Genomic DNA, 139785 nt, shown 5'->3' on the forward strand with positions numbered 1-139785 from the left:
ATCAGGATAGGACAGGAAAGGGGTGCTGAGGTAGAAGATTAGCAATGATCTCGTTGAATAGTGGGTCAGGCTTGATGGGCTGAATGGCCTGTTGCTGCTCCTATTATGTTCTTTAGTCAGTTATATGAGGCAGCAATTCATTCTCTAGGTCCCATTGACTAACCTGAACCTTTGCCACCAAAGTCCAGGGGGTCTAAGAAGAGATGGGAGAGTTGCTACAATTTGCCCATCCTTCACGTTGATCTTTCCCTGGTATCACCTCCGCCAAAGGTGGGGATAGGACAGAGCCCGGTACCACAGCTTGGATATCTGTCAGGTGCCTTGCTGCAGCCCAACTAACAAATGTTCACGGAATCACATGCACAAAAGGGACCCTTCGGCCCATTGTATCCATGCTGGCTTCTCCAGTCAGTCCCACTTCCCTGCTCTTTACACATAGCTCTGCAAATTTGAACATAGAACATAGAACAGCATGGCACAGGAACAGGCCCTTTGGCTCCCGGTGTCTGTGCCAACCATGATGCCAATTCATACTGTACATCTACCTACACATGGTCCGTGTCACTCCATTCCCTGCCTGTCTAAATGCCTCTTAAATGTTGCTGTCGTATGTGCATCCACCACTTCCACTGGCAGTGTGTTCCAGGCACCTACCCCTCTCTGTGTAAAACAAGCTTGCCTTGTAAATCTCCTTTAAACTTTCCCCCTTCACTTTAACGCTGTGCCCTTTGGTATTCCCCTTAATCTAGTCCACTATCCAATTCTCTGCTGCACTGCTGTGAAGCCAGCTTCCACGACCCAATGCATTCTACTTCATATAAAAAGGAAATAGTTTGTCTTAACTTACTTCATCAAAACCTTTAATAATTTCAAACTCACACCAAATCCCTCCTACACTCCTCTAAGCTGTATATCGCGTTTCTCATGTCTCTCCACCAAACGGAAGCTCTGCGTTACCAGTCCAGTGAATCCACTCTGTTATCCTGTCAAGGATCATTAACTATTTAGGACAAAGGAGGAGGCTATTCAGCCCATCAAGTCCATGCCAGCTTCCATCAGAGCATCCCACTCACCCCCTCCCCAACCATACCTTATTTCTCCTTTGTTGCTGCAACTTATTCTTTCCCATCTGCCCATCAGCTTCCCTTTAAATCTTCTCCCATTTATCTACACTGAGTTCTAATTTATAATATCTTTGGGATGTGGGAGCAAACAGGAGCATCTGGGAGAAAACCACGCGGTCACAGGGAAAATGTGCAAACTCCGCCCAGACAGAATCAGAGGTCAGGATCGAACCTGTGGCGCTGGTGTGAGGCAGTGGCTCTACTAGCTGGGCCACTCTGCAGCCCATAACATGTTCCTTTTGTTTTTGAACAGCCTTATCAGCATTTCCTGTCACTTGCAAAAGTTTGTATAAATACACCCATCTATGGACGACACAGTGGCGCAGCGGGTAGAGCCGCTGCCTCACAGCATCAGAGACCCGGGTTTAATCCTGACCTCGGGTGCTGTCTGTGTGGAGTTTGCACGTTCTCCCTGTGACAGTGTGGGTATCACCCCAGATGCTTCAGTTTCATTCCAAAGACATGCGGGCTTCAAATTGCCCCTAGTGTTTAGAGGTAGAATCTGGAGGGGAGTTGATGAGAATGTGGGGAGCATAAAAATTTAGGATTAATGTAGGATTGGTTTAAGTGGTGGGTGTTGCTCAATGTGGACTCAGTTCTGTGCACATTTCTGTGCTGTATCTCTCTGTGACTCTATGACCTCATGTAAACTCTGCTCCCTCGGCCGCCTTTAAAATTGGACAGTCAGCTTCCATCCCTTTTCTCGTTCTTTACAGCAAAGTTCTCCGAAGAAGCATAAAGTCTTTCAATTTCACTCAATCTTCCCTAATGCTCACTACACTTCCAAGTTTTATACATTCTGCCAACTTGCAAATACTCTTCTACAAAGAGTAGAATCGCCCGAAAATTAACCCCCGAGCAATGACAGACAGTCCAGCTGAGGACCTAACCAAGAGATTGGGTTCTGTCTTCATCCGACATCTGCACACCCCTGGAAGTATTACAGTAAAGTGGGCAAGAGTGGGAATCCGAATACCTTGGCCCAGGGATCTGCGGCCAGTTTGAGGATGGAACTGCAAGCAGAAATGTGGGTTATTAACATCAACTGCAGTAACGTTTTCAAACCAGGACTAAAAACACCAGCAGGAAACAGGATCAAGATCAGGAGAGACAGTTATTAACCTGAGGTGCACCAGACACACTGTCATTTTAAGTGTGCTGTTAATTTAGCTCCCTTTTGTTTCACTTCATGATGTCATCAGCCATTACTTTATTTCCCTGCTGTTTTCTTCCCAGTTCCCCCGAGGGTGCTGGTGACTCCAGGTAGATACCCAGAGGGGCAGGGGGAACCTTCCATGATATCATCCAAGTAATGCCTAAATGCCTGTGAGATTAACCCCTCCCTGTCCATGTATCCTACAACCTTCCAGGATCTCTATGCTCCTCTAATCAGTGTTGTGGGCTTGTGTCTTTTTCTGCTGCTCTTGGTCAGAATAATACTCATTCCATAGGCTGTACCTCGATGCTTGTTGAATTGATATGGCACGGTGATGCAAGGTGGAGCTGCTGCCTCACAGAATCAGAGACCCTGGTTCAATCCTGACCTTGGGCACTGTCTGGAGTTTACATGTTCTCCCTGTTAACACATGGGTTCCCCCCGGGTGCTCTCGTTTCCTCCCACATCCCAAAGACGTGCGGGTTGGTAGGTTATTTGACCGCTGTAAGTTGCCCCTAGTGTGCAGGTGAGTGGTAGAATCTGCAGGAGTTGATGGGAACATAGGAGAATAAAATGGGATTGGTGTAAACGGGTGGTTGATGGTCAACATAGATTTTGGTGGGCCAAAGGGCCTGTTTCCATGCTGAATGACTCTACAGTTCTGACCTCTTGTATATGATGCAGTTCCACACCATCACTGATGGTCCAACATCCAGCTGTCTTGGTCCTGAGCAATGACATTCCCTGCTTAAACCTCTCCACCTCTTTCTTTTATGATCTTTGACCACTTTCCTCAAGGGACTGATTGCTTGTCCAAATATCTACTTTTGGGGCTTGGTGACAAATTCTCTCAGGTGATGCTCCACTGATGTAGGCTGGGAATTCCAGTGTGTTAGAAGCTAGCCGATGTAGTAGTAATCTGGTGGGTCACTCTCACCTTTGACTCAGGGGACCATGGGTTCAAATCCCACACCAGTCTAAAGCCAGGGCTGCTGCTGCCGTGTGGAACTGTTGTGTCAGTGTTGTCTTCTAGATCTCACTGAGGTGCTGGTTCTCTCCTCCGAAAGCTAAGGTGATCACAGGATCTTAGCCAAACTGAATGTTGCATTTTCAACGTTACAACAATGACTACATTTCAAAACAATGTTTATTTGACTGATAAGTTGTTTGTGACGACTTGCGTGGTGTCGTATGGAGCAATACAGCACAGAAATATGCCCCGCAGCCACCAAATCCATGCCGACTATAAAACAAATGTTTTACACTGACTCCCATGTGTCCATCAATCCCTTTCATTCTTCTGCCATTTATCTACACCAAGGGGTCATTTACAATATCTTTGGGATGTGGGAGGAAACTGGAAATCTGAGGGAAACCCATCCAGTCACAGGGATAATGTGATAATGTACAAACTCTCCACAGACAACACCAGGGATCAGGATTGAACTCAGCAGCTGTGAGACAGCAGCATTAACAGTTGTGCCACTGTGCTGTCCATGACATGTTCCTTAACTCCCATCAACTCCCCCCCACTCCCAACCCCAGGTTCTACCCCTCACCTACACACGAGGAGCAATTTACAGTGGTCAATAACCTACCAACCCTCATGTCTTTGGGCTGTGGGAGGAAACTGGAGCACCCAGGGGAAACCCACACGGTCACAGGGAGAACGTGCAAACTCCACAAAGACAGCACCGGAAGTCAGGCTCGAACCAGGGTCGCTGGAGCTGTGAGGAAGCGGCTCTACCAGCTGCGCCACTGTGCTGTCCGATATGGATACAAGTACTTATATAAATGAATAAACTGCAGTTGCTGGAAATTTGAAGTAAAATGCTGGAAACAGTCAGCAGATCAGGCAGCCTCTGTGGAGAGAGAAGGGGAGTTAATGTTTGAGGTTGAAGACCCTTTGTCATTTGTTGCTCACACATCATTCCCATCATGACGTTGCCAGTACTATATGCTGGACCATCACAGATGAAGTTACAACATTAATACGTGGGACTGGTATTCATTATTGACCAGGCCCCTGTCAGGAGACTAAGGTGGGGAGTGGTGGGGTGGGCCCTGCTGTTTGAACTGCACAAGGTGCCATCCTTTCTACAGAAGGAAGCTGGGCATGGGATCTCTTTGTGTGGGGGAAAAGGGAGAAATGGTGCAGATATAGCAAGCATCTTATGCACTGATTTATTCTGTTGCTTTCAGCCCCAGAGACTGGAAATAACAACAAAAGTTTGTCAAAATCAAAGTCGAGTTTATTGTCACATGCACAAGTACATGTATGCACAGGTGCAATGAAAAACTTACTTGCAGCAGCATCACAGGTACACAGCATCTGATGCACATCATTCACAAGAAAAAGAAAATTAAACATAAATTGTACAAGACAGAACACAATTAGAACAAAAAATAACAAAGTCCATTGTAGTGCAAAGTGGTCATAGTGTTGCTATACTGAGGTAGTGATTAGGGTTGTGCAGGTTGGTTCAAGAACTGAATGCTTGAAGGGAAGTAGCTGTTCTTGAACCTGGTGGTGTGGGACTTCAGGCTTCTGTACCTCCTGCCCAATGGTAGCTGAGAGAAGATGGCATGGCCCAGATGGTGGGGATCTTTGATGATGGATGTTGCCTTCTTGAGGCAGCGCCTCCTGTAGATACTACCAGTGGTGGGGAGGGATGTGCCCGTGATGTATTGGGCTGAGTCCACTACTCTCTGCAGCTTCTTATTTGCTGTGCATTCAAATTGCCGTACTAGACCATGATGCAACCAGTCAATTTGCATTTGTATCCTCAGGCAGAACAACATCAAAAGATGATGCACCAACTGGAGGAGGAGCTTGGAAGGGTAACTGGAGAACGGCTTTCAAGGGAAGAGAGGAAAGGGAGGGAGCAGGCCCTATATAGAGAAACAAAGGACTGCAGATGCTGGAATATCCAGATGAAAGACACGATGATGCTGGAGGAACTCAGCAGGCCAGGCAGCATCCGTGGAGAAAAGCAGGTGGTCAACTTTCCGGGTCAGGACCCTTCTTCAGGAGTCCTAAAGAAGGGTCCTGACCCAAAACGTTGACTGCCTGCTTTTGTCCACGGATGCTGCCTGGCCTGCTGGGTTCCTCCAGCACCATGGTGTATTTCATCGAGCAGGCCCTGTGTTGCCGGTGGTGCTGGCGATGGGATGGAAGGAGGGGTTGATGAAAATATATAAGAAAGTAGTTCTAATGAATCTGGGCTGCGAGAGCACATAAGGAATAGAAGCAGGAGGAGGCCAGCTGCTCATGTCCACTCCATCCTTCAATGAAATCATGGAGGCTCCTTTACACCAGCCCAGCTTTCCCCCATTAACCTCAGACCTCCTGAGTAGTAGGGGGCTGTAAACAGGCCGACTGGGAGTGGGACAGAGAATAGTGTCACCAGGAGCACCACTGAGGACTGCATGGAGGTGGCACTACCTGTGACTCATCACTTCCTCCTTCAAGTCCGGAAACATGCCACTAATTGCCATGCATCGTTGCACAGTGTCCTTATCAATGATTCTTCCCCAACACACCTTCATTATCTTTCAGGTTGCTATGTGGCTTATAAGAACCATCAAAGCCTGACACACATCTGCACAGTTCGGTCTAACTCCTCTTCCCACAGCTGTGGTACCCAGTCCCACTGCCCGTCAGTCTGCAGCCCAATGCATCGACAGATATGCATTCTGCTGTAATCTGAAACAGCTGGACCAATCACTTTGTTCACTCATACATCTGGTTGAAAGGAATAAAAACAGAAGTAAACTGGGGGCTAAAAATCTGGCGGGTTAGCCAGCGTTTCTTTCATTCCCATCTCAACACCTACAGTGAGACGATTAATCTTTTATTCATTGAATGCCAGGCTTAATTAACCTCAGGAAACAGAACTAATTATCACAAATTAATGGTTTCCTGCCCAGCTTGAAACATGGAAAGGGATTCCTTTATCGCCGATTCTGGCTTTCAAATAGAATCATAGAAGGAGGCTCTTTGGCCGAGTGAGTTTGAGCTGCTTCTTTCGGAGAGTGTCACAGTTTGTCCAACTGCCTCACGCTTCCCTGCCGTCCCTTAATTATTTCCCTTCCTGAAGTATTTATCCAGTTCCCTTACAAAGGTTGCAATTGCACCTGTATCCACTGTTCCATCAGGCATTTCTATCCAACCCCTGAACATGTACTTCCCACTATCCCCTCCACTTCTCCTGCCTGTCACTTTAAATCTGCGCCCTCTGGGCACCGATCTTTCAGACAACATGGAGATGCAAGAGAGACCTGCAGATGCTGGAATCTGGAGCAATAAACAAACTGCTGGAGGAGCTCAACAGGTCAGGCAGAATCTGTGAAGGAAATGGACAGTCAACATTTTGGGTCGTGACCCTTCATCTGGACTGATTTTTTTAGATGGTAGGGGAGACAGTGGCCCGATGATCACTGGAGGAGTGATGGTCAAGGGGTAGGTAGGAGGAGGTGTCCGAGACCTGGTCTCAGTGAGGTCAGTCCGCCAGACCACAACATCACCGCCCTCGCCTGTGGGTTTGATGGTGAGGTTTGGGCTTGGTGCAGAGTGATCGGAGGGGGTGAGGTTGTAGTGAGTGAGGGGAGTGGAGAAGTCAATACAGTTGATGTCCAGATGAAGGGTCTCGATCCAAAATGTCAATTGTCCTTTTGCCTCTACAGATGCTGCCTGACCCGTTGAGTTCCACCAGCATGTTTTTTTTTACTTCAGACAACTTCTGTCTGTTTCATGAGGATTATAAGGTTCCCACTTAATTTTGATTGCGCTGCATTCAGTTAGAAGTAGAAAATACACTTCGCAATATTAAACATCTCTATCGAAATCTTCTCTGTTGTCCTCAGCTTCTCCAGTCTATCTGCATCAGATGAACGACTCAGCCCTGCACCTGTACCAGAACGACACACACCAGTTGAGTGGCAAAGCAACTGGACTAGCATTTGGGCCTGGACCTTTGATCTGGAAGCATGAGATTAGACCCTATCCCCTTGGGCAACTGGGGAATTTTAAATGAAATGAAATGATGGTGATCATGACATGGTAGTGAGGTGGCTAGCGTAACGCTATTACAGCGTCAGTGACCTGGTTTCAATTCCCGCCACTGTCTCTAAGGACTTTGTACGTTCTCCCTGTGTCTGTGTAGGTTTCCTCCGGGTGCTCTGGTTTCCTCCCACATTCCAAAGACATATGGGTTAGGAAGTTGTGGGCATGCTATCTTGGCGCTGGAAGTGTGGTGAAGCTTGTGGGCTGCCCCCAGAACAGTCAATGCAAAGATGCATCTCACTGTGTGTTTCGATGTACATGTGACTAATAAAGCTATTTTATCTTACCTTATCCAGAATCCATCAGGTTCATTGTTTTCAGTGGTGGGAAGAGGAAAGAGATCTATCTTCCATACCCAGCCTGGACAATGTCTGACTCTAGGTCCACCAGTGTAGTTGACTCTTAGCTGCCTCCCCTGCTCAGGGGCAATTATGGATGGACAAAACTATATGAGGCAAAGCCAGAGACCTCCACATCCCATGAATGGATTAAGATCTCTTCTGTGGTCTATGCGTAGCCTTCATGTCCTCCCTGAAGTGTTGTCACAACAATGGACACAGTCCTCCAGCTGAATCCAAATTAATGCTCAATGTAAATTTGACATAATGCCCTGTCCTGTACCCTGCACCTGGTGTTTATAAAGCTCAGGGTCCAATGTAGGATCATAGAATCATTCAGTAAGGAAACAGGCCCTTTGGTCCATTGAGTCTGCGCTAGTCATCATGATGGGGTGTCAATGTGAATAGCCCCCAGTGTGTGGGTGAGTGGGAGAATCTGGGGGGAGTGGATGGGAATATTGGGAGAATGAAAAATAGGATTAATGTAGGAGCAGTGTTGATGGTCAGTGCAGACTTGTTGGGCCGAAGGGCCTGTTTCTGTGCTGTACCTCTATGATTCTGTCAACCACTCATTTACACTCAACCTATATTAATCCCACTTTTCTATTTCCCTTACATTTTATCAACTCTCCAGATGCTTCCACTCATCCACACACCAGGGACAATTTACAGTGACCAATTAACCTACCCACCCACACGCCTTTGGGATGTGGGAGGCATCTGGAAGACCCTGAGGAAACCCACACGGTCACAGGGAGAACGGGCAAACTCCACGCAAAACCTGAGGTCAGGATTGAACCTGGGTCTCTGGAGCTGTGCTGCTCCTAAGGTTGCAGAGGCAGAACCTGTCTGGGCAATGGAGGGGTCCCAGAAACAAGGTAAAAACTGCAAATCAAGGTTTTGCCAGACTGGGGGACGGGGCAATGAACAACTGTCCCATGTGGGGAGCCAATCACATTGGTGGGCCTACAAGATACACTCACCTGGATCTCTGGCATGATGCCAACCAGCTGTGAGCTGGAATAGGCACATCTGAATGAGGGTTTCAGCAGCAGCCCAGTAAACCAGGGCACATCTGGGCAATGGTGTGCAAGAGGAGCCAGGCAGCCTTGGCAATGGAAGGGAAACATGAGGGCAGTCTCAGGATGAAGAGCTCAGTGAGCCAGCGACTGCAAGGAGGATGCAATCGATGGCTAGGGAACAGAGATCACCCTCTTTGCTTACAGAGATCCATTATTTAGTTGGAAGAATGTTCAGCTCAGAAAATTCCTGCTGAATTAGAATAGGACTGAGTATCAGCTGGAAGACAACCAGCAGTGCAGATGATGTCACCAAGGTGAAGCAACAGGAGGCACCATGGGCATCCTCGCAATCTTTCCCCATCCCCTTCTGGAGTCGTGGACTCTTGTCCAGTGGGTCGCTCGCTCGATACGGCAACAGCCTGATGTTCCCCCAGGGAGTGTTGCACTGCTCAAGGTGTTGGGCCAGTCATTCCAAAGGGAATGGACACCATTTGGCCACCCGTGGTGAATCAAGTCTCAGACAGGCACATCATCCCGGGACTCACAGAGTGTGAGGCACCTCTGCATCCGACATCCCGCTCCACCACTGGGCTCCAGGTAGACTTGGGCAATGGTCACTCAAGAGCTCATGGCAGAGATCGAATTATAAACCTATTCAATTTTAATCGCTTTTAAACTATATCTGAATGTCAACAATATTTAAAGACAGTTAAATTCCTTGACAGCTTTGATGGTGAGCTCCCGGCACTGCCATTGGCTGTCAGGGCCGTTTTGGGGGCGGGGCTTCAGTTTGAGGGACACCAGTGTCTTCACCTGACACCCAAAAGACATGTGGGTAGGTTAATTGCCCACTGTGAATGACCCCTTAGTGTAGGTGAGTGGGAAAAGAACCAAAGGGGAGTCATTGGGCACTCGTGAGAGGGAATGACCTGATTGGATTGCTGTGCAGGGAACCAGCAGGGACCGATGGGCTAATTGGCCTACACTTGTGACATAATAAATGAAAGGTCTGGCACATCCTACCTGTCCTGGTCAATATATATCCTTCAATCAATGACACTAAAGCTAACTCTTGTGTCGTTCTTTGTGGGAGCATGCTGTGCATAAAATGCCTGCCGTATTTTCCCAAATTACAGCAGTAAATGACTGTAACACTGTAATGCACTTTGGGATGTCACAATGACGAGCATGGGGGCCTTAGGAACACTAGCTTTTCTCTCCAGTTCCATTGGCTGCCTCTTAATTTCTCCAGTGCTGTGGCCTTTGGCTCCATTGCAAATATTATTGTGGTGAATGCTCTACTTTCTCTGTAATAATATTTGTGGCAGGGGCAAAGGTCATGGTTCCAATCCCATGGTGTCAAGGGTCATGATCCAAACCCACGAGACTGAGCAGCATAGCAACTGCTGAGTACAACCAATCATGGACCGCCAATAGACCATGTCCTAACCTGTTCCTGGGTGACTCAAGGCAACAACAAACAACTAGATTTGACCAGTTTTCTGGACTGTGGATTTAGTGTCAGGCCACACCTGCAATGAACTGACAATTCCTATTTTGTGGGGGTTTTAAAGGCCCTGGTAACTCTACAGAGACTTTAATGACACCATGCAGCCAAGGACGTTGTTCTGATGTGTTGTTGTAGTACAGGAAACACAGCTGTTGATTTGCATGTAACAAGCTCTCACCAGCAGCAATGCAGTAAGTGTGCACTGGTGCCGTTGGTTAATGGCGGTTGCTCCTATTGTCCTCCAGAAAACTGCATTGTGGGACCGTTCCCATCCACCGGAGAGAGCAGGTAGGTCCTGGACGTGGCCTTCTTTGGGTGCCGGCTCCTCTGACAATGCAGCACTCCCTCAGTACTGCCCCGTAGACCTAGCTCTGATAGTGACCCAACTTTGGCATTCAGGGGCGGTTTTAAAGAGGATCAAAGGAGACCGGAGGGATATTGAGAGGCAAAGGAAGGGAGAAAACTGGATGGGTTAAGGTGTGGTTGCTACAGGCGAGATGGAATTGGGGATGTTGAGGGACTGGTGGCTAGTTGATGGCTGGAGAGCCGAAAGGCCTGTTTCTGTGCTACATCCCTCTACCTACCATCAATCACCCAATTTATTGGATTGCTATGCAGGGAACCAGCATGGACCGATGGGCTGATTGGCCTCCACTTGTGAAATGGAGAATAATCCCATTTTATTCTCCCCACACTCCCATCAAATCCCCCCCAGATTCTATCACCCACTTACACACTAGGGGCAATTTCCAGCGGCCAATTAACCTCCCGACCTGCACATCCTTGGAAAGTGGCAGGACATTGAAGCACCCTGCCACAGGGAGAACGTGCAAATTCCACACAGCTAGCACCCAGGGTTGGGATCAAACCTGGGTCGCCGGAGCTGTGAGGCAGTGGCTCTGCCAGCTCACCACTGTGCCAACTTCACCCACATAAAACCCATTGAAACAAGCTTTGAAGTTTTCGACTGACCCTCAACTTACTTGGGGGGAGTTCAGAACATGTCACTTACGAAGGCAAAAATTTGGGGACCGCTGTGCACGCCCCTCCCCCACTGAGGAAGATGCGTCGCTAAAGGTACCAGAAGGGAGGAGACAGGAGGAGAATTTTGTGCAGGGTGTAGAGCAAGCTGTGCTTACAGCAGTGTTGCAGCTTGCCAGCTGGGTGCCTTTCCTAATGATAGATATCAGTGGAGAAGTGACTGTGGTTAAGCAATCCCGCCTGACAGCATTCCAGACAGACACGTCAGCGTGCTGTATGTGTAGGCTGAAGACAAGCCTGACAGCCCGAAACAGTGCTGCAGGGAGCGCTGAGCTGTAGCACAGTTTTGATCCCAAGCCTTCCACAACAGATGGTGCCTGGCACCACAACAAGCTCCCTGGCAGAGGCGCCAGGTCTGCGAGATGCCGGTCCCCAGGAGGATCGGCTCGGGAAGGAATAGAGTGGCTCGTACAAGTGGAGGAGGAGGGGAGGAGGTGGTTCTCGCCGTCAATGTTCATTTCCAGGTGTGAACTTTAAAAGGAGGCTCAGGTACCATCGTTCACTGCCCTGAAGCGCCAACGTTGAGGACTTGTGGCTGCTGTAATGCAAGAAATGAACCAAGATAATGTGCATTGTAGGATCCCACTATAAGTAATAGAGGCACAGAGTGACACCACAATAGAGCAGCACATTGAGTCCATGCCAACCATCAATCACCCATTTACACCAATCCCATTTTATTCTCCCCACATTCCCATCAACTTCCCCCTAAGATTCCACCATTCACCTACACCGTAATTTACAGCAGCCAATCAACCTACAAACCCACAGGTCTTTGGGATGTGGGAGGAAACCGGAGCACCCGCGGGGGAAATCCCTGGGGTCACAGGAAGACCATGCAAGCTCCACACTGACAGCACCGGAGATCAGGATCGAACCAGGGTCGCCGGTGCCATGAGGCAGCGGCTCTACCAGCCGCGTTACTGTGCTGTAACTTGTGACTAGAGTGTCACAGACTGGGGGACAAATATCGGCCAGTGTGCCAGGGGTTCCTCCTTGTTCTTTCTGCAACTGTGCTCACGGATCTTCATGTCCACCCAAGAGGACCTCAGGTCAACCTGGCCTGAATCTCAGACACTGCAGCATTCCCTCAGGTCAACCCTGGAGTGCCAGCCCCAGGAGGAACGACACTGTGGTGTTATTATACAGGGCAACTATGATCTCCCACACACACCAGCAAAATAACCCTTAAACCTGGTACCTGTATTTCGTGGTGAGTCGGGGGTGAGTCTCAAACCTTGAACCACCCGTTGATGGATCCGAGGCTGACTGATCCCCCCTGGGCCACACACAGATACTGAGCTGGTACTCCTGTGAGAGGGAGGGTCTTAACCAGATACTCAGGCACCTACTTCCGCTGATCTGGAGTACACCATCATCCTTGCTGGACCATTTGAACCATCAAGGAGAGGTTTTGACAAGAGAGTCCTTCAAATTCCGTGGGTTTCTGGGGCACCACCAGGTCAACGGTTATTTGGGTTGTTCTGGGTGGGTCGGCTCTTACCCCAAGCCAACTGGCCTTAGCCAGCCTCACAATGTTCCAGGCAAGGTCTGATCCCTACAGCAGCTCCAGGCTGAAGGAGTACGTGCTGAGGGATGCCTTGAAGCTTGGTGCAGCCAACGCAAGGGCTCTGTGGGGAAGGACCACAGTCTGGGGTCCTGCTGATACTGGGCGCTGAGTGGCTGAGTCCTGTGTAACAGCCTCTCAAGCACTTCACAGCTGTATTGTTTAAGGAGGAAACATGATGGTGTCGATGCATTGTAAATAAAATGTATTGATTTGAAGGCACAATTAATGTAAAGAAAGACATATACTTATTGTATTTTTAAATATATTTTTAATAAATAAAGTATATATTAGAAATTAAAAATGAATCCCTAGAGCAGCTCTCACCTTCCTGGGTTGTTTGAACAGTTATTCTCCAAATCAGGGGTCCTGTTCTAGAGGGACTCTTAGATTTGAGAGCCAACTCACCTCTAAATATCAGCTTAGGGCTCAATAAACTTTAACAAACTAGGGCTAAATTGGTTGCAACTCCCCTTTAAGCTACCAGTTGAAACCTTCCTCCTTGACCAAGCCTGTCTGAAGAACAGTGCACTGATGACACTGTTGTGGTATTTTGCCTTGTTGGTGTGTGGGAGGGAGCTGTTAGGCTGATACTGTAGATTGACCTGCAGGACCCGTGAGAAGCAGTGGGACATTTCACACAGCTGTCATCTCTTGACCTGGTGTCGGCTGTGCACAGGGAGAAGGGGTCTTGGATGCGTCTTGCATCCCACTGCTTATAGACCTGGTGCTGATGGGAGTGGAGGAAGTAGGCTTGGGAAGCTGCAAACCGTGGCTCAGTGGGAACAACACAACATATGAATGAATGTAAGAACTTGGAGTGGGAGTAAGTCCCCCAGCTCCTCCAATCTGCTCCATCATTCGTAAAAATTATTCTTCTGCCTCGTTACCTTTTGCTGCATATCCATATTTCCGTTGATTCCCTTAACATCCAGAAACCTGTTGATATCTGTTTTGAATGGATTCAATGACTGAGGCTCCACAGCCCTCTGGAGTAGAGAATTTCAAAGGTTCACTGCCCTCTGAGGGAAGACATTTCTCCTCATCTCAGTCCTACCTGGCCAACCCCTTATTCTCAAACTGTGCCCCATCCTAAACACCTCATCCAGGAGACACCTTCTCCCTGCATCAACCCTGTGGAGCCCTGTGAGAATTTTGCATGTTTCAGTGAGATTGCCTCTCACTGTTCTCACCTCTGGCGCATACGATCCCAATCTAATCGATCTCTCCTCATAAGGCAAACCCGCTATCCCTGGAACTAGTCTATGAACTTTCACTACACTCCCTCTTTGGCAACCTCGTCCCTTCTTAGGTAAAGTGACCAAAACTGTTCACAAAATTTTCCGGGTACAGTCTCACCACCATCCAGGTCATGCCCTCTTCTTGCTGTTACCGTCAGGCAGGAGGTACAGAATCCTGAAGTCCTACACCACCAGGTTCAGGAACAGCTACTTTCCTACAGCCATCAGGTTCTTGAACCGACCTGCACAACCCTAATCCTACCTCAGCAATGGAACACAACAGACCACCTCTTGCACTACCACAGACTTGTCCCTGATTGTGGTCTTTTTGCACTAACGTCTTGTTTTTTACAGCATTATTTTCTTCACTGTTTTGTATAACTTATGCATGATTTATGTTCTGTGTGTTGTCTGAATCTACGTGCCTGTGATGCTGCTGCAAGCAAGCTTTACATTGTACCTGTACCTCACCGTACTTGTGCACATGACAATAAACTCGACTTGACTTGGACTGACTTGATCAAGGCACTATAAGTATAATTGCTAATCCTCATGTAATAAAGGACAAGATGTCATTTGCCTTTCTAAGCACTTGCTGCACTTACATGCTAGGTTTCAATGACTTGTCTACAAGGACATCCAGGGACTTGAACATTAACGTTTCCCAATCTCTCACTGTTTAAAAAATACTCTGCTTCTCTACTTTGTGTACCAAAATGGATGACCTCACAATTTTCCACTTTATATTTCATCTGCCATGTTCTAAGCTTGCCCATATTCCCCTGAAACCTCTTAGCGTGCTCTTCTGTACTCACAATCCCTTCTGGTTTCATATCATTGGAAAACTTGAAAACATGACATTGAGTCCCCTCATGCATCTCGTTGACACAGATCATGAATGGCTGGGACCCAACCAGCAACCCCTGTAGTACCGCATCAGGCACGGTTTGCAAAGCTGAGAATGATTCCTTTATTCCCGCTCTTTACTTTTAGTCTGATCACCAATTGTCAATCCTGGTTAGTATGTTCCACCCAACTCGACATAGTCTAACCCTGATGGAAAACTTTCTCTGTGGGACCCTATTAAAAGCTTTGGAAAAATCCAAGCACACCACATCCAATGGTTCCCTCAGATTAAAATTCGTTTATTGTCATATATACCAGGGTACCATGAAATTCCTTGCTCGTATGAAGCTCACAGAGTAAACTATACATGGTAATAATAAATACAACAATAAACACAGCAATGAGTGCAAAACAACAGGATGGTGCAAAGATTGTAGTGCAGACTGAAGTAGTGCAAAAGGAAATACTAAAAATGACAATAATGGAATAACCAAGAGAGGTAGAATTAAGAGTCTGAGAATGAAGCAGCACCACTGGGAAGGGGATGTGAAAGAGGTGATTGGTGATCCCTCTAATCTATTCCACTTGTCGCATCCTCAGACAACTCCATTAGGTTATTCAAACATGTTTTCCCTTCATAAAATCATGCCGATCCTACTATCTTTTTCAAGGTGTTCTATTATAACATCTTTCATTATACATTCCAGCATTTTCCCAACCACTGACAGTTTTCTCTTTCTCTCTTTTTTTTAAGTGGTCAGGCCACAGTTGCTCCACTCCAAGTTGCAGGAACCTTTCCAGAATCTGGGTAGTGCTGTCTTCTGTGCCAGGGGGTTGCAGGTTTGAGCCAAGATTGGGAGACCTGAGAACTTAATCCAACCTGTCATCCTGCTGTCACACTGAGTGAAGCCAGAACTGTCAGCGGTGCCAGCTCTTGAACAAGACATTAAACTGAGGCCCTGTCTGCACCTTCACAGTGATGCAGGGTAGAAGTTCTGGCCAATATCAGCCTTCAACCAATCTTGGTGAAACATATTGTCTGGTCAATATCACAATGTTGTTTGTGGGGTAGAATTGAGTGGAAATTGGTTTGATCCTGATGGCACGCCCGGTGCTGTCTGTGATCTCCCTGTGACCATGCGGGTTTCTCCCAGGTGCTTCAGTTTCCTCCCACATCCAAAGCAATCCCAACTAATAAAGTACTTCACAGGAATGTAAGAAGCTGTAGGGAGTAGCGGACTCAGCCTGATACATCACGGGCATATCCCTCCCCACCATCGGTAGTATCTACAGGAGGTGCTGCCTCAAGAAGGCAACATCCATCATCAGAGATCCCCACCATCCGGGCCATGCCATCTTCTCGCAGCTACCATCGGGCAGGAGGTAGAGAAGCCTGAAGTCCCACACCACCAGGTTCAAGAACAGCTACTTCCCTTCAACCATACAGTTCTTGAACCAACCGGCACAACCCTAATCACTACAGTTTAGCAAAGCTATGACCACGTTGATCTCTTTGCACTAAAATTGACTTTTTTGTTCTAATTGTGTTCTTTCTTGTACAAATTGTGTATAATTTATGTTTAATTTATGTTTTTCTTGTGAATGCTGCTTATCTGATGCTATGTGCTTGTGAAACTGCTGCAAGTAAGTTTTTCATTGCACCTGTACGTACATGTACTTATGCATATGGCAATAAACTCAACTTTGCCTTTGACTTTGACTTGTTGTAATGAGAAACACAGCATCCAACTTGTGCTCAGGAAGGTGTCACACACAGCACTGAGACAATGATGCAATGTTAATTGACCTATAAAGATCATTCTGGATGACAGAGAGAACATCCCTGCCATCCTTCAAAATGGTGACATGAGACCATGAACGTATGTCTCATTGAAACATTGGTCTTGGCAATGTTCCCTCAGTACTGCTCCGAAAGTGGCTGCAGTCTCTGTAAAACCATCAGCAGCTACTGTTCAAGGAGGTTGGTCCTGTAGCAGCTTGGGATGTCCTGTGGTTGCCAAGGGCATCGCATATAAATGCATCGGGGTCTTGCATCGACCCTACAATACAGAAGAGCAGCAGCAGTGGATGCAGGTTACAAAGATGCGTTTCCCAAGCCAGCTGGAGATCAATGTTGTTATCAGACAATGGCAGAGATCCAGAAGGCTATTCAGCCCACTCTGTACTCGTGCTGGCCGGATCGAACGCTGACACAGGCCGCAGTCCTGTGGGAACTGCCACCTACCTGCCCTCCATCGCGAAGTGTGCCTTCCACTTTTGTGTCTGCACACCGTGAATACGGGCCCTCAGCTTAATTTCAGCCACTGCCGACTTACGAGCAACACCTTATTCTTCGGAATGGACTACCGACCTTCATTAAAGGCCAAGATTTTTGATTATTTTTCTCTTCTCAGTGTACACTTACATTTTCTGTCAGGGTGGCGTGCCTTTGACTTTTAATCTGCGTCAACTGTTCTTAGACGCCTTGGAATGTTGGAAACATTTAAGATGGTGAACATGCCTTTAGCAGCAGCAAGCTGTTGAGGGTTGTCGGGGGTGGGGAGAGGAGGCTGCCACCCGAGGCCTAGTCCGACCTGTGGCAAGGTCCATCTCGGTGAAGGGTCGTGGAGTAGAGACCCCAACACAGCCCGTCCCGTGGGTGAAGCAGCCATGGGATCAGTGCGGTGACTGTGGGCAGGAGAAGGGTCAAATTGAGCGTATAAATCCCAGTCCTCCCTCCTTGGTAAAATGGATTACATCTCCATCGAAATGTGATGGGCATTTCTGCCTCCAGAGTGAGTCTCAGACCCCTATTATGATTTGTGAGAGTGTGGGGGAGTGGGGGGTGAAGAGGTGGGCAATTTCCTCTAATCATTCTATTAATGTCCCCTAGTTTCCCTCAGAGCCTGGGATCTAACAGCACAGCCTCAGAATAAAGGGATGTCCCTCTTCAACAGAGATGAGGAAGAATTTCTTCAGCCAGAGGGTGGTGAATCTGTGGAATTCATTGCCACAGAGGGCTGTAGAGGACAAGTCATTGGGTGTATCTAAGGCAGAGATTGATAGGTTCTTGATTGGTAAGGGGGTTAAGGATTCTGGAGAGAAAGGGGTTGAGCAAAGTAAAAAAGATAGGCCACAATTGAATGGCGGAGCAGACCCAGTGGGCTGAATGGCCCAATTCTGCTCCTATATCTTATGGTCTTATAGTCTGGGTTTTAACCTTTCCAAGGGAAATAGCTCCTTCCATTTCCTCATGACCCTACCACTTATAATTTTAGTCATAGATAGGCACTTCAACTCTACTTATATTTAGTCACAGGAATAGGTCCTTCAGCCCATTAAGTCCAGGCCAACCACTCATGTACACTAATCCTACATTTGACTCATTCATTATTCTCCCCAGCTCTCTGCAGATTCCATCACTCACCCACGCACTGGAGACAATTTACAGCGGTCAATTAACCCACCAACCCACACAACTGTGGGATGTGGGAGGAAACTGGAGCACAGGGGGAAACCTGCACGGTCACAGGGAGAACACAGGCAGCATCAGAGGTCAGGATTGAACCCAAGTCCCTGGTGCTGTGAGATCTTGATTAAATTATTCCCCCATCCTCTGTTGCTCCAGAGAAACAAGCTTAGCCAGTCTCTCATCATTTGGGCAGCAGGTAGCGTTGTTGTCTTGCAGCCCCAGGTTTGTTGGTTTGCTCCTGAACTTGGGTGCTGTCTGTGTGGAGTTTGCACATTTTTCTGCTTTGGTTTCCACTGGGTGCTTCTGTTTCCTCCCACATCCTGAAAGATCTGTGGGTTGGGAGGTGAAATTACCCCGAATGAAGGTGATTGGCAGGAGAACCAGGATTCAACTGGTGGATGTGTGAAAGAAGATAGGTTACAGGGAAATGAGTGGGAAATGGGATTGATCTGAGAGCCAGAAGACACTTGATGGGCCAAATGGCCTCCTTCCATGTTATTAGGAAATATGAGAAATATGAACTATGATTGGCCACACTCTGGTAAATCCCCTCTGCACATCTCTTGGCTAAAGAAATTTGGCATGTCCCCATTGACCCTCACCAATTTTTATTGATGCACCAGAGAAAACATCCTATCCAGATGCATCACAGCTTGGTACGGCAACTGCTCTGCCCAGGATCGCAAGAAACTGCAGAGAGTGGTGGACACAGCTCAGCACATCACAGAAACCAGCCTCCCCTCCATGGACTCTGTCTATACTTCTTGCTGCCTAGGTAAAGTAGCCAGCATAAACCCGGACATTCTCTCTTCTTCCCTCTCCCATCAGGCAGAAGATACAAAACCCCGAAAGCACATACCACCAGGCTCAAGGACAGCTTCTATCCCACTGTTAAAAGAATACTGAATGGACCTCTTGTACAATAAGATGGACTCTTGACCTCACAATTTACCTCGTCATGGCCCTTGCACCTTATTGTCTGCCTGCACTGCACTTTCTCTGTAACTGTAACACTATATTCTGCATTCAGTTATTGTTTTCCTTTTTACTACCTCAATGCACTGATGCGATGAAATGATCTGTATGGATGGTATGCAAAACAGTCTTTCACTGCATTTTGGTACATGTGACATTCATGAACCAAGTTATCAATTTAGTGCTATCACATCCTCTCCATGGAGTGTTGGCCAGAACTGTACACACTTGTGGTCTAGCTGATACATCAAACTTTTCTAGCATGAACTCTGGTCTTATGCTCCATGCCTCAGCCAATAAAGCATTCCATATGGCTCAACCACCTTCGCTACCTGCTCTGCTATCTTCAGGGACCATACACTTCTCAACAACCTCCCACTTACCAGGTATCCCCTTGCCTTGTTTGCCCTCGCCAAATGCTTCACCTCCCATTTCCCCAAACTCAATTCCATTTGTCACTTATCCCTCAGCTGTAGCCATCCTTTCAATGTCTTCTTGCATTAACTCCCTGGCCTCCTCCCTTCATTAGCATGCTAGGCCCCTGTCTGAGATATTCTTTCAAGAGGATCAGGGGGGACTTTTCAAGGTGGTTTAAAATGGAGCTGCAGGTAGGTAATGACCTCTGGGGTTCTGGATGAGGTCAGCTTTAGTAGACTGACTGTCAAATGACCCTTCCTCCACCCAGCTTCCCAAGGATGTCACAATTGTTTGCTGGAGAGAAAGTAACTGAGTTGAAAAGAATAGGATTAATTGATGACAAAGTCACTAAAAAGACTGTGTCCCTAAAATGCAAAACTGCACAGTAGTGTATTACAGCGCCAGCGACCCGGGTTCAATTCCCACCACTGTCTGTAAGGAGGTGTTTGTACGCTTGTACGTTCTCCCCGTGCCTTCATGGGTTTCCTCCAGGTGCTCCGGTTTCCTCCAACATTCCAAAGACATGCAGGTTAGGAGCTGTGGGCATGCTATGTTGGCACCAGAAGAGTGGTGACACTTATGGGCTGCCCCCAGCACATTCTCAGTAATGCAAAAGGACGCATTTCACTGTGTGTTTCGATGTACATGTGACTAATTAATAAATACCTATAACTATCCATATCTAATGGCAAACTGGTTACTTGCAGCTCCCTGTGCACACAAGAACATAGGAGTAGGAGTAGGCCACTGGGCCCTCAAGCCTGCCCCACCATTCAATATGATCATGGCTGAAGTGCCTCAAGCTCAACGCCTCTTCTGTGCCAGTTCCCCATGGCCCTCTGTCCCCAGTCTTCCAAAATGTTACCTCCAGTGATCTAGCCTCCACAACTCTCCGGGGTAAATTCCAGAGATTCACCACCTTCTGTGCAAAGGAATTCCCACACAAGCCAGTTTTAAATGACCGTCCCCTTACCTTGTAACCATGTGTTGCGTCTGTTGCTATCTACCTCCCCCTTCCAACAAGCTGCCCCCACCCCAGCTCCCTGCTAAGACTGCTTACTTCATGAGGGTTGCATAACATGCTTACTTTATGAGGGTTTCCCCTACTCATTGTAGAATCTCCCAGTGCACTATTGAACTGTTGCAACATGATGTTCAGGCGGTTTCGCAATTACAAGGCTGTTCTCTGGCTAACAACTTGAAGGCCAGCCGGTCCCACATTCTGCTCCCCCTCATCTCCAAGTCTCATTTCATTCACCAGTGGCGTCATAGGAACCACACTAGTTGCTTGGCAACATCTGGCACTCAAGCTGGTGTCCCTCCCCTGAGACAATGTTCCCAGCACCAAACCTTCCTTCAGCTTCCATACAATGCAACTGAGTTACGATACTCTTGTCTTCTCTATGAAAGGATTTCAGATATACCTTGCCATTCTGACCCTTGGGATGCCTACATTATTTATGACAATGCAGCAGCAAATATGTGCACAGGAAGCTCAAGTTCAAGTGCAAGTTTATTGCGGTCATGGGCATACTAACTTAGGGTATAAATGCCATGAAAATTAGCTTTTTGCAGCAGCATCACAAGATGAGGACAAACATAAGTTAGCATGAACTTAAATTAACATAAATAATACATTATTTATACGTGTGCAAAATAAACGTTATGACATTAGTGCAAGATTGAGAGAGAGAAGAAAAATATAGGCGAGTTTGCAGATGGCGTTGGAGCTATGTTTAGCCACACGGTTGTAGGTATAGGGAGAGCAGAGCAGGAGGCTAAGCACGCAGGCCTGAGGTGCGCCTGTGTTGATGGTCAGTGAGGAGGAGATGATGTTTCTGATCCTCCCAGTAAGGAAATCGAGGATCCAATTGCAGAGGGAGGTACAGACACCCAGGTCTTGGAGCTTGATGATAAGTTTTGAAGGGATGATGGTGTTGAACAGCTCAGTCAATGTAGATTACCTTCCCTCAGCTCACCGCTTGGTTCCCATTGAAAGCTCCCGATTAGCTCTGCTTCTACGTCCTCTGCAGGTACTGAGTTTCAGGTCGTCACCGCACTCTGCATCAAGAAAGTTTTCCCTCATGTCTGCTCTCCATCATTTGCCCTTCCCTTTAAATCTGCCTCCCTCTTGCCCTCGAACTAGCTGCTGGATAAGATGAACTGACTTCAGTGACATTGCTGAGAAGTGATTATTGGACCTGACATTGAGGAGAAGTCCCGGTCTTAATGCAAAAAGGCCCCCCCGAGGATTGTTGAGGGCAGCTGAGGCTTGTCTTTCACATCTCCCAGCAAGACCACATCTCCAAACTGGGCTGCACTCCTTCTGAACTTCACCGGAGTGTCAGCACAGATTACACATGCTCCACTCACTCAGATGGGACTTGAACTCCTGACCTGCACAATATGACATAAAATGGTTACTCACCAAGCCATTGTTAAACCTCACAAATGATAACTCCGTTCTTGAGGCGTGTCACTAATTGCAACATAATAGGGAACTCTGAAGAGCTGTCTTTCGATTTTTTTAAATGTGGTGCACCTAGTGGTGATGACTTTAACCAGACACGCAACAGGAAACTCATGGGATTGGATGAGAAGTTCATTTTATACTTTACCCATTATTACTCATCATTTCCTTCAGCTAAAGGATGTTTGGTAGTCAACAATGAGATAATCACTTCAGTGGCAAGCAAGCAGGATAATTGGCTGTCTGTACAGATTATGATAGTTCAGCAAAGGAATGAGATATGCAGTGGAAGAGAGGGTATTAATTATATGCAATACAGCAGGAGAGAGGGTATTGATTATACACAATACAGCAGGAATTGGGTATCAATAACAGGCCCTCTCCGGGTTACGACCACCCAATTTATGGACACCTGTACATACAAATGGGCTGCAACACTCGGGGGCTGGGTGGAGCCGAGCAGAGCTGGGAGTGCTGAGCACACTCACTCACTCACCCACTGAGTCAGTGAGGTGGGCTGGCGGCCGCTCTTCCCGTGCCTGCTCGCTCTCCCATCACAGCTGTTTCTGTGATCCTCCCCCCCACACACTGCTGTTGTTCATTTCCAGCTTATCAAAAATATGGGTTATGAACAGTTCTCAGGAACAGAACCCTCTCGCAACCCAAGGACTACCCGTATAAAGAATACAGCAGAAAAGAGGCTATATAAAATGGAGCCGGGGAGAGATTATATAGAATATGAAAGGAGAGGTACAGCTTTTATGTTACAAAGTCATAGTTCTGAATTACATTCTTGGTGGTCAAACATAAATTAAAATTTCTGCAATGGAATTACAATTTTTACTTCAATGAAATTTCAAGTGGGAAGTCATTTTCAAAGGGCATAAAATTCTGCAAACAGTGAATACAACCAAACCCCTGCTCTCCGTCCCTATACACCACTTCAATACAGTATCACTGAAGTACTCTTTCTGAGGGATTTTATTTCAACAACTCTTAGATAGACACACGGATGATAGAGAAATGGAGGGCTATGTTGGAGGGAAGGATTAGACAGGTCTTAGCGCAGGATAAAATGTCGGCACAACATTGTGGACCAAAGGGCCTGAACTGTGCTGTAATGTTCTACGATCTATGTTCTAACTCCTGACTCAATAGTATTTGACTATTTGAACGTTCTTTATGAGAGCATTGTGAATATCAGAGGTTAAACACCATAGGGTAGTCAGACATTTGTATGCCTCTGGTTCCCTGCACAGCTTGTGTATTTCACAGAGCTTTGCTTCCTCGGGCTGCAATGGAATCCTACACATTTGGGATAACTTCTGGACAAACTGTCCAGTCCGCTGGTCTCTAATATGCTCTTCCATTGATTGGATTCAAATGCATGGTCCAGATCAGCTTTTGGTCACTGTGTGTGGCTATACCAGCTGGAACAAGGGCTAACTACACCAACACCAACACTAACACCAACATCCATTTGGGAGGTGGTACACACTGCAGCCTCTGGCTCAAGGGCAGTGGATGCTGGTCAAAGTCAAAGTTGAGTTTATTGTCATATGCACAAGTACATGTATGCACGGGTGCAATGAAAAACTTTCTTGCAGCAGCATCACAGACACATAGCATCAGATACACATTCACAAGAAAAACATAAATTAAACACTATACACGATTTTTACAAGAAAAAACAAAACCAGAACAAAAACAAAATCAAAGTCCATTTTGGTGCAAAGTGATCAAAGTGGTCATAGTGTTGCTAAACTGTAGTGATCGGGGTTGTGCCAGATGGTTCAAGAACCGAATGGTTGAAGGGAAGTAGCTGTTCTTGAACCTGGTGGTGTGGGACTTCAGGCTTCTGTACCTTCTGCCTGATAGTAGCTGCGAGAAGAGGGCATGGCCCAGATGGTGGGGATCTTTGATGATGGATGTTGCCTTCTTGAGGCATCCACTCATGTATATGAAATACTACCGATGGTGGGGAGGGATGTGCCCGTGGTGTATTGGGCTGAGTCCACTAATCTCTGCAGCTTCTTACATTCCTGTGCATTCAAATTGCCGTACCAGACCATGATGCAACCAGTCAGGATACTTTCAACAGTACATCTGTAGATGTTTGTTAGTGTGTTCAGTAACAAGCTGAACCTTCTTAACTTTCTAAGAAAGTAAAGACGCTGAGGCACCTTCCTTATGATTGCATTTATGTGCTGGGCCCAGGACAGGTCCTCTGATATGTTAACGTGCAGGAATTTAAAGCTTCTGGCTCCCTCCACCACTGATCCTGCAATGTAGACTGGCACATGTTTGCCCTCCATCCCCTAGTGGCAAGAGATGAATTCGACTGATTTTTCCTGAATGAATACAACTCTTTGTCACCCTGCTATAGGAAGGATGCCATTAAGCTGGAAAGAGTGCAGAGAAGATTTATGAGGATGTTGCCGGGACTCAAGGGACTTAGTTATGGAGAGAGGTTGAGCAGGTTGGGACTTTTTTCATTGGACCGTTGAAGAATGGGGAGTGTAGTGGTTAGCATGACACTATAACAGTGCCAGCAACGTGGGTTCAATTCCAGCCACTGTCTGTAAGGAGTTTGTACATTCTCCCTGTGTCTGCATGGGTTTCCTCTGGGTGCTCCGGTTTCCTCCCACATTCCAAAGACGTACGGGTTAGGAAGTTGTGGGCATGCTATGTTGGCATGGGAAGCGTGGCGACACTAGCGGGCTGCCCCCGGAACTCTATGCAAAGATGCATTTCACTGTGTGTTTCGATGTACATGTGACTAATAAAGATATCTTATCTCTTATCTTATCTTAATTAAAAGAGAAAATGGCCCTGTTGGCACGCATGCACGTAAACCGGAGCACCTGGAGGAAACCCATGCAGACACACAGGAATTGAACCCGGGTTGCTGGCGCTGTAATAGCGTTACGCTAACCGCTGCACCACCATGCTGCCACATTGCCTTCAATGATCTCCATCCTGAGCCCGTGATTGCTAGTACCTTCTTCTCAAGGATCTTACTCGAGGAAACGTTGTCTTTCAGCTTCGGCCCACTGACGCACCATGGACACTCTACGTTCAAAGGCCAAACCTTTCACTGCCCAGAGCATGTGCTGAGGGGGAGCTGGAAGTAATGGTTTTCAGACTGCTGCTGCAGTGTCCTGCTGCCCTCGGGGAGAGGATCAGTGAGTGTGCTCCTGAACGTGCGATGTGCCTTACCATAGTTGGACAGCCGGAAGTGTGTGTAAAGTGTGAGATGTGTGTGCAGCACTGGACTTCTGGGAAGTGTGTGACTGCAGTGCTATTGCTATTGGTTTATTATTGTCACATGTACCGAGATACAGTAAAAAAATTTTGCTTGCGTGCCATTCCATACATAATTACATCGAGGTAATAAAAGGGAAAACAGATGTTGTGGGGGCAGATACATTAGGGACATTTAAGAGACTCTTAGATAGACACACGAACGACAGAAAAATGGAGGGCTATGTGGGAGGGAAGGGTCAGATAGCTATTAGAGCAGGATAAAATGTTGGCACAACAATGTGGGCCAAAGGCCCTGTCCTCTGCTGTAATGTTCTATGTTCTATTTTCCAGAATGCAGAATATAGTGATGCAGTTACAGGGGAAGTGCAGTGTAGGTAGACAAATAAAGTGCAAGGGCCATGACAGGATAGATTTGGAGATCTGAGTTCATCTTTAGCGTATGAGAGGTCTGTTCAAGTCCTATAACAGCAGGATAGAAGCTGTCCTTGAGCCTGGTGGTTCGTGCTCTCAGGCTTTTGTATCTTCAGGCCAATGGGAAGGGGGAGGAAAGAGAATAAGGGGAGGAGGGGACCATGATTATGTTGGCTGCTTTCCTGAGGCAGTGAAAAGTATAGACGGTGTTAATGGAAGGAAGGCTGGTTTGTGCATTGGACTGGGCTGTGGCCACGATTCTCTGCAGTTTCTTGCGGTGTTGGGCAGAGCCGTTACCATACAGAGCTGTGATATATCTGGATAGGATGTGTTCTATGGTGCATCTGTAAAAATTGGTGAGGGTCATTGGGGACATGCTAACTTTCCTTAGCCTTGTGAGGAAGTAGAGTTGCTGGTGTGCTTTCTTGGCTGTGGTGTCCACGTGACTGTTCCAGGACAAATTATTGGGAATATTTACACCTCAGAACTCGAAGCTCTCGTGGTCAATGGGTTGTTTATTGTTCCAGTCACTGAGTTTGACTGTATGACTGACAACGACAAACTTGGTTCTTCATCCTGCACGATCGACCGGACCAGTCACCTCCTCCCACTGCCAGCTCATTGTACTCCTGGCTGGCTCCTTAGAATCCCAACGGCCTAGGACATCTCTTGGTATTGGAATTGGTTTACTATGGTCACTCGTACTGAGGTACAGTGAAAAACTTGTCTTGCATACTGATTGTACAGGTCAATTCATTACAGTACAGAGTGCATTGAAAGGTAAAAACAAGAGTAAAGTGTCACAGCTACAGAGAAAGTGCAGTGCAATAAGGTACAAGGTCACAACAAGGTAGATAGTGAGGTCATAGACCATCTCATCATATAAGGGAACCGTTCAATGGTCTTATCACAGGGGGGTAGAAGCTGTCCTCAAATCTGGTGGCTTTTACTGCCCAGCACCAATGGGAATGTCTAGGTCAGTGTCTCAGGAGTGGGCTGCCTGCTACTTTGCCTGTCCCTCCTCTTGGTGCTCCTTGTGCGATGACTTCCAGCTGTTGCTTCATGCTGCGGACTCCTCCCCTGTCAGACGGACAGACATGACTTGGATTAGCATTCATGAGAGGAGGGGTGCAATTGGCGATGTTTAAGCAATCCATTGCACGCATGGTGCGCATGAGTTCTTTTGTGCAAGCATCACCAGGACGAACTACTGAAGGTCACCCATGCATTATCTCTTTTGACGCATGCTTTCATGCAGGATCGAATTACTACTCCAGGGTATGATCTAAACCTATCAGAACGAAAAATATAATTTGCAAGCACGGGTGATTCTGTCTGAAATTCAATGCCAAATAAGATTCAAAAAGTGAAATACAGAGAAGGAAAGTCAAATGAGACTAATGGAGAGAAATAATTCATGCACTAAACAAGCAATGTGCTTGGGACCTGTGCCTGTTTGTCCTGCTGACCTATGTGCTTCAACAGCACCAATCACACCCTTGTCTGCAGAGGTCTGATGGTGTCAGTCCAGCCCCTCCCAAAGGGAGAAGCTCATAGCCTCAACCCATTGCCAGGAAGGAAATGCTGAGGGGAAGGACAGATCAACCAGGGGGGTAGGCATCCCGCTTCTGACTTACTGACCCGCATGTTCTTGTTGAAGAAGTGGGTGGACGGAAAGAGGTCCTGGGCCAACGAGGTTCCAGGACCGAGGACAAGTGGCAGTGATGGAGGGATGGACTCAGACAGGGAAATAAAAGAGACAGGAAGAAAAACAAATATTTTGTTTCCATTTTTAAATTTCTTTTCAATGACTAAAATCTGAAGGATGACCCTCCACATTTGTAGAAGTTAATTTTCAGTGTGAGAGATTCCATTTGTCTGTAGGTAAGATTCAAAATACAATTGAATAGAGAATCCTACATCTTTTCTGGTAAGCATTGTGTAGTAGGCAGGTACGGCAACTTTTTTTAAATTTCAGAAGAAACTTTATTCATAATAAAAATATACACAGAAGAATAAACAGTGCAATTTTTTTTACATTCTTAGTGTCATATGGTCAATACTTTCAGTAGCATTAACTGTTTTTTTAAACCATAGCACCATTGCCACTCATGTGGCCCCCTGAGGTGATACACCCTTTCATTGTTTGAGGGGCTTCCCCACTGGACTCAGCCTCTCCATGTCCAGTAGTGGAAGGAGCCTAGACTGTGGTCCTTCCCCACAGAGCCTTTGCATTGGTTGCACTGAGCTTCAGTGCCTCCCTTAGCTTGGAATGTGCCAATCGTCAGCATTCCCTTACAGACACCTTACTGTTCTGGAAGACCAACAAGCTTCAGGCAGACCAAAGAATGTCTTTCACTGAGTTGATGATCTTCCAGCAGCACTTTTATTTCAAAAATAAACTTTATTCATAACACAAGTTTCTTGATGGGATACTAAAACAGCAGAGCTTAAGACTCAGGGAAGAACTCTTTGATATCTACATTTAACTATGAATGACTTGTTCGCAGATAAGTGGTGGTAGTCTCTCTGTCACAAGATCCCAACCAATAAATCACGGAGTACTGCGGAATGTAATATGATAGCTGGATGTCCCACCACCAATAACCATTTTCCCCCTCAACAACTTGCAAAGCATACGTTGGCCCAGATTTGCATACTGTATTACACCCTCACACTTCTCTGTGTAACACAAGGAGAAGATTGCCTTTTGACAGACAATCATTCACTCTCCTTCTCGCCTCCAAGCTCCATTGTTCTCTCCCCTGACAGAATTTCACAGATATATTGCTCTAATTTTCAGATTCCTCTGAAGACTTTTTACTATACAACAACTCAAATGTCCATGTTGGCTCGAATACCTAAGGTTGCAATGAGCTGAAAGTTGCTGTAATGCTTAATGCATCTGAGGTTGCTTGATATAGGATGTGCAATATATGTATAAATAACTCCACTACAAGTTTGTCACAAGTGGAGTTATGCAGAAGCAAAAAGAAATTAGCTTAAATAAAAATGCAGGACTTCAGATTTAGATTCAGATTAGTTTATTGTCACATACACCAGGGTGCACTGAAATTCCTTGCTTACATGAAGCTCACAGAGTAAACAGTATACACGATAATAATAAATACAACAATAAATACAGTGACAAGTGCAGAACAGCAGAATGGTGCAAAGCATAATAGTGCAATCTGAAGTGGTGCAAAAAGAAATGCTGAAGTGACAATAACGGAATAACCGAGAGAGGTAGAGTTAAGAGTCTGAGAACGTGGCAGCACCACCGGGAAGGGAAGTGAAAGAGGTGATTGGTTCAGAAGTTTGAAGGCAGTGTGGAAGAAGCTGTTCTTGAGTCTGGATGTCCGGGCTTTCAGGCTCTTGTTCCTTCTCCCAGGGTGACAATACTACTAGCCTTCCTGAAGCAACGTACCATGAAGATGGACTGGATGGAAGGAAGTGATGAGCCTGTGATGGACCGGGAGTGTTTACCACTCTCTGCAGGTTCCATCATTGAACCCATCACGACTTCTACCAAAACAAAGAGTTGCACAGCACAGAAGCTGGCCTTTCAACCCAACATGTCCATGCTGAACATTGTATGTAGCCAGATTAGTCGCATTTACCTGCACTTGGTCCGTAGTCTTCTGTGCCTTGGCAGTTCAAGATGTTTTTAAATGTCATGAGAGTCCCTTCAGGAAGCTTATTCTAGATTTCATGCAGTTTCTGTGTGAAAAAAAGCCCTCTCAGATCCCACCTTATTACCAAGGGCCTCTTGTTTTAGACACCTCCATCATGGGAAAAAGATTCTTACTCTCTACGCTATCAATACCCCTAATAATTTTGTCTACCGCCGTCAGGTCCCCCCTCATCATCCTCTGCTTGAGGTGTCCAAAAACAGTGTAAATCTCTTTATTACTTTGGAGGATGAAAAGCCATTGTGAAATGAACCTAACTGGACACTGGCTCATTTGACTGCATGGTTGAAGAGGATACTAATGCTTTATGACCTGTGTTCCTTTAATGTCCAAATTGGAATAAGATAAAAATCCATCCTTTAAAATTAATCAAAAGACTGTCCCATTTGGAGTTGCTTCAAGCCAGGATGGAAGAGAAAGGCAAAGATTGCTGACATAAACCACCCAATAAACGATCGAATATCTTGGCTGAATTAGATTCAAATCCCAGGCAGAAATTCACAGCCTCTCGTATTGTGACTCAGAAGCCAATCTTGATGTAGTTAATAGTTATGTTTAAGATTAAGAGTAATAGGTCATGTTCCCACCCAGGGTTCTAGATGTTTCTCCAGCTGGTTCCCCAGGAATGACAAAGCAACTCCGATCAGTAACAGTAATTGTGCCTTCAACCTTCCAGTATCTTGGCCAAGGTGCAAGTCATACCTCTAAAACAGCCAGAATTATTTTCTGAACCGGATCTGCTACACAGATTGTGGAACACAGTGGTATAGCTGGTAGAGCTGCTGCCTCACAGCTCGAGCGACCTAGGTTCAATCCTGGCCTCGGGAGCTGTCTGTGTGGAGTTTGCACGTTCTCCCTGTGACCACAGCGGTTTCCTCTGGCTACTTTGGTTCCCTCCCACACGCCACAAAGACATTTGGGTTGGTAGGTTAATTGGTAGGCGAGGGGTAGAATCTGGGGGAGTCGATAGGAATGTGGGGAGAATAAAATGGGATTAGTGTTAAGAGGTGCTTCATGGGCGGCACAGACTGGTAGGCCGAAGGGTCTGTTTATGATCACAAGACAAATGGATTGTTATAAAAGCACGTCAGGTTCATGAGTGTCCCTTCAGGGAGGAAGTCTACTGCGTCTGGCTTTTATTTTTGTATATTTTTTATTATATGCATACTTACATAAGAAGTCTTCCATTTCATACCCCTTCTGGCTTACAGGTGATTCCAGACCTTCCAAAGTTGTTGTCTAGCAAGCCATTTAGAGTCCTAGAACTGTGAAAAGATATAGCATGGAAACAGGCCTTTCGGCCCATAGAGTGCATGCTGACCATCAACTACCCATATACACTAATCCCACATTAATCACATTTTACACTCTCATCAACTCCCCCCAGATTCTACCCTTCACTTACACACTGGAGACAATTTACAGTGGCCAATTAACCTACCAACTTGCACTTATTTGGGATGTGGGAGGAAACCGGAGCACCCAAAGGAAACCCACAGGGTCACAGGGAGAATGTGCGAGCTGGTGGGTTAATTGGCCATTGTAAATTGTTCCTGGTGTTGGGTATGTGTAGTAGGGTCTGTGGGGAAAATTTAGTGGGGGATAGGATTGCTCCGTGAACTGACATAGACTTGATGGACTGAAGTGGCCACCTTCTATGTTGTATGGAAGTATAGAATGGGTTCCTTCATTCTGTGTATATTCCCTACCTGCTGCATCCCATTTCTCTGAAATGAATGTGAGATTTGTCTCACACTGTCCTTGGTTTAACCTTTTCTCCCCCAAGAAACGGAAATTCCACAACCTCATGCCTCTCATAAGTCCTACTACAACCAGCAGATCTTAGTGGACCAACCCAGGTGCCACCAACCCCAGATTCCTGGTGGACCTTGTTCTCACTCCTACACAGTTGGAAATTACTGGTGTCCTCAACCATGGGCCTTTTGCATGGGTGTCTGCAATGTCAAAGGCCTTGCAATTGGAAACCAATAGACTTCAGTCATTAGGAATTTTGTGGTGAGTTGTTTTTCTTAAGGAAGTGGGTCTTCGCTGGTTAGGTAACACATAAAGAAATAATCACACTAATGTTGAAGGTCAGAGAATCCAACTTGATAAACCAACTTTGTAAAACATTGGTCAGACCTCAGCTGGAGAACTGGCACAGTTCTGGTCACCGCACTAAAGGAAGGATGTGATAATGCCAAAGAGGTTGCAGTGGGGATTCACCAGGTTGTTGCCTGGGATGGAGCAGCTCAGTTATGAGGAGAGACTGCAGAAGCTAGGCCTGTTCTCCCTGGAGCGATGGAGATTAAGAGGAGTCATGACTGAGGTATATAAAATTATGTGGGGTGTAGACAGGGCAGGCTGCAGAAAACTTTCCTCCATATCAGAGGCAGATAAACCAAGAACCAATTTGCACTAAAATGGACCCTGTTTTTTTTGTTCTAATTGTGAAGCTCTTTCTTGTAAAAATTGCGTATAATTTATGTTTAATTTATGTTTTTCTTGTGAATGCTGCTTATATGATGCTATGTGCCTGTGATGCTGCTGCAAGTAAGTTTTTCATTGCACCAGTGCCTACATATACTTGTGCATATGACAATAAACTCAACTTTGACTTTGAAATATAAGACAGGGTAAGCGGTAAGAGATTTAGAGGAGGTCCGAGGGAGGCCTTTTTCACCCAGAGAGTGGTAAGTATCTGGAATGCACTGCCTGAGAGCGTGGGGGAAGCACGTGAATCACTTAGGCATGGAAGGCTCTAAGCCAAGTGCTGGGAGATGGGATTAATATGGAAGGGTGCCCATTGGTCAGTGTGGACATGGTGGGCCAAATGGCCTGTTTCCATGCTGTATGACTAAGACTCGGACTATCTTCCCTGAAAGTGGCATCACAGGTAGACAGGGTGGTGAAGAAGGCTTTTGGCACGCAGGCCTTTATCAGTCAGACCACTGAGAATAGAAATCAGGAGGTTATGTTGCAGTTGTACAAGATGCTGGTGAGGCTGCACTTGGAATATTGTGTTCAGTTTTGGTCGCCCTGCTATAGGAAAGATGCCATTAAGCTGGAAAGAGGCAGAGGACATTTACAAGGATGTTGCCCAGACATGAGGGACTGAATTATGGAGAGAGTTGAGCGGGTTGGGACCTTTTCATTGAATGAGGGGTGATCTTATAGAGGTGTACAAAATCATGAGGGGAATAGATAGGGTGAATGCACTCAGTCTTTTTCCCAGGATTATGGAATCAAGAACCAGAGGTTTAAGGTGAGAGGGGAGAGATTTAATAGGAACCTGGGGGGCAACTTTTCCACCCAGAGAGTAGTCAGTATGTGGAAGGATCTGCCAGAGGAAGTGGTTGAGGCAGGTACATTAAGATTTAAAATGTACTTGGTCAGGTACATGGATAGGAAAGGGTTAAAGGGATATGGGGTAAATATGGGCAAATGGGACTAGTTTAGATGGGAATCTTGATCAGCATGGACCAGCTGGGCCGAAGGGCCCGTTTCCGTGCTGTGTGACTCTATGACTCTATAATCAAAAAAGGTATTAGACAATTCCCATCCAAACTCCAGTTTAGTGTGGTTCCCTATAAGAGATATGCATTAGTTCAATGGGGGAAGTCTTGCCTCTGCTTCAAAGAACCACAAGTTCAAGCCACACTCCAGACGCTGGGGCACAATGTTTAAGCCCATGACTCTGGTATTCCTCCTTCTGATGTCCCATCTTTTGGATCAGATGTTAACCCGACCAGCAGAGGTGAGTGGACTGGAGAGGGTTGTGGGTACAGAGGCAGTTGGTGGAAGGTGTGGTGTGTCCATCCCTCACCTAGCCTTACAGACACAACCTACTCATTCATTTCCACATTGTTATTTGTGAGATCTTGCTGTGCACATGTTGGCTGCCCTGTTTCCACTATAACACTTACTACACTTCAAAAGTACTTCATTGACTCTGAAGGGATTTGGGAAGTCAAAAAATAGTGCTTTAGAAATACAAGTTCTTTTTTTGGGAGAATTTGCCCAATAAAATTACCTAAAGTAAGACAAGGAACAAGAAGGAAAGCATGTGCGGTTGGTAGAGGCAGAGGATCAGTGAGATTGGTAGAAGTTGTATTAAATACCAATTGTGTTTATTATCTGTGCTTATCGAAGTGAGGGATGTCAGTGCTGAGGAACATCCACATCAGCACCAAGCATCTACAAGACAGATGGCTCAGTCTGATGCGGTGTTAACATTTCTTCTATTCTAGCTCGACCACACGACACAGACACAAGCTCAGAAGACCATCACTGAATCATTCATCAAAGCCATTTGGCCCATCATGTTTGGGTCAGCTCCTTGAAAGAACAATAAGACTGACCCCACTCCCCTTCAGCCTTCCCTAGGTCTGTGACCCTTGGTTACTGGCCCACGCATGAGCGAATCAACTTCTTCCCATCTATTCTGGGAAAATCCCACACAGACGAGAGCACCCCCCCACAACTCTCCTTGCTGTAAGAACAATCCCAGCTTCTCAATTTGCTCCCCAGCAGGAAGTCCATTATTCCCATCACTATTCCAGTAAGTTTGCCTCAACTTTTCACAATTTATGTCAATGACTTGGATGAAGGACCCAAAGGTATGGTTGTTAAACTTGATGATGACACAAATATGGGGATCTAAGGAAGAATTTTTTCACCTAGAGAGTGATTGGAATCTGGAACACAGTGCCTGAGAAGGTGGTGGAGGCAGGAAACAACACTGGATGAGCACTTGAATTGCCAAGGCCTAGTAGCTAAATGGATTAGGAAAATGGGATTAGGACAGATGGCTACTTGGTGGCCAGCTTTGACCTGGTGGGCTGAAGGGCCTGCTTCTGTGCTGTATGAATCAGAATCAGAATCAGATTTATTATCACTGACTTATACGATGTGAAATTTGTTGTTTAGTGGCAACAGTACAGTACAAAGACATAAAATTACTATAAATAACAAAATAAATAAATAGTGCAAAAATAAAGGAATAACAAGATAGTTCATGGGTTCATGGACCGTTCAGAAATTTGATGGTGGAGGGGAAGAAGCTGTTTTTGAATCATTGAGTGTTGGTCTTCAGGCTCCTGTACCTCCTCCCTGATGGTAGTAACAGGAAGAGGGTATGTCCTGGATGGTGAGGGTCCTTAGTGATGGATGTCGCCTTCTTGAGGCACTGACTCTTGAAGATGTCCCAAATGGTGGGGAGGGTTGTGCCTGTGATGGAGTGGGCTGAGTCTACAACCCTCTGCATTTAGTTTCCATTTTCCATTTACCAGCTACCCTTTGTCACGTTAGGGTGACATTCATGTTCAGTGGCAAATCAGGGGTAACTTTGCACAACAGATCTGAAGCTCAATAGGTGCTGTGCAGTGGTGGCCAGACCTCCTACCATTAGCTTTCCATGGAAGCTCATCCAATCAGCCAGTTCCCAGTTCCTAGAATTGTCTATACTGATCTTACAAAAACAACAAGTAATCAGGGGGTTGGGGGGCTCTCTGTCAATAACTCTCCACACAATGAGAGTTTCCTCACAGCTCATTGGAGGAATGGATCACTGGAAAATTGCTCACTCCCATTGAAATTCCCAACAACGGGACTGAATACACAATACTTTGATCCATTGCATTCCTGGATAATGACAAACAATTTTCTGTTTGTCTTCGATGGTGAATGAAAGAGGCAATTTAGAAAGTGTGAGTCAAAGATTGAAACTTCAAGATAGAGACTGCTCATTATCACTGAAAAAGGGAAGCTTTAAATTTCCACTCCATTCATCAACTGTAAATGGTTATTTGTGCCTGTAAGTAGTAATCAGCACCGAGGAAAGAAATTAGGCTGCACTCTATAGTGGAAAACTACAAATTTGAACAGGCACAGGGTTCAAAGCTAGAGTGTTTGTTGATGGTAAATAGAATTCGATAATCTCCCATCTAACCATTTGGAAATTCCAATGATTCAGCATCTGACTGGGGCCTAGGTTCCCGCGCACCCATCCACTTACTAGGGCCCCCTTTCCCCCGATCCCTCCTGACTCAATGGGGCCCTGTTTCCTGCGCTTCATTCCACTCATTAGGGTCCCATTTCTCACATTCCCTTCCGATTCAATTGGGCTCCAGTTCCCACATTCACTTCTGACTCAACAGGGTCCCATTTCCCGCGCTCCCTTCCCACTCACCTGGTTTATTTCCATGTTCCCTTTAAATTTACTGGATTTACTGGGAAATTCTACCATATAACATCTAAAAAAGAGAATTAAAAGTGTGTTGGAGTATTAATGGAATAACATCCAATAGTTTGGAAAATTTGCTTGTCAGGTCCCACTGAAGTATTTATGATTAACAGAGTTTTATGGTATTGGCTCAGGTAAATCCAAGTAAACCTGCCCTCTTATATGGCATTGAGGGAGTGTTGCATTCTCAGGTTGAGGATGTCGGAATAGAAACAGAGTTAATATTCCAGGTTGAAGACCCTTTGTCAGAACGATAACTCTGTTTCTCTTCCCACAGATGCAGCCTGACCTGCTGAGTATTTCCAGCATTTTCTGCTTTTATTTCTATTTGTAACTTTGGTTCAATTTGTTTTATTACTTCAGTTTATATTAGCATTCAGCAAAATGGGACATTTTTGCTCATTCAAAAAACTCCTGTAGTGAGATACATCAGCTTATAGTCTTTATAACAAACAACTAAAGGGAAATGAGTACCAATAGGAATTAGACACTGTTCAGGCTTTACCTTAATCTTCATTTCCTTTGTGTATTCACCAGCACCTTTTATGCCTCACTCCATTTCCACACATACTTTTACTCTTCTGAAATTTCTCAGCACTCTCACACCTCTGAATGGTACATCTCAGGTTTCAGATTTAGGTTTACTATCACTGACATATGTCGTGAAATTTATTGTTTTGTAGCAGCAGTACAGTGCAAGACATAAAAATTACTATAAGTTACAAAAATAAATAAATGGTGCAAAAGAGGAATAATGAGGTCGTGTTCATGGGTTCATGGACCTTTCAGAAATCTGATGGCAGAGGGGAAGAAGCAGTTCCTGAAACGTTGAGTGTGGGTCTTCAGGCTCCTGTACCTCCTTCCCAATGGTAGTAACAGGAAGAGGGCATGTCCTGGATGGTGAGGGTCCTTAATGATGGATGCCACCTTCTTGAGGCACCGCCTCTTGAAGATGTCCTCGATGGTGTGGAGGGATGTGCCCATGATGGAGCTGGCTGAGTCTACAAACCTCCGCAGCTTCTTTGGATCCTGTGCATTGGAGCCTCCATACCACGTCCTGATGCAACCACCGTACATCTGTAGAAATTTGCAAGTGTCTTCAGTAACAAACCAAATCTCCTCAACCTCCTAATGAAGTAGAGCTGCTGAAGTGCCTCACTCAACCTGAAACTCGAAACCTGAATCTCTCACTTAAATGTGATTGATCAGTGGTCTAAATTAGCATTTTGAAAGTTGCACGCCAAGCAAAATGAGCAAAAATGTTTTTTTTATGGTTACCTACCCTGTATGGTTAACTTATATTGATCACATAGAGTTGGTGAAAAAGATAATTTTACAGGTAGGCCTGTGGAGAATTTTTCTTGTTGGCACTACACTCATCTCTGGAGCATCTGGACAGTAAAGGCACCTGCATCAGACTATTGTTTATTGACTACAGCTCCACCTTCAACACTATAATCCCAAGCAAACTCATCACCAAATTCCAAGTCCTGGGACTCAACACCTCCCTCTGCAACTGGATCCTTAACTTCCTGACCAACAGACCACAAGCAGTGAGGATAGGCAGCAGCAGCTCTGGCACGATCATTCTCAACACTGGTGCCCCACAAGGCTGCATCCTCAGCCCCATACTCTACTCCCTATACACTCATGACTGTGTAGCCAGATTCTGCTCTAACTCCATCTACAAGTTTGCGGATGATACCACCATAGTGGGCCGTACCTCAAATAACAATGATTCAGAGCACAGGGAGGAGATAGAGAGCTTAGTAACATGGTGTCATGACAACCACTTTTCCCTCAATGTCAGCAAAACAAAAGAGCTGGTCATTGACTTCAGGAAAGGGGGCTGTGTACATGCTCCTGTATGGTGCTGAAGTCGAGAGGGTTGAGAGCTTCAAGTTTCTAGGAGTGAACATCACCAATAGCCTGTTCTGGTCCAACCACGAAGACGCCACAGCCAGGAAAGCTCACCAGCACCTCTACTTCTTCAGGAGGCTGAAGAAATTTGGCATTTCCCCTTTGACCCTTAACAATTTTTATTTATGCACCTTAGAAAGCATCCTATCTGGATGCATCACAGCTTGCTATGGCAACTGCTCTGCCCGTGACAGCAAGAAACTGCAGAGGGTTGTGGACACAGGCCAGCACATCACGGAAACCAGCCTCCCCTCCATGAACTCTGTCTACACTTCTCACTGCCTCGGTAAGGCAGCCAACAGCATCAAAGACCCCACCCACTCCGGACATTCTCTCTTCTCCCCCCTCCCAGCAGGCAGAAGATACAAAAGCCTGAAAGCGTGTACCACCAGGCTCAAGGACAGCTTCTACTCAACTGTAATAAGACTATTGAACAGTCCCCTAGTACGATAAGATGAACTCTTGACCTCACAATCTACCTCATTATGGGCTTGCTGCCTGCACTGCTCTTTCTCTGTAATTCTTTATTCTGCATCCTGTTATTGTTTTTACCTTGAACTATCTCAATGCACTGATATAATGAAATGATCTGTACAGACAATATGCAAGACAAGTTTTTCACTGTATCTTGGTGCAGGTGACAATAATAAACCAATTTACCAATTGTTTTATTTGTTAAACCTTTGAAAGCAGCAAACATGTTAGAGTAAATCTCGATAATCCGCTATCCGGTTGTCCAGACGTCTCAATGGTGTAGCATCCAGTGCAATACGTAATTTTCCCACATTGCCCTAAACTCAACAGGGGTGGGGTTCCCACACTCCCTTCCACTGTCCTCTCCTATCAGATTCCATCTTCTGCAGCCCTTTCTCACTTCCACCTATCACCTCCCAGCTTCTTGCCTCATTTCCACTCTCTCCCTCACTCACCTGCCTATCATCCCCCCCCCCACCCTCCACTCACCTGGATCCACCTATTGCCAGCTCTTGCTCCACCCCTCCCCTCCACCCGCCCCCCCCCAACATTTTTATACTGGTCATCTCCCCTCTTTCTTTCCAGTCCTGATGAAGGGTCTCAACCTGAAACATTGACTGTCCATTTCCCTCCATAGATGCTGCCTGATGCACTGAGTTCCTCCAGCATTTTGTGTGTTGCTTTAAACTTACCAGATCCATTGGAGCATTTATTACAAAACTGTGTAATATTGGGGCATTAATATTAATAACATCCAATAATCTGGAAAATCTGACAGTCCGACCCCACTAAAGTCCCGTGAGTGCCAGGTTAATTGTCCTTACCAAAGCTCTGTCTCTTCTCCTTTATTAGCCCATGCCTGTCCACGGGTGAAGCAGGTGGTGCTGCCTCACAACTCCAGGGCCCTGAGTTCAATCCTGGCCGCTGTAATTGCCCCTTGTAGATAGGTGAGTGGTAGAGTCTGGGGGGAGTTGTGGGGAGAATAAAAAACCATAGGGTTAGTGTAAATGGGTGTTTGATAGTCGGCATGGACTTGATGGGCTGAAGGGCTGTTTCTGTGCTGTATCTCTCTATGACTCCATGACATGCCTCGTTCACTTAGAAGTATTATTTTACAATTCCACAAGTGTTAGTGCTGCCATTCTACTTTCTCAGGAGGCTAAAGAAATTCGATACTTCCCCTTTGACACCAATTTTTATTGATGCACCATAGAAAGCATCATATCTGGATGCATCATGACTCGGTATGGCAACTGCTGTGCCCAGGACCACAAGAAATTGCAGAGAGTTGTGGACACAGCTCAGCACATCATGGAAACCAGCCTCCCCTCCATGGACTCTCTCTACACCTCTCGCTGCCTTGGTGTAGCAGCCAGCATAATCAAAGACCCCACCCACCCGGGTCCTTCTCTCTTCTCCCCCTCCCATCAGACAGAAGATACAGGAGCCTGAGGGCACGTACCACCAGGCTCAAGGACAGTTTCTATCCCACTGTGATAAGACTATTGAACGGTTCCCTTATAGATGGACTCTTGACCCCACAATCTACCTTGTTATGACCTTGCACCTTATTGTCTACCTGCACTGCACTTCCTCTGCAGGTGTAACACTTTACTCTGTATTCTGTTATTATTTTTACCCTGTACTACCTCAATGCACTGTGTAATGAACTGATCTGTACGAATGGTATGCAAGACAAGTTTTTCACTGTACCTCAGTACAAGTGACAATAATAAACTAATACCAATACCAATATTCATGATGCTCTTAATTATGATGATGATAGCATTGGATGGCTCAAGCAAGCCAGCCCAACTATCTGATGTAGATCTCAATATGACATGCATGTGATACACATGTAAGTAATTTCAGCACGGCACCTTACGAAAACGCCACCGGAACAGCAATGTTGCAACAGATGAGCTGTTTAGTACTCTCTCTAGCAGGTTATCTCTGAATCTTCAGAAGGGAAATGGTTTGGGGTTTTGTAGCTCGTACCACCTGTTTCTCCCTCTTGCACGGGTTGGTCAGGACGGGGCACTCTTCTCACAATCGTTTCACAGAAGGTGCATGATTGCATTCGCGGTCTGGGCCCTCACAACATGGTGAGGGCTGGAGAAGAGGGGCAAGGCCCAGGTCTTCTTCACCTTCCCAAAAAGTACACTAACCCGGGAGCAAGAGGTGCAGTGGAAAGCCATTGGTTCCAAGTCATCCGGGCTTGGAAATCTACGGCTGTTGATCCATTGTCGTTGAGTCAAAGTCCTGCCTCTTGGCTTTGTGCAGGTGGTACCTCAACCATGGACTGCCCATCACATTCCCCAGAGCAGTCAGGGCCTCAGCTATAAGTGCTGGTCTTGCCAGCAACACCCACAACTCGTGAAAACTTTTAAAGAAAGAGCATCTTGAACGATTTAAGAAACTCATTAACATTTGAATCCAAGTAGGCAGTGCTTCATCAGCTGCACTATGGAGGGACAGAGGATGTTGTACATTCAAGGTGCACTCCATTCCCAGAATACCTATATCATGTGGAAATAATCTTTGGGAAAGGAGGACCATAATTGGGAATGATCAGATTATTTAACAGGCACAGTAGTGTAGCGGTTAGCGTAATGCTTTACAGGGCCAGCGACCCAGGTTCAATTCCCACCGCTGTCTGTAGGAGTTTGTACCTTCTCCCCGTGACTGTGTGGATTTCCTCTGGGTGCTCCAGTTTCCTCTCACTTTCCAAAGACGTACGGGTTAGGAAGTTGTGGGCATGCTATGTTGGCACCGGAAGCGTGGCGACACTTGCGGGCTGCCCCCAGAACACTCTACGCAAAAGGTGCATTTCACTCTGTGTTTCGCTATATATGTGACTAATAAGGAAATCTTATCTTATCTTATTAAATACAGAAGGATTAAGTCAATCATTACACATCAATCAATTTAACATGGGAGTGGGGAAAACTCTAAGCAATAACTCAAGAGAAAATTAACAATGATTTCTTATAAGAACAGAGAAGGAGGCCATTCAGCCCATTTCGTCAATGTTGGCTCCCAGCAGGGCATGTATGAGAGAGAATAAATCAGGTTACAGGGAAATAAGGAGAGGTTCCAATACCCCTCTCCTTATTTCCCTGTAATCTGATTTATTCCCTCTCACACATGCCCATCAATCCTCCTCTGATTCCGTTTACCATCAAGGGGTAATTTAATGCTGCCACTTTAAGCAACCCGCACATCTTTGGGATGTGGGAGGAAACCAGAGGACCTGGAGGAAACCCATGTGGTCACGGAGAGAACATGCAAACTCCACAGCACCGGAGGTCAAAGTCGAACCTGGGTCTCCGGCGCTGCGAGGCAGCGGCTTTACCCGTTAGCATCAGTAAGATATGAAAGAAGCACACTGTCCCTTCCAGAGGCAGAATGTGATGGGAGTGGCGGTGGGATACAGATGTGATTTAGTTGGATGGTGGCATGAACATGAGAGGGCTGTCCTTTCTCAGCATTCCTGGGAGATTGCATGGCAAATGCACCTGGGCCTTGGAATAAAGCAACATTCCCAAAGCCTCAAGAAAGGAAATGTGAATCAATTCAACAAAAACACAGGGGAAAGCCTAAGGATTTTCACCAGGCTGTAATCAAAACAGTGGAAACTGATAGAAGGCACATTGGCACAGTTAGTTGATCCTCGCACTTGCCTCATAGCTCCAACAACCCAGGTTCATCCTGACTTCCAGTGTGGAGTGTACATGTTCACCCTGTGACCACGTGGGTTCCCTCCCACATCCTGCACATATGCAGGCTCATAGGTTAATTAGCCACTGTACACTGCCGCCAGTGTGTAGGTGAGTGGTAGAATCTGCGGGGAGTTGATGGGAATGTGGGGAGAATAAAATGGGATTAGTGTAAATGGGTGGTTGCAGGTCAGCATGGACTCGGTGGGCCGAAGGGCCTGCTGTATAACACTGGCTCTGACTCTCTTGCTAAGATGGAAAGTTTTAGCAAGACTGAGGGAAGAGGTCACTTTCTTAAAAGAGACAGTGAAGGTGGAAAAGTGGAAAGCTTATGGAGGGACCTTGTTTTGTAATGCCTTGCATGCCCATTAAGTGTCCAGTGAAGGGACAGATGGTTGCAGGTGAAGTTAAGGTCAGGAGAAAAGGCGAGAGCATTTCAAGGGCTGGAGGAAGTTACAGAGGTTGAAAGAGGCGAGAACCTGATAGAACTTAAACACAAGGTTGAGAATTTGGCTACAGCTTTTACCTAAACCAAAAGGGCAAAGCCCTTTTCCTGAATATACTGGTGTCATGATACTGATTCTGTTTCCACTCCTAGGCTGGATTGGATTGGATTGGATTGGATTGGATTGATTTTTTATTGTCACATGTATTGAGATACAGTGAGAAACTTTGTTTGCATGCCATCCAGACATATCATGCCATATATAAGTAGAGTGAATATGGTGTTGTAGTTACAGAGAAAGTGCAATGCAGGTAGACAAATAAGGTAAGAAACAAAGGACTGCAGATGCTGGAATCCAGATGAAAAACACGATGATGCTGGAGGAACTCAGCAGCCCAGGCAGCATCTGTGGAGAAAAGCAGGTGGTCAATGTTTTGGCTCAGGACCCTCCTTCAGGAGTCCTGACCTGAAACGTTGACTGCCTGCTTTTCTCCACAGGTGCTGACTGGCCTGCTGAGTTCCTCCAACATCATCGTGTTTTTCAGACAAATAAGGTGCATGTGCCATGATGAGGTAGATTGGGAGATCACAGGTTCATCTTTTAGTGTATGAGAGGTCCATTCAAGAGTCTGATAGCAGTGGGATAGAAGCTGTGACTGGCAACACGTGGGTCAGGACAGGTTGAATGCAGTTTGTTTGAGCTCGGGGTGGCTGCACTACCTCCTGCACCAGTCTGCCACTCTGTTCCCTTCTCCAACCAAAAGTTCAGTTTTGAATGTCTCCAGTGATCCCAGCAGCACCACAGCTCCTGATGTCACCACCCCTCCGGCAAGGAACAGTCCCTGGAATATAAAACAGAGAAAGCTGGAAACACTCAGCAGATCAGACAGCATCCGTGGAGGGAGAAACAGAGTTAATATCTCGGATCAAAGGCCCTTTGTCAGAGCTGGGGAAAGGGGGATTTTCATTAAGTGTTCCTGACATCACCTTTGAAGAGACAGGCTCTAATGTGTTTCTTTATTCATTCAAGGAATGTGGGCATTGATTGCTGAGCCTGCTTAATGTTAAGCCTTAACTTAATGTTAAATCTATTGTAACATGTAAGAATGGATGTGAACAATCAGGGCTACTTTAAGGCTGCATCACCCTAAAGTTTGCTTCATGTGATTAACTGCTCTGTGTATTGTTGCCACAATGTTCAGTGTGGGAAGTTCTGAAGTCTTGCCTACCTCTGTGACGAAAGCCATTGTAGGAAATATCCCCCTCACCCTGCTGACTTTCCTTTTATCCACAAAGCTGCCTTACATTACCAACCATTGTCTAGCATCTTAGAGGGAGTTACTGTTATATTCCTCTATTTTGGAAGGCTCCATTTCGGTCAGATTATTTCTTTTTACTTTCCTTTTAATATTTTTTTGATTATCTCAGTAGGATTTCAAATGCCCTCCCCCACTTCCAGACACAGACTAGTACAAAGCCAGGCCTCACAATCCATCCCCTCACAACTGCCGGCACTGAAGCTTATCAGCCATACTCCACCAACTGTCTACTTCAATTGGTCATAATCTTCTTGGCCAGGAGTTTCCTTTGGGATCAGCGTTACGATGCCAGATGTTCCTAAGAGGAGCCCCAATGATTTTCTCACCGCTTGACTACAGGGCCAGTTCACGGCTGAGTTGGTCCACTCCTCCAGCTCATGTTGCCTACCGCTACGTTATTCCCAAGCCTGCACTCATCCTATACAGGCCTGTGGTTTACACTGAGTGCCAGTCCTCACCACTGCAGCTCTCCCATGGAGCAGAATGCTCAACATGATGAGTCAGCTTACCAGAGCGAGATAGGACACCTGGTGCCACAACAACAACCTCTCGCTCAACGTCAGCAAAACTAAAGAGCTGATTGTTGACCTCAGGAAGGGGAAGGAGGGCAAACATGTGCCAATCTACATTGGGGGACCGGCGGTGGAGAGAGTCAGCAGCTTTAAATTCCTGGGTGTTAACACATCGGATGACCTGTCCTAGGCCCAGCACATGGCTGCAATCATAAGGAAAGTGCACCAGCGTCTTTATTAGGAGGTTGAGGAGGTTTGGCTTGTCACCGAACCCTCTAACAAACTTCTACAGATGTACTGTTGAAAGTATCCTGACTGGTTGCATCATGGTCTGGTACGGCAATTTGAGTGCACAGGATCATAAGAAGCTGCAGAGAGTTGTGAACTCTGCCCAATACACCACAAGCACATCCCTCCCATCATCGGTAGTATCTACAGGAGGTGCTGCCTCAAGAAGGCAACATCCATCATCAGAGATCCTCACCGTCCGGGCCATGCACCTTCTCACAGCTACCATCGGGCAGGAGGCCTGAAGTCCCACACCACCAGGTTCAAAAACAGTTACTCCCCTTCAACTATTCGATTCTTGAACCAACCAGCACAACCCTGATCACTACAGTTTAGCAAAACTATGACTACTCTGATCACTTTGCACTAAAATGGACTTTGTTTTTTTGTTCTAATTGTGCTGTATCTTGTATAATTTTGTACAATTTGTGTTTATGTTTTTTCTTGTGAACATTTTGTATCAGATGCTATGTTCCTGTGCTGCCACTGCAAGTAAGTTTTTCATTGTACCTGTCCATACACGTACTTGTACGTGTGGCAATAAACTCGACTTTGACTTTGATTATAACGTATGACAACTGGGCCCAAGGTACTGAGGCTCCGCCCCTGGACTTTGATGGCTTTTTGACAGCTCACCGCCATTGGAGACCATTGAACTCATCGCGTCACAGAATCATACAGCGTGGAAACAGGCCCTTCGGCCCACCAAGTCCACGCCAACCGCATGGTTTTTCTCCAGGTGCTCCAGTCTCCTAATTGGCCTGTGTAAATTACCCCTGGTGTGTAGGTGAGAGTTAGAATAAGGGCGGAGTGGATGGAGCTATGGGGAGAATAAAGAAAATGGGATTAGTGTAGGATTAGTGTAAATGAGTGGCCATTCTTTGCTGTATCTTTCTATGACTTAAATTGATGAAAAATATTAATATTATGTAATCTAAAGAGAAACAGAACAAAGCATTGACCTGCACCTTCCTTCGAAAGAAAGAGATCACACTATGTACACCAAAGCTAAGGGTCCAGGTGCGAAGTGTTTCCAGTCCCTTAGCTCAGCTGAGCTCTGCCTCTGGCCTCAGTGCAAGTCATAGAGTCGCACAGCGCGGAGACAGGCCTTGTGGCCCAATGGCCACGCCGACCAAGGTGTCTACCTGAGCTCGTCCCTTTTGTCTGCATTTGGCCCATATCCCTCTGGGCCTTTCCTATTCGTGGACCTATCCAAGTGTCTTTTAAACTTTGCAATTGTATCCACCTCTACCACCACCTCCAGCAGCTTGCTCCATATATGCACCACCATCTGTCTGAAAATCCTGCCCTTCAGATCCCTTTTAAATCTTCCCCCTCTCACCTTAAACCTATCCCCTCTGGTTTTAGACTCCCCTACCCTGGGAAAAAGACTGTGATCACCCACCTTATCTATGCCCCTCATGATTTTACGTACCTTATAAGGTCACCCCTCAGCCTCCTAGGTTCCAAGGTAAAAAGCCCCAGACTATCCAATCTCTCCTTATAACTCAAGCTCTCTCCTGGTAACATCCTCATGAATCTTTTCTGCACCCTGTCCAGCCTTCCTTCCTATAGCTGGGTGATCAGAACTGCACACAGTAGTTCGGCAGTGAAGTGGGACATCAGGCCCACTGGCATCTAAACTCCAGCGCATTCCCGAGGCCCACATTGCGGCATGCAACTGCGAAGTCAGGAATGTGCTGACTTGCCTGTTGCTGGCAGCTGACGGTCCTCGCCGGGAAAACCAGCTGCAGTTCAGTACGATCCAGGGGGCAGTTCTTGTGAATCCTGGTGCATGCACACGGCTGTGGCAACTATTTGCAGGTAACCTACAGATCAGGGGAACCGCTAGGGTCCTCCCCTCAGCTACCAGGTCAGGTTCAAGGTTTCCGCATCGATCACCACCTTTACCTCTCTGTTGCTTTGCTGGTTTCCAATCCTCTTGAGCAGAACTGCCATCAATTCCATGATCCTTAATCTTCTATATAACCTTTAGAATTGGAACTTTGTCAAATCAAAGTAAATTATATCTATTGGATTGCCTTTCTTCACTAATGCAATTACTCACTCAATAAATTACAGTAGATTAGTGAGGGATGGCTGACTTCTAAATCCATGCTGTGTCATTTTGGCTCATTTGCCAGCACATTTGTGGAGGGGAAATGACCCAGGGACCACACTGTCCAATTAGAGGGTGATGGGTTAATCTAGGCACAGCCTTTTATAGAAGTGGGCTCGTTCACTAAGAAGGGGAAAGAGGAAATGCAAAACAAGTGACAACAGAAACACAATTCTGCAAACTGAAAATACATGGAATTTTTTTTAAATAAGGAAAATACAACATCAGGTCTTGTAGAATTGATTATATTTTAAAGAAGGCAGTATATACTGTATATATCATACTGACATGTCTATCCACGGCCTCCTCTACTGCCAGGTTGGAGGAACAACACCTTATATTCCGCCTTGGGAGTCTCCAATCTGATGGCCTCAACATCGATTTCTCAACCTTCCAGAAACCCCACCCCTTCTTTTTCTCCCCCCCCCACCCCCCTTGTTTTCCCTTATTCCTGTGGCTCCCTTCCCCCACCTCGATGACCTGCCCATCTCCTCCCCTCCCCTCCTCCATCCTTTATTCCGTGGTCCACTGCCATCTACCACCGGATTTCTTCTTCTTCAGCCCTTTGCCTCTTCTACCCATCACCTCTCAGCTTCTTACATCTTCCCCACCTCCCCCACTCACTTACCTTCCCCCTCTCACCTGGACTCGCCTATCACCTGCCTGTGTGAGCTCCTCCCCCTCCCCCCACCTTCTTATTCTGACTTCTGCTCTCTTCCTTTACAGTCCTGATGAAGGATTTCGGCCCGAAATGTTGACTGTTTATTTCCCTCCTTGGATGCTGCCTGACCTGCTGAGTACTTTTTGTGTATTGGTATATATTAGAAGTTTTTTACATTATTAGGTAGAGTGCACAGCACAGGGACGGGCCATTTGTTCCACCTCATTTATGATACATTTTTGTTGGCTCCTGACACCTTTACAAACCTTGTTGCATCTCCTTCTGTACCTAGGTTTGCATCCAACCTCCCTGAACTGCATCTCTGCCATTTGTCGCCACTGATTTTTGCTGTAGCAAGTTCCACTCTCTAAGTTTACTTACATGGCACAGTTATAACTGCTGGTTTGTGTCACCCAACAAGTAGAAATAACACTGCTATGGCTGCCCCATCTATCCCTTCCTTGATCTATTCTCTAGACTATAGAGGTCCAGCCTGGTAACCTTTCACCTCTGGCATCATCCTTCTATATCATGGCATATGTCTCCGTAAGTGCTGTGTACAATTATAGAGGGTCAGTGCATACCTCCAGATAAAGTCAGAGAGATACAGCATGGAAACAGGCCTTTCAGCCCATTGAATCCATGCTGACAGTCAACTGCCCATTTACGCCAATCCTACATTAATCCCTTTTTCTTATTCTCCTCACATTCTTATCAACTCCCTCCAGATTCCATCACTCACCTACACACTAGGGGCAATTTACAGTGGCCAATTGACCGACCAATCTGCACATCTTTGGGATGTGGGTGGAAACCTGCATAGTGACAGGGAGAACAAGCAAACTCAACACAGACAACATCGGAGGTCAGGACTGAACCCAGGTCTCTGGTGCTGTGAGGCAGCGGCTCTACCAGGTGCCCCACTGTGCCAACCTATTATATCCTTCCTTATTAAATGGGATCTGATGTTGTTTAGTTATGATGTGCTTGGTGGTTGTATTTCAGAAATTATTACATAATTCAGAGATTTACATGTGCTTGTAAAATAAAATAGCTAAAGTTCCTTTCACATTCCTATGAGTTCCAAGCTGAATTTATTATTGAATAAATTAAACAACAGTTTGAAGGAGATATGAAACCGTGGCTCTAATTCTCCATACCATTCACTGCGTGAACCACGATATAATTACTCTTTAAAGGATAACAGACATGAAAGCACTAATGGTACAGCCTCCTGGAGAAGGCTGAAAGTTCTGCACAATGTAACGCTTGACGCTCTGGCAGGCTCCATGGAAAGTCAAGGAGAACAGAGGACTCCAGCTCTGATCTTGTAGGGGGTTTGCACAGAACTTCTCCGTCATTTCCCCCATGGAAATAGGGACAAATCCAATGGCACACTTGCAGATCCAACCATCATATACTGTCTGATGGCTGACATCTCAGTTCCTATTGCAATACCAGAAGTTAACCAATGTCTAAATACTGCAGTGAAAGCTCAGAGCCACTCGGTGCTGTTTTCCAAGGTCCACTAAGAGTCCTTCACCCAACCATGCTGCAGCTATTGGGACGTTCTTGCAGATAGAGGTGCATGAAAGACAAGCACTAAGGGAACACATGGGTGAACATTTATTGCCTGCTTGCAATTCAACGTCCTATAGTTTGGTTTGACTTGTTAATTTTATGTCGGTTTTTAATTTGTTATAATGGTCAAGTGGGCTGCTTTGTCCTGGGTGGTGATCAGATCCTTGAGCATTGTTGAAGCTGCACTCACCCAGGCAAGTAGAGAGTGTTTCAGCACACTCCTGACTGCTGTCTTATTGGGGAATCATAAGGTGAATCACTTGCTGCAGGATGCCCAGCCTCTAATAAGCAGGGTATAGATCACTTACAGATATGGGTGGATAAATAGCAGATGGAGTTTAATCTGGGCAAGTGTGAGGTGTTGCACTTCTGGAGGTCAGATGTAAAGGCAAAGTAAACAGTTAATGGCAAGACCTTTAACAGCATTCAGGTGCAGAGGGATCCAAGTCCATAGCTCCCTGAAAGTGGCCAGGCAAGTAGATAGGGTGGTAAAGAAGGTGTATGACATGATTGCCTTCATTGGTCGGGGCATTGAATGTAAGAGTGAGGAAGTCACTATATACGCAGCCATATAAAACTTGGGTTAGGCCACACTTGGAATATTATGTGTTCTGGTCACCCCATTACAGGAAGGATGTGGAGGCTTTGGTGGAGGACAGAAGACGACAAAGGGTCCTGAAGAAGGGTCCTGACCGGAAACGTGGACCGCCTGCTTCTCTCCACAAATGCTGCCTGGCCTGCTGAGTTCCTCCAGCATCATCGTGTTTCTCAGTCTTTAAAGGTACTCCCACAGTGCAGTTAGGGAGTGGTTTCCATGACTGAGATTCAGCAATAATGAAGGGCCAGCAATATATTTCCATGCCAGGATGGCGTGCAACTCAGAATGGAACCTGCAGGTGGTGGTGTTCCCATCTGCCTGCTACCTTTGTCTTGCCTGGTGGTAGAACTTGTGGCTTTGGGAGGCCCTGCCAGAGTAGCCTGGGTGAGTAACTGCAGTGCATTTCGTAGATGGTACATCTGTTGCCACAGTGCACTGGTGGTGGAGGGAATGAATGTTTAGGATGGTTGACTGGATGCCTGTCAAATGGGCTGCACGGTCCTCGACAACTTGAAGCTTGTTGAGAGCTGTTAGAGCTATATTCATCCAGGTCCGGCCAATTAGCCTAGTTGAGTTCTTGGTCAATGGTGACCACCAGAATATTAATGGAGACACAAAAGACTGGAATGTGGAGCAACAATCAAACTGCTGGAAGAACTCAGTGGGTCAAGCAGCATCTGTGGGGGCAAAGGGATGGTCAGTGTTAATGCTGGGGTACTGATCAATGGTGATGCCTTTGAATGTCAAGGGTCAGTGATCACACTGTCACGTGATGGAGGTAGTCATTGCCTGGCACTTCTGTGACACTGATAATACTTGGTATGTATCAGCCGATGCTTGAATACTGTCTAGATCTTGCTGCATGCAGACATTGACTGTTTTATTTGTCAAGGAGATGGAAATGGAATTGAACATTGTGCAATCACAAATGTTCCTCTTCTGACCTTATGCTGGACAGAAGATTGTTGATGGGGCAGCTGGAGATGGTTGGGCCTTGGACACTGACTTGAGGGGCTCCTGAGGTTGGGACACATAACCTCCAACAACCACAACCACCTTCCTTTGCCTGAACTCCAACTCCAACCATTGGAGTATTTTTCTTTCGATGCCCACGATTTCAGTTTCACCAATGTGCCTTGATATCACACTCAATCAAATGATATCTTGACATCTAGGCAGTCGCTCTCACCTAACCTTAGGAATTCAGCTCCTTGGTCCACATTTGGGGTCTGGTCCTGTCAAAACCTGGATTGGGCATCTTCTGGTCATGGGAGAATAAATGGTGTTCAATAGCATAACCATATGCTTAGGGGAGGAGGAGCACAAATATGTTGTTAGCCTAAGCAACTAAAAGGTTCCAGTCAAAAACAAAACCTACAAATTCTGTCATTTTGGGCCAAGACTCCCAATGAAATAATGACTCTATTTTCATAAACGATGTGATCAGATTAGTGCGTGGGGAGGAGGAATTCAATGTTGTTTTAATTAGCAGCAGGCGTCCGGAATAGCTCACCCTCAAAAAATTCCGAAGCATCAGCCTAGCAGTACAGATGGAGTAATAACGGTGATGCAACTTTAGTAGATACTGAAGTGTCTCACCCCTGCTCTGAGTTCGGGAGCCCCACTAAAAGAAGGTCGCAGTGTCTTTATTTACATTCCTTTTTTTAGATGCTGACTGACCTGTTGCCTACTTACAACAGCTTCTTATTTTAGAAAATACGTTTGTGGGACAAGGTTGCAGAAGTTACGACAACACATCCCTACAACACACTAACCATCGCTCTCTGGCTCTTCCAAACCCCGTTGCAGCCTTTATATAGGGCTCTAAAAATAACTTCCCTTGCAATACCAAATAAGGGAGTAGGGAGCCCCACCGACAGCCAATCAGCAGGCGCGTTTGAACCGCCGCTGCGCCCCGGGAGGGAGAAGGCGATGACTCACTCTCTCTACGGCTCTCCCATTGGTCGGCGGTGACATCAGCGCACGTTGCCCTTTTACGGAGCAGGCCACCGCTTTGATTGACAGGCGCTGCGTACTACTCTCAGCTGGCTGTGTTAACTGAGTTTTTTTTCCCTGTTAGTCTCCCCCTTTGCATTGCAACCCAGTGGTGCGTTCTGCTAAAGAGGCAGAGAAAGAGAGAGAGGAAAAAAAATTAAAGCAAGGATTGCAAAGGAGAAGCATCGCCAATGCGGAAATACATGGACATCACATGTCCCTGAGTTCATTCTTGTCCAAAGATCTGCTAGCGTCGGAGTCTGCAGAAGGATTGCAATCAAAGACATTGACTTTCCAATTTATTTCTTTTTAGAGAGGTTTGCTTTGCATTGCTTGGATAAACAAAGACTGGCTGCCTTTTGGGTGCTAATTGCAGAGGGATCCGATCTGCTCTTCATTGTCATCAATAATCACCCCCTTCTCTTTCCCTTCCCCCTCCCTCCCCCCTTCTCTTTCCCTTTCCCTTTCCTTTTCCTTTTTCTTCCCCCCCTAGCCCCCCCTTCCCATCTTTCCATCATCATCATCATCATCATCATGGATGTTCTGGCGAATTACAGTATATTCCAGGAGCTGCAACTTGTCCACGACACTGGTTATTTCTCTTCGCAGCCTTCTTTAGAGGAAAACTGGCAGCAGGTGAATGTTTTAAAATATTATTGCACTGGCTCCGGGGGGGGCGGGGGGCGCCATCTGGCAAGGCTCAGTTTATAAGGTGATGTGTCTACGTTTTGGAGAACGAGAGGAAATATTACTGACACCCCAAATGAAAAAATAAATACAATTGTCATTAAGCTTACCCTTTCTCTTGTGGTAGAGTTTTAAAGCAACCCCAGTTTTTAATTTAAGAACACAAATTATGCTTGGAAATCAATTGAATGTTATGCGTATGCAACTTTGGCAGTCCAGTGCATTTTATTACAGATAAGTCATTGGCTTAACAACAGTAATGCAAAATGGGATCATTTGCTTTTTTTTTCCCCTTTGAAGAAATGCGATGTGTTTCCATCCCTGCTTCAGACAACGGGGTAAAATAAACAATAGAGATGTCCCTCAGTTTCTCTGTCACATTAATTTCAAATCTGTGAAGTGTACTTCCCCATATGATTTTGCCTTTTTAGGTGACCCTGTGGGATTTCCTTGCTGCCCTTATACAAAGCAATTTTAATCATTGTAGCTAGTTAGTCAAAAACTCATTTCTTTATAATTAATTGTTATTTCAAGCACCCCCACTCCATTGCATTGATTCAGGGACATTCTTTTTCGGTCTCTGTCTCTCCCTCTATATCTGACTTAGTGGTGTAACTGACCAGAGTTTCCATGTCATTTTTTTTTAAAAAAGGGAAGAATTCAACAGCAGCCTTATTGACCTCAGTGAAAAAATAACAATACCTGATTAAGTGACGGATTTGTAGCGTTTTCTGCTTCACTTGTTAATGACCGAGGCAACAGAATACAGTGTTGATTAATGAAATGCGAGTTACCGGTGGTTAATGTAATAAGATTCTATCTAATAAAAGCGTGCTGCAAGCTTAATTATCAGGTAGACATTACTAAAAAGGGGTTCTTGCTACTAACCATTTACAAAGTAATTTATATCCTCAGCGCTATACAATGGGGCTTCTAGCGCTGCTAAGATGTCCTTTTACGCTGGGCTTTACCTGTCCAGTTCTGAGAGCAGTATTACACAGCATCTCTCGCCTGTGTTGTAACCAATTTCTGGTATCATTGTTGTTGCAACATTTTAGAAGTGTCCTACGGCAGGGCCACCTAGAGTCACAGGGACGTTTATTTCAGGATGTTGCTATTAATTTGTTTGAGGGCTCGCGTAATCAATTTTGCAGGAAATAAATATGACATTTTGATTTTTTAAGGAGCCTCGTGGCATGTACAGTTTTGGCAAGTCGGTATATTCCGCACCGTTTTGACAATTGGTTGCCGTTGTAAATCCATGAATTTTAATTGCTTAGATTTGGGGGAAAAAAGGATGCAGTGTTAATTTTGTGGATTGGATTGAACTTTAAAGAGGATTAAATTATCAAGACATATTCCAAAAACTAATGGGATGATCTAATTGAGGTCCTTAAAGTGATAAATAAGAGTAGGATAGAGAGAGAGAGTATTTCCTCTAATAGGAGAGTCCAAAGGATTAGAAAAGGCCATTCCAAGATTAAATTAGGAAGTACATAAATGTATTGAAAATTGGGGATTATTCTCCCAAAATGGAGCACTTGGAGCTTCCTGGAATATGATTGATTTTTATTAGGTTTAATAACATGAAGAAACAGTGGGTAAGTGGAATTAAGATAAAGAATTAGCAAGACCTGACTGATTTGTAAGATTGACTTGAAAAACACGATGACGCTGGAGGAACTCAGCAGGCCAGGCAGCATCCGTGGAGAAAAGCAGGCGGTCAATGTTTCGGGTCAGGACCCTTCTTCAGGACTGAAGATAGGAAAAGGGGAAGCCCAATATATAGAAGGGAAAAGCAGAGCAGTGGTAGGTGGACAAAAGAGGGGAGGTGGGGTGGGCATAAAGTGGTGGTAGGTAGATGCAGCTCAGACAGAGGCAGGCGCGGGGGACGAGGGGAAGAGCAGATCCACCGGCGGATGGGTCAAAGGTAAGAGAAGAAAAGGGGGGTAGAAAAAAAAGAGAGAGGCTAGGAAAGGGAAGAAAAGAAGCATAGTTGAGGGGTGGTGGGGATTACTCAAAGTGGGAGAATTCAATGTTCATGCCATTAGGCTGCAAGGTTCCAAAACAGAAAATTGGCTTAGAGCTGAATGGCCTTCCCTGTTCAGATCTTGTGCTCGTCCAGTGATTAGTTACTAATTTCCATTGTTGGTTTGGAAAGATGCTCACTGAAAAATGATTCTCTCTATCTCTCTATGTTATTTTACTTTCCCATCTTGCTCTCGATACACTGTCCCTTTACTGCCCCATACCATGCTGATGGAAAATCATATGCTGAACAAATCTCTGATTCAATGAGCCTACTGCCTCACCAGTTTGTTAGCAATACCAACTGGAACTTGACCTTTCAACCCACGAGAATGAGCGATGCTGTCTAAAGGACCTTCAGAGAAGCCAAATATTTTCCAGTTCTCCAACTTGTAAAGCATTTTGCTTCCAATCCCCAACAAGCCCATTCCACTTGTGGATCATAGAGTCGTACAGCATGGAAATGGGCCTTTCAGCCCACTTAGTCTTCCCTGACCATTAGGTACACTAATCCCATTTTCTTCTCCCCACATTCCCATCAACTTCCAACCCCTCACTTCCATCCACTCCCCCAATGCTTCCACTCACCCACACACTAGAGGCAATTTACAGCAGCCAACTAACCAATCCACGCGTCTATGGGACGTGGGAGGAAACTCGCACGGTCACAGGGAGAACAAGCAAACTCCACTAAGACAGCATCTGGGTCACTGGAGCTCTGAGGCAGCAGTTCCATTAACTGTGGCTTATCGTCCCTCAAGCACGCCCCAGAAAGTAAATTCCAAGTGCCAACGCTAACCTGTAATATTCAAGCTGCAGTCGTTTGAGTCTGTAACCCCTGTCTGAATTCCTTGACTCCTTTCATAACCTCCCAAAGTGCTTTAAGGTCAGACAAGTACTCCTTGAAGTGTAGATGATGTTGTAATTTAGAGACTGCAGTTGCCGGTTTATGCACAGCAAGCTCCCACAACCAACCATGTGACATTGTCCAGTTAATCTGATTTAGTGATGTTGGTTGAAGGATAAATATTGGATATCAGGAAGCTTTCTCCTGCTCTTTCTCATAATACTCTTGTGTTTACAGGAAGGCAGATGGGTTAATATCTGATCTGAAAGATGGGAGGTCTGTCAGTGGAGCCCGTCGCTGAGCTAGGCTGCCAGCCCAGATTTCGTGCTCGAGTCTTTGGTGTGGGTGTTCCAAGTTTAAATGTGTTGGAAAATGGGGAGGGAGAGAAGGGGCTCCCTAAAGGCTCTTTAACTGCAATCACTCAGAGGATCCCTGGATGAGAGGGGACTGGTGGATTGCTCTTAAAAGGGTCACCGGGAAACCTGTTGAGATCCACTGGAGCGTCACTGAAGCTCACGATGATTCCTTTGTTGTGGGGTGTGTGTTTGTAACAAGCTTTGTACAGTAACAGGACGACCTTCCCCAGTAACAACATTAATTAGCCATCCCAATCATAATATACATATAGGGCCAGTCACCTAATTGAAGGACTAAATACATTTTTGGCACTTGTGTAGCCACAACTGCCACTGAGCTGGACCAGTGCCATTTGGCTGTATGCTCTTGCTGTTTTGTCTGTGTTGTGCTTAACTAGGAGATAGCGAGTCAGTCAGTCAAATAGAGATTTAGGTATTTATCTTTTTGTGATTTTCAGAAGAAAGCTCATTAGTTTAAACAAAATGTGAAAGGAGGTTGGATATTTTCCTTGCAAGTCCTGATCTGGAATGCACAGCTGGTGGAAGTGGGTTCAGCTGCAGGGAGTTGGATCCACATTTGGAAAGAAAACCTTGGCAGAGGTGTGGATGGAGTGCGGGAGAGTGGAGATCTCCTTCGCAGAGAGCATGGATGGGTCAACAGCTACCTTCTGCCCTCACCCATTCAATACCCCTCTTCGTCCCCTGCCGTGCTCTGTCCGAGCTGTGACATGATTTCATTCCTGGTCTGTGCCAGTGAGGCTGGGTGGCATAAATGGTGATCTCAATGCTCATCCTGCCTCCTCTAGATCGACACGGGTAAAATCAGGAGCAACCCGGGGTGGTGGTAGGGAGTGGGAAGCCAGCAGCCTGGCATCTTACTGGCTGGGCACAGTGCAGAGTTTAAGTTGGCAAGCATCTTCTCTTCCCTCATACATGCCCCACACCCTCATCCAGTTCTGGGGCTGGTGAGGAGATTGTGCGGTGTTATGTGGCAGTCAAAATAATTGCTTGGCCAACCAGGTGACATTGACAGGATAATCTATTGCAGTGATGTTGGTTGAAGGTTAAATGTCGGCCAGTGATATCCTGTTTCTAAAAAAAATCCTTGTATTTACATAGCACCCAGCACCACCTTGGTGTGCCCCAGCAAATGAAGAATGTTAAAGTGTAGCCATTGGTAATGTGTAGCAATCAAGGCAACCATTTGACACACGGCAAGTTACAATGAGCAGCAAGGTGATAATGATTAGTGTACTTTAATATTATTTGGTAAACAGATATTAACCGAGATGTAAGGAAAACATTTAGCAACTCTCCTTTGAAGTAATGTGGTGGAGTTATTTGTGCCTATCCAAAAGTTCAGGCCTTGATTTAACTTCTCATCAGAAGTATGAAAGGCCTTGATGTAAAAGAAAAGCAAAAACACTGCAGATGATGAAGACCTGAAACAAAAACAGAAAATGGTAGAGATGCTCTGTATATCAGGCAGCATCTGTGGAGAGAGAACCAGGGTAAAGGTGTCTTATGGATGACACTTTATCAGATCTGGGGAAGTGAGAAAGTAAGCATGTATTAAGTTGCAGAGAGAGGAAGGGGTGGAGGGAACAGAAGGGATGTGTGTGATAGGGTGGGCACCAGGGTTGTCCAGGTGACACAGTCGGTGCTGTCTAGGAGAGGTGATGAATGCCTGCTAATCATAACTGATCTGTCTGTCAGAGGTGTACACAGAGGGGCTGAATGAAGGAAGTTAGAGAGAAATTGTGAGATGGAGAACACAGTAAATGCTGGGAATCTGAAATAAGAGGATGTTGGAAATTGTCACTGGATGGCTAGTTCTGACACAAGCTGGAAAGGCAGATTATCTGAACTTGTTGAATTTGGTATTGAGTACCGAGGGTTGCAACGTACCTTAATAGAAGGCGAGGTGCTGTTTCCTGAGCTAACATTGAGCTTGATTTACCTTCTCCAACAGAACCTCTACCCTCATAATACATTTTGAGTACCCAAAGCTGGAGTGGGAATTGAACCCATGAACCACTGACTTGGACAAGAGTGAGAGAAAAGTGCTCCCACATAGCGACAGCTGAAGTGGGTGATCGTATGTTGGGCTGTGTGCCAAGTCCCAATGTGAATCTTGTTTTTCTTTGCGTGTGATTGGCTGTGTGGAAAGCGCTATTTAAAAATGGATGCTTTTAATGCTTTAATCTCTGTGGACCCTGAACTAGATGAGAGTGCAGCTCAACAAGGTATTGAGTGCTGAGCTGTCAGTTAGATTCCAACAGTGTTGAACAGTAGCTGGATGTTTTTTTTTATTCTGTACTCACATCAACTAGGGAAAAAATGCTAACAGAACAATTATACTCAGTGTGGGCATACCTTCTGTAGAGCGGGTCTAGCCACAATGCAGCAGATCTCTCACAGTTGGGTACAGCACTGTGTACCTCTGAGCTGCACTACAAATAAGAGTAAATCACTCAACCTCTCCAATCTGCCCTGCCATTGAATTAACTTGTAGATTTGGAAGAAAACTGCTGTGATGCTGTAACCTAAATAAGTCTTATCAAACACTGGTCTGAAGTGTTCAATCAAGCAGTAGGTTTTGGGGGAGAGGGTTGCAGGTTTTTTCTTCAGTGCCTTGTGGGGGTAAATGTGCTTCCTGCCATTCCCTCTGGTGGTCCTGGCTCTGTCCCCTCGCTCTGGACCACCCCACCAAAGGGAATAGAGTCTGTCTTCCTGTCAAGCACCTCAACCATCATATTGCACCTAGCCTGGGCTCTGCAACTCGTTCTCCTAATTTAACCCCTTTTAGTGGCAGTTTAATTCATCTATGTCAGTATATCCTTCCTGAGATGTGGTGCACATCATGCACTTATTGTTTTCTCTCTTTCCCAGTTCTGTTGAAGGGTCTCCACCTGAAATGTTGACTCTATTTCTCCCTGCACAGATGCTGCCTGACCTGCTGGGTGTTTCCAGCATTTTCTGCTTCTAGTTTGGATTTCCAGAATCTGCAGCTTTCATGCTCTACATGTGGTCTAGCCAGACCTTGCACAGCTGTAACACACTGTCCACCTCTTTGCATTCCAGCGCCACTGAGACAGAAAGCTACCATTCCATTAGTGACCGATCTCATCTGTGCCAGAGGGAGCTCTGTATTTGCACGGTTTTGCCCACTCACTTAATCTGTCGATGCCTGTTTGCAACTTTCTGCTTCCATCCACATTTTTCACTGTGTCCCCTAACATTCTGTAAGAAGCAAACTTTGACGTATGGCACTCTGCTCCATCATTCAAGTCGCTCGCAAATATACAGCAGAAAGTAAAACATAAGGCTCAAGATTGATCTCTGGGGATCCACAGGTCACACTCCACCAATGTGAGTATAAAGTCATTATGCCTGAGAGACAAGAAATTCTGCTGATGCTGGATGTACAGTATCTGGAGCAATACACAAAAGGTGCTGGAGGAACTCAGCAGGTCAGGCAGCATCCATGGAGGGAACTAAACAGTCGACATTTCAGGCTGAGACCCTACACTGAGTCCTGATGGAGGGTCTCGGCCCGAAACGTCGATTGTTTATTTCCCTCCATGGATGCTGCCTGACCTGCTGAGTTCCTCCAGCACTTTTTGTGTATTGCTCCAAGTCATTATGCCTACTTCTTTCTTGCCTCCAAAGTAATTGTGTATCCAATCCTCAAATTCCCTTCCCTTAGTTTTTGCCATCAAGACATGCAGCTCAGAACCAGGCCCTTTAGCCATGAGTTCATGCCGATAGTCAAGCCCCTATTTGCACTAATCCTATTTATTCTCCCCACATTCCCAGCAACTTCTTCTATATTCTACCTATACTAGGAGCAATAAAACTGGCCAGTTAACCTACTAACCCACACGTCTCTGAGATGTAGGAGGAAGCTGGAGCATCTGGAGGAAACCCACGTGGTCACAGGGAGAACGTGCAAACTCCACACAGAGAGTACTGGGTTCGAACCCAGGTCACTGGCATTTTGGGACAGTAGCTCTACTAGCTGTTCCACTGTGCTGCCCCTTTGTAAACAACATCTTTCTGTGGAACTTCGTCAAATGACTTTTGAAAGCCGACATAATCAAATACCCTTCCCACCCCGGACATTCTCTCTTCTCCCTCTCCCATTGGGCAGAAGATAGAAAAGCCTGAAAGTGCGTATCACCAGGCTCAAGGACAGCTTCTATCCCGCTGTTATAAGACTATTGAACAGACCGCTTGTACGATAAGATGGACTCTTAACCTCATGATATACCTCTTTGTGACGTTGCACCTTATTATCTAACTGCACTTTCTCTGTGACTGTAACACTATATTCTGCATTCTGTTATTGTTTTTCCCTTGTACTAACTCAATTCACTGATGTGATGAAATGATTTGTATGGGTGGCATGCAAAACAAGGTTTTCACTGTACCTCAGTACATGTAACTATAATAAACTAATTACCAATTAAATAACATATATTATTAAACCAGATCTGCCACGTTTGTTACTGCCCTTTTTACTGCCTCTGGCTTGCTCTGATTTGTCGGTCTGCCCCTAATAACAGATTCAACTAACTTCTTTGCAACTGATTGTTAGACTAATGGGTCTATATTTCCTAGTTTCTCTCTACTCTCCTTGAATATTGAAGTGACATTTGTATTACTGCAAACTAGGGGGATGATTCCTGAATTGAGAATGATTGGCACATCATGAATAAAGCATCAACAATTTCTCACTATTTGAAAAAAGCCCTAGGGGTGAAACTGTCATGTCCAGGAAGATTGTCTATATTTAATGTGGTTAGCTTCTCAATTATCTTTTCTAATCTATTGAATCCAATTAATTCCTCCCCTTGATTTATTTTTTTCCTTTGTATCTCTGATACTTTACTGCCATACTTTAGTGTGTGGAGCACTAGCTCCTTAGCAAATGTGACATATCCAGGTTACCAATTACATGTTCACCTCTGTCTGTCATTTGGGGACCCACAATACACTTAGCTACACTCTTCCTGGTATGTCTCGTATTTCCTTATACAAAGAGCAAGGCCATCGATTCTACACTGGTTCTCAGAACATTCCCATCAATCCCATTCCTCCGCATTTCCCTATAACTATTCTCTCTCACATTCCCATCAACTCGCTCTTAGATTTGACTACTCACCTGCATTCTAGAGGTAATTTATCTACCATACCACATGTTGTTGGGACGTAGGAGGAAACTGCAGCATGTGGAAGAAAGCCATGCAGTCACAGGGGGAGCGTGCAAACTCCACACAGACAGCACCGGGATTGAACCCAGGTCGCTGGAGCTGTGAGGCAGCGGCTTTATTAGTTGAGCCACTGTGCACCCAGGGGAAACCCTCGCAGTCACAGGGAGACTGCACGCAGCATTGGAGGTCGGGATTGAACCTGGGATGCCCAAGTTGTGATGCAGCAGTACTGCCAGCTGCACCACCGTGCCACCTATTAATGTGCTTACAAAATCCTTCTGTGTTGTTCTTAATACTGTTTGCAAGTTCCTTCTGTCATTCCCTTTTGCAAATCTTACCAATTCTTTTGCAATGTACTTAGCTAACCTAATGTGTGCGATATCTCCCAATCTTACCTTTTAGTTTCATCCCACCTCTTGCTTTCATTAATGTGGTTGCACCAAGGTTACAATCTCATGCACACTCTCACACACACAGCTCCCACCCTTTAAGGGATACAGGTCTTGATAACTAGACATGTCCCTTGGTTGTAATTTTATCAAATAGCTTATGGTCAATTCCTGCCCCCTTTCACCACTCCCTCAAACTGTTTCCCCAGATAGAAACCTTGGTTTGTGATTATCTTTCTTGTTCTCTTAAAGTTTAATATTGGATTATTACACTGTGGTTTAGGGCAACCAAACGTTCTCTTATCATGAGCTTATTTCTCAAGGACTTATCACTGCACAGAATGCTGGTAATACTCGCCAGGTCAGGCAGCAACAGTGGAGAGAGAAACAGAGTCAGTGGTTCAGGTCGATGACCTTCCATCGGAACTGGTGAAGATTAGAAATGAGGCAAGCTATGATTTGCAGAGAAAGAGTCAAGGGCTGGGGAGAACCAAAGGAAATGTCTAGGCTGGGGTGAAGCTGAAAGGGGATGGTGGAATTATTTCTGGGGTGGTGTAGATAGAGGAAATCAATGGCATCTGAAATCCCAGAGAGAAAAGAACTGAATTCTGGAAATAGAAGGTGTCTAAGGCCACATCAGAATATAAATCAACTGGGGAGTTGGGTGGAGCATTGGCAGATTGAATTTAATCCTGACAAGAGTAAGGTAATGCACTTTGGAAAGTCAAATAGAGATAGGATCTACACCGTAAATGATAGGGCCCTAAAGAGTGTTGAAGAACATAGCGATCTTGGGGTACTCTGAAAATCTCAATGCTGGTAGGTAGGGTGGTGAAGATGACATATGGTGTGCTTGACTTCATGGGTCGGGCATGAAACGTAAGAGTTGGGATGTTATGTTCCAACTTTACAAAACATTGGTTAAGCTCCACTTGGAGTATGGCGTGCAGTTCTGGTCACCGCCCCACAGGAAGGATGTGATTGTGCCGGAGAGGGTGCAGAGGAGATTCACCAGGTTGTTGCCTGGATTGCGAGGCTGGGTTTGTTTTCCCTGGAGTGAAGGAGGCTGAGGGGTGACCTGATAGAGGTGTGTAAAATTATGAGAGGCCTAGATATGGTAGATAACAATCTTTTTCCCATGGCGAGGGTGTCTGAAATAAGAGGGCATAAGTTTCCGGTGAGAGGAAGGAGTTTTAAAGGGGATTTGAGGGGAAAGTGTTACGCGCAGAGTGATTGGAATCTGGAACGCGCTAACCAGAGGAGGTAGTAGGGGCAGATACAATCGCAATATTTAAGAGGGAATTGCCAAGACACAAGGCTACAGGCCCAATGTGTCCAAATGGGGTTAGTATAGATGAGTACAGTGCTTGGCATTGATGTAATGGGCTGAGTGGCCTGATCCTGTGCTGTATGACTCTATGACAAGACTGGGATGACTGACTATCTGAAATTGTGGAACTCGGTGTTGAGAATTGCATCCAGTTGGAGGACGAGGTGCTGTTCCTCATGCTGAACAGTGAAGGAGACTGAGTATAGGGAGGTCACTATGGGTGGATCATTAAAGTAACAAGCAGCTGGAAGTCCACTGGGCCCACGCGAACTGAACGGAAGTGTTCTGCAAACTATTGCATTCCCCAGTATAGTAGAGGAGCATTGTGAGCACCAGATGCAGTACAGTAGATTGGAAGAAGTGTTTGGGTCCCAGAACAGTGGGAAGGAGGTAAAAGGGCAGGTGTTGCATCTCCAACATGATGCCACCACAGTAGAAAGCAAGAACATATGAGCTGTGGACCATTCAGCCCCTCAAGCCTGACCTGCCATTCAGTGTGACCATTGCGGGTCTGCCCCAGGCCCCACCTCCTACTCTGTGCCAGTTCCCAAAAGCCCACCATTCTCTGATCTTTCAAAAATTTATCTACTTTCTCTTAATGTACCCCCAATTCTCTGGAACCCACAACCCTCTGGGATAGAGAATTCCAGAGACTGACCACCTCTGCAAAAAGCTGTTGCTACGCACCTCAGGTTTAAATGACTGCACCCCCAATTTTATAACCAGAAGCTGGACACTTGTTCCCCTCGCCTCTCCTTTCAGCAGTTCTGAAGGGACCGTTCCCTTTGCATATCCATGGTCCGCTCTTGCATCCCACCATTATAATTTCCTTCTCGTGGCCTCACAGGGGTACAGCAGCTGCCCTTTGACCTCCAGGGACCCACTCACTCCATCCACGTGAAGCAGCGATTCACTTGCATTTCGACCAATCCAGTGTCCGACATCTGGCGCTAACAGTGCAGTCCCCTGCGGATGAAGGAACGTCTTCGTCAATCAGCGAGGATGACCCTGACCTTCCCGTTTCCTGCCACTTTCGTTCTCCATCCCACTCCTACTTTAACAAAGTGGTTTGCTTTACATTGCTTTAACAAAGCCCTGAGCCACCCTTGGAACAACACCTCTCCTTCCAACCTGGTATGTTACAGCCTTCCAGATTCAACAACCTAGTATGCCATCCCAGTCTTGTAACCTCACATTCCTGGCATTCTGTATCTTTTCTCTTTCCTCTTCTGGTATTTCGGATATCACTTGTTTCTTCCTATTGACGTCAGTCTCAGGAACACTCTCTCTCAGTCGGCACCACCACTAATCGATCATCTCCACTGGTCACTGCCCTATCACAAACCTTACTATTGTGACTCTGACTCCATGAGGACAAGTCATGCAGCACGGAAACAGGCCCTTCAGCCCATCAACCATGAATCACCCACTTACACCACTCCTACACTAATCCCATTTTCTTTATTCTCCCCACATTCTCATCAACTCTGCACCATCCCAGAATCTGTCTACACACAAAGGATCATTTGCAGTGGTCAGTTAACCTGCTCGTTTCCTGCCACATCTTCGGAGGACCGGAGGAGCTAAAGGAAGCTCATGAGTTCTGGCAAACTCCGCACAGAAAGCAGTGGAGGTCAGGATTGGAGAATGTGGTTATGACGTTGTATAATGCGCGCAGTATTGGAGAGTGCAGGTCTGTCACTGTACAACGTGTACAGTATTGGTGAGCACTGGTCCATCGCTATAACACCTGCAGTATTGGAGATAGCAGGTCTGTCACTGTACATAATGGGTGCAGAATCGGAGAGGTTGTGCCTGTCACTGACAAATGGGTAAAGTATTGGAGAGGTCGGGACTGTCACTGTATAACTGGTGCATTATTGGAGAGTGCGGGTCTGCCCAAGTATAATGGGTGTAATACTGGAGAGTGCGGGTCTGTTACTGAATTATGAGTGTAATATTAGAAAGGTCAGGTCTATCACTGTATAATAGGTGCAGTATTGGTAAGTTCAGGTCCATCACTGTATAATGGGTGCAGTACTGGAGAATGCAGGACGGTCGCTGTATTATAATGGGTGCAGTATTGGGAGTACGTGTCTATCACTGACATGGGTGAAGTATTGGTAAGTTTGGGTCTGTGACTGTATACTGGAGAGTGCAGTACTATCACTGTATTTTACAGGTGCAGTATTGGAGAGTGAGTGTCTGTCACTGAAGTGTGGGTATGGTAATGGAGTGAGTAGGTCTCTCAATGCATAATGGGTACATTCTGGGAGAGTATGGGTCTGTAACTGTACAAAAGGTGCAGAATTTGGAGAGTGAGAGTCTGTCACTGTATAATGGGTGCAGCATTTGGGAAGTATGTGTCTGTTACTGGCAAAATGGGTGAAGAATTGGAGAGGTCGGGTCAGTCGTGTATAGGAGTGCAGTGTCGGGGTGTTCGGGTCAGTCAGTGCATGGGTGATGTATTTAAGACTATGGCACTGTCACTGAATCACGGGAGCAGTATTGGCAAGTGTGGTTCTGTTGTTGTATAACTGCTGCAGTATTGGACAGAGTAGGCCTGTTACTTTATAATGTGCACAGTATTAGAGTGTGGACCTGTCCCTGTATATAATGGGTGCAGAATTGGATAATACAGGTCTGTCACTGTATAACAGGTGCAGTATTGGAGAGAGCAGGTCTGTTGCTGTATAATAGGCACAATATTGAAGAGTGCGTGTCTGTCATGGAATAATGGGGGAAGTATTTAGAGAGGTTGGGTCTGTTACTGTATGAGTGCACTACTGGAGAGTGGGGTCTGTCACTTTATATAACTGATGCAGTATTGCAGAATGCTGGATGGTCACTTTATCTCATGGGTGCTGTTTTGGAGGGGGCATGTCATTCACTGTGCAACGGGTGCAGTATTGGAGTGAGCAGGTCTGTCAATTAATGTATGGGAGAATACGTATCTGGCACTGTATAATGGCTGCAGAGTTGGGAAGTACATGTCTGTCACTGACAAAATGGGTGAAATATTGGAGACTGGGTCTGTCACTATAATGGGTGCAGTACATGTTTGATACTGTATAACAGGCACAGTATTGGAGTCTGCAGAATTGGAGTGAGCTAGTCTGTCATGGTATAACGTGCAGTATTGGAGGGCACTGGTCTGTCACTGTATAACAGCTGCTGTATTGGGGAGCGTATATCGGTCACTGTATAACAGGTACATTATTGGAGAGTGTAGGTTCGTCACTGGATCCTGGGTGCATTATTGGAGTGAGTGGTTCTGTCAATATATAATGTATTCAGTATGGGGGAGTACGGGTCTACCATTGGAAATGGTTGCAATACTGGGGAGTGCAGATCTGTTGCGAACTAACCACTACATAATTGGAGAGAGTGGGTCTGTCACTGTATAGTGGGTGCAGTATTGGAGTGGCGTGTATGGTACTGAATTTCTGGGTGCAGTATTGGAGAGTACATGTCTGTCACTGTATAACAGGTGCAGTATTGCTGAGTGTGGGCCTGTCACTGAATCGTAGGTGAAGTATTGGATTGAGTGGTAAAGGGTTCAGTATTGGAGACTACAGGTGTGTGTCTGTCACTGTATAATGGGTGCAGTTTTGGAGTGCACTTGTCTGTCACTGACAAAATGTGTCAAGTGTTGGCGAGGTTGGGTCTGTTGTGTAGTGAACGCAGAGTTGGTGAGTGTGGGTCTGTCACAGTATCATGGGTGCAGTATTGCAGAGGTTCAGTCTGTCAATGTATTATGGGTTCAGTATGGAGAGTAGTGGTCTGTTACTGTATAATGGGTGTGGTACTGGAAAGTGTGGGTCTGTCTCTGCATAATGGGTGTGGTATTAGAGAGAGTGAGTCTGTCACTGAATTGTAGGTGCAGTATTGGAGTGAGCGGTTCTGTCAATGTGTAAAGTGTACAGTATGGCACAGTACAGGGCTGCCACAGGAAATGATTGCAGTATTGGTGAGTGTAGGTTTTTCCACAGCTTCACGTGTGCAGTATTGGGGAGGTCGATTCTGTTACAGCATAACTTGCATAATTGGAGATAATGGGTCTGTCACTGCGTAACGGGTGTAGTATTGGACAGAGCAGGTTTGTCACTGTAAACCAGGGTGCAGAATTGGAGAAGGCATGTATGTTATTGTATAATGGGTGCAGTATTGGAGAGCACATTCTGTGGCTGTATTACGGGTGTAGTATGGGGGAATACATGTCTGTTACTGACAAATGATTGCAGTGTTGGAGAGTGTGGGTCTATCACTTTATCATGTGCAGTATTGGAGAGTACAGACCCATCACTATTATAACATGCAGTGTTGCTGAGTCGGGAATGTCACTCTTGCAACGTGCAGTATTTGTGACTGAGGGTCTGTCACTGTATAAGGGGTGCTGTACAGGAGAGTGTTGGTCTGTTGCTGTACAACAGGTGCAGTATTGTGGAAAGCAGATCTGTCACTGTATAAAAGGTACAGTATTGGAGACAGCCTGTCTGTCACTGTATAACAAGTGCAGTATTGGGGAATGTGTGTCTGACACTGAATGAGGTGTACAGAATTGGAGAGTGTGGATCTGTCTGTGTATTCCAGGGCAGTTTAGGAGAGTGCAGGTCTGTCACTGTTTAATGGGTGCAGTAATACAGATATCAGGTCTATCACTGCATAACAAATGCATTATTGAAGAGCAATACACACACAAAGAGCTGGAGGAACTCAGCAGGTCAGGCAGCATCTATGGAGGGAAATAAACAGTTGACATTTTGGGCCGAGACCCTTCATCAGGACTGGAAAGGAAGAGGGCAGAAGCCGGAATAAGAAGGTTGGGGGAGGGGGAGGAGCACAGGCTGGCAGGTGATAGGTGAGTCCAGGTGAGAGGGGGAAGGTAGGTGGGTGGGTGGAGGAGGGGGGATGAAAGGGAGTGATGTCCAAGTCTGTCACTGTATAATGGGTACAGTATTGGAGAGAGTGGTCTGTCACAGTATAACAGATTGAGTACTATAGCGTGCTGTGTTTGTTGCTGTATTGGAGTGTGTAGGTCTCTTGCTGTACAACAGTGGCAGCACTGGAGTGTGCACATCTGTCACTGTATAACAGTTGCAATATTTGAAAGAATGGCTCTGTCATTGTATAGCGAGTGCATTGTTGGAGAGTTTGGGGACTGTCGCTGTATAACGGGTGTGGTATTGGAGAGAACGGGTCTGCCACTGAATAATGGGTGCAGGATTAGACAGTGCAGAATGGTCACCATGACTGGTGCAGTGCTGGAGAGTGTGGTTCTGTCATTGTATAATGAATGTAGTTATTGGGGAGTGTGGGTCTATCATTGTATAACGGGTACGTTATTGATGAAGGCACATCTATCACTATATAATGGGTGCAATATGGGAGTGTGGATCTGCCATTGCATAATTGATACAGTATTGGAGAGTGCAGGACTGTCACTGAAATATAGGTACAGTTTCACAGCATGTTGTCTGTCTACATAATGGGTGCAGTATTGGAGAGTCTGGTTCGCCCTCTGTATTATGGGTGCTACATTAGAGAGTGCGGGTCTGTCACCGTATAACAAGTAGTGCATTGGTGGGTGCAAGTCTGTCACAGAATAACAGGTGCTGTAGTGAAGACTCCAGATGCGTCTCTCTATAACAGATGCAGTACTGGAGTATGCAGTTTTTCCACTGTATAATGACTACAGTAGGGAGAGTGCATGTATAACAGCTGCAGTATTGGAAATTGTATGGCTGTCACTGTATAACATGCAATGTTGGAAACTGTAGCTTTGCCATTGTTTAACAGGTGTGGTATTGGAGAGTACATGTCTCTCACTGGATAATGGGTACAGTACTGGAGAATTTTTTTTCCTGTGTTATGGGTACAGTATTAGAGAGCACTGGTCTGTCACTGTATAACATGCAGTATTGGAAAGTGAAAGAACAGTCACTATATAATGAGTGCAGTATTGGAGAGTGCTGGTCTGTCGCTGTATCTGGAGAGTGTGTCTGTCATTGTATAATGGGTACAGTATTGGAGAGTGTCTGTCATTGTATAATGGGTACAGTATTGGTGAATGTGGGTTTGTCACTGCAATCTTGGAAGGTGTGGTCTGTTGCTCTAGAATGAGTGCTACATTGGAGAATGCGTCTGTCACTGTATAACAAGTGCATTGTTGGAGAGTGCGTGTCTGTTACTGCATAACTTGTACAGTATTGGAAAGTCCAGCTTTGTCACTATATAATGGGTACAGTATAGGAGGTTACAGGTTTGTCACTGTGTAATGGGTACAGTATTGGAGAATGCTGTTTTCTCTCTGTTATGGGTGCAGTATTGGTGAGTGTAGGTCTGTCACTCTCTTACAAGTGTAGTATTGAAGAGCACAGGACTGCCACAGTATAATGGGTGCTATACTGGAGAATATGGGTCTGTCATTGTATAATGGGTACAGTATTCGAGTGTTGTGAGTCTCACTTTGTAATGAGTATAGGATTAGAGACTCCAGGTCTGTCACTGAATAATGGGTGCAGTGTTGGAGACTGTGCGTCTTTCTCTGTACTATGGGTGCAGTGATGGAGAATGCTGGTCTGTTATATAACAGGTGCAGTGTTGGAGAGTGAGGGTCTATCTCTGTATTTCAGGTTCAGAACTAGATAGAGTGGTTTGTGACTTTATAACAGGTAGAGTATTTGAGAGTGCTTTTTATCACTTTGTAACAGGTACAGTATGAATAGTGCGTTCCTGTCACTGTATAACGGGTTTGGTATTGCACAGTACGTGTCTGTCACTCTATAATGGATGCAGTAGTTGGGGAATCTAGTTGTCAGTGTAAACGGGTGCAGTATTGGAGAAAGCGGGCCTGTCACTGTTTAATGGATCCTCTATTGGAGAGCATGTGTCTGTTAATGTATAACAGTTTCAGTATTGGAGAGTCCAGTATATCACTGTGCACTGTTGGAAAGTGCTGGTCTGTCATTGTATAATGGTGACAATATTGGAGAATACAGGCATGTCACTGTGTAACAGGTGCAGTATTGCAAAGAACGAGTTTGTCACTGTATAACCACTGCAGAATTGGATAGTGGATTGGAGAATGTGTGCCTATCACTGACAAATGGTTGAACTATTGGTGGGTTTGGGTCCATGACTGTATAATGGGTGCACTTTTGGAGAGAGCAGGTCTGGTTGCAGTAGTGGAGAGTCCATGTCTATCAATATAACGGGTACAGTAGTGACACTGAAGCTGAATCTGTCACTGCATTGGAGAATACAGCTGTTTAATGGGTGCAGCATAGGAGAGTGGGGTTTGCTCACTGTATAATGGGTACTGTTTTGGAGACTGCTGGACTCTATCTGTATTATGGCAGCAGAATTGGTGAGTGCGGATCTGTCAATTTACAATGGGTGCAGTGTCGGAGAGTGCGGGTCTGTCACTGTATTACAGGTGCAGTGTCGGAGAGTGCGGGTCTGTCACTGTAATGACAGGTGCAGTGTCGGAGAATGCGGGTCTGTCACTATATTACAGGTGCAGTGTCGGAGAGTGTGGGTCTGTCACTCTAGAACATATGCTCTATAATGGGTATAGTATTTGAGAACATATCTGTTACTGAATAGTGGGTTCAGTATTGGAGAGTGTGTATCTGCCATAGAATAATGGGTGCTGTATTAGGAGTACATGTCTGTTGCTCTGGAACGTGTACAGTATTGAGTGCTGGTTTGTCACAGTGTAACAGCTTCAGTATTAGAGAGTGCAGGTCTGTCACTATAACGGGTGCAGCTTTGGAGAGTATTTGTTGGTCCCTTTAAATTGGATACAGTATTGGAGGTTGCTTGTCTATTACTGCATAACAGGTCCTGTGCAGAAGAAGGCAGGTTAGTCTCTGTATAATGGTTCTGTATTGGAAAGTGTGTATCTGTCACTTTGTAACAGGTGCAGTATCAGAGAGAGTGTGTCTGTAACGGGTGCTGCATTGTAGAGTGTAAGAGTTTGATTGTGAGAGTATGTGTCTGTTACTGAATAACGGGGTTTGTATTGGAAAGTGTGGATCCATGGTTATATAATGAGTACTGTATTGGATACTGTGGGTCTGTCACTGTATAATGTGTGCAGTATTTGCGAGTGCGGATCTGACACTATAATGGCTGCAGTATTGTAGAATTGTTGTCTGTCACTTAGAACGGGTGCCATATCGGAAAGACTGTCTGACACCGTACAACAGTGCAGTATTGGAGAGTGCACATCTGTCACTGGTAACTGGTTCAGTATTAGCGTGCGGGTCTGTCAATGTATGACAGGTGCTGCATTGGACGGTGCAGGTCCCTCTCTGGGTTCCATGTGCAGTATTGGAGAGTGTGGGTCTGTCACTGATAACTGGTGCAGTATTGGAGATTGGATCTGTCAATTGGAGAGTGGGTGTCTGTCATTCTATAGCAAGTTCAGCATGGAGAATGCAGGTTGGCCACTGTATAACAAGTAATGTACTTAAGCATGTGTGTGTCTGTCACCATATAACGGGTGCTGTATTGTCAAGTCTGGGTCTGTCACCTTTATAGTGGTGCAGTGTTGGAGAGAGTGGAACTGTCTCCGTATAACAGCTTCAGTACAATAGAGTGAGGGTCTGTCACTGTATAACAGGTGCAGTATTGCCTGAATTGGTTCTGCATTGGAGACTCTGTGTCTGTCACTTTATAATGGCTACAGTATTGGTGAGTGCAAGTCCGTTACTGTATAATGGGTGCAGTAGTGCCTTTCGGTCACTGTACAACTGGAGATTGCTAGTTGGTCACTTTATAATGGCTACAGTATTGGTGAGTGCAGGTCTGTTACTGTAGCATTGGAATATGGAAGGAACAGAAGGTGGTACAATAAAGTTGGGTAAGTCATTCAGTGCACTGACTCACTCTGCTGTAGTTGGTTGTCCTGATGCTTTTCTGTCTTCATTTGACAACCTTTAAAAACCTTATGCAGCCAGTATTTATTTACTGTTTTGTAGATTTATATAGCCTCAGTAGGTTTGCTTGGGAGGGGGGAGTTTCGTAATTCCACTGCCCTTTTAGTGAAGATCTGCTATGGGTTCAGGGCTCTCACCAGGAAACTGAGGAAAATAGCTTGGCTAACATGCAGTGCTGTACTGAAGGAGTGCTGCACAGTCTGAGGTGCTCTCTTTCAGAGGAAAGGTTAGACTCTGTCCTGTGGTCACCCCTTGGGACTTTGACATTCTGAAGAACAGTGACATCTTTCCATCTCCTGGCCAACCCCTCTCACTTGACTAATGTGCTGAGAACAGATATTGGTCGTTATCACCTTAGTATGTGGGGGAGTTGGTGTCTGCAGTTTTGGCCACTGTGCTGTCTTCATTAAAAATGCACCCAGTGCACAGCTGTAGGTGCTTGACGCAGTCACGAGATTATGGAAGGCATTGCGCAAATCAAACACACTTCTTTCCCATTATTAATTATATAATGTTAACCTTTTCTTAATTAATAAGATCAAAACAGCTTCCTGCTCTGCCTTCTGTTTTCCAGTCAGCTGAGGTGTTTATGAAGTGCACGTGATTGTCACAACACAGTCACGCATGTGTTTGTGAGACGTGTATACACATCCCTGTACGCTTGAGTGATGACTGTGAGAATCGGTTCAGACTGGATTAAGCACATGCTACTTCAGAAGTAAACAACACCAGGGGCTCCAAACTCTCAAATAACAAGGCCTCGTCTCTATCAGAGAGGTGGCAGAGGGTTCTGCTTGGCTTGAAGTGATGGGTGCTGACACGAGAGATTTAAACGTGTAATTGTCATTTGTGAATACGAATCTGTTTTCATTAAAGGAGCTGTCCTCCCATCTCGTTTTAAGGTGTTGGGTCTTAAAACCTCTTGTGCTCCTCGTGCTGCCCAGAGTTTAAATGATTGTTTGTTTTGAGAATTAATCAGCAATGGATTCACCCGACTGTGAAACTCCAGTGGGATTTCTGTATTGTCCCTTAAAAGGACAAGGCATAAATCTCCCTTTAAGAACTGTTTGGTTTAAATAAAGGTCCATGTTTTCCCCTTAACTAACCAAGGATGGCCTGACCTGTGGCAAGTACTTAATTAGAAATCTTTGCTTGAGTTTCTGTGATGGGAGTCACTCGTGCATTGGGATGTGATTGAGATGTGTGTGGTGTGACGGGACATTCAGTTTGCTTTGGCCTCCTCTTGGTGGTTCTGGGTAGTTCAAGCATTTCTCTTTTATCTTTATAATCACTGCCCTGGCAGAGGTTCCCAATGGTGCCAACCAGTGGCTCATCCGTTGGCTGAGTGCCTGGGCACTCCTGGGGGATTTCCAGGCTCAGGGAGCATCTTTCGCACTCCCCGTAACAGGGAATGTCAAAATCCGTGCGAACCATTACTCAGAGGGGGAACACTCTTGTACCTGAGTGAGAAAGTCGTGGGTTCAAGCCAGAAGTGAGGTGGTGTTGGTGTTCAGAGGGATGGTGGTGCCCGAACATCTGAACGGTGGTGTCCGAACACTGAAAGTTGTCATGAAGGTAATCCATAAATTGGGCAGGAAAATGGTCTACTGACCTTTTACTTTAATAGGATTTGAGTACAAGAGTACTTGTCCCAATTGTATAGGACCATGGCATGATTATACCTTTCTTTATGATGAGCGGTTAAGCAGACAAGACCTCTATTGCCTTGGATTTAGAAGAATGAGAGATGATTGGAAACGTACAAAAGTCTTAAGGGACTTGATGTTTCCCCTGGCTGGGTGCCTGGAGTCAGGGGTCTCGGTCTCAAACAAAAAATGTGTTGGTGAATCTGGACAGAGATGAGAGGGGATACAGAGTCGAACTGCTGCCTCACAGCTCCAGTGACCCAGGTTCGATCCTGACCTTGGGTGCTGTCGGTGTGTTGATTGCACGTTCTCCCTATGACCGCATGAGTTTCGTCTGAGTACTCCGCCTTTTGCCTTCAGTCTATTTACTTTTGCTGAGGTACGCCTCATCATTACAACATCGGGTGGAACCGGGATGAAGGCCCTGGCTGCGAGTGGGTGAAACTGGTTGGAGAGCTGATGAGAGCAGGGTGGAAACTGATACTGGCACACATGCAGCTGTCACACCTCCAGCACTGTGTCCAGTTTCAAAGTGTCAGTGTTGCTGGCAGCTTGTCTCTACCTGGCTGCCAGCACTGAAGTTACTCGAGGCAGCCCACAGCTCACCAGCTCTGAGCAATGGCGAGACAGGACCATGCATATATTGGGACACCTGAAAACAACCCCACTGCCTCCCCCCCCCCCCCAACTTGGTCTGCAGCAAGGATGTAGCCTCTACAGTAGCAGGAGGGGTATAGATTGACATAAGTAGACTGGTCCCCACCAGTACTGTACCCTGGGTGTTATGCAGTGACAGACCCGTCCCCACCAATACTGTACCCCAGTGTTACACAGTGACAGACCTGTCCCCACCAGCACTGTACCCCATTGTTATACAGTGATAGACCCATCACCACCAATACTGTACCCCAGTGTAATACAGTGACAGATCCATCCCCACCAGTACTGTACCCCAGTGTAATACAGTGACAGACCCATCCCCACCAGTGCTGTACCCCAGTGTTATACAGTGACAGACCCATCCCCACCAGTACTGTACCCCAGTGTAATACAGTGACAGACCCATCCCCACCAGTACTGTACCCCAGTGTAATACAGTGACAGACCCATCCCCACCAGTACTGTACCCCAGTTATACAGTGACAGACCCATCCCCACCAGTACTGTACCCCAGTGTTATACAGTGACAGACCCATCCCCACCAGTACTGTACCCCAGTGTTATACAGTGACAGACCCATCCCCACCAGTGCTGTACCCCAGTGTTATACAGTGACAGACCCATCCCCACCAGTGCTGTACCCCAGTGTTATACAGTGACAGACCCATCCCCACCAGTACTGTACCCCAGTGTTATACAGTGACAGACCCATCCCCACCAGTGCTGTACCCCAGTGTTATACAGTGACAGACCCATCCCACCAGTACTGTACCCCAGTGTTATACAGGTACAAGGTGAACAAATATCCAGTCTACCTGAGTCTTCTTGGGATCAGAGCTATTGACCAAGAACGGGAATCGATCAACCCAGCTTGCAGACTCATCCCCACCAGTACTGTACCCCAGTGTTATACAGGTACAAGGTGAACAAATATCCAGTCTACCTGAGTCTTCTTGGGATCAGAGCTATTGACCAAGAACGGGAATCGATCAACCCAGCTTGTCTCCGGTGACAGCAGCAGACACTGCTGGGAGTACTCAGCTGGTCAGGCAGCATCTGTGGAGAGAGCAAGAGTCAATATTTCAAGTAATTGACCCTTCATTGGAAACACTAGCTCTGCTTCTCTCTCCTTGGGCACTGCCTGAACCTTCTGAGTATTTTGTGGCATTTTTTTGTTTCGGGTTTGTGGCATCTGTAGATTTTTGTTTTACTTCTGTTAGTCCCCAGTGGTCCGGGGCATGATGTGATACAGGGCTTCAGTGCAGAAGCAAACGCCAGCCCCGGTACCTCCCACAGACGTGCAGTACCCGGGCTACGATAGGTGGAGAGGGGCCTTCTTGGACAATCTGTGTTCAATCTGGGGAGGGGTAGGGTGGGGTGAGTTGCAACACTGCATCCGGCTGGGGGAGAGCATTGTACTTCTAGAAGCAGATGGCAGGCTGTGTGCCAGGTTCTCGGATATCTGTCCCCAGTATTCCTGCACTCCGATCCTGGACCCTCTCCCTGCACCAGCCACCCCTTCCCCTGAAGGTTATGTTCATCAGTGCCAGGATCCAAGTGCCAAACTGGTTGTCGGGTTGTCTTTGAACTGCCTGCACCCTGCAGAGTTGTGGTTACTGCAGGGCACTGCCTGCCTGTCCGATATTAGATGTGACAGGAACAATGGGCTCACTTTATCCCACTGCCCTGGAGCTTTCAATTCACTGCTATGCGCCAAAGACCTTGTTGATTCTGTATTTGCTCCCTGACTCTCCTCTCTCTCTCTGACTCTGTCTACTCTCTCGCCCCCCCGGTCTCTCTCGCCCCCCTCTATTCTCTGACTCTCTCTCCCCCTCCCACTTCCCCTCCTCCTCTGACTCTTTCGCTGTCTTTCCTGAACCCTTTGAGTTGGGAGGTTTTGCAGGAATTATATGGGGCTTTGATGCTGGTGGGAAAACCAATGAAGAGGGAAATTAAGAGCTGGGAAGATAAGGAAGAAGAACTCAGTTCGGTGGAACTTGGATGGGAACGGGGCACTATTGTTCAGTATAAATGGGGAAATTGGAGGCACATGTCATACAGGTGATGCATTCATTGAGGTGGGATGGGAGGTGTCAATTATTTGGCTGCAGCAGCAATGTGAGGAACAAACTTGGGTGGGAAAGGGGATCTCTTGAAATTCATTCAAGTGGTTTTTGGGGCAATGTCAGAATGTCTGGGAGACCTCTCAGGAAGTGGTGGAATGTTTTCGATCTAATGTTGTATGGTAGGGTAGGGTTAATGAACAACTGTGCAGTAAAAGAGTCTCTGGGGAAGAGTGAGCATAATATGATAAAATGCTCAATTGAGTAAGTGTTATTAGTTACGTCTAAAGTTAAGAGCAAAGAAAATACATCAGTATTGGGCTGAATGGACTCAAGTGGACTGGGGCACGAAGAGAGAAAACGGTGGCAAATGTTTAAAGAAATTATTTATAACCTCCAAAAAAAATATTCATCATCTTTGATACAATAAGGTGAACAGTGGGCCAACCTGCCAAGCATGGGAACGTAAAGATTAATGGAAGATGTTTGCAATATTGTGAATGAGGTTTGGAGGATATCATAAGTCATCGATTTACTGAGAAAATTCATGGATTTACTGAGTAAGTGGAACACAGGATTATTTAAGCAGACACAAAAACAAATGAGGGAACTGAGTGGTCTGAGGAGATGGCAGGAATTTGAGGAGAAAGGTTGGATCAGCCCTGTTCCTATTGAATGGTCGAACAGGCTCGAGGGGCTGAATGGCCTGCTGCTGTTCCTATTTCTTGCGGTCCCGCAGGTTGTCAGAACTTCTATAGTTCTGTGGAAGGGAAGAGATGAGTGAGGGTGAGCCTGTGCCCTCATGGACTCTGACAGCAGGATGTGTAATGTAAGGAAATGGCAGTGAGGGGAGACGTGCCGACCAGACATTGGCTCCACACTGCTTGGTGCGCTGAACCTGAATTGCATGCAGCACTGACGATAAATCCCAGTCACCAGAAAAAAAAATTGGATGGCCGAGGTGTTGTTGCTCTAAGATGGGATGTCCTGGCTTCAGGCGAGCACTGATGTGCTTTTCTCCCTGTTGGATATGACAGAACGTGAGCTGCCTGTTCATGGGCCACGTGGCAGCCAGGGAGATGCGGAAGAATGAGGTGGAGGGGGAAAACTGGGAAGTTGGGGGGGATTGATACTCGGGTTTCCCAGAACATGGAGCATGCTGATTGCACCCTCTGTCGTGGGTGGTCCCAAGTCCCCGCAACATCTATTCCCTCCCACTATCAGTGCCCAGTTGCTGCCATGTGAGCCATCCACAGAACGTGCTGAGGTATCCCACCAGCATCTCAACAAACCTGCTGCCTCTACCACCATGATGATCCAAGGCAGCGGGTGCATGGGAACACTACCGCCTGCAGGCTCCCCTCCCAGTCACACACCGTCCCAACTTGGAAATATATTGCCGCTCTTTCATGGTCACGCAGTCTAAATCCTGGAACTCTCTCTCCAACAGCACTTCACCAGAAGGATGGTTCAAGGGGGCAGTTAGGGATGGGCAATAAATGCTGGCCTTGCCGACTTCGCCCAGATCTCTCCGAATGAACACAACATAAATTTGAAATGACCTGTCAGAACTGGGGATGGAATCTTCCCATGTTGCTGGGCCGCTTTATGTCCCAGCTGATTCCCAACCTTCTGGGTGATTTGGTCCCTGTCTGGTTGGGAGTTGGAGAGGGAGCTTGTAGGTCGCGGTCTTTGGATCCAATTTCAGTCGGTCAGTTTTCAGTGAGCACCGTGCACCTTGATGACATCACCGGGCAAGTGAAACGCAGTGGGGAAATGACACCCAGGCCAGAGTGAACTGTGACATAAAGCAGCTTCCCAGCATCCTGTTGGAAATGGGCACAGGCACCTCAAAACAGGCGATGGTTGCTTTTCAGGCATGAGATTAAAACTTAACCTAAAAATTGAACATAAAAGTAAGATTTGGGATCAGGAGTAAGCTAGCTGGTTCCTCAAACTTGGCCCACCTGTCAGTGGGATCTGACCTGTCCCAATCGTGGAGTCAACACCACTTTCCCGTGCTATCCGCAAACTTCTTGACTCCCACATGCTTTAAATGTCTGTCGATCTCGCTTAAATATATTCCGTGTGTAGAGCCATTGCCTCTCAGCACCAGAGACCAGGGTTTGATCCTTACCTCTGGTTCTGTCTGTGTGGAGTTTTCACGTTCTCCCTGTCACTGTGTGGGTTTCCTCCAGGTGCTCCAGTATCTTTCCACATTCCAAAGATGTGTGGGTTGGTAGGTTAATTGGCCGCTATAAATTTGCTCCTTGCGCTTAGGTGGGCGGGAGAATCTGGGAGAACTTGATGGGAGTGTGGGGAGAGTGTGGAGATTTGTGTAGGATTAGTGTAAGTGGGTGGTTGACGGTTGGTATGGACTCAGTGGGCCGAAGAGCCTTTTACTGTGCTGTATCTCTCTGTGACTCTGTCTCCACCTCCACAGCTCTCTGGGATTGTAAATTCCAAAGATTCATAATCTTGTGGGAGCAGAATTCCTTCTCATCTCCCTCTGAAACGGGTGACCCCTTATTCTGAAACTCAGCCCGTCTGTTCTGGATATCCTAATTTCTCTTAGAACCATCCTCTCACCACCTACCCCCTCAGGATCTGACATGTTTCGGTAAGATCGCCTCTCGTCCTCCTGAACTCCAATGAGCAATAGGCCCAACCTGTTCAATCAGTCTCCATACAGTAATCCCTTCATCTCGGGAATGAACATAGTGAATCTTCTCTGCATTGCTTCCAGTGCAAGTATATCCTTGCATATGGAGAACCAAACTGTACACAGTACTGAGGATGCAGTCTCACCTGTGTCCTGCATCGAGCACCTTCGCTCTACCCGCCACAACAGCCAGGACTTCCTGGTGGCCACCTACTTCAATTCCACATTCCATTCCTATACTGACATGTCTATCCATGGCCTGCTCTACTGCCACGTTGAGGCCAGAAACATATTGGAGGAACAACACCTCATATTCTGCCTCGGGAGTCTTCAACCTGATGGCCTCAACATCGATTTCTCTAACCTCTGGTAACCCCACCCCCACCCCACCCCCACCTTTGTCTTCCCTTATTCCTATGGCTCCCTTCCCCCGCCTCAATGACCTGCCCATCTCCTCTCCTCCCCTCCTCCAACCTTTATTCCATGGTCCACTCCCCTCTCCTACCAGTTTCCTCCTCCTTCAGCCCTTTGCCTCTTCTACCCATCACCTCTCAGCTTATTACATCTTCTCCCCCTCCCCCACCCTCTACCTTCCCCCTCTCACCTGGACTCACCTATCACCTGAACTCACCTATCACCTGCCTGCCTGTGCTTCTCTCCCTCCTCCACCTTCTTATTCTGCCTTCTTCCCTCTTCCTTTCCAGTCCTGATGATGGGTCTCGGCCCAAAATGCTGACTGTTTATTTCCCTCCATGGATGCTGCCTGACCTGCTGAGTTCCTCCAGCACTTTTTGTGTATTGCTCCTGTGTAAATGTTTTCCCAAACCAATTTTTTAGATGTCCCAGTCACAAAATATTCTGGAAATTTTAGGTGACGCAGAGTTTGGTAAGAATGAAGAACGTGGATCTGGGGTTAGTAAAGAAATAGTGTGGAGGAATTAAGTAGACAGCAAACCCTGATGGACATATCTAGAATTTTAAGAAGCTAGTGTAAAATGGTGAATATATTGTTTTTTGACCTGCAGGCTTTCCAGAAGTTTTACAACATTCCTGTGGATTAGAAATGACCAAATGTAACCATACTATTTAAGTAAGGGGTGAGGAGAGAGTCAATGGAGAACCACATTGTAACAGGTCACTTTAATATCACTATGCAAAGGTAGAGTCAGATGTATTTACAAGAGAAATCTCCATGAGGTTGCGAACAAATTGGGGGAGTCAGGGAAAAATTGTGGATGTGATGTGTTTCAATAAAAAAAATCATACAATGCTAAAATGAGTTTGCTACTTAAAATTAGGGCTTGTAGTATAACAAGTAATCTGTCAGCTTCGCATGAGGATTAGTTAACATTTTTTTTAAAAAAACAGGAATAAAGGAATTATTTTGGGTTAGCAGTCTGTAATTCATGCTTCAAGGAACCGTATTAGGGTCTGGGCTGTTTATACCCTGGCGCAGATATTTGGATGAGGGACTGAGTGTAATTATCCAGGTTTGCTGCTGACACAGACCTAGGTGGGAGGTAAACTGTGAGGAGAGAGCTCCTTGTGTGCAGAGGCTGCAGATCGACAGATGGGTTGAGTGATTGAGCAGGAATGTGGCAGACGAAATACATTTAACATGAAGTCAACCACTTTGGTGAGAAAAACAGAATAATTTTTAAAATATGTGAGACCAGGTGATGTCGGTGTTCAGAGGGACCTTGGTACACTTCTATGCCAATTATAGAATGCTGGTGTACAGGTATTGGAAGCAGCTGAGAAGGAAATGTTGCAGAGGCCTTTACTACAGAGCAACTGGAATGTTAAAAATAACATTTTAATGCACTTGTATAGGGGATTGGTGATAGCACACATGAAGTATTGTGTACTTCACATGTAGAAATATCTTTACCCAGGGAAGAATATATAGTTGCTTTTGAGGGAATAATTTATGTTTAATTTATGTTTTTCTTGAGAATGCTGCTCATCTGATGCTATGTGCCTGTGATGCTGCTGCAAGTAAGTTTTTCATTGCACCTGTGCATACACGTACTTGTGCATATGGCAATAAACTCCACTTTGACTGAAGGGTCACTAGACTGATTGCCAGAATAGGGTGTTGTTCTACGAAGAGAGGTTGAGTTGACTGGGCCTATTTGCTTCAGAGTTGAGAGAAATAAGAGGTGATCACAGTGTAAAATGTAATATTGGTTAGGGACTTGATGTGATAGTGCTGGGGGCAAGTTTCCCCTGGCCAGCTGGCTGAAGGGTGTTATGAGGTCAAAATCAATGGTTGGAGGTGAAATACGTCTCCATTCAAAGATCATGAATCTTTGGAATTCTCTGGGGTAGGAGGCTCAGTTAGTATATGGATTGAAGTCGAGGACCTGTAGATTTATGGGTTCCGGGGGAATGGAGGGGTATGGGAATTGGGAGAAAGAACAGAAATGAGAGAAAGTTGGACGTGACGTTGAATAGCGGGACAGTGTCGAGGAACATACTCTACTCTTGCATTGTCTTTGCCTCTCTCTGGCTTAAGGGTATGATTTTGTCCTCGGATACACGGGTGAATCTGCTGTCCATTAGGATGTGTGTTGCTGACACTCGGTCCCACTGAGTTCAGTGGGTTTGGCCGTAGATACAGTGTAGATCCACTACCCACAACATCACATGTAACTCCTCTACCTTTCTCATTTACTCTGCCCCTCTGAGTCTCTCTCGATTAACTGAGCAGTGCTTATTGACTTAGGCACTTTCAGCAGAACGGTACCCAAGCAAGCTGAGAGGAATTACCCAAACATTTACAATACGTGGCTGTTGTAAGATTGGACTGCTAAGGGTGGCACAGCAGTCAGCACTGCTACCTCACAGCTCCAGCAACCTGGGTCCAATCCAAACCTCCAGTGCCATCTCCTTGTGGTGGCATGAGTTCCTTCCGGCTGCTCCGTTTTCCTCCCACGTCCCAAAGACGTGCCGGGAGATTAATCAGCCACTGTAAGTCACCCCGAGTGTGTAGGTGTGTGGCATGTGAGGGAATGTCACAGGGAAGCTGGCATGAACCCAATGGGCTGAAGTAGGGCAGGGACGGTAGTGTAGCGGTTAGCGTAACGCTATTACAGCGCCAGCGACCTGGGTTCAATTCCCGCTGCTGTCTGGAAGGAGTTTGTACGTTATCCCCGTGTCTGCGTGGGTTTCCTCTGGGTGCTCGGGTTTCCTCCCACATTCCAAAAAGACATACTGGTTAGGAAGTTGTGGGCATGCTATGTTGGCACCGGAAGCGTGGCAACACTTGCGGGCTGCCCCCAGAACACTCTGCGCAAAAGATGTATTTCACTGTGTGTTTCAATGTATGTGTGACTAATAAAGATATCTTTAAAAAAAGTAAGTAAGGAAGACTTACTACAACACTTTTGGCCCATTGGGTCGAAACTATTGTAGTAAGTAAGTCTTTCTTACTGACTGTAGAAGAGCAGTAAAATGTTGCTTTTAATAGATTGTAGCCAGTGGATTTGCCTTGGATACAGACCTGCAAAGGTCTCCTGAGGTATGTTCAGTCCAGTGTGGCAGAGGGCAAACTTGTATTCTTCAGTTAGAGTGAGGCCAAGTTATTGTAATAAGTGAGTGTGCTCCTCGGCGCTGGCTGGGGGCTCCTCACCCTCTCGGAAGCCTTGGATCTGCAAATGCACAAGGACGAATCCTTCAGCTGGCTCTGTGCCCGGTGGAGAGTCGTGGCCCTGGCTCGTTCTATCACCTGCTGGACACATCTCAGCAGCAGAGCATTGGTAGCCCAGCCTGAAATAGAGCCAGCTCCACCACGCCTTGCGATAAGCCAGCCGTGTCTGTGGCCGATGTACCCCTTTTGTTTCAGAGTTTGTGTGTCATTCCCTTGCCCACTGTCACCTCTCACAATCAACAAGTGGAGTGAATCGGTGAATTTGATGCAGAAGGAACATTATTGGATGTAAATGTTTGTCCGTGATGTGAGGAACGCAATGGAGGTGGAGTCTTTCTGATGTAAAGGAGAGCAGCTGCTATTTTGTCCCACAAGTTCAAGGATGGTCCGGGGAGCAACATTAGACTTCGAGGAGAACTCCCCTCATTGTCCTTGAATGGGACAGCCTGCTGTCTTTCGGATGACCCCTCCAGCAGTGCAGCGCTCGGCACTGTGCTGGACTTGAGACCGATAACCCAGTGAGTGAGGTGTGTGGGCTGCAGCTCATTGGTGTCCATCATCCCTCTCCACCTTGGTACGAGACCACTGCTGAAGAGCTCGGCTAGAAAGCTGGACTCTGCAGAAGCTGCCAAGCAAAACCTTCACCGTATTTGGACCTGATTTCTTTCACTGCTGTTTATTTTGAGCCAGTTAGTGCTACTTGTTAAGCTACCAGATGGGGGGAATGAAAGTATTAAGTGTTGGGACGCTGGGCTTTGAACAGAGTCCATTTGAGGCCTGTGTGAGGTTTTATGTTAAGAGGCATTTGATCTATCTCCAACGCTGCCTGTTTTGTCTGCAGTCCGTGAGCGAAGTGTACAGGCAAGTCAAAACCTGTATGAGGGACGTTTACAGCGTAATATTGACTACGTGCTCAGCGAGCGAGTGTGAACCAAGGCAGTTACAGTTGTGTAAAACAGAATGCTCAGAGGCACACAACAGGTCAAGCAACATCTGCAGACCAGTGGTGCTCCATATGTTAGCCACATGTGGCTAATTGGCAATCCAGATGTGACTCTGAGCAATAAGCCCCGTTATTGGCTCTGAGATCTCAGTGCTTACATTTGCAGCTAGACTTGTAATTTGTGTTTGCTAGCGAACAAAGGGGAAGCTTCACTCTCTGATGAATAAATATCGGCTGTGTCCTTGCAGTGAGCACAGGGGTGGCAGGTGCACTGAAGAGCTGTAACCTTGGGCTCACCAGCGGCCAGCACCGATTTCTATTGGACGATGTGCTGCAGAGAGGAAACCTGTCGGCAGAGGTGTTGGACCTGGTTCACCTGTTGGGACTGGTATTCCTTTTATCCTGAGCTGGGTTGGGGTTTCTCAATGTCAAAGTGGGGTTTATTGTCATCTGCACAAGTACATGTATGCAGAGGTGCAATGAAGAGTCTACTTGCAGCAGCATCACAGGCACATATAAGCAGCACGTAAGTGGTTGGTTGGTGGGGCGAAGGGCCTGTTTCTGTCCTGTATCTCTCTATGACTCACAGCATATCTGTATGTAAATGCTTCCTATGAAAATGACCGTTTCACAGAACACCTGCGCTCTGTCCACAACCACGACCTGCATCTTCCTGTTGCCAGTCACGTCAACTCCGCCTCCCACACTATCACAGATATGTCAGTCCTCGGCCTCCTCCACCGCCAGGAGAATTCCAAGCTCAAACTGGAGGAACAGCACCTCATTTTCTATCTTGGAACCTTGCAGCCTAATGGCATGAACATTGAATTCCCCCACTTTAGGTAATCCCCACCCGCCTTCCTCACAAACCACACCCCCTCCCCCATGCTTCTTCTCTTCTTCCCATTCCCAGCCTCTTTTTTTCCCTCTCTCTTCTTACCTTTGACCCATCCCCCGGTGGATCTGCTCTCCCCTCCTCCCCCGCACCTGCCCATCACTATCTCTTACCTGCATCTACCTATCACCACCTTGTCCCCACCCCGCTGCCTCACTTTTGTCCACCTATCACTGCTCTGCGTCCCATATATTGGGCTTCCCCTTTTCCTATCTTCCATCCTGAAGAAGGGTCCTGACCCGAAACGTTGACCACCTGCTTTTCTCCACGGATGCTGCCTGGCCTGCTGAGTTCCTCCAGCATCATCGTGTTTTTCATCTAGATTCCAGCATCTGCGGTCCTTTGTTCCTCTAAATGCTTCCTATCTGCTTTGGTTCCAAATCCCCAAGTAACCTTACCCAAAGGAGTCCATGCCAACCCATTTCCACTCAGCAGGTTGGACTCAAAGTTTCATTTCACTTGGTAGCTCGAGAGAGAGTTCTGGATCACCACTCCTCACTGAGGGAAGAGGTTGCTTCTTGACATCAGCTCTGAATGATCCAGCCTTGAGTTTGGCTTGGCTTTGTTGCATTGGCTTGTTCTGGATCCTCACATCAGAGGAACTTCTCCCTTTGTTCCCCAATCACGTCGGATACTTCCAGCGTTTTAATAGTTTGCCCTTAATCTTCTACATCCGAGGGACCACAGGCTCAGACTGCGCCACTGTAGATTGGACCTGTATTACTCTGCTTGCATCTGTGCAGATCTCCAAGTGCTGCGATAACCCTCCTGACGTGCAGGGCCCAGTTAACCACAGCCCAACTCGCTCGATGCTCTTGGATGTCACCTGGTCGACAGTGGGTGGATAGCTCCTGTCTTCAGGGGCTCCTGCACTGGGAGTGGCTGTCAGTCCTCGTCACTCGGTAGCTGAGTAAACCACGGGGGAGGGCGGGAGGGCAGAAGAGAGACAGGAAATGCAAAGGTTGATGGGGTTTGTCACAGCCTCCCCGATTCCTGTTCTTCATAACTTCGGGTGATGAAGCAGAGGCCTGATTCTTCCCAGGGTCCGCAATCCAGTGTAACAATAGGGAGCATGGTCTGGCGATGGCAGGGGTGGGTTGGTCTGTTAGCAGCCAATTGCCCGAGTCGGGCACCCACCCTCGCTGCCTGGTATTGTAATTGCCCATTGGTTAGAGGGCATCTTCATCACTGCCCAGGATGGACAACTACGACAGGCACAGAAAAAGCTCTTGGCAGTTTAGAACTGCAGCGACCAATTTTGTTGCCAAATAGCTGATCTACTTCAGAGAGGTTGACGGGAGGGACGTCCCTCTAAGTGTTTGCCCTGCTACAGGAAAGATGTTATTAAACTGGGAAGTGTGCAGAAAAGGTTTACAAGGATATTGCCAGGACTTGAGCGAATGAGTTGCAGGGAGAGTCTGGACAGGCTAGGAGTTGGAACATAGGAGACTGAGAGGTGACCTTTATAGAGGTGTAGAAAATCATGAGGGGCATGGAAAGGGTGGAATGTACTCTGTCTTTTTTTTCCCCAGGTTGGGGAATCGAGAACTAGAGGGCATGGGTTTGGGATGAGAGGGAAGTGGATTTAATAGGAACTTGAGGGGCAACTTTCTTTAGACGAAGGGTGGTATGTATGTGGAGTGAGCTGCCAGAGAAGCTGGTTGAGGCAGGTACAATAACAACGTTTGAGAGGTACTTGGACAGGTGCATGGATAGGAAAGGTTTGGAGAGATGTGGGCTGGACACTGGCAAATGGGACTGACTTGGATGGGGCATCTTGGTCGGCATGGACCAGTTGGGCCGAAGGGCCTGTTTCTGTGCTGTTTGACTCCAAGTTGCCTGGATTGGATGGTTATGGTTGTAAGGAGAGACCGGATATGCTGGGCCTGTTTTCCCTGGAGCGGAGACGACTGAGGGGGGACCTGCTAGCGATGTATAACATAATGGGGGGGGGGGGTTGGAATAGTTAGAGTAGATAGTAAGCATCTCCTTCCCCCAATAGAGGTGAATAAGATGAGAGGGCATAGGTTGAAGGTTTAGAGGGGATCTCGGGGGAATTTTTTTCCTGTGGAGGGTAGATAGAATCTGGAATGTGCTGCCTGAGGAGGTGGTGGAGACAGATGTTCCACAGCATTTAGGAATCATCTGGACAAGCACTTGAATTGTGAAGGCATAGAAGGCTACATACCAAATGTGGATAAAAGGGTTGGTGTAGATGGGTGCAATGGGCAGCATGGACGTGATGGGCCAAAGGGCCTGTTTCTTTGCTGTATGACAAAAAGTTGTGCCATGTGATGGTAACATCCACTTGAAGAGACCTTGGTCTTGGTTTAGTGTCTCACCTCGAGCAGCAGGTCCTAAGGCTGGGTGTAGACTTGGTGGATGTGAACCCTTGACCTGGTGCCACCGATGAGCCAATTCTGAGAGACCCAAGGGTCAAGAAATAGAAAATGCTTTGGACGCAGTGGGTGAAGTTTGCCCCCACACTTCCTTTCGCTGTACCAGAGATTGTGCCAGCCCTTTGAAGCAGCTACTCATCCACCACCCAACATTTGTTTTCCCTATTGGAGTAAGCATCCAGTTCCCTTTAAGTCTTCACAACTTCCCGAAATGCGCCAAAAGAACAAGGTGGCTCAAAGAGAGAGGTTTGCAGACTTGCTCTAGAGCGCTGCCTCATTGCCAGTGTCTGGAGGTTGAACTTGCGGTGCAGCAGGGAATATTTGGCATCGGAACATTGACCTGAATAACTTGTAACCAAAACTCCTAAGCACCAGTGGCCATCTAAGTTAATTGGTTTTGAGCTGAACACCTGCATTTTAACTTTTGTTTTTTTTAAAATAAAAGTCCTTCCAATCTTATTTGAGCCAAGCTAATCCTTATGGAAGAAGTTAATGGAATGAAATTGGGCTGCGATTCAAGGGAGATTGGGACTTGCTGCCTTATTAGCTAATGTGCTGTTCCCCCCAGTCTAATCCTATTAGCAGCCAAATGCTGGTGATGGATTGTGTCTGGCTGAGCCACACACTGTGCAGATCTGAATATAAATGGGTCTCACAGTGAATGAGTTCCAGCAAAAAAAATCCGAACAATATTTTTAAACAATAAACAACTCCCCACATCTGCTTTCTCTGTCTCTTGGGCTTCCAGTGACTCCTTTTGTACATGACATCTGCCAAGAAAATGCTCAAAATTTGGATCTTTATAGAGACACGTTCTTTGAGTTCCGATATAACTTGGAGATAAATTATCACCGCTCCTCCCTGTGACTTCAACATGTCTTATTATCTTCACTTTATTGCAGTTGCCTCACACAAGGGAGCAGGTATGATGAATTTACCCTCTCAGGAGGCTGTTGAACTCCCATAGCTGCTCTGTCCATCAGTTAGACCTCAACTGGTGGTGGTGGATGGATCTCTGGAATTCTCTATCCTAGAGGGTGGATCACTGGAAGTATTTATGGAGGCAGTAGGTATGTGTGTGAAAGATCTGGGAATTGAGGGCTGTGGGGAACTGGCACAGACGAGGAGATGAGGCCTGAGGCAGATCAGCCATTGAGTGGGGCAGGCTTGAGGGGCCGAGTGGCCTAAAACTGCTCCTGTTTTCCTGTGTTGGGCTCTTTCTTGACTCTGCTTTAAAAGCCCTAGCCTACAAAAAGACTTGCCCTTGAAGGATTATAGGACTGAAACTGGGAGTACTTGGTAACCACAAGGTCCCTTCAGTGGACCTGTTCCTCTCAGTTGGAGGCCTTGTTGTGATTCATCTCCACTGATACCTTGCCTTGAAGTGAGATCTTTTGCCCACACTGAACTTGGTCAGATTTGAGGTCTTTAGTGATACCAACTCATGCCACCCATGGGCAGCACATTGCCTCCCAACTCCAGCGACCCGGGTTCGATCCTGACCTCTGGTGTTGTGTGTGTGTGGAGTCTGCACGTTCTCCCTGTGACCGTGCGCTTCCCCCCCCCCCCCCGATGCTCCAGCTTCCCCCCCCACGTCCCAAAGACCTTCAGGTTGGTAGGTTAATTGATTGCTGCAAGTTGCCCCCAGTGTGTAGGTGAGTAGGAGAATTTGGGGGTGGGGGGGGAATTTGTTAATGGGAGTTGGGGGGAGGGAATAAAATGGATAAAGGTAGGATGAGAGTAACAATGGGTGCTTGATTGTCAGCACAGACTTGGTGGGCCGAAGGGCCTGCTGCTATGCTGCATCTTTCCGTCACTAGAGACCTAGGAGTACAAGTGCATAGCTTGTTGAGAGCAGCGTCACAGGTAGACGGGGTGGTGAAAAAGGCGTTTTGCACTCTGGCCTTCATCAGTCAGGGCAATGAGTGTAAGAGTTGGGACATTATGTTGCAGTTGTCTTAAGTCATTGGTGAGGCCGCACTTGGAGTACTGTGTACAGTTTTGGTCACCCTGTTATAGGAAAGACGTGGTTAAACTGGAAAGAGTGCAGAAAAGATTTACGAGGATGTTGCCAGGACTAGAGGGCCTGAGTTATAGGGAGAGGTTGGCCAGGCTTGGTCTTTGTTTCATAGAAAATAGGAGAATGAGGGGTGACCTTATAGAAATGTTTAAAATTATGAGAGGCATAGATAAGATGGACAATAACAGTCTTTTCCCCAGGGTAGGGGGGTCCAAAACTAGGGTGCATTGATTTAGGGTGAGAGGGGAAAGATTTAAAAGGGACCTGAGCGGCAACTTTTTCATGCAGAGGATGCTGAGTATATGGAACGAGCTGCCAGAGGAAGTGGTTGAGCAGGTACAATAGTACCATTTCAGAAACACTTGGACAGGTACATGGAGGGGCTGGGCTTGGAGGGATATGGACTGAGTGCAGGAAATTGGGACTAGCTGGGTGGGCACCGTGGTCGGCATGGACTGGTCTGTGTCCATGAAGTATTGTTCTATGACTCTAACCCCAGGTTCATATTACACACCAGAAGCAGAAGGTGGGAAGTGTATTCCATCCCACTTCTCAGGATCTCACGGAGTGTTTTACATTCGGTGAGTGCCAGTTGTAAACTTGGAAAGGTGAGAGTGAATTTGCATTGATCGAGCTCCTGTGTTCTACTGCCTGCTTGCTTTCTTTCTTGTTGATGCTGGTTGAGGATCGGCAGTCGCCCAGGATACTCTAGAGATCTGTTCTGCTCAGCCTGCTGAGAGGGTTCACACCTGGTCGGAGAGATGGCACTTCTGACGATGCAGCACTCCCTCAGTACTGCATGAGGCACTAGTCCTGATTCCGGAGTGGGACTTCAGTGTTCAGATCCAGAGCATTCGCGTTGATGGGTGAGCATGTGAGGAGAGGGTTGTTACTGGTGCAAAGCAGCGGGTGCTGTGGCTTTGGAAAATGGGGTCAGTGCAAAGCAGAATGTGTCTGGTAATGACCACATTACTCTGTTTTGTCACATTGTGTGTACCAGGCTTGGTGATTAAGTTGCATGGTGAAAAGGTTGCGTTACTGTCTTGGCAATCCAGAGATTAGGAGTTCAAATCCTCTGGCAGATTGGGAATATCAAATACCAGTTTTTAAATTTTTTAAAAAATTGCAATATTTGTAGCGGGAAGTAAAAGCAGGTGCCTGTAAGTACAGCCAAGCAGCTGAGAAGGGTCATGAAAATCCAAGGGATTAACCAAAGCTGTTCGGGGACAGGAGTTTTCCATCCTTACTCAGTTTATGAGTGACCCCAGTCTCAAAACTGCAGGTTGTTGGCCCAGCTCCAGGGGGCTGGGGCTGGGGAGTTGCGGGGGTGGGAGGTGGGAGGGGAGATCATTGCCCCGAGAAGCGTTTCACAGAAGTGATGTCGAGCAGAATTTTCAAATGGTCTGGTAAGCAAATATTGCGACAGGTGACTGAACGTGGCTAAAGGGAGGTCCCTTTTAGGTGGAGGAGCTGGAGGGAGGGTGGGGTGTGGGGGGTGCTGCTGGGATTCCACAGTAGTAGACACCACGGTGTTTTTTGGCAGAGCGATTACAATTGGAGTTGATCTGGAATTGGAGGAAGGTTACAAAGCATTGGGATGTATGATTAGACATCTCCCTGCCACATCCCAACCCTCAGGATCTCCTGTCTTTACAATTGCGGTGTAATTAAAACCTGTTTAATTTTCTTTGCCGGGCTGCGGTGGAGTCCCATTTCATTAGCTGCCTGCGGGTCCTGTTCGTGCTGAATGCATTTCTCCCTAATTGCTGTGTAACTTTCCAACTGGGAGGGATCCTGTCTTCCCACCTGCGCTGGGCGTGGGAGTGTTGGGCCATTCAGCTGGGTGGGAAGCCAGTGCGGGTGACCGAGAGCAGTGTGCAGCGGCGATGAAAGCATTTCCCACTGCAGTGCTGGGGCAAATGCCGGTAGCTTTGTGGAAAGGCAATGCATTTAATTATAGATAAGTGACCCTCCCTGTCCTGAAGACCAAAGACATGCCGCCATGTTAATGCACTCCCAATGGCCATGTCAGTGCCAGGATCTCGGCTGTGAAATTGCGTGAAAATAGTTGTGTGTGTGTGTGTGTGTGTGTGTGTGTGTGTACGTGTATATGTGCCAACAGGGCCATTTTCTCTTTTAATTAAGATAAGATAAGGAATAAGATATCTTTATTAATCACATATACATCAAAACACATGGTGCAATGCATCTTTTGCATAAAGTGTTCTGGGGGCAGCCCGCAAGTGTCGCCACGCTTCCGGCGCTCACATAGCATGCCCACAACTTCCTAACCCATACGTCTTTGGAATGTGGGAGGAAACTGGAGCACCCGGAGGAAATCCACGCAGACACGGGGAGAATGTACAAACTCCTTACAGACAGTGGCCGGAATTGAACCCGGGTCACTGGCACTGTAAAGTGTTATGCTAACTGCTACACTACCGTCCTCCACAGCTTACGAACGCCCAACTTATGTATAGCCTGTACATATAAGTGAGTGCTGGGGAGATCTGAGGGATGGGGAGACCTGAGGGATGGATTTGCCGGCTGCTGCAGGGCTGCAGACATCGCCTGCTGTGTGGGAACTCAGTTTGCGGCCCCATTTCTGACTTGCGAAATGTCGTAACCTGGGGAGGACTTGTATTACTAAGCTCCTGTCCTCTAACAGGGTAGAAGTTTTTTTTAAATATTCATTCAAGGGATGTGGGTTTCTTAGGCTGAGCCAGCATTTAATAGCCAATCCCTAATTGCCCTTGAGAAGGTGGTGGTGAGGTGCCTCTTGAACCACTGCAGTCCTTGAGGTGTGGGTGTGCCCACAATGCTGTAAGGGATGGAGTTCCAGGACTTTGACCCAACGACAGTGAAGGAACGGTGATATATTTCTAAGTCAGGATAGTGTGAGGCTTGGAGAGCAACTTACAGCTGGTGGTGTTCTCCATGCTTTTGCTGCCCTTGTCCTTCCAACTGGTCGAGGAAGTGGGTTTGGAAGGGTCTGTCCAAGGACTCTTAAAAGTTGCTGCTGTGTTTCCTGTAGATGGTACAAACTGCTGCCACTGTGTATCGGTGGCAGAGTGAGTGAATGGTTGTGGATGGGGTGGCCCCTATCAAGTGGGCTGCTATGTTTTGTATGGTGTCGAGCTTCTTGAGTGTTGTTGAAGATCCAGGCAAGTGGAGAGTACTCCATCACACTCCTGACTTGAGCCTTGTAGATGGTGGACAGGCTTTGGAGAGTTAGGTGAGTTCCTCCCCGCAGGATTCCTAACCTCTGACCTGCTCCTGTAGCCACATTGTGTATACGGCTACTCCCAGTTCAGTTTCTGGTCAGTGGTAAGCCCCAGGATATTGATAGTGTGAGATTCAGTGATGGTAATATCATTGGATGTCAGGAGGTGATAGCTGGATTCTCTCTTGTTGGATATCGTCATTGCCTGGCACTTGTGTGGTGCAAATGTTACTTGTCACCTATCAGCCCAGGCCTGGATATTGTCCAGGTCTCGCTGCATTTGGTTGTGGACTGCTTCATTATCTGAGGAGTTGCGAATGGTGCCGAACATTGTGCATTCATCAGCAGGTATCCCTACACCTGACCTTAATGACTGAAGGAAGGTCATTGATGAAGCAAGATTAGGCGGGCGGTCATTTAAACTGAGATGTGTAGGAATCTCTTCTTACAGGGAGTGGTGAATTTTACTTAACTCCAGGCTGTCTTGATGGCTTAATATTTTAACTAATTGTATTTTCTTATTAACTTAACCCTTTTGTTTTCAAATCCATCCTCATCCCGCAGCTTATAATAAACAAAGTCTGGAAACTGCAGGGAGTAGTTGGGCAGTATCTGTAGAGATGTTTTCTGCTACCAAAAACTAACCAGTTCTGACAAAGGGTGTCCAACCTGAAGCGTTGGCTCTGTTTCTTTTCCCACAGGTGCAGCCTGACCTGCTGACTATCTCCTGTTTTTATTCTCTCTTCAGTTCTGACCTGAAACCTTGACTCTGTGTTTTTCTCTCTCTCTCCACAGATGCTGCCTGACCTGCTGATACTCCTAGCAGTCTCTGTTTTTATTTCAGACCTCCAGCACCTGCGGGTTTGTGAGCTTCCATTCTTTCTGCCAGTTTCTCTGGATCCCTTTGCCTGTTGCGTTCCCATCCCTTGCACTCAGCCATCTGCTGCAGTTGCCCCCTGCGCCTGAGTCAATAAATGGAGAGGGTGGGCATTGATGGTACCCCCTCCCGTGCCCCAATGCAGACAATGTGCCTTAAAGGACAGCCCCTTGTCTGTCAGCAGCAAGGCTAAGACTGATCTGCACCCTGAATGAGATAAAATTTCTTTATTAGTCGCATGTATGTCGAAACACACAGTGAAATGCATCTTTTGCATAGTGTTCTGGGGAGCAGTCCGCAAATGTCGCCATGCTTCCAGTGCCAACATAGCATGCCCACAACTTCCTAACCGGTACGCCTTTTTGGAATGTGGGAGGAAACCAGAGCACCTGGAGGAAATCCACGCAAACATGAGGAGAACGTACAAACTTCTTACAGACAGCGGCCAGAATTGAACCCGGGTTGCTGCCGCTGTAATAGCGTTACACTAATTGCTACACTACCCTGCTGAAGGATAAGAATTGAGGGGTAAGTTTTTGCACACACAGTGTGGTGATTAACTGGAATGACCTGCCAGAGGAAGTGATAGAAGCCTTTAAAAGACATTTGACAGGTACTTAGACAGGAAAGACCTAGAGGGGTACGGGCCTAATGTAGGCAAATAGGATTAACGAGATGGTCGGCATGGACAAGGTGAGCCATAAGGGCCCTTTCTGTGCTGTACAATCCTATAATTCTATAAATCGGGTAAAGGGGCCCTGCTGATTTTCCGATGTCTTTCCAATTAATGATGAGATTACAGCCTTTAAACCATGGGTGTGTGTGTTGGAGGGCTGCCTGTCTCTGCCACATTGCCCAGATTTAAGGGGTACATTGTTACGTGGCTGCTCTTCTCACAAGCACCTCCCCCTCGGCTTTCGTGATTGAGGGTGAGCCACCGTTACCGAGGTGGAGGTTTAGGAGAGTGAGGGGCGGCGCGGCAGGGAGCAGCGCTGCCTCGCAGCCCCAGTGATCCAGGGTTCGATCCTGACTTCGGGTGCCATCTGCATGTTCTCCCTGTGACCACTTGGGTTTCATTCCAAGTGCTTTGCTGTTCAAGGGCACGATGGAGCAGAATAAGGCGAGTAAAGATTCAGAGCGGGGTGAAGAGAAGCTTTTTTTTTTATTGTGCAGCGTGAGTTTGGAATCAGGAACTGGATGGATAAATCTGCAAGACTCCAGAGGAAGGGCCGGTGGCTGGAACTAGAGGGCTGCTCTGGTGGAGGACTGGCCTTGACTCAATGGGCCAAATGACCTCCTACTGTGCTGCAGCCACTCTGTGATTCCTGTGGCCAGCTCCCTGGGGTCTCTGTTGCTGTAAGCTCCCTCTGGGTGGCCCGAGAGTGCAGGATCTGTGAACAAGTCAGTAGATGAGACGGGCAATGAGGTTATCCTCTGGCTGGTTGTGCTTTTGAAATGAAGCAGAGTTGGAAATGCCCTGGAGCACCACAGCGCCCTTCAGCCCATCCGAGTCTACCAACCCCATTTACCATGTTTCCCTCTTTCTTGGGTCTGATAAAGGGTCCCTCCTCTGAGACGTTATCTGTTTCTCTCTCCATAGATGCTGCCTGAACTGCTGAGTATTCGCCCCCTTTCCCCCCCCCCCCCGAGTATTTTTCATTTTCACATCATGTTGGCTCAGTTTCTTATTCTACTCACAGACAGGTACCACCACCTAACTGATAACAATGCATTGCACTGTCCCAGAGGGTTAGTGGGCTGAAAAATAAATTTAAAAACCTGCAGATGCTTGAAATCTAAAGTAAAAACAGAATGCTGGAAATACTCAGCAGGTCAGGCAGCATCTGTGAGAGGTGAAACAGAGCTAACATTTCAGCTCGAAGACCCATCAGCTAAACGTGCTGATAACTGGCCCCATTGAGCCATTGCAACTCATCCTATCACAGACATTCCCTTTTTCCTACACAATCTCTCCTACTGGAAACCCACTTGCATCTTTTTTTTAACAAACAATACGAAAGTTTATTCAGCTAAAAGCATTACAAAAGGACATGCATAGTCAAAAACTACAGCAACTATCACAAGAATCATGACAACAAAAAGAAATATACAGATGCATAACTACAGCAGATGCAAACTAAACTATGGCAAGAGACACCACTTCATATCAAAATGCCATTAACACTGTCCACTACTCGCGCAATTCCTGGGGGGGCCCACTGATCCCGGAATTCTCCCAGGATGGCTGCAATACCACGTGCCCCCTCTCCAGGGACACCTGTACGTGGATGTGGACGTAAGCCGGACAGAGGGGCAGGCAGTCGGCCCAGCCAGAACCCTCAACTAGCCCGCTGCCTGGACCCATGAATGGCCAGCTTGGCCGGCCTGGGAGCAGACCAACCAGGAGATCCCTCGAAAGACCTTCCCCCTGCATCTCTCTTTTTCCCAGTTCTGACATAGGGTTGGAGATCTGAAGCGTTGATCATTTCTCTCTCCACTGCTGCCGCCTAGCCTGCTGAATGTTTCCTGCACTTACTGTTTTGTTTTGGATTTCCAGCATCTGCAGTTTTTGCTTGATTCTAAATTTGGTAAATTGGTTTATTATTTACCGAGGTACATGTGAAAAACTTTGTTTTGCATGCCATCCATACAGATCATTTCATCACATCAGTGCATTGAGGAAATACAAAGGAAAACAATAACAGAATGCAGAATAAAGTGTTACAGTTACAGAGAAAGTGAAGTACAGGCAGACAATAGGGTGCAAGGCCATAACGAGGTAGATTATGAGGTCGAGTCTTTGTTATCTTGCAAGAAGTCTGTTCAATAGTCTTATAACAGCAGGATAGAAGCTGTCCTTAAGCCTGGTGGGACGTGCTTTCAGGTTTTTGTATCTTCTGCCCGATGGGAGGGAGGAGAAGAGGGAATGTCCAGGGTGGGAGGGGTACTTGATTATGCTGGCTGCTTTACTGAGGCAGCGAGAGGTATAGACAGAGTCCATGGAGGGGAGGCTAGTTTCCATGATGTGCTGAGCTGTGTCCACAACTCTCTGCAGTTTCTTGCGGTCCTGGGCAGAGCAGTTGCCGTACCAAGCCATGATGCATCCAGATAGGATTCCCATTTACCGGCACCTTAGTGATTCAGGTGCTCATCTGGGTGCTACTTGAGTGTTGTGCTAGTCTCATTGTGGTGGTTAGCGTAACGCTATTAAAGCGCCAGCAACCTGGGTTCAATTCTGGCTGCTGTCTGGAAGGAGTTTGTACCTTCTCCCTGTGACTGCTTGGGTTTCCTCCAGGTGCTCCGGTTTCCTCCCACATTCCAAAGACGTACGGGTTAGGAAGTTGTGGGCATGCTAAGTTGGCGCCGGAAGTGTGGCGACACTTTTGGGCTGCCCCCAGAATACTCTACGCAAAAGATGCATTTCACTGTGTGTTTCAATGTACACGTGACTAATAAAGGTATCTCATCTCATCTTACCTTGTCTCCTGCTCATCTCATGCCTCTGTTTGTGATTCCTTGCCCCACAGACATGCCTGGAGTTGGAGCGATACCTCCAGACGGAGCCTAAGAAGCTGTCGGACCCCTTGCTGGAATGCGTGCTGAGCGCCACCTCTGCCGTCAGTGGTGAGGGGGAGCTACCGGACTCTCTCCAACCCTTCGTGCTGAGGAAGCAACCGGACAGGAGTCACCTGCCTTCTACCCCCACCTCGCCGCACAAACTTCCCCAGGAGGCACCCTTTGCCCTGCAGACGACAGCGGAGCCGCTCACTGAATCCCCAGCTCTGGTCAACCCGGCCCAGCTTAATGCCGTCACGTCACTGACCCCTCCCTCCTCGCCTGAGCTGGGCAGGCACCTGACCAAGCCACCCCACCCTGTGGCCAGCGCCGATGACGCCGCGGTGGTGAAGGTGGTCCAGAGGAAGGCAGGCCTGGGCCTGGTCAAGGCCTTGGCCAAGAGCGGACAGGGAGACCTGGAGGTGTCTCCCGACAACAAGAAGAGGGTCCATCGCTGCCAGTTTAACGACTGTCGGAAAGTTTACACCAAGAGCTCGCACTTGAAGGCCCACCAGAGGACGCACACAGGTAGAACATCCAAATCGGGGCTGTCAGGAGAGTGGGGGGTGGGGAAGTAGATGGCAATGACTGGCTCCACATTGCCCCATAAACCTCAGTCAGTGGACTTTAGCGGCAACTTCTTGCCCTTGGGAGGTGATGCCCCATGTTCAAGGCATCTTGGTCATTGCCATCAGGTTCTTGAACTGACCTGAAAAACCCCAATTCTACCTCAAACTGCATTTCCCTCAACTTTCACTAATGTCGTTATGTTACTTTTTTGTTTATTGTGTTGCGTATGTTTTGTATAATTTATGTTAATTTAAGTTTCTGTGAACTAATGCTTGTCATGTGTGTAATGTATTTGGTATTGGTTAATTATTGTCACTTGTACCAAGGTACAGTGGAAAACTTGTCTTGCATACCGTTCATGTAGATCAATTCATTGCACAGTGCAGATACATTGAGTTAGTACGCAGTGCATTGAGGTAGTACAGGGTAAAAACAATAACAGAGGGCAGAGTAAAGTCTTGCAGCTACAGGGAAGTGTATTGCAGGTAGACAATAAGGTGTAAGGTCACAACAAGGTAGATTGTGAGGTCAAGAGTCCATCTCAACGTGTAAGGTAACCGTTCAATAGTCTTATCACAGTAGGATAGAAGCTGTCCTTGAGCCTGGTGGTACGTGCCCTCAGGCTCCTGTATCTTCTGCCTGATGGGAGAGGGGAGAACAGAGAATGGCCTTGGTGGGTGGGGTCTTTTATTATATACTGTACTGTGCTATACTGTACTATGCTGATTAATGTACTGTGCTGCTGCTGCAAAAAGCTAATTTTCATGGCATTTATATCTTGGTATGTATGCCTATGACAATAAACTTGAATTTCAGAAGGCAGTTGAGAGTCAGCCACACTGGTGAGGGGCTGGAGTTGTCTGTAGGATCTGGCCCACTACGGTGGTTTCGTCTGCAAACTTGTAGATGGCGTTAGAGTAGAATCTGGCCACGCAGTCATAAGTGTACAGGGAGTAAAGTAAGAGGCTAAGGACACAGCCCTGTGGGGCAACGGTGTTGAGGATGATCATGGCGGTGGTGTTGCTGCCTATCCTTACTGATTGCAGTCTGTTGGTCAGGAAGTCAAGGATCCAGTTGCAAATGGAAGTGCTGAGTCCTATGAGGGTGGCTGTCTAGGCACCAGAAATCCTCCTCAAAAGGGCAGCAATGTAGCAATTTGAGTTTTTATACATCTGTGTGGACTTTTTTGTTTGAAAGCCATTGACAAATTATGGTTTTTATTTTCTTTTTTGGAAGCATATGCTTTCCAAATGATCACATAATGGCTGTGTTAGCTCCCATGACACATATACTGCGTATCTATGCAAACCTGTCCCTAGTGAAGGGTGAGAGTGTGCACTGCACATTGGTAAATTAGTCTATTGTTGTCACATGTACCGAGATGCAGTGAAAGTCTTTTGTTTACGTGCATTCAAACAGAAGTACGTCAAGGTAGTATGAAGGAAAACAAGCAATGCAGAATAAAGTATTATAGTTACAGAAAAAATGCAGTGCAGGTAGACATAAAAGGGTAAGGGCCACCACCAGGTACATTGAGAGATCAAGAATTCGTCTTTATCGTATAAAAGGTCCATTCCAGTCTTATTACAGTGGGGTAGAAGCTGTCCTTGAGCCTGGTGGTTTGTGCTGTCAGGCTTTTGTATCTTCTGCCCAATGGAAGGGGGGAGAAGAGAGAATGACCGGGGCAGGTGGGGTGCTTGATTATGTTGGCTGCTTTCCTGAGGCAGTATAGACAGAGTCAATGGAGGGGAGACTGGTTTTCATGATGTGCTGGGCTGTGTCCACAACTCTCTGCAGTTTCTTGCGGTCCTGGGCAGAGCAGTTGCCATACCAAGCCGTGATGCATCCAGATAGGATGCTTTGTATGGTGCATTGGTAAAAATTGGTGAGGGTCATCAGGGACATACCAAATTTCTTTAGCCTCCTGAGGAAGTAGGGGCGCTGGTGAACTTTCTTGGCCATGGTGTCTATGTGGCTGGACCAGGACAAGTTAGTGGTGATATTTACACTTAAGAACTTGAGGCTCTTAACCATCTCCACCTCAGCACTATTGATACAGACAAGAGTGTGTACTCTGCCCCATTTCCTGAAGTCAATGACCAGTTCCTTCATTTCTGACATTAAAAGAAAGGTTGTTGTCATGACACCATGCCACTAGGCTCCCTATCTCCTTCCTGTACTCCGTCTCATTGTTGCTTGAGATCAGGCCCACTACAGTGGTGTCATCTGTGAACTCGTAGATGGAGTTAGAGCAGAATCTGACCATGCAGTCATGATTGTATAGCGAGCAAAGTAAGGGGCTAAGGATGCAGGCTTGTGGGACACCAGTGTTGAGAATAATCATGCCGGTGGTGTTGCCGCCTATCCTCACTGATTGCGGTCTGTTGGTCAGGAAGTCAAGGATCCAGCTGCAAAAGGAGGTGTTGGGTTCCAGGTCTAGGAGTTTGGATGAGTTTGCTTGGAATTGGTGGAGCTGCAGTCAATAAATAGTCTGATGTGGATGTCTTTGTTATCCAGATGCTCCAGAGATTCAAGTGCCTGGTATGATTATTCAAGCATTGTGAATATCATAGGTCAAAAGCCACAGTATCTTTTCATTTCAAAAATATACTTAATTCAGAAAGTATACAGTAAATGTAATTGGGGCATGTCTTTCTCTACATTCATTTCAACACATTCTCTTACAATGCGTCAAGGCCACTCCCATTTCCTCCTCAAACACACTGCACCCGTGAAGTGTTTGAGAGGCTGTTTCGCAGCATGCTGCCCCTCAGTTGTCCAGTAGCAGTAGGACCCTAGACCGTGGTCCTTTCCTGCAGACCCTTTGTGTTGGCTACACCCAGCTTCAGTGTGTCCCTCAGCACGTACTCCTGCAGCCTGGAATGTGCCAGTCGGCAGCATTCCCTTACGGACATCTCGCAGTGCTGGGAGACCAACAACTTCTGAGCCGGCCAAAGTGTGCCTGTCACTGAGTTGATGATCTTCCAGCAGCAGACGATGTTTGTCCTGGTTTGCGTCTCAGAATCAGCTACACACTTTGTGGGAGAAAAAAAGAGGAAAGATTAGCATCCGTGCAGGACATCTGAGAACTTCCACATCCAAAAGGATATAAAAACTTTTGTTCTGACATCTTCGTCTCGGATTTACATTTTGGGGCAAATCTCCATCCATCCATCCCCCTTGGGGAAGTTCCAGCACTCAGTATGGTCATGGGTGATTTTTTTTTAACTTCAATGCTACTTTCTTGCACTTCATTTGATTCCCTTAATGTCCAGAAATCTATCAATCTCTGTACTCTGGTAAAGATGCATTGTCCTTCAAGCTGTCATGCATTTGCTCCGTGTATTGAGGAACCTTGCAGACATTTCAAACATTCAGTGGATTGTTGATGGTCTGGGAAACGTGGGTGGTTCCTTCTGGTGTTGGTGACTGGTGTTGAGGAATACGCAGCATAGAGTCAAAGAGAGAGACACTACGGAAACAGGCCCTTCGGCCCACCAACTCTGCACTAACCATCAAGCCCCCATTTACACTATTCCTACCCTAATCCATTTTATTCTCCCTACATTCCCATCAACTTCCCTCGTTTTCTACCATTCATTTACACGCTAGAGGCAATTTCCAGTGGCCAATTCACCTACTAATCCGCATGTCTCTGGGATGTGGGAGGAAACCCATGCAGTGACAGGGAAGAACGTGCAAACTCCACACAGGCAGAAGTGGAGGTCAGGATCGAACCAGGTCACTGGAACTGTGAGAACATAGAACAGTACAGTACAGGAACAGGACATTCAGCCCACCATAGCTGTGCCGACCATGATGCTAGCCTAACTAATCCTGTCTGGAATCACGTGGTCTGTATCCCTCAGTTCCCTGCCTGTTCATGTGTCTGTCTAAATGCCTCTTAGATATTGCTATTGCATCTGCTTCCACCACTTCCTCTGGCAGTGTGTTCCAGGCACCTACCACTCTGTATGTATGTAAAAAAAACCCTTCTCATCTTAAAGCTATGCTCTCCTAGTATTTGACCATTGGTATTGGTTTATTCTTGTCACTTGTACCGAGGTACGGTGAAAAACTTGTCTTGCATACCGATCGTACAGGTCAATTCATTACACAGTGCAGTTACGTTGACTTAGTACAGAGTGCATTGATGTAGTACAGGTAAAAACAATAACAGTACAGAGTAAAGTGTCACAGCTACAGAGAAAGTGCAGTGCAATAAGGTGCAAAGTCACAACAAGGTAGATCGCGAGGTCATAGTCCATCTCATTGTATAAGGGAACCGTTCAATAGTCTTATCACAGTGGGGTAGAAGCTGTCCTTAAGTCTGGTGGTACGTGCCCTCAGGCACCTGGATCTTCTACCCGATGGAAGAGGAGAGAAGAGAGAATGTCCAGGGTGAATGGGGTCTTTGATTAGGCTGGCTGCTTCACCAAGACAGCGAGAGGTAAAGACAGAGTCCAAGGAGGGAAGGATGGTGTCCGTGATGCGCTGGGCTGTGTCCACAACTCTCAGCAGTTTCTTGCGGTCCTGGGCAGAGCAGTTGCTGTACCAAGCCGTGATACATCCAGATAGGATGCTTTCTAAGGTGCATCAATAAAAGTTGGTGAGAGTCAAAGGGGACAAACCAAATTTCTTTAGCCTCCTGAGGAAGTAGAAGCACTGGTGAGTTTTCTTGGCTGTGGCATCTATGTGATTTGACCAGGATGGGCTGCTGGTTCACTCCCAGCAACTTGAAGCTCTCAACCTTCTCGACCTCAGCACCATTGATGTAGACAGGTGCATGTACACCGCCCCCTTTCCTGAAGTCAATGACCAGCTCTTTTGTTTTGTTGACATTGAAGGAAAGGTGGTTGTCATGACACCATTCCACTAAGCTCTCTATCTCCTTCTTGTACTCTGACTCATCGCTGTTTGAGATACGGCCTACAACGGTGGTATCATCTGCAAACTTGTAGATGGAGTTAGAGCAGAATCTGGCCACACAGTCATGAGTGCATAGGGAGTAGAGTAGAGGGCTGAGGACGCAGCCTTGTGGGGCACCATTGTTGAGAATAATCGTGCCAGAGGTATTGCTGCCTATCCTCACTGATTGTGGTCTGTTTGTTAGAAAGTCAAGGATCCAGTTACAGAGGGAGGTGTTGAGTCCTAGGTCTCGTAGTTTGGTGACAAGCTTGCTTGGAATTATTGTGTTGAAGGCAGAGCTGTAGTCAATAAATAATAGGCTCACGTAGGTGCCTTTACTGTCCAGATGCTCCAGAGCTGAGTGTAGGGCCAGGCAGATGGCATCCACTGTAGACCTGTTTCGGTGATAGGCAAATTGCAGTGGGTCCAGGTTGTCTGGTAGGCTGGAGCTGATGTGAGCTATGACCAACCTCTCAAAGCACTACATGATGGTGGATGTCAGAACCACTGGTCGGTAGTCATTGAGGCATGTTACCTTGCTTTTCTTCGGTAACGGGATGATAGTGGTCTTCTTAAAACAGGAGGGAACCTGAGATTGAAGCAGGGAGAGGTTGAATATGTCTGCAAATACTTCTGCCAGCTGATCAGCACAAGATCTGAGCACGCGGCCCGGGACACCATCTGGGCCAGGTGCTTTCCTTGTGTTCACTCTCGGGAAGACTGATCTTACATCCCTGGAAAAAAAGGACTGACTGTTTACCCTCTCATATCTTTATATACTTCTATCAGGTTGCCCCTCAGCCTCCGATGCTCCAGAGAAAGCAATCCAAGTTTGTCCAACCTCTCCTGATAGCTAATACTCTCTCATCCAGCCGGCATCCTGGTGAACCTCTTCCACACCCTCTCCAAAGCCTCCACATCCTTCCTGTAGTGTGGTGACCAGAACTGCACACAATACTCTGAATCTGGCCTAACTAAAATTGTATCCCGCTGCAACATGATTTTTATACTCAGTGCCCTGAAGGCCATATGCCTCCTTTAGCACCCTACCCACTTGTGTTGCCACTTTCAAGGAGCTATGGACTTGGACCCCAAGATCCCTCTGCATGTCAATGCTCCTAAGGGTTCTGCCATTTACTGTATACTTTCCTCTTGCATTTGACCTCCCAAAATGCAACATCACATTAAACTCCATCTGCCATTTCTCTGCCCATCATCCACATCTCCACCAATTTTCGTATTGTCTGCAAACTTGCTAATCAGACTACCTACATTTTCATTCAGATCTATCAATCGATTGATATAGATAGCTAGCTAGCTAGATAGATAGAGATATATAGACAGATATATATATATATATAGACAGTATATATATCTATCACAAATAACAGAGGTCCCAGCGCTGATCCTTGCAGAACACCACTGGACACAGACCTCCAGTCAGAATAACACCCCACCACCTCTACCCTCTGTCTTCTGTGACCAAGCCATCTTTCTATCCAGTTTACCAACTCACTGCGGATCCCATGTAACTTAAGCTTCTGGACCAGACTATCGTGAGGGACCTTGTCGAAAGCTGTAGCAAAATCCATGTAGACAGCGTCCACTGCCCCGCCCTCCTCGATCATCTTCGTTACCTCCTCAAAAGAAACTCAATCAAGTTTGTGAGACAGGACCTCCTCTACTAGCTGCGCCACTCAGCTGCCCAGCCTATCACTCTGCTCCCTGTTTTGTGGCATCTTTATTGGGAGGTCTTCAATCTTAGTGACACTACAGAGGAAATAATTGGAGCTTAGACGATGGACATAGGTTACTGATCTCGGTCATATCCATTGGTTGGAATGCAGATAGGCCAGAGGTCAAATCTCTGTTTCAGAGCAAGCGCTGAATGTTTAGACTCTCACACTGGTGCAGGATTGATAGAGGTGCGACCAGTCTTCAGGTGAGTTCAGTAAAGCTCCAGTAAAGTATCCCACAGCACAAGAGGAGTGGGAAAGTTCTTCCTACTGATATCCATCCTGTTATCAATACTCAATGAGACAGATCACTGGCCATTACCACAGTGGACACAGAGCTTGGAGAAGATGACACAGGCAGGAAGGGGGACTGGCTGCTCTCTTAGCAATGGATGGTCTTTCCCTCTGTCCTTGCCAAGTCTGCTTGGATTGTGCTGTTCAATTGCCTTCAGCGCAACGATTAGATGTTTGCTCAAAGCACGTTCTTTTCCAAGAAGCGTGACATCTGATGCCCTCATATCTGATGGTTTAGGATTCATTTATTTTTCAAAGGTTGCAAGAGCCTAAGGAACAATTTTTCTCCCTGGCTTTGTTTCCCAATTTCCGGCACATGTTTAAATGCTGTAAACCAAATTACAGTGCGGCACAGAAAACCTTTTTCCTCTCTCCGCCCCAAGCCCTGGGGAATTGGCTGATGACAGAAGCTTGAAGCAATGCAGTGAGAAGCAGGCCCTTAATTAGTGCGAGCAGCAGCCGGCGGGTGGGGGAGGGTGGGCAGACGGGGGTTGCTAGGCAACTGCATCAGCACCATGCACGGAGCAGTAATTGGCTGGGCTGCAGAACTGGCTGTGTGTTGGGACCTGCTTCAGCCTGCCTTGTCCTGTGGGGGGGATGAAGCCCTTCAATTAAATCAGCACACAGTCTGGCACCTCTCTGTCCTGACTGACAGCAGTGGACGGTTTGCTCCAGTATCATGGACTGGGCTGTTAGACCCTTTCACTTGAACCCCCTCACACTATGGGGAGATGTGTCTGCCTCTCTCCTTCCTTCTGTCTCTGCCTTTGCCAGCTTCTTCCTCCTCCTCGTATTCTCTCTCTATAGCTGCTTCCTTATCTCAAACACACCACCTCTCTCTGTCTCTCTGTCTCTCTGTCTCTCTGTCTCTCTGTCTCTCTGTCTCTCTGTCTCTCTGTCTCTCTGTCTCTCTGTCTCTCTCACGTGCTCCCGCTGCCCGCCCACCCCCCAGTCCTCTTCTCTCTCCCTACTTCCTCTCCCACTCCACCTCCCCTGCCTCTCTCCTCCTCCTCCCTTCCCCCCCACCCTCTGTTAATCCCACATCCTTTCAAACCCCTTCTTTCCCCCCCCCGTCACACCCCATGACTCTGCAGCCAGCTCTCCCTAAGACCAAACCAGTTAGTCTCCACCATAGCCTTGCAAATTCTTTCCTTTAAAGGACCTACCCACCTCCACCTTGAACTCCGCAGTTGAACCTGCCTCCTCTCCAGCCCTGACAGTTCATCCCTGCCATCAACGCCTGATTGGGTCAAAAAAACCTCTTCCTCACGTGACTTTTGATTGTTTTGCCAAGTGCCCTCATTTTTTTTTGTGTGTGTTCTTTGGCGGGTGGCTCCTCCCCCAGTGGGAGCAGTTTCCATCTGCTCTGTCTGTACCCCGAATGGTTTTACAAAGTTCCATCATGACTGCAGACAACCTTCCCTGCTCCCAGGTGAACAACCCCAGCTTTTCCTGTCTGCCCCCCAGAACTAAACCCTGCTGCCAGGTGACAGAGTGGTCGAAAGGATTCCACTGGGCTTCAAGTAGCCATCGTGTTAATGTGCTGTTGGTATTTGTTTATTACTGCCACATGTACCGAGATACAGTGAAAAGTTTTTGTTTGATGCCATCCAGGCAGATCATTCCATGCATAAGTACATTGAGGTAGTAAAAAGGAAAAACAGAATGCAGAATATTGTGTTAGTTATAGAGAGAGTGCAGTGCAGGTAGACAAATTAAGCGTAAGGGCTATGACGAGGTAGATTGGGAGATCAAGAGTTCATCCTTTAGTGTATGCGAGTCCATTCAAGAGTTTGATAACAGTGAGATAGAGGCTGTCCTTGAGTCTGGTGGTTCGTGCTCTCAGGCTTTTGTATCTTCTACCCGATGGAAGGGGGGAGAAGAGAGAATGTCTGGGGTGGGAGGGGTCCTTGATTATTATTGGCTGCTTTCCAGAGGCAGCGGGAAGTGTAGACAGATTCAGTGGAGGGGAGTCTGGTTTTTATGAGGGACTGGGCTGCGTTCAGAACTCTGCAATTTCTTGGGGTCTTGGGCAGAGCAGTTGCCATACCAAGCCGTGATGCATCTGGATAGGATGCTTTCTGTGGTGCATCTATAAAAATTGGTGAATTTCCTTAGCCTTCTGCCCCAGGATGTTGATGCTATCTAATGTTAATCGCAGGTGGTTAATCTCTGCTGAGTTGGAGATGGTCACTGCCTAGTCCATTAGTGGTGCCGATGTTACTTGTCACTTACAACCCAAGCCTGTATGTTGTCTTGGTCTTGCTACATGGAGGCATGGGACTGTTTGTTGAGGAGTTTTGAATGGAATTGAACACTGCAATCGTCAGAAAACATCCCACTTCTGACCTGCTGATGGAAGGAAGGTCATTGATGAAGCAGCTGGGGATGGTTGGGCCCAGGACACTATCCCCAGGAACTCCTGCAGAGATGTCCCAGGACTGGGACATGTGACCTCCAACAACCGCAACCTCTTTCCACTTGGAGTGTGACTTGAATTTCTGGGTCCCACACCAGGATCAGTGCGGGACCTCTGACTGTCGCCTAGATAGTGAGGAACTGCTTCTGGTGGTGGAGGTAGTCAGGGCAGGCTCGCTGGTGCCGGGACCCTTGGAAATGACTCTTGTCTCAGTCTCCTGCAGCACAGTTGGAGGTTTATTCCAGGAAATACTGGTGTTGGAATACATTCCACAGGAAGGAAAGCTGGGAAATTTTCAGGAGCTTTTCTGAAATTCGGCAGATCGGGTGTAACTTCAGTTAGGATGTTTTCACACAGAGGATTTATGAACGAACTGCCAGAGGAAGTGGTAGAGGTGGGAACAATTACGTTTAAAAGACATTTGGACAGGTGCATGGATAGGAAAGGTTTAGAGAGATATGAACCAAATGCGGGCATATGGGACCAGCTCAGCAAGGCACCTTGGTTGGCATGGGCGGGTTGGGTTTCCCCTGTTGTGTGACTTCATGACTAAATGCTAGCTCCATGTGCTTTAGGCCCGGAGCTGTACTCTGGTGCAGTGCACTGCAGGTCTAGGTCTGTATTCTAGTACAGTGTATTGTAGGCCTGGGACTCTGTTCTAGAACGGCATATTATAGTCCCGGGACTGTGTCCAGGTGCGGTGTACCGTCGCCTCAGGGACTGTGTCTCGGTGCGGTGTACCATTGCCCTGGGGACTGTGTTGTGATGGTATGAACTGTAGGCTGAGGGCTGTTATCTGTTGCAGTGTTGGGTCTGTATTCTGGTGTGTTGTAGTGTTAGTCCAGGTCTTGCGCATTGTACACTGCAGGCTCAGTGTGTATTCTGGTGCAGTGCACTGTAAGTGGCGACTGTGTTCTGGGGCAGTGTTCCAGAGGCCCCTGTCTTTATTGGGGTGCACTGCAGTGTCGGCCTGGGACTGTACTGTGGTGCTGTACACTGTACGACTGGGGCTGTGGGTCTGAGCCTGTCCTCTGTAGACCTGAGACCCTATCCTGCAGCAGAGTTCTGCCAGGCCAGGACTATGTGCTGATGCTGCAGGCACGGCACTGCGTTCTGATGCGGTGCATTTTTGGACCAGGATTGCAGTGTATGACTGCAGCTGTCTTGTGCTGCAGGCTCAGGACCGTGTGTGGGGCAGTGCACTGTAGCCTCTGGTCTGCATGTGAGCCTATGCACTGCAGCCCCAGGAATGCATGTGGGGCAGTATGCTGCATCCCTGGACAGTGCACTGTAGGCCCGGGACTGTGCTTGGGTCAGTGCACTGTACTTTGGGACTGTGTGTGGGGCAGTGCACTGTAGCCGGGACTGTACGCTGTGCGCAGCAGCTCCAGTGCTGTGTGCTGTAGCCTCTGGAGGGTGCGTGGGGCAGTGCACTGTACCCTGGGGTTGTGCTTGGGGCAGTGCACTGTAGCACTGGTCTGTGCCTGCTGCAGTGCACTGTCACCCGGGACTGTGTGGGGCAGTGCGCTGTAGTCCCGGGACTGTGCGTGTGGCTGTGCGCTGTAGTCCCGGGACTGTGCGTGGGGCTGTGCACTCTAGCCCCGGGACTGTGTCTGGTGCTATGGTCTCTCGATGTTGGGTGTAGCAGCCTGAATCTGTGGTGGGATTTGCACCCTGTTACCCCCCCCCCGGATAACCCACTGTCCCGGTTTGCCTCCCCTGCAGGTGAGAAGCCCTACAAGTGCTCCTGGGAAGGCTGTGAGTGGCGATTCGCACGGAGTGACGAGCTCACCCGACACTATCGGAAGCACACGGGAGCCAAGCCCTTCAAATGCAACCACTGCGACAGGTGAGGTGCGGCCATGGACATGCCTGGGAGCTGTGTGTCCACACGAGGCGCAGGCCGTCCCATCCTCAGCCTCCCTGGCGCCCCTTCTCTCCTAGCCTGCTGCTGGCAGCCTTCTCTCCTCCTCCCTCCCCCCGATCGCCCCACCCCTTTGCCCTCCTCGCTACCCTGCCCGTACTTGGAGCGGGATTGGCAGTGCTTGTGTGGTCTCAGCCAATCAGGTCGTAGGGAGATGCTGCAGGGAAACAGGCCCTTCAGCCCACTGAGTCTGTGCTGACCATCACCCACCCGTTTACACTGATCCCACATTAATCCCACTCTATTGGAACATAGAACAGCACAGGACAGGAACAGGCCCTTCGGCTCACCATGTCTGTGCCAACCATGATGTCAATTCATACTACATATCTGCCTGCACGTGGTCCATATCCACCTATTCCCAGCCGGTTTGTGTGCTTGTCTAAATGCCTCGTAAGTGTTGCGATCAAATCTGCTTCCACCACTTGTCCCCTGTGTTTCCCTCGACTCTCCCCAGATTCTAGCACTCACCCATGCACCAGGGACAGGTGAACTCGTCGGTGTGTCACCCTCTTTCCCCCCCCCCCCCCCTCACCCTCCCCCTCTCCCCTCTCCCTCACTGCTGTTGCAAACCTTGTGTGTTCTGGACTTCCCTGCACCACTTTTTACTGTGGCCCATTACTCATCATTCACCCTCTCGAAGACCCCAAACTCCTTTAAACCTTGTTCCCCCTCTTCTCGCCCTTCCCCTCTCCCGTTCCCTCTCCCCTTTCCCTGCCCTGTCCACCTGCCTCACTCCTCCTGCTCCATGTCCCCCCCTCCCCAACCCTCACATGCCCCTTTTCCTCTGCATCTACCTTCCATCCCCATCAGCCCTCGAAACCTGCTCTCCCTCCCTGGCGGCCCATGGACACTGTACGATGGGGTTGAGGGGAGATCCGTTGCCCCGACACCGGTGCCGTGTGTGTTTCCCATTAGCTGAGCCGAGGAAATGAAGCAGTGACTGTGGTTCACACTGTCAGGCTGCACTGTGTCCCCCCAGCTCCTGCCAACAACTGTGTGGTCTGCATTTAATTAGGACTGATAACTTAATAGGGTGTGGAGCTGGAGACGGGTCCCAGTGGGGGCAGGAGGGGCTGCAGGGACACTGCAGGCATGGTAGGGGACTTGGTTTGATCAGATGGCCCGCTGGCTGGTTGACTGGGGTCAGAGTGCCAGCTGGTGAGCAGTCACACACACACACCTGCCTGCAGGGCCATCTGCTCAACACACACACACTCCTGCCACCTGCACCCTGCCCACACACACTGTCCACATAGAGTCCTACCCTTCGTCTCTCTTCCCTGATCTCTCTGTGTCACCATCTCCCAGTCTAATGCTCACTCCACATCGTTTTGCATTCTTTCTCTCTCTTTTTCTCTCTGTATCTCACTCTCTCCCCCTCTCTCCCTCTCCCCCTCTCTTCTCTGCCCCCCTCACCCTGTGTATCTCTCTCTGTCACACACTCTCTCTCTCTCTCTCTCTCTCTCTCTCTCTCTCTCCCCTCTTTCCCCCCCCTTACTGTCTGCCCTCTTTCAAGACGCTGTGCACATACTACAAGGTGATGTTAGAAGTTCAGTGCTGAGGGAGAGCAGAAATGTACAAAGAAAATTAAAACTTTCATTTAATGCCCGAGTGACCTTTTGCTCAAAGCTGAATGTTAGTCTTTAATGTTTGGAAGCTCCAAAGAAATCTGGAGGGCTCCCAGTCTGACAGAGATGGGCACAAATGTATGCTCCACTTACTGTCCTGGGACAGTTCCGTACAACTCTCTGCAAAATTGGAATTCTGGAATGAAGTCCCGGGTGGAGAGTGGGTTAACATCACTGCCTCATTGGGGAAAGCTGGCCATCCTGTGGATGAATTGGGGGTGGGGGGCGCGCGTTGGTGGGAGCCAGCTGAAGAGTTTGCATTTTGATGCCACCAGCTTTCCTTCCTTTCTCAGGTGCTTCTCCCGATCGGATCACCTGGCCCTTCACATGAAGAGACACGTCTGAGTGGAGGGAACCCACAGGACACCATGGCATGACTGTTAGCGGGGGAAGGACCTCTTTGCGAAGAGCACAGACATGTGGTTGCCTTATTGCCATGTTGCAGTGAGCATGTGTGCATACACACCCGCGCGCGCACTCTTATCTCCAGATGCAAACACAACACACTCTTTATCTCTTGGCCTTGCCTTACCCAGTCGATTAGACACTGCCAAACAACTGCTGATATACATTGCATTTGGATTTCTGTTGCCATGGAAACCAAAGGGGATTACAAACTTGACACCACTTTCCAAGCCTTTGCAGTGTGAACGCGTATATCACCTGGCCTTCTAACTGTGGATTCCAACACTCTGTTCTGCTCCGAATACAAACCGGCCAATGACGGGCCTCCGAAGACTGATTGGCAGGAGTTGCAAGAGGGATCGGTGGTGGTGGGGGTCAGTGTCGTGTGACCGGGGTGCCAACAGGTCTGCCTGGTGCCAACCCCTTGTGGACTGCTTTGTAACCATCGGGACTGGGATGGGACGGGACTGCACAGAGTATCCTGCCTGTGTCCCTTAGGAAGAGGGACATCTTCACGGTGGAGTTTGGACGAGGTGCCTAAAGGTTGCTGAATGGGCCCTGCCCCTCTTTTTCTTGCCCCTTTCTCACCGCACACAGTAGGTAGGTGGTCGCTGGTGTCGTCCTGAACCAGCCGCGCCTTCCCTGATGCACCTCCCGTAACTCTCGGCTGAGCCGGGCTCTAACAGCAAGTTGATGGACAGCTAGCTTGGACCAATCCAACGGATCGAGGGGAGGGGTTGCTGAAAACACCCGTAGCAATGCTTAATTAACCTTGTGGATTAGGGGCCTATTTTCATGATAACTCTAAAGGGTATTGCCCCCAACACCTGCCCCCCCCTTCCCTTTAAGTAGCCTAACACTCCTTCCCCTTCTGATGCTGCAGAGCTTGGTTAATGTGCCGACACATCCAACCAGTCTCCTTTCCCTGGCCTCGTTGCCCTGTCCGGAGGAAGTGAGGTTGCTGACTTGGTTTCTAATGGCAACAGCGTGCCAATCTGAGCCCCACCCCCCCCCCACCCCCACCCACACCCCCTTTCAGCTGCCTGCCTTGTCTGCACCTGGTGCACAGCTCAAGGTCACCCAGGCAAACCAAAGATCGGGACAGACATCCAGCGCTGAGGAACGCCAGTCCTTTCTCCCAGCCCCACCTCCAGTTGCTTTCCCGATTTCGTTTACTGACCTAACCACAGATTTTCACGGCACTGCTGGAACCAGGGGCGTGTTTGGCACCTGCTGGTCCTGACGCTGCGAGTGCGGAAGGGAACACAGTGACTCCCAGTCTACCTCTGGGTCTTTGACGCCTGTCCAAACCTCTCACCATTTGGCTTCCGATGACCTTGGTCACGAAACACCTGGCAACAGGATAGACCTGTTGCAATTGACATTGGAGGGATAGCGTGCTGTGATCACAGTGTCTGGCAGAAGGGGTGAGGGGAGGGGGGGAAGGAACGGCTTTCAGGGAGATGCCTAGCACTGAGCTCAAAATTCGTGCTTGCAGCATGTAAAGTATTGGACACTGGCTTGTCAGAACCTCTTGTCAGCTCTCGGTCCAACCCAACTGCCCCAACCCCGGTAGCTGGTGAAGAGGAGAATTCCACGGGCAAGCATCCTTCCTCCCAGTTAATGGACCAGAATTATGTCACCACCCCACACTAACCTGGAAAGAGAGTGTGGAGTTACTGAACGAGTAAAGGGATGTATATCAAAATTAAGGTACCTGTGCAATGTAACATGAATTAAACAGGAAAGCCTTTTCCGTCCTCTGCTCTCTTAGGCCTGCCTGTATCTGGGCTACCAGAGGAAATTCTTGTTATCTGCTGGGTTTTTCATTCAAAGCCCCAAAATCAAAAACTAGATAGGCACCATGGGTCGTGGGCAGTTTACCACAGCGGGACTCTCCTCAGCCCAGCACCCCGCACTTGCTCGGTGACACCAGTGAGAGTCCGCACCGGCCCCGACTCGCTGGGATTTGTGCCTTAACTAGATCCTGGTCCCAGACCACTGCCCCTCAACCTCCGAGGCACCAACCTGCCTGCACCACAAGACCTTGGTCTGGTCCCCTTCCAGCTCTTCGGGAGGACTCAACCACTCTCAGCACAGCCAGCTGCTCACCATGACGGTCAGTTAGGGACGCACACCTTGGGAATGCCAGCCTGGTCTACCTTCACCGACCCTTCTTAACCTGTCCCATTCTTAGTGGCTTTATTTGTTATGGGTGTTCTGGGAGGGGAGGAGAGGGGGCCTCTTTCAATGTAGAGGGGGAGAAAAAAACACAACACAGGCAGTTTTTTATTTTTAATTTACACTTTATTAGCCCTTTGGAGGCATGGACCATGCTGAATAAATCTAAACAGGCTAGTTTTATTTGTTTTAAAACTATCACTTTGTTTTACTGAACAATGATTGGAACTGTTTCCTGGACATTTTCAGCAGCCCAAAAATCCAAACTCCAGTGTTTATTATATTGTAGAGATTAAATATTTATTGTGCTTCCTCTCTCCCTCATGTTACCTCCAAGTCTTATTCTGTGTGTTTCTTTTCCCTCTGTACTTTATTCTGCCAAAACATTACCCAAGATGTCACTTGGATGGGTGAAGGTTGTCCTTGTGCTAACAGCTAGGTCTTTGTCAGAGGTGATTTATAGTCACTGCAAGTTTGGAAATGGAGGATTTGGTTTGTTTGTTGTACACCTCTCATTGTCCTGCTTCCCAACCCACTCAAACCCCGTCCCTCTTGTACCTGGGAGTGAGTCAATTTTTTTTCCTTTGGACATCAACCCAGTCCGTGAACAGGATGGATCCAGGAACTGTTAATCCAAGATTTTGATTGCAGAACTTGGATGTCAAACAGTCAGTCCAAATTGGTAGAGCTACCACTTTAAAAATGCCCAATCAGATCAATTGGATTTCAGTTGCCATGATAACCAGCTAAAGTGGTGACTGGTGATGTTCCTCTCCCGTGCATTACCAGTCGATTGTATTTGCATAAGTTCTGACCTTATTGCTCATCTGCATCTGTGCATCAACTATGTCAATAGACAGCCTGCCTTGCTGGTAAAGTGGGAGTTGGTGCACGGTGACACTGTTGAGTGGTAATATCTTAAGCGGAATTGCTAGTGCATTTCTGGGCATTAGCCACTGGGGACTTGCATCTCGATTTTTTGCAGCAGCCTTTTATTCCCAGGGGCGAGTGACAGTCACGGCTGTTATGTACTGTCGTATCTTCTTGGCTTTCCTGGTTCCAAAAATGCCAATTGTGCCGGAATGTTCTCTGCCTTGTTACAAGCTGTCCGTTACAGATGCCCTGTTACTGATGGTACTTTCCCCTCCCTCAGTCCCTGGCTCCCAAGTCTTGGTATTTGGCTATTGCTGATGGTTAACCTTGCAGTGAAGCCAACGTGACCCTGTGACGTTGGAGGAGGGGAGTGGTTCAACCCATCACCATGACTATCCAGCCCTTCCCCACCCCAACACCACACTCATTTCCCCAGCCCCTTCTGAGGACACCTGGGCTGCTGTCTGCCCCTCTGCTGCAGCCTGCACAACATGTAGCAGAGTTTTCAAGGTACTGCAAGCCCCAGTTATATTGGGTCTGCCCTCGACCTTCATGACACATTCCACCGCCGGAGCCTCCCTGTTGGAGCACAGGTTTGCCTTTCGTTAACGTAGATGGACGCTGGTCGTACAGAAGTCCCAAGGTGCCAGAATGCCCTCTGCTCCCTCACTGTCACTGGCACGTCCCCTCCCCTCCTCCATTACTTGGCATCCCAGCAAATCCTTGCCTCCATTGCAGGGCCCAGGCCAAGGCCCTGGGCTTTGAGACAAGGAGATCAGTCCACCGATCCCGAGGGCTACCGTTCCCTGGTGACCAGCTCCCACTATAGCAACAAGGTAGATCTTGGTCACTCGCGATGACCTCTGATTCCCCCAGCTCGGGTCCTGTACCGGTTGTCATGTGACCACCAAATATCCCACTCCCGCCATTGGCCACTTGACTCGCCCATCTTCACTGTGCACCCGCTCTGCTAGCCAGTAAACAGACACTGGTTTCTGGAACGAGCCAGATTATTCCTTGCCTCTGTTGAGCATCTTATCCAACTCTCACTCATTACCCAATATCGTGCAATGAAAAATTCCAAAGAAAGTTAACTTTTTAATACCCCTATGACTTCTCTCCCAGATATTTGCATGCGACAGCCTCCCATTCCCGCAGACTGCTGGAGAGTCCTTGGGCTTCACGCCTGGACTTACTCCCACAGGGCAAGGCTCTGGTTTCAATAGTAGGGAAGGGCACCTCCTCCCTTGTGTTGGAGGACAGGGTGGGGCGGTGAGTGGCAAACGAGGGAATTAACCCTCCTTTTCTCTGGGTCCCAGTAGCCCAGCCTGCCAGCAGTATGGCACAAAGATGGGAGAGCGACCTACATCAAACGCTGGCCAGGGTCAAGCGTAAACCTCTATTAAATATAATGTTCAAAATAGCAAGCTTGTTAATTGAGAGCAACTATTATATTCATGTGTAAACACTGATCCTACCCCTCGTGTCTCTGCCCTCTCAAATTTCCTGCCTTTGAACTATAACAACAAAGCCTAGTATGTACCCTATTGGAGACTTTATTGGAATTGTGTCGGCCAAACTCCAGCTGAAAATATGTCTCCTGTGTTTTGGTGCATAATTCTTGAAGGCCAGTATAAGGCACTACATTATCATTGAGGGATCAAGTATAACCATGTCTTTCAGCTGTTTAATTGTGTTTTTATTATTGGTATGGGATCAGGGTCAGTTCTATACAGGGTACATACTCCACTCTGACTCCTGCCCCTGTATGTTTTCTGTTTCACTGTCCTGTTACTTTAATTTAGGTTATTTATTTTGTGCGTGTATGTGTTCGCATTGGAGGGTTGAGGCATCAGTTTGGAGATCTAGTTACCTGCAATTTGGCAGAGTTGCTTTATCGTGAAGCAATTCTATCTTTCGAAGTCTGGTTGAGTGTGCACGTAAAGTGTGGAAATGCTGTACTGCTCACACCAGCACCTGAGGGGTTAATCTTCAGTTCCTGGAAAATCTAGGCAATCCCAGGGGATCGGTAACTCTATCCGGTGATGATGGAGGAAGTTGGAGGTGTAGAGCTCTTCGTATGTCTGCCATGCCTGCCCCCACCTGTTTCCTTGGTAACACTCCCCTACCATATCGCACACTCCACATACAGCAGCTGAAATAATTAGAGTTTGGAAGGAAGTTGGTCAGGGGTAGGGTGCCGGTGGGGTTGGAGAGATTGGGTTGTAATTGTAATATTCACTGTCTGGGATTCTCCTTATGACAGGGAATCCAGTGCCATTCCAGGAGGCTTCTCAAGTGCCAGCACACAATTGCTAACTCCACCCTCCTTCACTTCCACCAACACTGCCCAACATGATGCTCTGGGTATTCTATTTTTGGATATGTGCATATTTCAGTGGTGACATTCTGGACCTCAAACATAAAAGAGCTAGATGTGAAAATCTGGCTCATCTGCCAGAAACTCTCGTTAGGACAAGAAGATGTGTAGGGTGGATTAAAGGGAGGGACATATATTTGGGAATCCATATCGGACTCGAGAGGGTGTAAATGATTGGATATCGAATGAGGAAGATGCCATTACTCAGGCCATCTTGGAGTTCCACATACCTGCCCCTGAAAATTTTCTTTTGTGTTTCGTTTCTTTTGTTCTTTCTCTTCCTTTTTTCTTTTTGTTTTGTTCTTTTCTGTTCCGCTGTTTGTCAGTTTTACTGTACAAAGAGTCTTAAGGAAAAATATTCTTTGTATTATATGATGGTAGTACGTTAATGTTACAAAATTATTAACAGAAGAAAAATTTATTTTTGTTACTGGTCTGTTTCCTAATTCTTTTTTAAATTGGTATTGTAAGATATCTATGCAAAATTTGTTATGTGGAGCATTTTTATTTAAGAATGTAATATGTGTAGAATACAGTAGAATATGCTCGGCCTGAGATATATGGCTTGTGTCCTTTTTTTATTTTGATGTGTGCAATTTATGAACACGTAATTAAAAAAAATGCAAACAATGTTTAAAGTTTCTATTGAAATTCCTGTCAATTCTTCCTCTAATTCTCGATACAGGGAGCCTTGACATCTAAGTAACATGGTGAAGAAGTTAATATAGAGAATGCCCATTCAAAAAAAACCTCCATGTAAAAGCAAGAGCTGGTCAATCAGCCCCTTAAGCCTATTCCACCACTCAGATTAACTGTAGTTGATCTTCACTGTAGATTTATCTATCAGCTGCTGTTTTGTAACTGCAATGATGTTCAGTGGATGCTAACTTTGGAAGTACAGGTGTTAGTATGTTGCATGTTTAACTGACACAATGGAGAGGAATTTGTCTATGACTACTGAGTGATAGGCTGGTGAAGAGTGGTCATAATAATGCAGTCCTCAAGGGTGACACCCGAGAGAGTTCACAGCGATCGCTAAACTCTGCTCTCATAGATAAGAAGGGGAAATAATGGGTCTTAGTGCTAATTGTCAGGTTATGAGACCTCTACAAAAGCAAAGCTGCTCCTCTGTGTTTTTCTCTGCAACAGAGGACTGTGCAGAGATGCAGCCACTGTGCACACACTGATACTCGGACCACCACAGTACCTCGTGTTACTCTAGTGATATTCCCAAATGTGAAACTTCTGAGCTGAACCAGGGCTTGTGGTGTAGGTAGCTGACCACATCACATAACTTGCTCAGAACACTTGCTTCAGATTCTTCTTCTGTCCCCAGCAAGTGACAGGGCCACAATGTGAGTGGAAAGAGACTCAGCAGTCATCAGTAAAGAGCCAAACATATGAGGTTGAGGATTAATGTCACACACAAATGCCAAAGACCATCACCAACAAAAGAGAGTCTATCCACCCTTGACGTTCAATGGCACTACTCTCATCATTTACCAGAAACTCAACTGGACCAGCCAATAAATACTGTGTTGGCCAGAGTAGGTCAAAGGCTGGGTACCCTGTGGTGAGTGACTCACTTCCCGACATTCCTGAGCCTGTCCACCACCTACAAGGCACACTAGGGGTGTGATGGATCACTCTCCACTTGCATGGATGAGTGTAGCTCCACCAAGCTTGTGGCCATCCAGGATGAAGCAGGATCCCACCCAGTGCTCAAAATGTTCATCCCTTCCATCACTAGCAAATAGTGGCTGCTGTGTCCACTAAATGCACTGTCGTTACTCCCACCACCTCCTCAGCTCCTCCCAAGCCCACCCCCTCTACCACCCAAGAAGGACAACGGCAGCAGGTACCTGGGAGCACCACCACTGGCAGGATCCCCTCCAAGTCTCACACCACCCTGATTGGGGGAAAAAAACTATTGGTGTTCCTTCTTGGTCACTGGGTCTAAATCTTTGAGCTCCCTCCCCAAAAGCATTGAGGGAGAACCTTCAACAGAAGAGCCGCAGTGGTTCAAGGCAGCTCAGCACCATCTTCCCGAGGGCAATTAGATGCTGGCTGATTACCAACTCTTGTAAATTAGAGCGTGACACATCTGAGGATTGGAGATGGGAAGTGGCCACACAAAAGATGGGGGAGCGAAGGGGAAAGAAATATTTTGACCATTACTGCCTCTAGGATCTTGCATTAACTGGTGTTTTTGCCTCAAAATGAATTCTTTTGCATTTATTTGTAAAGTCATCATTACCTAAATCCCTCCAGCTGGAAATGACATTCCTGATTTACTCTTCCAAATGTGTTATTTGTGTTCTTTCTGCCACAGGTCACACCCAGGTTCCGACTCTGCAGGCTGGAGATGAGTGATTTAACCAGAGGAGCCAATTGTCATTCCTGGCTGAGCTGTACCTCGGCTACTTTAGAGCTGGTGTCTAGACAGAAAGATTCAATTACCATGCTTTATCTCATTCTCAAGCGCATTTACTGAATATCCAATGGGTTTTATTGGAAACTGCTGTTCCTTGTTGCTGTTCAATGAAGGCTGGGGGTGGGGAGGAGCCAGAAATTGGGAGAGGGGGATTCAGCCCACTGATTCTGACCCGGATACCCAAATGCAAGAATGGAGCATCACAGGACACAGCACGCAACTTTCTAAGTGTCTCTAGACAGCTCTAACCTTCTGAGGATTCCTCAGACTCATCCACCCCCAATTCTGAATCTTCACCCGTAGCAATGACACAAGGCAGCAGGCATACTGTGTCGCATTTCCACCCTGGGTGGCATTCTAGCTGGGCACAATGCTGCCTCCTGGCTGGTTCCCTTCCCCTTCCCAACCCTGGCTCCAGGGAGAAGGACCTCACGAGGAGAAACCAGAGTCTCAGAACAAGGGGGGATTGATCTTGAAAGTAGAGCCAGGCCGAACCAGTGTTGGATCATCTTCAGGGAGATGGGGTGGTGGTGGTGGTGGTGGTGGGGCGTACTCCTGGAGCCTGTCTCCTCTAAAGGCAGGGTCACTGGTAGTTCCAGGGCAGATTCTTCTGTGGGGTGGCGAAGGTTAGTGAAGGAAGGCAGGTAAACGGTGTTCCAACAAGGCCAGCTGGACTGGTGAACAGGCCCAAAGGGTGAGCGGCCCACTCCCATTTGTATCCTCTCTGGTGAATTCACCCTGAGGTCCGGTTGTGGCTGGTGCCAGAGACTGTGTGCTGGGTGCTGGTTCAGCAGTTTGAGGGTACAGGAGTGCTCCTGAAACCCCCACTGTCCTTCAGTCTTTTGCTGGGGCTGGGCTGCCTGACTCCAGCCTGCGAAGCCCACAATATCTGTCAGGTCACCCGTGAAAGACCACTTAGTCCTCAGACAGGGGTGGGTCAAGACTGGGGAATTGGTTTATTATTATTGTCACTTGTACCGAGGTACAGTGAAAAGCTTGTCTTACAAAACGATCATACAGGTCAAGTCATTACACAGTGCAGTTACATTGAGTTAGTACAGAGTGCATTGATGTAGTACAGGTAAAAACAGTAGCAGTACAAAGTAAAGAGTCAGAGCTACAGAGAAAGTGCAGTGCAATAAGGTGAAAGGTCACAACAAGGTAGATCGTGAGGTCATAGTCCATCTCATTGTATAAGGGAACCGTTCAATCGTCTTATCACAGTGGGGTAGAAGCTGTCCTTAAGTCTGGTGGTCCGTGCCCTCAGGCACCTGGATCTTCTACTCGATGGAAGAAGAGAGAATGTCCAGGGTGGGTGGGGTCTTTGATTATGCTGGCTGCGACACCAAAACAATGAGAGGTAAAGACAGAGTCCAAGGAGGCGAGGCTGGTGTCCGTGATGCGCTGGGCTGTGTCCACAACTCTCTGCAGCTTCTTGTGGTCCTGGGCAGAGCAGTTGCCATACCAAGCCATGATACATCCAGATAGGATGCTTTCTATGGTGCACCTGTAAAAGTTGGTGAGAGTCAAAGGGGACAAACCAAATTTCTTTAGCCTCCTGAGGAAGTAGAGGCACTGGTGAGCTTTCTTGGCTGTGGCATCTACGTGATTTGACCAGGAAGGGCTGTTGGTGATGTTCACTCCCAGGAACTTGAAGCTCTCAACCTTCTCGACCTCAGCACCATTGATGTAGACAGGTGCATGTACACCGCCCCCATTCCTGAAGTCAATGACCAACTCTTTTGTTGACATTGAGGGAAAGGTTGTTGTCATGACACCATTCCACTAAGCTCTCTATTTCCTTCCTGTACTCTGACTCATCGCTGTTTGAGATACGGCCTACAACGGCGGTATCATCTGCAAACTTGTAGATGGAGTTAGAGCAGAATCTGGCCACGCAAGATTAGATTGGGGGTGGATCAGACCAGGGATTGGATTGGACTGGGGGTGGATCAGAATGGGGCAGCTCTTTACCAATAAATGCTCTAAGCCTCAGCAGCATGGGGCTTTAAAGGGTGAATAACCAGGGGAGTACAGATAGCACGGGAAGCACTGCCCACCTCTCACTGCGTGACCTCACTGCAGAGCCTGGTGGCTCAGTCCAAGCCCACTGGGATCTGAATGAAGGTGTTAGATATCCTGAGTATTAGAGTCATAGAGTCAAACAACAAACAGGCCTTTCAGCCCACCAAGTACATGCTGAACATCAAGTACCTTTCTCTTCTAATCCCATTTATCAGCACTATGTATGCAGCCTGCTGTGCCTTGGCAATTCAAGTCCTCATCTAGATACTACTTGCATGTTGTGAGAGTACCTGCCTCCACCACTCTTTCAGACGGTGCGTTCCAGATTGCAACCACCCTCTGGGTGAAAAAAATTTTCCTCAGGTTCCTTCTAAACCTCCTACTCCTTAACTTAAACCCATGCCTTTGCTATGGGAAAAGTTTCGTGATATCTACCTTTTTTCTGCCCCTCATAATTTTGTGTACCTCTGTCAGGTCCTCCCTTGGCCTCCTCTGCTCCAAGGAAAACAATGCTATCCGGTCTCTCCACATAACTGAAACACTCCATCCCAGACAATATCCTGATGAAGCCCCCTCTGCACCTTCTCCAGTGCATTCTTGCCTTTTCTATTGTGTAGAAACCAAAGCTCTTCATAATATTCCAGTTGTGGCCTAATCAGCATTTTATAAAGTTGTACCATAACCTTCCTGCTCTTATATTCTGACCCTTGGCTAATGAAGGCCAGTATCCCATAGATCTCCTTCATCACCCTATCTGCCCGTGCTATAGCTTCAGGGATCCTTGAACCTGTACACCAATGTCTCTCTCTTCCTCAATACTCCCTAGAGCCCTACCATTCATTGTGTATTGCCCACCATATTAGTCCTCCCAAAATGCATCACCTCACACTTATCAAAATCAAATTCCAGCTGCTACTGCTCTGTCTGTTTTACCAACTGATCAATGTTATCTTCTAGCATAATACTATCTTCCTCACTATCAACACCATTGATGGTCATGTCATCTGTAAACTTACTAAACGTGCTCCCTACATTCATATCCAAATTGTTAATGTATGTAACAAACAGTAAAGGTCCTAGCAGTGATCTGTGGTACACCACTGGTCATAGGCTTCCACAGACAAAAACAGATCTCCTCCATCACCCTGTGTCTCCTATTATCCAGTCAGTTTTGGATCCAAATTGCCAACTTGCCCTGGGCTGCAATCTTTAAGACCAGTCTCCCGTGTAGGACCTTGTCAAAGGCCTTACTGAAGTCTGTGTAGACAACATTAACCATACTGCCCTCATCAATACATTTTGTTATCTCTTGGAAAAAATTCAAATTGGTCACAGAGGATCTTCCCCTAACAAAGCAGTGCTGAATATCTTTGATTAATCCCTGTATTTCCAAGCGGAGATTAATCTTGTCCATCAAATTTCTTTCCAGTAACTTCCACTGATTTTAGATTCGCTGGCCTGTAATTATTTGGCTTATTCCTGCTGGCATTCTTGAATAAAGGTACCATGTTTATCGTCCTCCAGTCATTTGGTACCTCACCAGTGGTCAGTGATGAACAGTCCATGTTCCAAGCCACACTAGCAATGCCCCCCAACTCTCTCTCCGCTACATTGACGACTGCATTGATGCTGCTTCCTGCACCCGTGCTGAGCTCATCAATTTCATCAACTTTGCCTCCAACTGCCACCCTGCCCTCAGATTCACTTGGTCCATCTACAACACCTCTCTCCCCTTTCTGGATCTCTCTGTCTCCATCTCCAGGTTAACCACAAATATCTACAAACCCACTGACTCCCACAGTTACCTTGACTACACTTCTTCCCACTCTGTCACTTGTAAGGACGCCATCCCCTTCTCCCAGTTCCTCCGCCTCAGCCACATCTGTTCCCACGATGAGGCTTTCCACTCCAGGACATCCGAGATGTCCTCCTTTTTCAGTAACTGGGGTTTCCCTTCCATCACCATCAATGCTGCCCTCACCCACATCTCCTCCACTTCCCGCACGTCTGCCCTCACCCTCTCCCCCCGCCGACGTAACAGGGACAGGGTTCCCCTTGTCCTCACCTACCACCCCATGAGCCTCCGCATCCAACACGTCATTCTCCGCAACTTCCGCCACCTCCGACAGGATCCTACCACCAGACACATCTTCCCCTCAGCACCCTCTCCGCTTTCTGAAGGGAGCACTCTCTCCGTGACTCCCATGTCCACTTGTCCCTCCCCACTGATAACTCTCCTGGCACTTATGCCTGCAACCGCACCAAGTGCTATACCTCTCCCTATACCTCCTCCCTCACCAGCATTCAGGGTCCCAGGCAATCCTTCCAGGTGAGGCAGCGCTTCACCTGTGAGCCCGAGGGGGTCATTTATTGCATCCAGTGCTCCCGGTGCGGCCTCCTGTACATCGGTGAGACTCGATGCAGATTGGGAGACCGCTTCATCGAGCACCTTCGCTCCGTCCGCCGCAACAGCCAGGACCTCCCGGTGGCCACCCACTTCAATTCCACATCCCCCTCCCATCCCGACATGTCTATCCATGGACTCCTCTGCTGCCATGTTGAGGCCAGGCACAGATTGGAGGAACAACACCTCATATTCCACCTTGGGAGTCTCCAACCTGATGGCCTCAACGTCGATTTCTCTAACTTCATGTAACTCCACCCCTTCCCCCCCCCCCCACCCCCCCAACTCCTTTCTTTTCCCTTATTCCTATGGCTCCCTTCCCCCACCTTGATGACCTGCCCATCTCTCCTCCCTTCCCCCATCCTTTATTCCATGGTCCACTGCCCTCTCCTACCAGATTCCTTCATCTTCAGCCCTTTACCTCTTCTACCTATCACCTCTCAGCTCTCCCTCCCCCTCCCGCTCCCCCACCCTCCTAACATCCCCCTCTCACCTGAACTCACCTATCCCCTGCCTGCGTGTGCTCCTCCCTCTCCCTCCAGCTTCTTATTCTGGCTTCTGCCCTCTTCCTTTCCAGTCCTGATGAAGGGTCTCAGCCCAAAACATCAACTGTTTATTTCCCTCCATGGATGCTGCCTGACCTGCTGAGTTCCTCCAGCACTTTTTGTGTATTGCTCCAGATTCCAGCATCTGCAGAATTTTTTGTGTCTTCAAAGATTTAAAAATATCTGTCAGGGCTCCAGCAAACTTAAATTTTTAAAAAAATTTTATTTACAGCATGGTAACAGGCCCTTCTGGCCCAACGAGTCCACACCGCCCATTTTAAATCCAAGTTAACCTACCCGTACGTCTTTGCAATGTGGGTGGAAACCGGAGCACGCGAAGGAAACCCACACAGTCACGGCAGAATGTACAAACTCCTTACAGACAGCGACGGGAATTGAACCCCGATTGCTGGCGCTGTAATAGCGTCGCGCTAACCGCTACACTACAGTGCCGCCCCAAATCTCATCACTTGCCTCCCATAGCAGCTTGGGATACATCTTGTTAAGCCCTAGGGATTTCTACACCTTTAGCTATTCACACCCCAGAAGACTAAGTCACTAGTCCTGCCCTTCCACAGCGCCCTATCTGTGATAGCAACAATATCATATTCCCACATGTTGATTAATGGTTGAAGTTCGTCTGCCTTACTATTCAGACCCTTTGCATTGAAACTGATGCAATTTACACTCCTCCCATGCACCTTATCATGCTCATGCCTACTCTACCTACTGAACCGACTTGGCTTTCCTTATATATTTGACTGCACCTCCCTTCCAACTGTACAAATCTGCTGTGTCCCATTCCCCCACCAAATTAGTTTGAACCCTTCTGGCGTTGGTTCCGATTTTATTATCTGAGCAGATCTCCACCTTGAGAGACAGGGGTCCATTTTGGCATTAGCCCAAGGACTCCAGTCTCACAAGGTGGAGATCTGCTCTAACCATGCAGCACTGTACAAGGGGCACCGGTTTCCTTTGTTTGCTTGAACTCACCATCTCCCTGAGAGTCACATCATTGTTCTGCTGCAGTCTTGACTGGCCAGCTTTGAGGCTGAATCCAGACTTGCATAAATGCTACCTCGTCCACTGAGACATCAAAACAAAAGAGAAAGGTAAATGTGATTAAGGATTGCTATAATGTATGACTGCGTTAAGAGACATATTCTATGTCCATACTAATAAGTTTGTGAGAAGACTTAATAGGTGAGTTAGATCCTTTGTGAAACAAAAAGGCAATTTGCAACCTTTTTGGATTGTGAAATTATTTACCAGCTTGAGTTATAAAAAGCCACTTCCTGCAGTGCTAATGAAGTCTCTACAGATTTTATTAATTGCTAAGCAACCCTTTCCCACCCTATAAATTTTTAATTGCATTTAAGAGTGGCCTGATTTAGATTTTTAATAGTTTTCTAAATCCTACCCACTTTTGGCCAGGCACTTTATACATAGTTCAAAACCTACGATTTCCAAGTAAGATCCAATGGATCCCAAAAGATCATTTATTTAAAGATCAGTTAGGTTTGCGTAGAAACTATTAATATCATATGCGATTGGGGTCCCAACTTCTGGCATCCTGTCAGGAAGTAGAAAGCGAAACAGACAGGCAAGGACAGGGAGGGTTTCCTGCAAAGCTCTTCAGGTAAGCTCCACCACAGCTAGAGTGGGAGTCTCAATAATCTGAGAAGCTTCTTCAGTAGCAGGGTTCCCACCCTTGTCACTGTTGCCCAGTGTTCAACGGCGATCACACTTCTGCTGGGTGTTTTCTGCAGCCCTTCAACCCTCTAAGATCTCTGTTGTCCAACAATCCTGGCCTTTCCTACAATGTAGCCACTCTGTGATGCTAACACAGTGTGGACATTCATTCAACAGTGGGGTTCCCATTTTCTCTCCCGTAAGGAGCACTTAAGATAGTTGGGATAATCGGGATTGAAGGACTTAAGTTATGGGGAGAGGTTGGATAAACTGGGCTTGTTTTCCCTGCAGTGACCAAGGCTGAAGGGTGACCTGATACATTATGAGAGGCAGAGACTGGGTAGATCGTCTGCATCTTTTTCCCCATGGTAAAGGTATCGAAAACAAGAAGGTATAAGTTTAAGGTGAGAGGAAGGAGTTGTGAAGGTAATCTGAGGGGAAAGTTTCTTTACACAGAGAGTGGCTGATACCGGGAATGCATGGCCAGAGGAGGTACTGGAGTCAGATACAATCACTATGTTTAAGAGGTATTTAGACAGACACTTAAATAGGCATAGAAGAAATGGTCCTAATGTGGGCAAATGGGATTAGTGTAGATGGGCAAAAAGGTTGGCATGGACGTGGTGGGCCAAAGGTCCTGTCTCTGTGCTGTACAACTCTATAACTATGACTACAACTGAATACAGATGGAAATAACACTGGCTTTTGGACCCATGGCCAGGAGGAGGAAATTAAGTTTGGCTACAAGAACAGTCTCGACAGAGCAACACTGTCGTTCGCTTGTGTGCTCGATCCCACTCCAGGTCCTTGTGGCCACAGTCCGGGCTTACGATCTAGCGCAGTGCTGAGGGAGCCCTCACCCATCGGACCCTGATGCTGAGAGCAACCCAAAGCTCTGTTTACCCTCTCAGGCAGACACGACTCTTACCAATTTTTACAGATGCACCATAGAAAGCATTCTATCTGGATGCATCACGGCTTGGTATGGCAACTGCTCTGCCCTAGACCACAAGAAATTGCAGACTTGTGAACACAGCCCAGTCCATCACGCAAACCAGCCTTCCCTTCACTGACTCAGGCAAATTAATCAAGAACCCCTCCTACTCTAGATATTCTCTCTTCTCCCCTCTCCTGTCAGGCAGAAGATAGAAAAGCCTGAAAGCACATACCACCAGGCTCAAGGACAGCTTCTATCCCACCGTTATAAGACTCTTAAATGGACCTCTCATATGCTAAAAGATGAACTCTTGATCTCCTAATTTACCTCCTCATGGCCTTTGCACTTTATTTGTCTACCTGCATTACACTTTCTCTGGAACTGTTAAACTATATTCTGCATTCTGTTTTCTTTCTTACTACCTCAGGTACTAGTTTATGATATGATCTGACTGGATGGCGCACAAACAAAATCTTTTCACTGTATCCCGGTACACATGACAATAATAAACTGACACCAAAAGCAATACATCCCAGGACATGGGTTTGAAGAAGGATAAAGGAGTTATCCCCAAGTACTCTGTTTCTCCTCAGACACCGCCTGGCCTACAGTGTACTCTCAATGTATTTAGACTCCCAGTGTCCATGGTGTTTTCTTCCTGCTGCTTTTGAGTGTGTCCTGGGTGTCCAACAGTAGTCCACAATTAGCGTCCTAAGGCGGAATTTCTGTGCCTTTATTTCTCGTTATTTGTCAGAGCTTCCCGTTCGCAAATTGGCAGCTATGTTTCTTGTATCACTAGAGTGACCACAAAACATGATAAGCAGTATCTGTGGAAAGAAAATCTAGTTTCTCTCTCCACAAATGTTGCCTGACCTGTTGAGTCTTTCTAGTTTTCTCAGATTTTCAGCATCAGCTGGTTTTTGTTTGATTTTTAGTCGACCACAAAACATGTGTAGCTGGATGCGAAGGACTGCCAGATGTCGTGAAGTGTGGATGTCGCCATTTTCCCCCAGAGAAGTTGTGATAATTTAATCAGAGCCTGCTCCGAAGCATTCTGGCCCTCTCAGCCTTCCATCAGAAAGTCCCAGAGCAAAGGGAAGGAGCTGGTGGGGAACAGACACGGTATTCAATCTCTGGGTGGTGAAGTTTGGAAGCTGGCATTTTGCAGCCCGTCACAGCCTTGCTCTCCTTCCACAATTCGAAGGTAGTCTAAGGTCCAGGTGTCAGCTCCTCTGTCCTGCACAGCTCCCTTTCCCATCCCCCCCAAGCAGGCTGGGACTCATACGTCATGTACACACTGTAATAAAAAATGTATGAGCATTACCACCACTCGAGCGAGCAAGATCACTTCACTGAAAGAATGGGGTTAGTTGTCAGAGTGGAAACTGGAGCACAGTCTTTAAGCAGGGAGGTGATGCTCTCTCTGGTTTTGGTCCAGCTGGTGAATCACTTTTCCTTTGTGCTGTTCTCTCCTCGATTTATCATCCCACCTTTGCTACCTCCAGCTTCATTCTTCTAGTTCAGTCAATATTCCACTGCCCGTGTGCCAGCTTGTGTCAAAGGCCATCCTCTCATCACCATTGTTCACCAGTCCACCCTGGTTCCTGGACCAGTAACACCTTGAATTTAGTAAGCTAACCATTGTTTTCAGACCTCTCCATAGCGCCGTCCCATCCTCTCTCTGTAACTCTCTCAGCGCTACAAGGAACCTCTGCACTCTTTTCAGCTTTAGCCTCTGATGAATGGCTCTGCCTTCAGTTGTCAAAGCTTTACCACCCTAAACCCCTCCACCTCTTTCAGCTTAAGTTGATTATTAAAAACAATTTCCTTGACCAAGAATGTGGCTGCCTTCCCTAATAACCCTTGCTTTAGTTGGATTTTGTCTGAAGATACTCCTGTGAAGCACCAAGAGACTTGTTACAACAATAAAGGTGCTAAATAACTTTATGGTTTTGTTGCTCATTTAAGTTGAACAGCAAAGTGAATCCAGACAGAGTAAAGCCTTCTCCGCACTCCCCTCCAGTGCCTTTATCTATAACAGGGTGACCAGAACTATGTGAAGAACTCTCAGTGTGGTCTAACCAAGGTCTGATACACATTTAGCAGAAGTTCTTGCTCTATTATGGCCTTACTGACCTGTGGTGCAACTTTCAGCAATTGGTGCATTTGTTCTCCGCATTCCTTTCCCCTCCCCACCAAGAAACCTACCTTGCCCAGTTTTAACTAATCCCCCTAAGCCTTCCTCCCAAAGTGCACCAGCTCACATTTATCTTCATCTGCCAATTATTTGCCCATTCTGTGAGCTTATTCCTGCCCTCCCCTAATTTGCTACCATCCCATCCCCACCGTTTGCAATTATCTGAAAATTTAGCAATTGTGTTCTTGATTCCAGAGTGTAAACAAGAGTCATACAGCACAGAAACAGGCCCTTCAGTCCACTGCATCTGTACTGATCATCAAGCACCCAATTACATTAATTCCATTTTTCTTATTCTCGTCACATTCCCATTATCAATCATTAATGTAAATTGTGAACAATTGTGGTTCCAGTACTGAACTGTAAGGACCACCTTCCCCCACCTGAACTCCTGCTCTCTGCTTTCTGCTCTGGAGACAACTAGCAACCCATTCTTGTCCCGTCTCTGCATCCTCCCATCTTATTCACGAGTTTATTTTATACAAGACCTTTTCTGTCCCAATAAACTACATTTATTGTTTTCCACTGTCTTCTATCTCCTCAAAATATACAATAAAGTTGGTCGAGCAACATCTTCCCCTTTGAAACCCATGAGAACCAGATGTTCTATTCCAGATAGGGAGTCCATTATTTTCCTACCACTGATGTTAAACCGACTGCTCTATAATTCCCTGTACATGTTCTATCCCCTTTCTTAACCGTAGGATTGCATTAGCCAGTCCTCCGGCAACACATGAATTATTAAGTATGTGTGGCAATGCCTCTGCTATCTCTTCCCTAGATTATTTTAAAATGCAAGATGCAATCCATAAGACCAGGAATTTTAACCTCTCTGATCAGTTTATTTAAATTATCCCTTTTTCCGTTCAAAGTGCACATTCATCGGTCGCCTCATAATCCGTGTCATGTCCACCTGTTCTACCTGCCCAGTAATTTCAGCAGTGATATAAGCATTTCGTATATCTATCATCATTTCTTGGGGCAGTGTCCTGCCTATCTTTGAATGCCTTACTCCCATACCAACCTTGCTTCTTTCACTGATGTGTCTATAAAATATTTCATTACCTTGTTTGCTATTCCTCATTGTATTTCTTTTATTTAACTTCTTTCCTAATCCCTTCACACTCTGTTATGACAAACTCCTCTGTTGTCTATGTACTTTATATAGTCTCCTTTCTTGCCCTTAATTGTTTCCTGATATCTTTAGTCATCCACAGAGTCTCGTGAGTGTTTAGATTGTTCTTTCATTTTAGTGGAATATATTTTTCCTGCACTCTGATCAACACTGCTTGAAATGTTTCCCATCATTGTTTGTCAATATTGTCACTCATTCTGTCTTCCCAGTTCTATCTCCATCCCTTCGATATCAGCTTTTCTCCATTAACCTGACTTTTGCTCTAATTACATTCTCCATTATCATCTTAAAGTGTATTTTGTTATGGTCAGTACTGCCCAGATGTTCCCCTATAGTATTGGGGATGGAGGACTTTGGTTATAAAGAAGTTGGGGTTGATTTCCTCAGAGCAGAGAAAGTAAAGGGTAAGGTTGGCTATTTTTTAAAACTGCTTCCGAGATTCACTCAGGAGTCTTATTGCCTTACTGTTCTGGAGCCTCAATGGTCTTCTCAATGCACTTTCAAAGAATGCTCATCGTGAAACATCTTTGAGCACTAAACTGGCACTAGACCGGCCGCACCCGGCTGCATTAACGGATGAGGTGGGAAACTGGGAGGCCACAATGGAATGGTAGAGGCTCCTGTTTGGGTCAGGTAAGGGTTCCATTCCTCAGTGCTGACCCTCCCGCCTTAATTAACCCCTCTAAAGAGGAAAGTCAGACTTGTTCAACGGGCTGAATGCTGCTTGAGGTTATCAGACAGCTTTGATGACTCTGTAAGATGATGCAAGTGATAAATGATGGGATGGGTCTGTCTCCACTGCATCTGTTTCCAAATTCCATTTGTCTGTATGGTTGGCAGTGAATGATTCATCAGCTATACCCTGATTCAACAGTGAGTAATCATAAGCTAAAACACTTGTTCATTGTTCGACCTAACATTTACCCTTTACCTCCTCATCAATGGGCAGATGTTGCCTCAGCTGGGCTGTCCCAGATGTTTGCTATGGCATGCGGCAGAGCTGTTGGCAGCGGGGAGGTGATGGTCCGTAAGAATGTGAACCTCCTGCTATTGGTCAGTTGCAACCCTCCGCTGGGTGAATGGGGATGGGTTCTCAGGTCCCAGGAACAAGCTCTGTCCACCCCTCACCAATTAAATGCTCCATCCATTTTACTGTAAACTTGCAAGTGTAAGCCTCGGGATAACGCCAGCTCCTCCTGTGTTTGATGTTTATCCCTAGGAAAACCACTTTAATGTGCCAGTAGTGAAGATTTTGTTGTAAGTTTGATAGGCCTGCCATTGTGCATCATCAGTGCCTGCACCCAGTGGGGAAACAGTGGAGTTTGTTCTTATTGGATGAACCAGTGCGGGCTCAGTTAGTCGCACTCTCATCTCCGAGTAAGAAATGCAAGGACTGAAGCACGTAGTCTCGGTTGATCCTCCCAGCGTCACTGAGGGAGTGCTGCATTGTCAAAGGTGCCGTCTTTCAAATGCAACCTTAAATCACAGTCCTGTCTGCCCTCTGAGGAGCATGTTAAGACCCCATGCCTGTTTCGGAGGGGAATTATCTTCGAAGCGTACTATCCAATCCCTATCACTGAGTTAGATTCTCTGGCATTGATTGAGAAAACTTCCTGTGTGCAAAGCCTGTTGTGTTCCCTCTTTTACAATAGCAACTACCCTTCAACAGTACGTGGTGGCTTGGGACATCCTGCAAGGATCTATATAAATGCAAGTTGATTGGTAAAGGGGTTAAGGGTTACGGGGAGAAGGCGGCAGTATGGGGTCGAAACAAAAATATCAGCCGTGATTGAGTGGCGGAGCAGACTCGATGGGCTGAATGGCCTGATTATGCTTAAGTTCCTGAAACAAAGGCAAAATTCAACCCATGCTTGTGTTGGATTTGAACTGAGGGGAGCGTTTGGTCCCTTGCAACAAACAGTCCCCTGCACGAGTGATCAGCTTGATTCAGTTAACAACTCTCACCCCTAACAATCAAGCCTCAATCCATCCAGCCACGCCAACACTTCAATCGAGCGCTCAGATGTTAAGCAGACTTCCCTATGACACCTGTAGATCTTAAAGAGCCACTGCTCAAAGATGAGTGAGGCTTTACTTCCACTCCATGGTTCCTTCCTCAACTAACGTCACCAAGAGGAGGTACATGGTAGGGTGCTGCAGTGCAAACATTGGCACACACCCCACCTTTATGACAACCGCGACTAATCAGAGAACATAGAACAGAACAGCACAGAAACAGATCCTTCGACCCACGATGTTTGTGCCAATCACTGTGCCAATTTTAACTAATCCCATCTGCCTGCACATGAATCATATCCCTCCATTTCCTGCCAGTTCACGTGTCTGTCTAAATGCCTCCTAAACGTTACGATAGTACCTGCTTCCACCACTTGCCCTGCCAGCTTGTCCCCGTCACCTACAACTCTCTGTGTAAAAAACTTGCCACACACATCTCCTTTAAACTTTACCCTTCTTACCATAAACCTATGCCTTCTAGGATTTGACATTTCCACACTGGGTAAAGATTCTGACTGTCTACCCTATCTACGCATCTCATAATTCTATCACTTCTCCCCTCAGCCTCTGACAGTCCAGAGAAAACAGCTCAAGTTTGTCCAACCTCTCCTTATAGCTAGTACTCTCTAATCCAGGCAGCATCCTGGTGAACCTCTCCTGCATCTTCTCCAAAGCCTTCATATCCTTCCTGTAATGTTAGTGGAGACCTAGGGGATGGAGAAGTAAGTGAGAATAATTAGGTTCTGATGAAGACTCTTGACCTGAAACATTGACCATCCGTCTGCCTCCACGGATACTGACTGACCTGCTGAGTTCCTCCAGCAGTTTGTTTTCAGCTCCAGATTCCAGCACCTGCAGTCCCTTGTGTCCCCAGAATAATTAGGCAGTTGGTTTAAAGAGAGGGTACAGACACAATGACCCGAACGGTTATCATTCAGATCTGGGGCAGAGTTACTGCTCGCTCCACCCCAGAACTGCAGGAAGCCCATTGACCTGTGCTGCTGTGAGACGGCAAGAGCTGGGCTGGCCAAGCCTCCTGCTGAGAACGAGCCTTGGTGGCGTTGCTGTGATTAGCCAACTGGGGAGTCTTCTATGTATGTGCGTGAAAGATGGAACATTGACCTAGAATGCAAGCCCAGAGAAGTAACCAGGGCACAGACTTACCCCATAAGACACACACACACACACACACACACACACACACACACACACACACACACACTTACTCAAACACAGACAGACAGACAGACACACACACACACACTCACTCACTCCAAAATGTAGTGCACACTCCCTCGCAAACGTGAGACACAGGTTCAACTACCCCTCGACGATTATTTTCTTGCCACGGCATAATTCATTTCAGCAGGTGATTTGAGACCACGTTGGCCACAGACTAATTCATCAGCATTGAAAACCCAAAGCTGATTAATGCCGATGTCGAGTAAGTTCTGAAGAACGGAAGGATTAAAAACATGAACCCTGATGATCAACGAGCCTAGTGGCCTCCCTCTGGTTCTGGAGCCGTGTCAATGTCACCAGCAATGGCCAGGGCTGAATAATAGGCTTGGCAAGGGTAGATTCACAGAGAGTAAGACGTTAAAGGCTGTCCTTAACCCAGTTCCCTGTGATTCACAAGGTCAGGTATTCAAGTCCCTATGGCAGTAATAAGCACTTTATGTAGGCCAACACTCCTGTGCAGCACTGTCAGAGTTCCCGGAATTTGAGTGGGATGTTCAATTATTCCCTCATAAATGATGAAAGGGGAGTTCTACTCCCCTTTAGTCATTTATGAGGAAATGGTTGAACTTTTCCTATTCTTTGAACCGTGGTGCTGTGGTTAGAGCTACTGCCTCACAGCTCCAAAGACCCGGGTTCAATCCTGACCTCGGGGTGCTGTCTGTGTAGAGTTTGCATGTTCCCCTGGGTGCTCCAGCTTCCCCCTCACAACCCAAACACATGCTGTAGGTTAATTGGCCGCTGTAAATTGCCCCTTCATGTAGGCGAGTTGGAAAAGAATCAGAGGGAAGTTGATGGGCACTTGTGAGAGAGAATAACTTGCAAGGATACAGAGAAAATAGGGGGAGAGAGAATGGGATTTGATTCCCTGGAAGCCAACATGGGTCCAATGGGCTGAATGGCCTCCTTCTGTGTTATAATAAATAACAACGCGCTGGCCATTATTTATCACTCACCCAGCAGCAGCCACTGATGGAGTACCGGATGGTTATCCCCTTGAGGCCTGGGCGAGTTTGCTGCCACTGTCATTCTCACATCCCAGTTGTGGCCTTCGTGCACAGGCTTGGGAGACGTCCTGTGGCAATGGAAGCCTTTTCCCAAAAGGAGAACTCAGGGCACAGCTCAGGCTGGGGACAACAGAGTCTTGTGCCCCAGACACTGTATTCCTGCAACTCTCGGCCTCTGTGTGTCTTCATTTCCTTTACTCTCCCACCCAATATTGGCTTCTCTCTCCAATCTATGCCCCACCCCCCACCTCCATCTCTGGAATTCCCTCCCTAACCCTCTCCCCCTCTCTCTCTTCTTCAGCCATGTTGTTTGTCGCCTCTCTCTATTTCTCTGCTGTTGATATTTTTGAAGTCAATCAGTACGGAAATAGGCCCTTCAGCCCATCGAGTCCGTACCCACCATCAATCACCCAGTCACGCTAATCCTACACTACTCCCACTTTGATCCTCCTCACATTCCTATCAACTCCCCCCAGATTCTACCCTTCACCTACATACAATGTACAGCAGCTAATTAGCCTATCAACTCACTTTTCTTTAGGACGTGAGAAGAAACTGGAGCACCCGGGAAAAACCCAAGCAGTCACAGGGAGAACTTGCAAACTCCACACCGACAGCACCCGGGGTCAGGATTGAGGTCAGTGTTGCTGGAGCTGTGAGGCAGCAGCTCTACCAGCTTCTTGTGGGAAGGGATTTGAGTCCTTCAACAGTCCTCTAAAGGCACTATATAAGTGTATCTTGTTGTTATCCATGCGTAGCTTGGAGGGGTTTTGGAGTACTCACGTGGCTGATGAATGGTCCTTGTCACAGAGCTCTGCCCACTTTGGGCTGGACACATAGTTCAGGTTCCATCGGTCACCCACACCCTACACTAGCCCCATCCCTGCCCCTAATACCCCCAACGTTCCTGGGTAAATGTCGCAGGAGCATTGAAAACTACTGCTTCCCCATAACCTCCCCCTGGACCCACCTACAGCCGTGTCTGAGGGATTAACCTTTTATTCTTGGAGACTGAAGGATAATCCCTCCAGTGTTGGCACGCACACATATGCACACTCACACAGACACACGCACGCACACACAATACAGACACACAGGCAGGTGCACACACATGTACACAGACAAGCACGCACCTACACACACACACGCATGCACACAGACACAAAGACATGCACACACCTACACACACACCGTGCACACACACACACAGAGACAAGCACACCCCCACACATACATGCACACGCACGTACACAAACATGTGCACACCTACACACACACACACGCACATTCATACATAGACATGGGCACATACGCACACTCACACACAAGCATACTCACACAGACACACACACACACATATGTACATACATACAGACAGATGCACACCTATACACTCACACAAACACATGCACACATGAATGTTCACATACACACACACGTGTGCACACATAAACAGACAGGTGCACACATACATAAACACACACAAATGTACAGACACACACACACACACACATACACACGAAAGCTCACACACACATGCACACACACAGAATGATTGCGAGACTCAGTTTAACTCCACCTGCTAATGTGAAAATTGGGTTGCAATTTCCCAAAAGAACAGAAGAGCGTGTTCTACTTGCTGTCTCCTTGGCAACCAGAGCCAGAGCTGCTAATAATTGATCAGAAACTCCTTGGGAAACCTTTGCTATTTTAAGGCTTATTTAAACTGGAGAAAAATGCAATTATATTGAGAAGTATGCAACACCATGTTTCCAATCAGCAAGATTGTCAATGCTTTTTTAAAAAGCAGGAAATCTGTACTCAGTTCAACTCTGCTTTTAATATTTGTAAAGGGGAGGAACACTATGTGTAATTATTCAGGAGCTGTGAGACTGATGTGTTGTGACCTACAAGCACTTAGCTTTCATCTGTGGCAAGGGCAGGGCAGTGAGACAGGCAAAGGGTGTGACAACTCACGGATTAAATGCAGCGTGTTGGGCCTTGTTCCAAGCTCACCAGGGCTTCAGATCCTCCTCAGATGTTGTTGGGGTGGGACTAGGGGGTTGTATGAGGGCAGGCAGACGAGGCCTGGAGATGAGGGGTGACCCAGTATCTTTCCAGCAGCTTCTCCTTAGAGGAGAAATCACAGGTAACGAGGGCAGCGCAAATCATCAGAAGGAAAGGAGCGGTTTATCTCCTCCACGCCTTCATGAACTCGGCACGTCCACTCTGTTGTGAACATGGCAGCCAACCCAGGCACAACAAGATCCCATGGGAAAGGAAGCAGGAATTCTGCTTTGAACACTGGAAATGTCTGGGTTATCAGGGAGAGGACGGGTTACCTGGGAGAGGGCAGGTTACTGTGGAGAGGGCAGGTTACCGGGGAGAGGGCAGATTACCTGGAGAGGGCAGGTTGCCGGTACCAGGGAGAGGGTGGGTTACCAGGGAGAGGGTGGGGTATCTGGGAGAAGGCAGGTTACCTCGGAGAGGGCAGGTTACTGGGGAGAGAGTGGCTTGCCAAGGAGAGCTCCTGAACAAAGGCATCAGGTCTTCAGTGTTCCGCCATTAAAGTCCAATTGGTTAGGTTTCCCTGTGTACTGGAATCCTGATTGGTAAGTCTTCCATGTTGATTGGTGGGATGTCTTCCTCAGTTATAAGGCTCTGATTGTTAGAGATCCATGTGTACTGAGTTCCTGATTGGTGGGTGTCTATACAAGAGGGTCCTGATTGGTGGGTGTCTATAGAAGACGTTTTCTGAGTGGTGGCGTCTCTTTACGTGATGGCTCTTGATTGGTGGATCTGCCTAGATACAAGGGTTTGGAAACCTGAGGCCTTCCGTAAAGACAACTATTTTCCTGGGGATCAGGTCACTCAATTCCCAGTTATCACCACAAGGCTCAAGCCTACCAACAAACGGCGGAAACAGGCTGGGTTTCATTCCTCTGGAAGAGTCTGAGGGGTGATGAGGTTGTTGCTTTAAATTAGGTGGGGTAGTCATGGAAATGCTCTCAGGTAGGGGGAGGGGGAGGGGGAGGGGGAGGGTTCCACAAGGGCCTGTCACTAACAAAACCCACAAGGTGTTCATAAGAAGCAGGAGTAGGCTACCTGGCCCCTCAAGCCTGCCCTGCCATTCAATGTGATCATGGCTGATCTACCCCAGGCCTCACTTCCTTCTCTGTGCCAATTCCCCACAAACTTATCTACCTTCTCTTTAAATACCTCCAGTGATCTCGCCCCCACAATCCTTCAAGGTAGAGAATGCCAGAAATTCATCACCCACTGTAAGGGTAATTATTTACGTGTGGGTGGGAGATGGGGGGAGGCAGAAGGTAATGCCGTGAGCATTGACACATTAAGGGGTGCTGAGTAAGTGGAGAGAAGGGAACAACAGGAGTTGCCAGTAAGGTTTGATGAGGTGAAATTCTTGTGAAATATTGCACTGAGCAATTGGAATAAGAAACCTGTTTCCACGCTGTATGTTCAAAGTAATTTTATATATTATTCTAAAAGATAGAGTCATAAGAATATAAGAAATAGGAGCGGGAGTAGGCCATCTGGCCCGTCGAGTCTGCTCCGCCATTCGATAAGATCATGGCTGATCTGGCCGTGGACTCAGATCCACGTACCTGCCTTCTCCCCATAATCCTTAATTCCCCTATAATGCAAAAATCTATCTATTTAATATATTTTAATATATTAAATATATAAAAATATATTTAATAAGGTACCCCCTACTGCTTCCTTGGGCAGAGAATTCCACAGCTTCACTGGTCTCTTGGAAAAGCAGTTCCTCCTCATCTCCATCCTAAATCTACTCCCTCGAATCTTGAGGCTATGTCCCCTTGTTCTAGTGTCACCTACCAGTGGAAACAACCTTCCTGCCTCTATCTTATCTATCCCTTTCATAATTTTATATGTTTCCCCTCTCATTTATATGATCCCCTCTCATTCTTCTGAATTCCAGCAAGTATAGTCCCAGGCGACTCAATCGCTCTTCATAGGCTAACCCCTTCATCTCCGGAATCAACCTGGTGAACCTCCTCTGCACTGCATCCAAAGCCAGTATATCTTTCCTCAAGTAAGGGGACCAGAACGGCACGCAGTACTCCAGGTGCGGCCTCACCAGTACCCTGTACAGTTGCAGCATAACCTCCCTGCTCTTAAATTCAATCCCTCTAGCAATGAAGGCCAACATTCCATTTGCCTTCTGGATAACCTGTTGCCCTTGCAAACTAACCTTTTGCGATTCATGCACAGGCACTCCCAAGTCCCTCTGCCAACAGCATGCTGCAACCTTTCACCATTTAAATAATAATCTGATCTTCTATTTTTCCTTCCAAAGTGGATGACCTCACATTTACCAACATTGTACTCTATCTGCCAGACCCTTGCCCACTCACTTAACCTATCTACATCTCTCTGCAGACTCTCTGCATCCTCTGCACAATTTGCTTTACTACTCAATTCAGTGTCATCAGTAAACTGCAATATAACACCCCAATTACTACACTCAGCGCCCTGACTGATGAAAGCCAACATGCCAACTGCCTTCACCTTGTCTACCTGTGATGCCACTTTCAGTGAACTATGTACCTGTACTCATCGGTCCCTCTGTTCCACATTTTCTAGGGCACAACTGTTCACTGTGAAAGTCCTACTTTGGTTTGACTTCCCAAAATACAACACCTCGCACTTATCTGGATTGAACACCATTTGCCATTCCTTGGCCCACTTACCCAGCTGATCAAAATCCCCTTGTAATTGTTGATAACCTTCTTCACTGTCTGTGATACCACCTATCTTCTTTAGATGTTGCTCTAGCAAGGGATCCTATATTGGGATTAGTATAGATGAGTACTTGATGGTCGGCATAGACATGACGGGCTGAAGGTCCTGTTTCTGTGTTGAGTGATTCTTTGACTATGATGCCTTCACACTGCCTGTGGATAGGGGGTGATCCTAGGGCAAGCCCGTGTAGAGGGCTTCCAATGGACCCCACTCTCCATTTACCCCTCAGTGGTGTCCAGAGGTAGTGGGGGGTGTGTGATCACTCAGACACACACCGTACCTCAGACAATGAAAGCAGCTCTTACAATACTTTAATTTCACTCAGACCGTAATGCCTCAGTAAAGGAAACTCATGGACTCAGAGCTGTAATTGAATCATCAAGGTCACACCAGCTCATAAACCACCTGAGCTTCCTCTCAAGGTTTATGATGTCATTTCAAGCCCAAGGGTAAATACACCTCTATTATTCACTCCACACTATCCATAACTCTACAGATAATTTATACACTGGGGTATTGCCTTCCAGTAAAACAGAATGCATCATTTTCCAATGAGATGTCTTCTTCCAATCCACGATCCAAGATTGCCATGTTATCATCTTCCTTTTCAGGTCACGTGACCTGTCACCCGTGGCGGCAAATGGGTTCTTGTAGTCTTTGCTCACGCCCTCTTCTGCACTCAATCCACATGGACATCAGCCAAGGCACCTCGGCAGAGGTGGGAGAAGAAGATTGAAGGAGAATGTCAGGTTCAGGAAGGATGCTGTCCCTGTGCAAGAGGTACAGAGGCTTTGTCCAAGAGTGTTAAACAGGTTCCAGTTGGATGATTCCATTGGCTGAGGATGGAATAGAGCGTGCAGCAATTATCCACTTATACATCAGGACCACAGCAACTCGTACACACCCAAAGCAGCATCAATAACTTACACATTACAACACAGAAGTCGGCCATTTGGCCCATTGAGTCCATGCTGGAATCCCATTCCCCTCCCCCAGCCTTGAACCTTATTCTCTCTCACATTTCCATTGGATTCCACTGATCCTCCTACCACCCACCTGCACGAAAGAGGCAACTTACAGCGGCCAGTCAACCAGCACGCCTTCGGGATGTGGGAGGAAAGTGGAGCACCCAGGGGAAGCCCATGTGCTCACAGGGAGAACGTGCAGACTCCACACTGACCGTGCTGGAGGTTTGGGTTTAAACTGAAGAGGTTACTGGCGGTATCAGTCAGTGAGCAGAGGTGAGATGGGTAATGGTTACCAGATGGAATGCAACCAACAGAGGCTTGAGTGAAGCCGTGAGTGAGGCACTAATGTCCCAACCAATGTCACTGAACTTCATAAAGATTAACTTCCATCTATTTTATTGCTTTTGCATTTGTGTCTGTGACAGGTGTATCACAGTACTTTGAGTGTAAACAGCACCTTTATATCCTTGACCATCTCTTGACCCAGTAGATATTTCCATTATGGACTGGGGTTGTTTCTCCCAAGGCAGAATGATTATAGAACTCCTTATGCTCCTCAATCCTGTTCAGGCATTCATGTCGACCTTGGCCACTCTGCTCTAAACTGCCGTCACTTGATACCTTTGACTGACAGGAACCCATCCAGAAAAGCAGAGAATACTGCAGATCTGAAACAAAAAACATAGGAATACTCAGCAGACCCGGCAGCGTTTGTGGAGAGAGAACACGTGTTAATGTTTCAGGTCAATGGCCCTACCTCAGAAGTGGTTAAGTGTGAAAGGAAACAACTTGCAGAGGAAGGGGGAAGGGAGGGTTGGTGAAATTTGGCGGAGTCAGTTGGGAGATCAGTTTGCCTCTCACTCAAGTTGGTGTTGGCCCTGCTCCAACCTAGAACTGGACTGAAGGAGCGAAGGGCTGCAAAAGGAGGAGGCCGAGTGGTTCTTGTCACAGGACAGGGTGGTAAACAGATAAACAGTGGGGCTGATGGGGGTGCAACCGGGAGTAACAGACTCCGTCACCAGTGCCCTCAGCGTAGGGCCTGCAGAGGGTCGAAGGAAGTACAGGAGAGAGAAGTCTGGTGGGGAGGGAAGAGGTGGAGGGTCTCCATGGTGAGCTGGTGGTGGGAGAGGAGGGGCTGTTGGGGGTGAATGGAACCAGGAAACATGGAACAAAGAGGAAAGGAGGTGGTAGCTGC

General features: G+C 47.0%; 1 protein-coding gene across 1 annotated transcript; it reads left to right on the plus strand.

Annotated features, from left to right (window-relative positions):
• The first annotated feature begins 51562 nt into the window (after positions 1–51562).
• LOC127575412 (Krueppel-like factor 7) lies at positions 51563–115790 on the plus strand. Its single transcript, XM_052025266.1, has 4 exons — positions 51563–52125; positions 95855–96410; positions 107535–107658; positions 109658–115790. The coding sequence occupies exons 1-4, from the start codon at positions 52024–52026 to the stop codon at positions 109707–109709; spliced, it is 834 nt and encodes a 277-aa protein (XP_051881226.1). The 5' UTR covers positions 51563–52023; the 3' UTR covers positions 109710–115790.
• Positions 115791–139785: the final 23995 nt, after the last annotated feature.

The sequence above is a fragment of the Pristis pectinata genome, chromosome 1 (assembly GCF_009764475.1).
Source record: "Pristis pectinata isolate sPriPec2 chromosome 1, sPriPec2.1.pri, whole genome shotgun sequence".
Lineage (NCBI taxonomy): Eukaryota > Metazoa > Chordata > Chondrichthyes > Rhinopristiformes > Pristidae > Pristis > Pristis pectinata.

Excerpts from the sequence above, each read along its gene's own strand:
- LOC127575412 (XM_052025266.1), top strand. The coding sequence starts at position 52,024 with ATGGATGTTCTGGCGAATTACAGTATATTCCAGGAGCTGCAACTTGTC. Across the intron at positions 52,126-95,854 it reads TAGAGGAAAACTGGCAGCAG|ACATGCCTGGAGTTGGAGCG; the intron begins GTGAATGTTTTA and ends CTTGCCCCACAG. Across the intron at positions 107,659-109,657 it reads AAATGCAACCACTGCGACAG|GTGCTTCTCCCGATCGGATC; the intron begins GTGAGGTGCGGC and ends TTCCTTTCTCAG.